Source organism: Ranitomeya imitator, chromosome 10 (genome assembly GCF_032444005.1).
Source record: "Ranitomeya imitator isolate aRanImi1 chromosome 10, aRanImi1.pri, whole genome shotgun sequence".
Taxonomy (NCBI): domain Eukaryota; kingdom Metazoa; phylum Chordata; class Amphibia; order Anura; family Dendrobatidae; genus Ranitomeya; species Ranitomeya imitator.
The window spans coordinates 42448179-42554071 of record NC_091291.1 but is presented as its reverse complement, the minus strand read 5'-3'; the positions used below and the strand labels follow the sequence as shown (position 1 = coordinate 42554071).

The window sequence follows — 105893 nt, the reverse complement described above, 5'->3', positions numbered from 1 at the left end:
CATGTTTTGACGGCCTTTTAATTCCTCCGTAAACTGTGAGCATGCGCATTCAGCATTCACCATTGCACGCAGGCCAAAAGGATTACATCCTGACACTGGCAGGAAGTTCTTTGTGGGCAGAGTTAGCGCCCTTTGTGCTCCCATTCTGATGATGAAGGCGGTATTCGCAGTGTCTGCTATGTAATTGCAGCGCCCCAGAGATCTGGTCGTTACAGTATGACACTCTGCTGCTAAGGGGAGTGATGGTACGTCTGATGGCACTGAAGGAATTCTACTGACCAGGTATCACCAGCACACATTACACTTCACACTCCGGCCACTAGGGGGAGAAAAAGGCTTTATTTATTGGGCCACTCCTCACACTGGTAAAATTAGGGGTTGGATAGGAAGTTAGTCAGAAGATGACTGGGTTGGATTCAGGCAACATCCCGTGGCATGGGGTGTTGCAGGGAGAAGACACAGGGGGGTCCCTGTCAGGCGTGGGAACCTGGCAGGTACCTAGCGAACAGAGCAGAACGTTACGGAACCGCGCCTGCACTACCTTGTGGCGGTATCCTAAGAGAGAGACACGAAGGGAAGGATATTGTGGAACAGTGAGAAACAAGATCAAGCACAAAGGAGAGCCAGTAGGAGTCGTGCCGTGAGACCGAGGCAACATCCTACTGAGGCGCGTAGCAGGTGGCCGGAACACCGCGGGAGTAACTGACTCTAGGCCTTACTTCAAACTCCGCAGGACAGTTAATTATAGGTTGGCTGTCTACCTTAAATTTCCTACGAAGACATAGGGGGCAACGCGTGGAGAGGGGCGTCTCTAGGGTCACGGAAGAGCTCCGAGCCTTCCCGTCAAACGGGTGTGTCCTAGCGATAACATACCTGGGGTACGAGAAACTAGTAACATCTGGAACTAACGAGAGAGAAATAAAGAGAACTAGAAAGTACGAACGAATGAGAACAGCAGTTGTGAGGACTATTCCGAATGCTCAGCAGGGTAGCACTACAACACACAGGCGCTAGTGAGAGGCACTGATTTCCACCTGAAAAGGGAACTCTGGATGTGCCCATTGGACCGGCCGGTGTCTGACAGCCCTGTTAAACGTGCTCTGGATTGAGGATCCTGAAGTCTTCAGTAAAGAGGTAAAGAGACTGCAACCTTGTGTCCTCGTTATTGACTGCACCTCACACCATCACCATCTACCTTACTGGGAAGCCCTGGGGACACATTTCACCTGTGGGAAGGTATACCATCCAGCTGCCATTCCATCACCCCAGCGGACCCCACAGCAGTGTCGGTCACCCTGACCGAACACCACAGGTGGCGTCACGAATCCCTGACAGCCTGTATCACCTTTATTGGATGCCCCTTAGCAGGGTCGCGGACCGGGCCTAGCCACCGTGACAGCCTCAGAACCGAACCAGAGAGGCCCGGTACGGAGAACTCGTGGCCCTGTGTCTGGGGGCGCGCCATAATGCATACAGCAGCTGTCACAGGTTTACCAAGGAAGAGAGGAGCCAGAAGATCACAGCGTCTGATTTCACGTACTCCTGCACTGATTAGAAGCACTTTACCTTCATATTAAACCGTGCAGGGAATAAACTGTTCATCATAGAGTCTCTGAATCCTCACTGCTTGGATGATCTCAGCTGTTCAGTTTTGGCCACTCTCCTCTAGCAATCTGGATTGCCAGTGTTAGGCTGGGGTCACACTTGCGAGTGCAATGCGAGAAGCTCACGCTTCAATACCTGGCACTGTGTCGGGTATTGATGCGAGAGACTCATGCGAGTTTCTCGCATTGCACTCACAAGTGTGATGCCGGCCTTAGTCTTGTACTCCCTGGTGTGGAGTGGAGGAGTCTGTTGTTGGTAGAGGCGTCTGGAGTGTTGATCTGTGACTAATGAGTGGTGTTTCGGCTGTGTGCAAATACTCTTCCTCTTCTATTTTGGTTTTCATTTCTTTTCTCCCCGGGGTTCTGCTGTGTTTTCTGTGAGTGCATATTTGTAGGATTGGTATTTTTACTACTTCCTTGTCTGGTATGTATAAAAACATACACTATTACTCCCCAGTTCTCTGGGTGGGGGAGGGGGATAGATATAGGGCTGATTCAGGAGTTCTGCAAGGTTTGTGGCCCTGTCGTCTTCACCACTAGAGGTTATCTGTGGAGCAGGGATAGCTAGGGTGCCCCTAGCATTAGGGAAGGAACCCCTGGTAATCCAAAAACAGAGTTAAGACAGCAGCCTGTGTCACCTGTGTGCTGCATACAGCAGTCTCGGTGTCTCCTACATGATGTCTCCACAACGGAAGGAAGTAAGAGTCTGCTTGTGTACTGCAGAGCCTGAGAGAGGGCTGCTGTGTCCGTAAGGCAGAGGTAGCAAACCTCTGAGACCAGAGATAGACATGAGTGAGTAGCCAATTATGGAGAGGTATATGCAGCACCCCAGGTGACCGGTTGCTGCAGTGATGTTGCTTTACCCTTGGGGAAGGTAATGTCATGCTTAGAGGCAATGGACTTCTCTTCACCAGGTAAGGCGCACACATGCAACACATTCTGAATCCAGGCCAGGAGGGGGAACTCAATACCTGGATGCAGGGGAGCTTCCCTAGGCTTTATGTATCCTGACCAGGAGGAGGAGCTAGGCGCTTGGTCCTGGGAGACCAAGCAGAGCAGACGTCTAGGAGAGACGCAGTGCAAAGAGAGAGAGGACTGGCAGCCACAAGGGAGCTGCAGCCTCTGGAAGGAGGAAGACCTGAAGGGTTGGATGTGGAGTAGCCGGAAGGGAAGGAGCACAGGAGCGGAACAGAGCTCAGAGGGGAACTGTGGCAGGGCACCCTCAGAGCTGAAGCGCAGTAGCCAGGAACCGGGAGCCGGAGGCTTTTGTGGGACTCTAGGACACAGAGCAGAACCGGAGGGCACGACACTACATGTTAACTGCCCGCAGCACACCTGAGACACAGCACCTGAGGAGCCCGGGGCATGTTAGAGTCCCTGTAAAAACGCCCAAGCTGCCCGTCATGCAGGTACCTGTCTCAGGACAGGGGGAAAACTGGAGAACTCTGTAGGATGCTTCAAGCAGCAGGGACCTCACCTTTAACGGCGCTAGTTGGAAAAGCTCAGGGACCTCTACTGGAGAAGGGAAGCCTCTATTGCCTCTGAGCCGGCCGGACCACCATCATCTGTGGCTGGTACCCTGGACTGTGACCAGCAACCTACAGTAAACCGGGTAAGGACTTACAACTTGTCTCCTCCATTTATTCACCGGCATATACCATCCACGCCCTACACCATAGGACCCCTGGGGACCCCGCTTCACCTCTGGGAAGTGTAATATCTGTGCTGCCGAAACATCCCCAGGGGACTCTTTAATGCAGCGTTGGTCCAACTACTGACCGCACTCCACAGGTGGCGTCACGACAAACTTTGAACATTAGCCCCTTTAACATTGAGACCAAGGGCCACGGACCGGGTCGCAGCCACCGTGACATCCCCCTTGCGACCGGACCCGGTACCAAGTACCCCACTTCCCTGTGGATGAATCATATATGTTATACACCCTGAAGTAGGACGGTGGGTTGCATCCAGAGGGTGCCATACCGTCTCTACTACAAATAGAGAGTAGTGATTCTGGTGGAGTGAAGTCTGAGAAGCATGGCTAGGCCTGGATGGAAGATTGTAGGAACTGTGCAGAGAATGTAGGTGGACAACATACACTGTGTTTTTGGAAGATAAAAGCTATTCCTTCAAACCTAGGCTGTAATTAGTTACACTCCAATGTTTTAGGTAAAGTGCATCCTGCTGGAAGAATTGAAATAATCAACTTGATTAACTGTTCACTTTTTATGTAGCTATTGGGCAAGATTCCTGTTGTAATAGTCCTGACCACAGGCATCTCAACATCCAGCGCTCCTCCTACACATGCTCTGCGGGTGTCCTGACCCTGGTCAATGCATGATCTCTGCCACATTCAGAGACCTAGAGGTTTGGACGGGACTCAGAACCTGCACTGAAAGCAACTACAAAATACACAAAGGAAGTCAGATATTACCAGCACATGTCTGTGGCCCCATTCCTGATGGCTCACCTGGAGACATTGCAATCCATAAATGTCTGTTTTGCAACTGTCCAATGATTCCGAGAGACTAACCTTCATTACATTCCTGATGGGAAAGCGTTTCATGGAGATTCGGAGGGACAACAACTATTGAAACTTCTTTCAAACAAGACTGTCACGGTTCACAATGTGCAGCCAACACTGTCACGGCTCATGGGGAAGATACCTTTATCATCCCCTCCACACACACCAATTTCTCACAAACCGGGGTTGTTTGGTTGCACCTGGTTCCTTCTGAAGGGGATTTATCTATATCCTGCTTCCCAGTTCCGGTTTGGAACTTGCAGCTCTCTGGCACCCCCTTACCCCCAGGTCAGTCGGGGTACTGCACCTAGGGTAATTAGTCGCCAGAAAGGCTGCCTGCTATTTACTGGCTATTGGGCACACTGCAGCGAGGGTAATATAACTACTCCCACACAGGCGGGAACAGTAATTATCAATGCCACCGGTCGCTGCAAAGATGCCCTATTGCACAGGACAAGGTATGCTGCCACCAGCTCCGTTTAACGGGTCCGGAGCCAACCCAAATCAGTAGCATAATTCACTTCAGAGGACGCACAGTTCGTTTATAGAGCAGGGAGAGACAAGCTAGCAAATTATATATTTTACTCCAAAAAAAGGTAGGCAGTGTTTACAAAGTATTAAAAAGATATTATAAAGAAGACAAAAGAAGGATTAAGATTGAAAAAAAACACTTACATAGCATTCAGATCATTTCATATCATCATGACTGGCCGTAGGCTGAGGAGGATAAACACATCTAGGTGCATGCCACATCTATATTGCAGCAGCACCCCGGACACAAAGACTGCAGAAAAACTGCTCGCTTTACTACTTGTTCCTTGGCCTAAAACCCAGGCACTCCCCCTGTGGTGACATCACTTTGAGGCTGGATAATGACATGCACTCCTCTTCTATTTACATTTTTTGAGTCACCAAACAAAGACATTCCTGGGAGACTGGTCTGTGTGGCATCAAGCCATAAACTTCTCTCACATTGGTATCAAGTTTGACAGAGTACCTTCCATAGGGCTTTGTTTGTTGTATGAGCGAATGCAGAGGGGGAGAAAGGGAGTCGAAACTGCAGCGTGTGTGTCTGTGCCATAGTACCTTCTAGAACTAATCTCAAATTATGACATTTTTTACATTATCGTGACAAAGACCCATGTGAAGTTGCCACCATCTGTACTAGCACATACCATGCACTGGTCGGGTGAGAAGAAGACACACTTCTCGCAATCAATTCTTATTATGCGAGTTGTGAGACAGTGGATTATTTTCACTGTTTGGAGTGAACTTTGCATTTGTGGACTTTTTAGTTACAAAATATTTAGACTGTGTCCTTTTTGTACACCATGGCAAAGATTTCCTTTTTTCTAATAAAGAATGCATCAGGTCAAAGTCGGATGAGCGGCATTAAACGCTGTCGACACCTTTGGCGTGGAAAAAAACATTTTGCATATGGTAGTGGTTAACTTTATTCAAAAAAAAATTGTAGGATGTTTCACTCTGAAATTTTCATTTCTGCATTCAGACCCGTTACATGCAGTTGGCACCCTGATTCACATCTCAGATTTTTCTCCTGCAGGATCGTCTCTCCCTGTAATATAGGCTGGATGTGTGTATCCAGCGTGCTGCTGTGTTCACTTTCATATCCAATACTGGATTTTCCTCTCCTTCTGCTTTTCTCCTTGCTTTATAGCCTTTTTTTCTGTGCTTTCGGACAGTATATGAGAGTTTCTGGAAACGGTCCAACTAGACTTTAGGGTATATTTACCTTTTTTAAACACAATCAACTTTTTGGACATAGTTCCGAAAGTATGTGAACTATATTTGTGCTACCTGCCAGTATCCAAATATCTACGATGCAGTAGTCATTTTTCTAGTGCTCCCCTCAGTATGTTGACTGCTGGACATGTACACTGCCATGGCCCCAGCGCCCCACTCTTGTGAACAGTTCTTGACTTGGTGGTTAGTTTGACAACATTGGTGACTTAAAAGGAACACAAATACTGTTCAAGGCTCAGTGTAGGGCCCATTTCACAGCTATACAGCATAGTTGTACATCTTTAATTACTGTACATCATTATACACACTGTTTGAGGAATCATAGGCTACTGGGTTCTGCACTTTAATACATACATTGTCCAGGCGAATAGAAGAAACTTTGTTATATATCTTATTAGACAAATATGCTTCTTTTACCACTTGTGAGCCACTTCTTCTCCTGCCATCCCAAACTCATCTTATACTTTTATTATAAAAAAAGCAGCAGAAATCCATATTGTTCAGCACAAGAAATACTGCCTGCTCACTGTGGTGTGCTCTATGCAGAAGGGAAGGGGGAGGAAGTGAGTGAGGAACAGTGCGAGAAATCATACAGAGAGACACAAAGAGAGTGTGGTGAGCTTTCTAACAAGTCTTTTATCTTACCCTAGAGTTGGATTCACATTCACACTGCTCAGTACTGCTGTATAATTTCCTCCATGCTGCTGCTGATGTGGTGATCTGTGGTAGGCATCATACTGTGTGTGGGGAGCTGTGGTGACATCATACTGTGTGTGGGGATCTGCGGTAGGCATCATACTGTGTGTGGGGATCTGTGGTAGCCATCATACTGTGTGTATGGAGAGCTGTGGTCGCATCATACTGTGTGTGGGGATCTGTGGTAGGCATCATACTATTAGTGGGGATCCGTGGTAGTCATCATACTGTTAGTGGGGATCTGTGGTAGGCATCATACTGTTATTGGGGATCTGTGGTAGGCATCATACTGTTAGTGGGGATCTGTGGTAGGCATCATACTGTTAGTGGGGAACTGTGGTTGCATCATACTGTGTGTGGGGATCTGTGGTAGGCATCATACTATTAGTGGGGAACCGTTGTAGGCATCATACTGTGTGTGGGGAGCTGTGGTGACATCATACTGCAGCGCCCCAGAGTCCTGGTCGTTGCAGTAATGTCGCTCTTCCACCAGGGGGAGCGATGTTATGTCTGATGGCACCAAAGGAGTTCACCCTGCCAGGTATCACAGCCACACACAGACTTCACACGCCGGCCACCAGGGGGAGCAAAAGGTTCTATCTATTAGGCCACTCCTCACACTTGGGTAAAACTGGGGGTTGGTTAGGAAGTGAGAGCAGTTGGAGAAAGAGTGAGAGTCGAAGGAGGAGAGGAGAGGAGCAGATTGGGCTCGGCCCAGGAAAGGGAAAGAAGGACACAGAGCTGCGCCTGCAACCCATGCGGCAGCCTCCTAAGGAAGGACAAGAAAGGAAGTGTGCCGTAGTGAGTGAGCACAGAAGTCATAGCAACAGGAGTAAAACATCAGTGGGAGACAAGCTAGAAGCAGGCTGCCTCTCACTAAGCGCAGATCCGGTAGCCAGAACACCGAGGGAGTAATAGACTCTACGCTTTACTTCAGAGACCGGTAGGGCAGTCGATTCCAAGTTGGCTGTCCGACCTAAGAACCTAAGCAGACAAGGTGGCAACACAGAGGAGGGGCGACGTTAGGGTCCCTATAAAATAGCCTTAGGCCACCACCGTCATACGGGTTATGTCCTATCCATCTGGGGGACAGAGAGAGAAAGAAGTAACAAGAGTGAGGACCCTATTGGAGCTAATGCAAGTAGGGACCTACTACGTTACTGTGCGCAAGGGGAAGGCTACTGATTTCCACCTGGATAAGTGGACTCTGGAATTGCCATCAGACCGGCCAGACTCTGCCTACCCTGTCATCCGGCACCCTGGACTGTGGATGCTGAAGCCTTCAGTAAAGGTAAAGAGAGTGCACCCATTGTGTCCTCGTTATTCACCGCGCCTTTCACCATCCACCATCATCATCTACACTTCTGGGAAGCCCTGGGGAAATACTTCACCTGTGGGAAGGTATACCATCTAGCTGCCATTCCATCACCCCAGCGGACCCCTAATCACGTCGGTCACCCTGACCGAATACCACAGGTGGCGTCACGAACACTACCATCATCTACAAACTCTACCCTTTTATTGGGCGCCCCTCATAGGGCCACGGTCCGGGTCGGGCCACCGTGACATCCTCGCTGAGGGAACTGAAGGACCCGGTACCGAGTACCCCATTGCCCTTATGTGGGGGCGATTCAATACTGTAAGTGGGGATCTGTGGTAGGCATCATACTGTGTGTGGGGATCTGTGGTAGGCATCATACTGTTAGTGGGGAACTGTGGTCACATCATACTGTGTGTGGGGATCTGTGGTAGGCATCATACTGTGTGTGGGGATCTGTGGTAGACATCATACTGTGTGTGGGGATCTGTGGTCGCATCATACTGATAGTGGGGATCCATGGTAGGCATCATACTGTGTGTGTGGGAAGCTGTGGTGGCATCATACTGTTAGTTGGGATCTTTGGGGGCATAATACTGTATGAGGGTCAGAAGAATAGAAAGAACAATGCGAATTGGAAGACCAGCAACCTGACGGCTTGATACAATAAAGATAATGATGGAGAAGACTCTGGTGGACTTATCTAGGTTTCACAAGATTGATCTTCCTGCAGAGTATTCATCTATCAATCGGCCATGGCTCGAGATTCAGCCAAATGTGGATAAATAATGTGGGCATAATATTGGGTATCGGGAGCTGTGGGGGCATAATACTGTGGTAGACACTGAGGGCATTATACTGTGCAAGCATCATAGCGTTTGGGAGAGCTGTGGGAAGTTGTTAGAGCATCATAGTGTGTGTGTAGAGCTGTGTGGGACTGTGGGAGCATAATAATGTGTAGGGAGATCTGTGAAGGCATAATATTGTGTGAAGATGGCCATGGGGGCATGTTACTGGGTGTCAGATAGCTGGCATACTATGTGTGGGGGCACTAGGGGCATCACCCTGTGGTAGACACTGGGGGCATTATACTGTGCAAGTATCATAGTGACTGTGAAGCTGATGATACTGTGTGGGGGCTGTGGGAGCATCATACTGTCTGTGCAGATTTGTGGGGTCGGTGGGAGCATCATAGTGTGCTGCAACGTAATACTTGTCCCTTGTATATGGCATTATTCAGTCACTATGTGGTCTGGTAGTGGTGTGGCGGTATTTGTCCCTTCGGTCACTATGTGGTAGTAATATTTGTTCTGGTTAAGCCCAATCATGACGCGTCTGGATTTGTGAACCACTATGCCACAGGACCGAGCCTTCCCTGCATAACTAGCCAGCTACCTTGGTGTTCAATGAAGTCTCTAGTGGTGAGGTCAGATTTGTGCCGCAGATAGCCACCAGGTTACCACTCCTGGGCAGAACCCGGTACTGCAGCTGCTGACCCCAAGGGTCAAGTATGCTGACCCTAATTTAGGCTTAGTTCAGACACCCCTGTCTAGGATCATGGATCAGCGTTTGGCCACTCATGGACTGGGAATAGTGTTCATGCACTGGCTGCACTGTGACCAGGGGACTTCAGGAACAGGACTGGCCACACCGGGCCCAGGGAACAATGTTCAAGCATTAGTCGCTCTGGGACCAGGGGATGGTGTTCAGGAACTGGCCGTACCGGGACCAGGTGATGAGATTCAGGCACTGGCTGATTAGCGACCAGGGGACGAGGCTCAGTCACTGGCCACTTTGGGACTAGGGGACGAGTTCAGGCATGGTCGCTCCTGTACCTGAGGACGAGGATACAGCACTGGCCACACCGGAACACGGATACTATGGATACAGGACTGGCCTCACTGGGACCAGGGATTAACGTTCAGGCTCTGGCCACACCAGGACCAGGGGACCTCACAACACAGTACACCATACTAACTAATGATTTTACACGTTGCTTGCTTGGCGACTCACTAGGGGAGAGAGAGTCTTTTATACAAGATTCCTCCCCACTATTGGCTGGGAGACATCTTGCAGGTGTACTATTTATGTTAAATACGTCTCAGCAACAAGATGAGGGCATTTAGCAAAATGTGCTCCCTGCCCCTTTAAGAATAGGGAAGCGTGCACATACTAGGCTTGCCGCTGGGAGCTGTGACATGCACACGACCGGAAAGCAGGAGAATGCTAGAGACACGCGGTTGGGGTGGTGAGTAAGCTGGCGTCCATGTATGGAGAGGGATGGGGACACAATGCAGGGAAGCTGGTAGCAGCACTACACTGGTCATGGTGTAGTGATATTTGTCCCTTGTATGTGGTATTATTCAGTAACTATGTTTTGGTAATATGTGGTCTGGTCATGGTTTGGTGGTATTTCTCCCTTGTACAGGTCCTTCTCAAAAAATTAGCATATAGTGTTAAATTTCATTATTTACCATAATGTAATGATTACAATTAAACTTTCATATATTATAGATTCATTATCCACCAACTGAAATTTGTCAGGTCTTTTATTGTTTTAATACTGATGATTTTGGCATACAACTCCTGATAACCCAAAAAACCTGTCTCAATAAATTAGCATATTTCACCCATCCAATCAAATAAAAGTGTTTTTTAATAACAAACAAAAAAACCAACAAATAATAATGTTCAGTTATGCACTCAATACTTGGTCGGGAATCCTTTGGCAGAAATGACTGCTTCAATGCGGCGTGGCATGGAGGCAATCAGCCTGTGACACTGCTGAGATGTTATGGAGGCCCAGGATGCTTCAATAGTGGCCTTAAGCTCATCCAGAGTGTTGGGTCTTGCGTCTCTCAACTTTCTCTTCACAATATCCCACAGATTCTCTATGGGGTTCAGGTCAGGAGAGTTGGCAGGCCAATTGAGCACAGTAATACCATGGTCAGTAAACCATTTACCAGTGGTTTTGGCACTGTGAGCAGGTGCCAGGTTGTGCTGAAAAATGAAATCTTCATCTCCATAAAGCATTTCAGCCGATGGAAGCATGAAGTGCTCCAAAATCTCCTGATAGCTAGCTGCATTGACCCTGCCCTTGATGAAACACAGTGGACCAACACCAGCAGCTGACATGGCACCCCACACCATCACTGACTGTGGGTACTTGACACTGGACTTCAGGCATTTTGGCATTTCCTTCTCCCCAGTCTTCCTCCAGACTCTGGCACCTTGATTTCCGAATGACATGCAAAATTTGCTTTCATCAGAAAAAAGTACTTGGGACCACTTAGCAACAGTCCAGTGCTGCTTCTCTGTAGCCCAGGTCAGGCGCCTCTGCCGCTGTTTATGGTTCAAAAGTGGCTTTACCTGGGGAATGCGGCACCTGTAGCCCATTTCCTGCACACGCCTGTGCACGGTGGCTCTGGATGTTTCCACACCAGACTCAGTCCACTGCTTCCTCAGGTTCCCCAAGGTCTGGAATCGGTCCTTCTCCACAATCTTCCTCAGGGTCCGGTCTCCTCTTCTCGTTGTACAGCGTTTTCTGCCACATTGTTTCCTTCCAACAGACTTACCATTGAGGTGCCTTGATACAGCACTCTGGGAACAGCCTATTTGTTGAGAAATTTCTTTCTGGGTCTTACCCTCTTGCTTGAGGGTGTCAATGATGGCCTTCTTGACATCTGTCAGGTCGCTAGTCTTACCCATGATGGGGGTTTTGAGTAATGAACCAGGCAGGGAGTTTATAAAAGCCTCAGGTATGTTTTGCATGTGTTTAGAGTTAATTAGTTGATTCAGAAGATTAGGGTAATAGGTCGTTTAGAGAACCTTTTCTTGATATGCTAATTTATTGAGACAGGTTTTTTGGGTTATCAGGAGTTGTATGCCAAAATCATCAGTATTAAAACAATAAAAGACCTGACAAATTTCAGTTGGTGGATAATGAATCTATAATATATGAAAGTTTAATTGTAATCATTACATTATGGTAAATAATGAAATTTAACACTATATGCTAATTTTTTGAGAAGGACCTGTATGTGGCATTATTTGGTCACTATGTGGTGGTATTATGTGGTCCGGTCATGGTGTGGTGGTATTTCTCCCTTGTATGTGTTATTATTATGGGCATCACATAGTCCGCAAAGCATATCAGATTTGACTTTGCACTAATGAGGGGCAACACCCCAAAACACAGTGTCTGCAAATTGAGATTCTGGTTTGGCTTTTTATCCTGAGTCATGTGACAAGGCTCGTTAAAAGGTCGATAATGACTTGCTTCTTCCAATAGGTGGCACTAGAGTTGTAGTCCTCTTCCTCTCTGAAGAGACAATTTGCATATTTAACCTGTAAGTGGCCAACGGTTTTAGTTCATTGCTTCTTAGAATTTTGCTGAGTATGAATAGACGTCAAACATGTTTGTTTGCTCCTGGCTATTATTTAACTTTTCTATTCATCTGTTCGAAGGGTGCAGAAATCCAGGCAACTGGTGCAGGAATGATCACATTTAGGAGAAAGTGTCTGCAGCAATTTCTGTATATAAATGACATCGTAGGATGAAATTACTACAAGAAAATTTGCCAGTTGTGACAATGTGACATTCACAAGCTACACCTTCCGGTTATACGTCTGCTACATGCTAGCGCAGTGTCTGCGGTTCTCTGCTTCCCCTTTAGCTGATGTTGGCATAAAACTACAGGTCCCATCATGCTGCAGGGGCAGGAACAAGCCCAGCATTTACTCTACAGGTCAGCTGAGAAGAACGTGATCGTTTCCCTGCTGAGAGAACACTCTAGTTTCCTTTATCTGTTACAGGCGAAGAACCATGGCTGCTGGTGGACCAGAACCAAGGCTGCGCTATCACAACAAGGTGGTCATCGTCACCGGAGGCACCAAGGGCATCGGAGAGGCAACCGTCAGGGTTTTTGGTAAGAACGTATGGTAATTTGCATACAAACAAAGCAAAGAATAGTATAATATAAATATTAATGTATAATAGTAATATCAAATGGAGCACAAACAGGCTACTCCGCACTTATGGTGGGTGAAACGACCTGCCCAGACCTTCTCTACCTTCATCTCCCACCAACATGATCCCAAACGTTCCCCCTTCACCTATTCTCCCTCCAACTTCAGCATTAATATTCCCTAAACTGAGCAGACCTACCAAACAGGTTTGGCTATGCTTATCTCCTGGGAATAAAGGGACTGAAGCACTGAAATTGTACGTCTGGGAGCCTCGTTTCCTCACACACACAGGTTGGGGTTTTCACTAATTGCAGAGTTCGAAATCTTGGATTTTTTTTTCATTCACGGTTTGTCCAACTACAAAAGTGAAACCAAAAGAAATAAAGTGGAGTATAAGATGGTATATATGCAAAACCTAAGATAGAAATAACATTAAAATATATCCAGCTGTAAATAAGTAAAAGCAATAGTGTATATAAATAACATAAAAGACTTAGTAAACACTGTTTTGATTAAAAAAAAAAGAAGAATAAAAGCCATCCCACCAGCGCCAAGGTGTCCCTTGTCGGGACAGTCCTCACCTCTAGTATTAAAACTGTACCATATGTTAAAAATTACAAAAGTGTGGTTAAAAAAGTTTTAAGGGGTTTTCCAGGACTTTTTTTTTACAGAAGTAGCTCCCTGACTGTTCTACTCGGCGCCACCTGAACGTGATCACCGACTGCTCCTGCCGGCGATTCAACTGCTCCATGTCAACTGAGCAGCTCTTCTTTTTCCAAGCTGTTGTTAGGCTCATGTGGGAAAGTGGATCCCCCAAGGTCAAGGTCAGGGTGGGCACGCTGGCAGCAGATGGCTGAGCCATGAAAGACACAGATATCAGAGGTACTGGAATCTGCAGATGGATAATTGCCAACATCATACTGATTGACATGCAGCTCCCCGCAGTTAGGCAGTGGGGAGCCGGCTGTCAATCAGCATGACATGGTCAGTCATACCCCATCAACAGAGCAGAGTGGAAGAGAAGCTTTTGTTCTGTCGATGTGACATCACTGGCAGCCAATTTATGATGCTCAGTGCCGGCAGAGATCAGCGTCGTAAACAACATGCAGGTAGTTATCAACTACTCGCCTATTAGTTCTCCAGGAAAAAATATTCCTGGATTTCCCTTTTTAAATGACTTATGCACCATAATTTACATCTGTGCCCAATCCACAGTTACTTGCCCCAGATCCAGAAGTTACTCTTTCACATAGTGTCCTGTCCTTGCACTTAACCAAAGATGAATGTGAAGGGGGCTGGCTGATGGGGTCATTGCAGTGACTAAGCCAGCCCCCTTCTCTGTGGAGCTGGCTAATGAAATGAGTAGACAGCTTCCTTCACAAACAGCTCTGATGTTGTGACACAGGAAAGTGCCATCCTCTGCAGAGCATAAACTGGAAGAGGACATGACGAGACTGGAGCTTGTCATTGTAGATTGGGGCATCACTAGGGCAAAAAGTTTCTTAGTAAGTTGCATCATTGAGATAACTACCTTAGCTGGACAACCCCTTTAAATACTTAATTTAAGGATATTTTAGTTCTAATTTTTTAATTACTATGAAGAACATCAATATTATCCAATTATCGTTTCCATCACATGAGCCACATATGATCATTGCAATATGGAAGTTTTTATGTGGAGCAGAAGTGAAAGAACCTTACAGTTAAGTTTATTTACTTCTTGTGAAACATATGGGAAACCTCAGCTCCTGTATAATCACCGACCATTAACGTCCGAGATGTTCTCAATGGGAGACCAGTCCGGAGACGCTGCAGCCATGGGAGCACGTTTAGGCCACGTATGATGCTCACAGTAGCACAAGAAACATACGGCCTGGCAATGACATATTGAAAAATGGGTCCTGGGACACTTTGTAGAGATCTATGGGATGTGCTAATAAGTCTGGACTATGGAGGTTCCACCTAGCAAATTACTGGATTTACAGCACATGCTGCTAATGTATTGGCGCAAAATACCAAAGGACGCCATCAAAGATCTTGATATGTCCATGCCTTGATGGGTGCGATCTGTGTTGGTGACTTGAGGAGAACTTACCCAATATTAGGCAGGGAATTTTAATGCTATGACTGATGTATGTGCAGAGTTCGTAGTATGCATGAAGTTTTCTTAGGAAAAATAATGTCACCTAAAAATAAAATAATTAGAACATCTCCATTTTTTTATCCTGAACCATAAAACCTAAAAATGCGTATTTTAGAAAAAAAAATAATTACATTTTTTTTCACCATTTATTATTTTTGATTTTCGACTGATTTTCAAAGGGCTCATTTTTTTTGTTTCCTGTTAATGTTTGATAAATCGTTCACTGTAAAGTCTTGACCTTTAAACCTGGAGATGTCCAACGTGTCTCAGGCAGCTATGTCGTTCTGTATTAGGACTTCATCACACTAGTGTATAAATCAGAAGAGTGCAATGCGAGAAAAAAAATCACGTTAAACTCTGACCACTGTTATTTATGAGTCAGTGCTGGTCTGAGAGATGTCATCGGGCTGAGGAATCAATAGCCGCAAGTAGCGATTGACTGCGTATATCGGACGAGACTTCCCACGCAAATCAATAAGTGCGAGAAAAAAATTCCACTATGAAACCAGCCTAGGTAAAGCAGACAGCTGTGAGCTGATATTATCAAGCTGGGAAGGTCCCTGGTTATTGAGCCTAAAAATATACGCCCGCGGCCACCCCAGAAGTGTCACATCATATTAGATGCACCAATTCTGGCGCTTTGCCTTGGCTCTTCTTGATTGCCCTGATGTGGTTGCAATCGGGGTAATGGTAGTTGGGGTTGATGTCGACTGTTAATTGTCCAAAAACACAGCTGACATCAAGCGCTGGTGTCTATCAGACACCACTATTACTAACCCATTGCTAAATAGTAAAAAATAAAACAAAACAAGCCCATGGAATACCGACCTAGTCCAGGGAATCTGATGTTGTTTTTTTTTTTAGTACTGGGTTAGTAGTGAGGGCTTGGTGTCAGCTGTAATTTTGAACAATTCACAGCTGACATCAACTCCAACTACCAGGGCAATCGGCAAAAGCCAAGGCAAAGTGTCAGAGTTGGCTCATCTTATGTGATGCCCCAAATCTTGGGTGGCTGGGGGCTTGCATTTTTAGGCTGGGAAGGGCCCAATAACTATGGACCTTCCCAGCCTGATAATATCATCTGACAGCTGTCTGCTTTACCTTTGCTGGTTTCATAAAATAAGGGGGGGGGCACATCATTTTTGTTATTTAATAGGTTAAAATAGTATAAAAAGCTGTAGAATAAATTCCACATGAAAGGCATCAAAGGGTGCATTTTTAGCATATGTAGGAGGTGTGAAATTCTATATCTGCAGGATATCTATATCTTTATTTAAGATGACCTTTTTGTAAACTAGCTTTAGGTTACATAGAGCATTATACTATGTAAAAGATGATGTTAAAAGTGCATTACACACGGATGTGATATGTATGCTAGGTGAGAAAATAATCGCACAATCGCATGACACTCATCCAACTTTTTGGGACGAACATCAGAGTGATTTTTATATTTTTATTTTATTCATTTTTTTATACGCGGATGTGAGCGAGCTCCAATCCCCCTCCACCACCTGAAAGAGATTTTGTGTACACATAACCTGACCCTTGTTCTGTCCCTGCACCTCTGTTGCTTGATCCTATGTGTCGTTCACTTGCTGACTTTGGAATATTTTAACCTTTTCCTTTGCCTGACGATTCTGACTTTGTTTTCTGAGTGTCCTGGCTTTGACTCTGCTAATAAAACCCTTCTCGGCCAACCCGCTCCACCGGCCAGCAACTACTACGTGAACTCAACCCAGAGGGCTCTGTGAATGTCCTTATCTCAGTATAGGGGCTGAAGGTGAAGGTAAAGGTTCCTCTGGGAACCTGATGAAGATGGTTTAGGCTACTTTCACACTAGCGTTAACTGCAATCCGTCACAATGCCTCGTTTTGCAGAAAAAACGCATCCTGCAAAAGTGCTTGCAGGATGCGTTTTTCCCCATAGACTTGTATTGACGACGCATTGCGACAGATTGCCACATGTCGCATCCGTCGTGCGACGGATGCGTCGTGCTTTGGCGGACGGTCGGGAGCAAAAAACGCTACATGTAACGTTTTTTGCTCCTGACGGACCACGGCCGGAACTCCGCCCCCACCTCCCCGCACCTCACAATGGGGCAGCGGATGCGCCGGAGAAATGCATCCGCTGCCTCTGTTGTGCAGTGCGTTAAACGCTAGCATCGGAATCTCTGCCCGACGCATTGCGACGGGGAGATTCCGACGCTAGTGTGAAAGTAGCCTAAACTGTTGAAACGCGTTGTGGTTCAACACTAAAATCCTTGTTTTGGTCTCATTTCCAGCGCTCCTAGGACCGTTATTACTATTTACTGCTAGGCAGAGTGGCCTTTCTGTGGAAGCCCTATAAAGAGCTGTCAGGTGGTTATGAACAATATCCCAACAGTGAGACAATGGGGAGGAGACGGTGATTGCTTAAATCAGATTTGTATTAAATGTATTTTTTTCACAACACAATCTGTAATAAAAAATAAAATCCACAATACTTGGTATTTTTATACCGGCCACTGGGGCTTTTTTAGACCCTACCCATTATTTCAGGAAACAACATATGTACATAGCCACAGTGGTTGCATTCCATCCATATCCTTTGCAGTGAAACATCTAATGAATGTGTGGAAAAGTGACTGTGAAGGGAGGGTGAGCTGTGATATCGTCTATTGTGATTGGCGGATCCTGTGTTATCAGATGTGTGTAGATGTGTTTCCTGTCATTGTAATTCTGCCTCTGATGATAAGGAGCCTGATGAAAACTCTTCCTGAAAATGAGTCCAGTGGCCAGTGCGAAAAATTGCAAGATTTCTGTTTCCTGATAAAGATAGGATCATTGAAAAAAAAATTGTGAAAAATGTTTAGAAGGTTAACATAACACAAACATTTAAAAAATGTACATTTTGTGATTACACTTTCGCTTTAAATAGATCCATAGGTCCATATTCACCTTATATTTGAGACACATGCCATTACATCGTTTAGGTGCTCTATACTAATGATTTTGAAGTTTCTGCTGTGAAATCCTCCAAACTGAAACCTCTGAGGACCACTGACTGCAGACACAGTGCGAGAGCATGGGACGATGATGACGCTCGGCTCCTGCTCTGCTGTGAGTGTGAGCAGTGTCAGTGCTCTGTGCTCCGATCCTCTCGCATGATTTTTAGTCAGATTGCCTTCGTCCAATTCAATCACAAGTGGGAGCGAGCCCTAAAGAACAAAATGCTGGGCATGAAGTTTAGTCCTTTTGTTCTACAAAGGAGGGTGAGGAGAAGAGGTGAGGATCCTTGGCGGCTAACACGGACTGTATGCTGCAGATTTAAAGGGATCCTGTCAGCAGTTTTGTCCGATATGAGATGCGGCCATCACCTTTCAGGCCTGATATATAGTATTCTACAATGCTCTATATCTGCCCCCAACTCGACCTGTAAGAGAAGAAAAATAACTTTTATTATACTCACCTGCGGTCCAGTCCGAGGGGTGTCGCTCTTCTTGGTCCGGCGTCTCCCTTCTTCTTGTGATGCCGTCCTCCTTCTTGCTTTGTGTGGACGACGTGTACTTACATCCACCACAGTCTCCCCAGCATCCTGCTCCTCCGCAGGCGTACTTCTCAGCCCTGACTAGGGCAGCGTAAAGTACGCCTGCGGAGGAGCAGGATGCTGGGGAGACTGTGTCGTCCACATAAAGCAAGAAGGAGGACGGCATCACAGGAAGAAGGGAGACGCCGGACCAAGAAGAGCGACACCTCAGACCGGACTGCCCTCAGGTAAGTATAATAAAAGTTATTTTTCTTGTCTTGCAGATCGGGTTGGGGGCAGATATACAGCATTATAGAATACTATATATCTGTATATCAGGCCTGAAAGGTGATGGCTGTATCTCATATCGGCCAAACCTGGTGACAGGTTCCCTTTAAATCTGCAAGGAAAAAACAAGCAACATGTGCATGAGATTTCATAAACCTCATTCAATTTGCTGGTACTTGTAAATTCTTCAGATTTTGTGACAAAACTGAGGGGGGGGGGGGGGGGGAGGGGAAAATGTGACAAAAACGCAATGTGTGCACATACCCTGTTGGTCAAACAGTTTATTCTGGTGCCCTTAAAGAAGCGCTCCTCCTCATCCCCCCCCATTAAAATGTTTATTCTCCTAATATATTGCACTCATCACATTATATAGCACTGTTCACTTACAATTACTCATTTTGCTTCTACCCACATAATTCTTCTCTTTTCCATTAGGTCTATGACTTCACGCGATTAAAAACTGACTAGCTGAATCCTTCTAAGCTCTATGTAGAAACAGGAGGTCAATTTTCACAGTATGAGTCATGAGTCACTGCAAAGGTCCCTGGCAGGAAGGAGGGAGCAGCTGGGGCAGGAGATGAAGAGGGGAATGATAAATGCAGGGACAAGAGACTTCCTGTTTCTACATAGAGCAGAGAAAAGAGAAGAATTGACTGGATAAAAAAGCAAAATGAGCAATTGTAATTACACAATGCTATAGAATATGATGACTGCAATATATTAGGAGGATAAAACTTATGGGAGGAAGAGGATGGCTTCTTTAACTGGTAACATACAGTAAATCAAGATCGCAAATAGCGGACTGTACACAGCTACTGCAATCTGAAGAATCGTCCGTAGCTGGAAAATTCACAGATCACGTGTTTCTGGGGAAGGAACAGCTCAGCCAGTGCTCCCTTGTAATGACCATGCAAACCGCACTATACATCCCAGGTACCTACTTTACAATCTGCTACCGAGTCCACATTCTGCTTTGCAGCCCACATTCTGCTACGTCATCCACATTCTACTACCCTAGTCCACATTCTGCTACCTAGGCCACAATCTGCTATCTATTCCACATTCTGTTATGCAGTCCACATTCTGCTACCTAGTCCACATTCTGCTACCTAGTCTACATTCTGCTACCTAGTCCACATTCTGCTACCTAGTCCACATTCTGCTACCTAGTCCACATTCTGCTACCTAGTCTACATTCTGCTACCTAGTCCACATTCTGCTACCTAGTCCACATTCTGCTACCTAGTCCACATTCTGCTACCTAGGCCACAATCTGCTATCTATTCCACATTCTGTTATGCAGTCCACATTCTGCTACCTAGTCCACATTCTGCTACCTAGTCCACATTCTGCTACCTAGTCCACATTCTGCTACCTAGTCCACATTCTGCTACCTAGTCCACATTCTGCTACCTAGTCCACATTCTGCTACCTAGGCCACAATCTGCTATCTATTCCACATTCTGTTATGCAGTCCACATTCTGCTACCTAGTCCACATTCTGCTACCTAGTCCACATTCTGCTACCTAGTCCACATTCTGCTACCTAGTCTACATTCTGCTACCTAGTCTACATTCTGCTACCTAGTCCACATTCTGCTACCTAGTCCACATTCTGCTACCTAGTCTACATTCTGCTATGTCGTCCACATGCTGCTACCTAGGCCACATTCTGTCACGTCGTCCACATTCTGCTACATAGGTTACATTCTGCTACCTAGTCCACATTCTGCTACCTAGTCTACATTCTGCTATGTCGTCCACATGCTGCTACCTAGTCCACATTCTGCTACCTAGTCTACATTCTGCTATGTCGTCCACATGCTGCTACCTAGTCCACATTCTGCTACCTAGTCTACATTCTGCTATGTCGTCCACATGCTGCTACCTAGTCCACATTCTGCTACCTAGTCTACATTCTGCTACCTAGTCCACATTCTGCTACCTAGTCTACATTCTGCTACCTAGTCTACATTCTGCTATGTCGTCCACATTCTGCTACCTAGTCTACATTCTGATTTCTAGTCCACATTCTGTTTTTGTTCAATTTCTAGGACTTTATTTTTTGGTTTCAACAAACGGACACCAGACAGACCCCATGATAACCCGTGGAGCCCCTGCTTCCGTTTGAATAACTGATGGAACAGGTCACTTCTGAGCATGAATTCTATAATGAAAACGGACATATGAACTCACCCTTAAGCCGCCCACACACATCAGACTAATGTCGTATGCACCCGCTGATATCGACAGGTTCAGCCTACACTAATGTTTCCGAGGGCTCCTGCCAACTGATTGTCGGCGGAGAAGTTGATCAGGATTGTCCGATTTCGGACGGCTGATGACTTTGTTCTCCTGGAGATAAGACACAACCAGACATGGAGGCGACTCTTTCATAGAGAACACACAAGCGTTCGTCCAAATGAAGGGAAGAAACATTGTTCGTCCGTCATCCATTTCATGTGCATGGTGGGCTTACGAATGGCATAGTCCTTCGCTTATTGTATGTCTATTCATATCTTATCTCTCATACTAATATTTTTCTCTTTTTTCTTTTGTACGTGGACACACAGTGAACAATGGAGCTTCCGTTGTGTTCTGTTCCAAAGGTACAATGTCTCCAAATTAACAAAATGTCCTATTAGAGGGTCACATCCACATTATAGAGGGTCACATCCACATTATAGAGGGTCACATCCACATTATAGAGGTCACATCCACATTATAGAGGGTCACATCCACATTATAGAGGGTCACATCCACATTATAAAGGGTCACATCCACATTATAGAGGGTCACATCCACATTATAGAGGGTCACATCCACATTGTAGAGGGTCACATCCACATTATAGAGGGTCACATCCTCATTATAGAGGGTCACATCCACATTATAGAGGGTCACATCCACATTATAGAGGGTCACATCCACATTATAGAGGGTCACATCCTCATTATAGAGGGTCACATCCACATTATAGAGGGTCACATCCACATTATAGAGGGTCACATCCTCATTATAGAGGGTCACATCCACATTATAGAGGGTCTCATCCACATTATAGAGGGTCACATCCACATTATAGAGGTCACATCCACATTATAGAGGGTCACATCCACATTATAGAGGGTCACATCCACATTATAGAGGGTCACATCCTCATTATAGAGGGTCACATCCACATTATAGAGGGTCTCATCCACATTATAGAGGGTCACATCCACATTATAGAGGTCACATCCACATTATAGAGGGTCACATTCACATTATAGAGGTCACATCCACATTATAGAGGGTCACATCCTCATTATAGAGGGTCACATCCACATTATAGAGGGTCACATCCTCATTATAGAGGGTCACATCCACATTATAGAGGGTCTCATCCACATTATAGAGGGTCACATCCACATTATAGAGGTCACATCCACATTATAGAGGGTCACATCCACATTATAGAGGTCACATCCACATTATAGAGGGTCACATCCACATTATAGAGGGTCACATCCACATTATAGAGGGTCACATCCACATTATAGGGGGTCACATCCACATTATAGAGGGTCACATCCACATTATAGAGGTCACATCCACATTATAGAGGGTCACATCCACATTATAGAGGTCACATCCACATTATAGAGGGTCACATCCTCATTATAGAGGGTCACATCCACATTATAGAGGGTCTCATCCACATTATAGAGGGTCACATCCACATTATAGAGGGTCACATCCTCATTATAGAGGGTCACTTCCACATTATAGAGGGTCACATCCTCATTATAGAGGGTCACATCCACATTATAGAGGTCACATCCACATTATAGAGGGTCACATCCACATTGTAGAGGGTCACATCCTCATTATAGAGGTCACATCCACATTATAGAGGTCACATCCTCATTATAGAGGGTCACATCCACATTATAGAGGGTCTCATCCACATTATAGAGGGTCACATCCACATTATAGAGGGTCACATCCTCATTATAGAGGGTCACTTCCACATTATAGAGGTCACATCCACATTATAGAGGGTCACATCCACATTATAGAGGTCACATCCACATTATAGAGGGTCACATCCACATTGTAGAGGGTCACATCCTCATTATAGAGGTCACATCCACATTATAGAGGGTCACATCCACATTATAGAGGGTCACATCCACATTATAGAGGGTCACATCCACATTATAGAGGGTCACATCCACATTATAGAGGGTCACATCCACATTATAGAGGTCACATCCACATTATAGAGGGTCTCATCCACATTATAGAGGGTCACATCCACATTATAGAGGTCACATCCACATTATAGAGGGTCACATCCACATTATAGAGGTCACATCCACATTATAGAGGGTCACATCCACATTATAGAGGGTCACATCCACATTATAGAGGGTCACATCCACATTATAGAGGTCACATCCACATTATAGAGGGTCTCATCCACATTATAGAGGGTCACATCCACATTATAGAGGGTCACATCCACATTATAGAGGTCACATCCACATTATAGAGGTCACATCCACATTATAGAGGTCACATCCACATTATAGAGGGTCACATCCACATTATAGAGGGTCACATCCACATTATAGAGGGTCACATCCACATTATAGAGGGTCACATCCACATTATAGAGGGTCACATCCACATTATAGAGGTCACATCCACATTATAGAGGTCACATCCACATTATAGAGGGTAACATCCACATTATAGAGGGTCACATCCACATTATAGAGGGTCACATCCACATTATAGAGGGTCTCATCCACATTATAGAGGGTCACATCCACATTATAGAGGGTCACATCCACATTATAGAGGGTCACATCCACATTATAGAGGTCACATCCACATTATAGAGGTCACATCCACATTATAGAGGGTAACATCCACATTATAGAGGGTCACATCCACATTATAGAGGGTCACATCCACATTATAGAGGGTCTCATCCACATTATAGAGGTCACATCCACATTATAGAGGGTCACATCCACATTATAGGGGTCACATCCACATTATAGAGGGTCACATCCACATTATAGGGGTCACATCCACATTATAGAGGTCACATCCTCATTATAGAGGGTCACATCCACATTATAGAGGTCACATCCACATTATAGAGGTCACATCCACATTATAGAGGGTCACATCCACATTATAGAGGGTCACATCCACATTATAGAGGGTCACATCCACATTATAGAGGGTCACATCCACATTATAGAGGTCACATCCACATTATAGAGGGTCACATCCACATTATAGAGGTCACATCCACATTATAGAGGGTCACATCCACATTATAGAGGGTCACATCCACATTATAGAGGGTCACATCCACATTATAGAGGGTCACATCCACATTATAGAGGTCACATCCACATTATAGAGGGTCACATCCACATTATAGAGGTCACATCCACATTATAGAGGGTCACATCCACATTATAGAGGGTCACATCCACATTATAGAGGGTCACATTCACATTATAGAGGTCACATCCACATTATAGAGGTCACATCCACATTATAGAGGGTCACATCCACATTGTAGAGGGTCACATTCACATTATAGAGGTCACATCCACATTATAGAGGTCACATCCACATTGTAGAGGGTCACATCCTCATTATAGAGGTCACATCCACATTATAGAGGTCACATCCACATTATAGAGGGTCACATCCACATTGTAGAGGGTCACATCCACATTATAGAGGGTCACATCCTCATTATAGAGGGTCACATCCACATTATAGAGGGTCACATCCACATTATAGAGGGTCACATCCACATTATAGAGGGTCACATCCAAATTATAGAGGGTCACATCCACATTATAGAGGTCACATCCACATTATAGAGGGTCACATCCTCATTATAGAGGGTCACATTCACATTATAGAGGTCACATCCACATTATAGAGGGTCACATCCACATTGTAGAGGGTCACATCCTCATTATAGAGGGTCACATCCACATTATAGAGGGTCACATCCACATTATAGAGGGTCACATCCACATTATAGAAGGTCACATCCACATTATAGAGGGTCACATCCACATTATAGAGGTCACATCCACATTATAGAGGGTCACATCCACATTATAGAGGGTCACATCCACATTATAGAGGGTCACATCCACATTGTAGAGGGTCACATCCTCATTATAGAGGGTCACATCCACATTATAGAGGTCACATCCACATTATAGAGGTCACATCCACATTATAGAGGGTCACATCCACATTATAGAGGGTCACATCCACATTATAGAGGTCACATCCTCATTATAGAGAGTCACATCCACATTATAGAGGGTCACATCCACATTATAGAGGTCACATCCACATTATAGAGGTCACATCCACATTATAGAGGGTCACATCCACATTATAGAGGGTCACATCCACATTATAGAGGTCACATCCACATTATAGATGGTCACATCCACATTATAGAGGTCACATCCTCATTATAGAGGGTCACATCCACATTATAGAGGGTCACATCCACATTATAGAGGGTCACATCCACATTATAGAGGGTCACATCCACATTATAGAGGGTCACATCCACATTATAGAGGGTCACATCCACATTATAGAGGTCACATCCTCATTATAGAGGGTCACATCCACATTATAGAGGGTCACATCCACATTGTAGAGGGTCACATCCTCATTATAGAGGGTCACATCCACATTGTAGAGGGTCACATCCTCATTATAGAGGGTCACATCCACATTATAGAGGGTCTCATCCACATCATAGAGGGTCACATCCACATTATAGAGGTCACATCCTCATTATAGAGGGTCACATCCACATTATAGAGGGTCACATCCACATTATAGAGGGTCACATCCACATTATAGAGGGTCACATCCACATTATAGAGGGTCACATCCACATTGTAGAGGGTCACATCCTCATTATAGAGGGTCACATCCACATTATAGAGGGTCACATCCACATTATAGGGGTCACATCCACATTATAGAGGGTCACATCCACATTATAGAGGTCACATCCTCATTATAGAGGGTCACATCCACATTATAGAGGGTCACATCCACATTATAGAGGGTCACATCCACATTGTAGAGGGTCACATCCTCATTATAGAGGTCACATCCACATTGTAGAGGGTCACATCCTCATTATAGAGGGTCACATCCACATTATAGAGGGTCACATCCACATTATAGAGGGTCACATCCTCATTATAGAGGGTCACATCCACATTGTAGAGGGTCACATCCTCATTATAGAGGGTCACATCCACATTATAGAGGGTCACATCCACATTATAGGGGTCACATCCACATTATAGAGGGTCACATCCACATTATAGAGGTCACATCCTCATTATAGAGGGTCACATCCACATTATAGAGGGTCACATCCACATTATAGAGGGTCACATCCACATTATAGGGGTCACATCCACATTATAGAGGTCACATCCTCATTATAGAGGGTCACATCCACATTATAGAGGTCACATCCACATTATAGAGGTCACATCCACATTATAGAGGGTCACATCCACATTATAGAGGGTCACATCCACATTATAGAGGTCACATCCACATTATAGAGGGTCACATCCACATTATAGAGGGTCACATCCACATTATAGAGGTCACATCCACATTATAGAGGTCACATCCACATTATAGAGGTCACATCCACATTATAGAGGTCACATCCACATTATAGAGGGTCACATCCACATTATAGAGGGTCACATCCACATTATAGAGGGTCACATCCACATTATAGAGGGTCACATCCACATTATAGAGGGTCACATCCACATTATAGAGGGTCACATCCACATTATAGAGGTCACATCCTCATTATAGAGGGTCACATCCACATTATAGAGGGTCACATCCACATTGTAGAGGGTCACATCCTCATTATAGAGGGTCACATCCACATTGTAGAGGGTCACATCCTCATTATAGAGGGTCACATCCACATTATAGAGGGTCTCATCCACATCATAGAGGGTCACATCCACATTATAGAGGGTCACATCCACATTATAGAGGGTCACATCCACATTATAGAGGGTCACATCCACATTGTAGAGGGTCACATCCTCATTATAGAGGGTCACATCCACATTATAGAGGGTCACATCCACATTATAGAGGGTCACATCCACATTATAGAGGTCACATCCTCATTATAGAGGGTCACATCCACATTATAGAGGGTCACATCCACATTATAGAGGGTCACATCCACATTGTAGAGGGTCACATCCTCATTATAGAGGGTCACATCCACATTATAGAGGGTCACATCCACATTATAGAGGGTCACATCCACATTATAGAGGTCACATCCTCATTATAGAGGGTCACATCCACATTATAGAGGGTCACATCCACATTATAGAGGGTCACATCCACATTATAGGGGTCACATCCACATTATAGAGGTCACATCCTCATTATAGAGGGTCACATCCACATTATAGAGGTCACATCCACATTATAGAGGGTCACATCCACATTATAGAGGGTCACATCCAAATTATAGTGGTCACATCCACATTATAGAGGTCACATCCTCATTATAGAGGGTCACATCCACATTATAGAGGTCACATCCTCATTATAGAGGGTCACATCCACATTATAGAGGGTCACATCCACATTATAGAGGTCACATCCTCATTATAGGGGTCACATCCACATTATAGAGGTCACATCCTCATTATAGAGGGTCACATCCACATTATAGAGGTCACATCCTCATTATAGAGGGTCACATCCACATTATAGAGGGTCACATCCACATTATAGAGGGTCACATCCAAATTATAGAGGTCACATCCACATTATAGAGGTCACATCCTCATTATAGAGGGTCACATCCACATTATAGAGGGTCACATCCAAATTATAGAGGGTCACATCCACATTATAGAGGGTCACATCCACATTATAGAGGGTCACATCCAAATTATAGAGGTCACATCCACATTATAGAGGTCACATCCTCATTATAGAGGGTCACATCCACATTATAGAGGTCACATCCTCATTATAGAGGGTCACATCCACATTATAGAGGGTCACATCCACATTATAGAGGGTCACATCCACATTATCCACAAAAAGGGCTCTAAAAGTGAACCTGGAAATTATAGGCCAGTAAGTCTAACCTCTATTGTTGGTAAAATATTTGAAGGGTTTCTGAGGGATGTTATTCTGGATTATCTCAATGAGAATAACTGTTTAACTCCATATCAGCATGGGTTTATGAGAAATCGCTCCTGTCAAACCAATCTAATCAGTTTTTATGAAGAGGTAAGCTATAGACTGGACCACGGTGAGTCATTGGACGTGGTATATCTCGATTTTTCCAAAGCGTTTGATACCGTGCCGCACAAGAGGTTGGTACACAAAATGAGAATGCTTGGTCTGGGGGAAAATGTGTGTAAATGGGTTAGTAACTGGCTTAGTGATAGAAAGCAGAGGGTGGTTATAAATGGTATAGTCTCTAACTGGGTCGCTGTGACCAGTGGGGTACCGCAGGGGTCAGTATTGGGACCTGTTCTCTTCAACATATTCATTAATGATCTGGTAGAAGGTTTACACAGTAAAATATCGATATTTGCAGATGATACCAAACTATGTAAAGCAGTTAATACAAGAGAAGATAGTATTCTGCTACAGATGGATCTGGATAAGTTGGAAACTTGGGCTAAAAGGTGGCAGATGAGGTTTAACAATGATAAATGTAAGGTTATACACATGGGAAGAGGGAATCAATATCACCATTACACACTGAACGGGAAACCACTGGGTAAATCTGACAGGGAGAAGGACTTGGGGATCCTAGTTAATGATAAACTTACCTGGAGCAGCCAGTGCCAGGCAGCAGCTGCCAAGGCAAACAGGATCATGGGGTGCATTAAAAGAGGTCTGGATACACATGATGAGAGCATTATACTGCCTCTGTACAAATCCCTAGTTAGACCGCACATGGAGTACTGTGTCCAGTTTTGGGCACCGGTGCTCAGGAAGGATATAATGGAACTAGAGAGAGTACAAAGGAGGGCAACAAAATTAATAAAGGGGATGGGAGAACTACAATACCCAGATAGATTAGCGAAATTAGGATTATTTAGTCTAGAAAAAAGACGACTGAGGGGCGATCTAATAACCATGTATAAGTATATAAGGGGACAATACAAATATCTCGCTGAGGATCTGTTTATACCAAGGAAGGTGACGGGCACAAGGGGGCATTCTTTGCGTCTGGAGGAGAGAAGGTTTTTCCACCAACATAGAAGAGGATTCTTTACTGTTAGGGCAGTGAGAATCTGGAATTGCTTGCCTGAGGAGGTGGTGATGGCGAACTCAGTCGAGGGGTTCAAGAGAGGCCTGGATGTCTTCCTGGAGCAGAACAATATTGTATCATACAATTATTAGGTTCTGTAGAAGGACGTAGATCTGGGTACTTATTATGATGGAATATAGGCTGAACTGGATGGACAAATGTCTTTTTTCGGCCTTACTAACTATGTTACTATGTTACTATATTATAGAGGGTCACATCCACATTATAGAGGTCACATCCTCATTATAGAGGGTCACATCCACATTATAGAGGTCACATCCTCATTATAGAGGGTCACATCCACATTATAGAGGGTCACATCCACATTATAGAGGGTCACATCCTCATTATAGAGGGTCACATCCACATTATAGAGGGTAACATCCACATTATAGAGGGTCACATCCACATTATAGAGGGTCACATCCTCATTATAGAGGGTAACATCCACATTATAGAGGGTCACATCCACATTATAGAGGGTCACATCCACATTATAGAGGTCACATCCACATTATAGGGGTCACATCCACATTATAGAGGTCACATCCTCATTATAGAGGGTCACATCCACATTATAGAGGTCACATCCTCATTATAGAGGTCACATCCTCATTATAGAGGTCACATCCACATTATAGAGGGTCACATCCTCATTATAGAGGGTCACATCCACATTATAGAGGGTCACATCCTCAATATAGAGGGTAACATCCACATTATAGAGGGTCACATCCACATTATAGAGGGTCACATCCACATTATAGAGGGTCACATCCACATTATAGAGGGTCACATCCACATTGTAGAGGTCACATCCACATTATAGAGGGTCACATCCACATTATAGAGGGTCACATCCAAATTATAGAGGTCACATCCACATTATAGAGGTCACATCCACATTATAGAGGGTCACATCCACATTATAGGGGGTCACATCCACATTGTAGAGGTCACATCCACATTATAGAGGGTCACATCCACATTATAGAGGTCACATCCACATTATAGAGGGTCACATCCAAATTATAGAGGTCACATCCACATTATAGATGGTCACATCCACATTATAGAGGGTCACATCCACATTATAGAGGGTCACATCCACATTATAGAGGGTCACATCCACATTATAGAGGGTCACATCCACATTATAGAGGGTCACATCCTCATTATAGAGGGTCACATCCACATTATAGAGGGTCACATCCACATTATAGAGGTCACATCCACATTATAGAGGGTCAGATCCACATTATAGAGGTCACATCCTCATTATAGAGGGTCACATCCACATTATAGAGGTCACATCCTCATTATAGAGGTCACATCCACATTATAGAGGGTCACATCCACATCATAGAGGGTCACATCCACATTATAGAGGGTCACATCCACATTATAGAAGGTCACATCCACATTGTAGAGGTCACATCCACATCATAGAGGTCACATCCACATTATAGAGGGTCACATCCTCATTATAGAGGGTCACATCCACATTATAGAGGGTCACATCCACATTATAGAGGGTGACATCCACATTATAGAGGTCACATCCACATTATAGAGGTCACATCCTCATTATAGAGGGTCACATCCACATCATAGAGGGTCACATCCACATTATAGAGGGTCACATCCTCATTATAGAGGGTCACATCCACATTATAGAGGTCACATCCACATCATAGAGGGTCACATCCACATTATAGAGGGTCACATCCACATTATAGAGGGTCACATCCACATTATATAGGGTCACATCCACATTATAGAGGGTCACATCCTCATTATAGAGGGTCACATCCACATTATAGAGGGTCACATCCACATTATAGAGGTCACATCCACATTATAAAGGGTCACATCCACATTATAGAGGGTCACATCCACATTATAGAGGGTCACATCCACATTATATAGGGTCACATCCACATTATAGAGGGTCACATCCTCATTATAGAGGGTCACATCCACATTATAGAGGGTCACATCCACATTATAGAGGTCACATCCACATTATAAAGGGTCACATCCACATTATAGAGGGTCACATCCACATTATAGAGGTCACATCCTCATTATAGAGGTCACATCCACATTATAGAGGGTCACATCCACATTATAGAGGTCACATCCACATTATAGAGGTCACATCCACATTATAGAGGTCACATCCACATTATAGAGGGTCACATCCACATTATAGAGGGTCTCATCCACATCATAGAGGGTCACATCCACATTATAGAGGGTCACATCCACATTATAGAGGGTCACATCCACATTGTAGAGGGTCACATCCTCATTATAGAGGGTCACATCCACATTGTAGAGGGTCACATCCACATTATAGAGGTCACATCCACATTATAGAGGGTCACATCCACATTATAGAGGGTCACATCCACATTGAAGAGGTCACATCCACATTATAGAGGGTCACATCCACATTGAAGAGGTCACATCCACATTATAGAGGTCACATCCTCATTATAGAGGGTCACATCCACATTACAGAGGGTCACATCCACATTATAGAGGGTCACATCCACATTATAGAGGGTCACATCCACATTATAGAGGGTCACATCCACATTATAGAGGGTCACATCCACATTATAGAGGGTCACATCCACATTATAGAGGTCACATCCACATTATAGAGGTCACATCCACATTATAGAGGGTCACATCCACATTATAGAGGGTCACATCCACATTATAGAGGTCACATCCACATTATAGAGGGTCACATCCACATTATAGAGGTCACATCCACATTGTAGAGGGTCACATCCACATTATAGAGGGTCACATCCACATTATAGAGGGTCACATCCACATTATAGAGGTCACATCCACATTGTAGAGGGTCACATCCTCATTATAGAGGTCACATCCACATTATAGAGGTCACATCCACATTATAGAGGGTCACATCCACATTATAGGGGTCACATCCACATTATAGAGGGTCACATCCACATTATAGGGGTCACATCCACATTATAGAGGTCACATCCACATTATAGAGGGTCACATCCACATTATAGAAGGTCACATCCACATTATAGAGGGTCACATCCACATTGAAGAGGTCACATCCACATTATAGAGGGTCACATCCACATTATAGAGGTCACATCCACATTATAGAGGGTCACATCCACATTGAAGAGGTCACATCCACATTATAGAGGGTCACATCCACATTATAGAGGTCACATCCACATTATAGAGGGTCACATCCACATTATAGAGGGTCACGTCCACATTGAAGAGGTCACATCCACATTATAGAGGGTCACATCCACATTATAGAGGGTCACATCCACATTATAGAGGGTCACATCCACATTGAAGAGGTCACATCCACATTATAGAGGGTCACATCCACATTATAGAGGTCACATCCACATTATAGAGGGTCACATTCACATTATAGAGGGTCACATCCACATTATAGAGGTCACATCCACATTATAGAGGTCACATCCACATTATAGAGGGTCACATCCACATTATAGAGGGTCACATTCACATTATAGAGGTCACATCCACATTATAGAGGGTCACATCCACATTATAGAGGTCACATCCACATTGTAGAGGGTCACATCCACATTATAGAGGGTCACATCCACATTATAGAGGTCACATCCACATTGTAGAGGGTCACATCCTCATTATAGAGGTCACATCCACATTATAGAGGTCACATCCACATTATAGAGGGTCACATCCACATTATAGGGGTCACATCCACATTATAGAGGGTCACATCCACATTATAGGGGTCACATCCACATTATAGAGGTCACATCCACATTATAGAGGGTCACATCCACATTATAGGGGTCACATCCACATTATAGAGGGTCACATCCACATTATAGAGGGTCACATCCACATTATAGAGGTCACATCCACATTATAGAGGTCACATCCACATTATAGAGGGTCACATCCACATTATAGAGGGTCACATCCTCATTATAGAGGTCACATCCACATTATAGAGGTCACATCCACATTATAGAGGGTCACATCCACATTATAGGGGTCACATCCACATTATAGAGGGTCACATCCACATTATAGGGGTCACATCCACATTATAGAGGTCACATCCACATTATAGAGGGTCACATCCACATTATAGAGGGTCACATCCACATTGTAGAGGGTCACATCCTCATTATAGAGGGTCACATCCACATTATAGAGGTCACATCCACATTATAGAGGTCACATCCACATTATAGAGGGTCACATCCACATTATAGAGGGTCACATCCACATTATAGAGGTCACATCCTCATTATAGAGAGTCACATCCACATTATAGAGGGTCACATCCACATTATAGAGGTCACATCCACATTATAGAGGTCACATCCACATTATAGAGGGTCACATCCACATTATAGAGGGTCACATCCACATTATAGAGGTCACATCCACATTATAGAGGTCACATCCACATTATAGAGGGTCACATCCACATTATAGAGGGTCACATCCACATTATAGAGGTCACATCCACATTATAGAGGGTCACATCCACATTATAGAGGGTCACATCCACATTATAGATGGTCACATCCACATTATAGAGGTCACATCCTCATTATAGAGGGTCACATCCACATTATAGAGGGTCACATCCACATTATAGAGGGTCACATCCACATTATAGAGGGTCACATCCACATTATAGAGGGTCACATCCACATTATAGATGGTCACATCCACATTATAGAGGTCACATCCTCATTATAGAGGGTCACATCCACATTATAGAGGGTCACATCCACATTATAGAGGGTCACATCCACATTATAGAGGGTCACATCCACATTATAGAGGGTCACATCCACATTATAGAGGGTCACATCCACATTATAGAGGTCACATCCTCATTATAGAGGGTCACATCCACATTATAGAGGGTCACATCCACATTGTAGAGGGTCACATCCTCATTATAGAGGGTCACATCCACATTGTAGAGGGTCACATCCTCATTATAGAGGGTCACATCCACATTATAGAGGGTCTCATCCACATCATAGAGGGTCACATCCACATTATAGAGGGTCACATCCACATTATAGAGGGTCACATCCACATTATAGAGGGTCACATCCACATTGTAGAGGGTCACATCCTCATTATAGAGGGTCACATCCACATTATAGAGGGTCACATCCACATTATAGGGGTCACATCCACATTATAGAGGGTCACATCCACATTATAGAGGTCACATCCTCATTATAGAGGGTCACATCCACATTATAGAGGGTCACATCCACATTATAGAGGGTCACATCCACATTGTAGAGGGTCACATCCTCATTATAGAGGTCACATCCACATTGTAGAGGGTCACATCCTCATTATAGAGGGTCACATCCACATTATAGAGGGTCTCATCCACATCATAGAGGGTCACATCCACATTATAGAGGGTCACATCCACATTATAGAGGGTCACATCCTCATTATAGAGGGTCACATCCACATTGTAGAGGGTCACATCCTCATTATAGAGGGTCACATCCACATTATAGAGGGTCACATCCACATTATAGGGGTCACATCCACATTATAGAGGGTCACATCCACATTATAGAGGTCACATCCTCATTATAGAGGGTCACATCCACATTATAGAGGGTCACATCCACATTATAGAGGGTCACATCCACATTATAGGGGTCACATCCACATTATAGAGGTCACATCCTCATTATAGAGGGTCACATCCACATTATAGAGGTCACATCCACATTATAGAGGTCACATCCACATTATAGAGGGTCACATCCACATTATAGAGGGTCACATCCACATTATAGAGGTCACATCCACATTATAGAGGGTCACATCCACATTATAGAGGGTCACATCCACATTATAGAGGGTCACATCCACATTATAGAGGGTCACATCCACATTATAGAGGTCACATCCACATTATAGAGGTCACATCCACATTATAGAGGGTCACATCCACATTATAGAGGGTCACATCCACATTATAGAGGGTCACATCCACATTATAGAGGGTCACATCCACATTATAGAGGGTCACATCCACATTATAGAGGGTCACATCCACATTATAGAGGTCACATCCTCATTATAGAGGGTCACATCCACATTATAGAGGGTCACATCCACATTGTAGAGGGTCACATCCTCATTATAGAGGGTCACATCCACATTGTAGAGGGTCACATCCTCATTATAGAGGGTCACATCCACATTATAGAGGGTCTCATCCACATCATAGAGGGTCACATCCACATTATAGAGGGTCACATCCACATTATAGAGGGTCACATCCACATTATAGAGGGTCACATCCACATTGTAGAGGGTCACATCCTCATTATAGAGGGTCACATCCACATTATAGAGGGTCACATCCACATTATAGGGGTCACATCCACATTATAGAGGGTCACATCCACATTATAGAGGTCACATCCTCATTATAGAGGGTCACATCCACATTATAGAGGGTCACATCCACATTATAGAGGGTCACATCCACATTATAGGGGTCACATCCACATTATAGAGGTCACATCCTCATTATAGAGGGTCACATCCACATTATAGAGGTCACATCCACATTATAGAGGGTCACATCCACATTATAGAGGGTCACATCCAAATTATAGAGGTCACATCCACATTATAGAGGTCACATCCTCATTATAGAGGGTCACATCCACATTATAGAGGGTCACATCCACATTGTAGAGGGTCACATCCACATTATAGAGGTCACATCCTCATTATAGAGGGTCACATCCACATTATAGAGGGTCACATCCACATTATAGAGGTCACATCCTCATTATAGGGGTCACATCCACATTATAGAGGTCACATCCTCATTATAGAGGTCACATCCACATTATAGAGGTCACATCCTCATTATAGAGGGTCACATCCACATTATAGAGGTCACATCCTCATTATAGAGGGTCACATCCACATTATAGAGCGTCACATCCAAATTATAGAGGTCACATCCACATTATAGAGGGTCACATCCACATTATCCACAAAAAGGGCTCTAAAAGTGAACCTGGAAATTATAGGCCAGTAAGTCTAACCTCTATTGTTGGTAAAATATTTGAAGGGTTTCTGAGGGATGTTATTCTGGATTATCTCAATGAGAATAACTGTTTAACTCCATATCAGCATGGGTTTATGAGAAATCGCTCCTGTCAAACCAATCTAATCAGTTTTTATGAAGAGGTAAGCTATAGACTGGACCACGGTGAGTCATTGGACGTGGTATATCTCGATTTTTCCAAAGCGTTTGATACCGTGCCGCACAAGAGGTTGGTACACAAAATGAGAATGCTTGGTCTGGGGGAAAATGTGTGTAAATGGGTTAGTAACTGGCTTAGTGATAGAAAGCAGAGGGTGGTTATAAATGGTATAGTCTCTAACTGGGTCGCTGTGACCAGTGGGGTACCGCAGGGGTCAGTATTGGGACCTGTTCTCTTCAACATATTCATTAATGATCTGGTAGAAGGTTTACACAGTAAAATATCGATATTTGCAGATGATACCAAACTATGTAAAGCAGTTAATACAAGAGAAGATAGTATTCTGCTACAGATGGATCTGGATAAGTTGGAAACTTGGGCTAAAAGGTGGCAGATGAGGTTTAACAATGATAAATGTAAGGTTATACACATGGGAAGAGGGAATCAATATCACCATTACACACTGAACGGGAAACCACTGGGTAAATCTGACAGGGAGAAGGACTTGGGGATCCTAGTTAATGATAAACTTACCTGGAGCAGCCAGTGCCAGGCAGCAGCTGCCAAGGCAAACAGGATCATGGGGTGCATTAAAAGAGGTCTGGATACACATGATGAGAGCATTATACTGCCTCTGTACAAATCCCTAGTTAGACCGCACATGGAGTACTGTGTCCAGTTTTGGGCACCGGTGCTCAGGAAGGATATAATGGAACTAGAGAGAGTACAAAGGAGGGCAACAAAATTAATAAAGGGGATGGGAGAACTACAATACCCAGATAGATTAGCGAAATTAGGATTATTTAGTCTAGAAAAAAGACGACTGAGGGGCGATCTAATAACCATGTATAAGTATATAAGGGGACAATACAAATATCTCGCTGAGGATCTGTTTATACCAAGGAAGGTGACGGGCACAAGGGGGCATTCTTTGCGTCTGGAGGAGAGAAGGTTTTTCCACCAACATAGAAGAGGATTCTTTACTGTTAGGGCAGTGAGAATCTGGAATTGCTTGCCTGAGGAGGTGGTGATGGCGAACTCAGTCGAGGGGTTCAAGAGAGGCCTGGATGTCTTCCTGGAGCAGAACAATATTGTATCATACAATTATTAGGTTCTGTAGAAGGACGTAGATCTGGGTACTTATTATGATGGAATATAGGCTGAACTGGATGGACAAATGTCTTTTTTCGGCCTTACTAACTATGTTACTATGTTACTATATTATAGAGGGTCACATCCACATTATAGAGGTCACATCCTCATTATAGAGGGTCACATCCACATTATAGAGGGTCACATCCTCATTATAGAGGGTCACATCCACATTGTAGAGGTCACATCCACATTATAGGGGTCACATCCACATTATAGAGGGTCACATCCACATTATAGAGGGTCACATCCACATTATAGAGGTCACATCCACATTATAGAGGTCACATCCACATTATAGAGGGTCACATCCACATTATAGAGGGTCACATCCTCATTATAGAGGTCACATCCACATTATAGAGGTCACATCCACATTATAGAGGGTCACATCCACATTATAGGGGTCACATCCACATTATAGAGGGTCACATCCACATTATAGGGGTCACATCCACATTATAGAGGTCACATCCACATTATAGAGGGTCACATCCACATTATAGGGGTCACATCCACATTATAGAGGGTCACATCCACATTATAGAGGGTCACATCCACATTATAGAGGGTCACATCCACATTATAGAGGGTCACATCCACATTGAAGAGGTCACATCCACATTATAGAGGGTCACATCCACATTATAGAGGTCACATCCACATTATAGAGGGTCACATCCACATTATAGAGGGTCACATCCACATTATAGAGGGTCACATCCACATTGAAGAGGTCACATCCACATTATAGAGGGTCACGTCCACATTATAGAGGGTCACACTCACATTGAAGAGGTCACATCCTCATTATAGAGGGTCACATCCACATTATAGGGGTCACATCCACATTATAGAGGGTCACATCCACATTATAGAGGGTCACATCCTCATTATAGAGGGTCACATCCACATTATAGAGGGTCACATCCACATTATAGAGGGTGACATCCACATTATAGAGGTCACATCCACATTATAGAGGTCACATCCTCATTATAGAGGGTCACATCCACATCATAGAGGGTCACATCCACATTATAGAGGGTCACATCCTCATTATAGAGGGTCACATCCACATTATAGAGGTCACATCCACATCATAGAGGGTCTCATCCACATCATAGAGGGTCACATCCACATTATAGAGGGTCACATCCACATTATATAGGGTCACATCCACATTATAGAGGGTCACATCCTCATTATAGAGGGTCACATCCACATTATAGAGGGTCACATCCACATTATAGAGGTCACATCCACATTATAAAGGGTCACATCCACATTATAGAGGTCACATCCACATTATAGAGGGTCACATCCACATTATAGAGGGTCACATCCACATTATAGAGGGTCACATCCTCATTATAGAGGGTCACATCCACATTATAGAGGGTCACATCCACATTATAGAGGTCACATCCTCATTATAGAGGTCACATCCACATTATAGAGGGTCACATCCACATTATAGAGGTCACATCCACATTATAGAGGTCACATCCACATTATAGAGGTCACATCCACATTATAGAGGGTCACATCCACATTATAGAGGGTCTCATCCACATCATAGAGGGTCACATCCACATTATAGAGGGTCACATCCACATTATAGAGGGTCACATCCACATTGTAGAGGGTCACATCCTCATTATAGAGGGTCACATCCACATTGTAGAGGGTCACATCCACATTGAAGAGGTCACATCCACATTATAGAGGTCACATCCACATTATAGAGGTCACATCCACATTATAGAGGGTCACATCCACATTATAGAGGGTCACATCCACATTATAGAGGTCACATCCACATTATAGAGGGTCACATCCACATTATAGAGGGTCACATCCACATTGAAGAGGTCACATCCACATTATAGAGGGTCACATCCACATTGAAGAGGTCACATCCACATTATAGAGGTCACATCCTCATTATAGAGGGTCACATCCACATTACAGAGGGTCACATCCACATTATAGAGGGTCACATCCACATTATAGAGGGTCACATCCACATTATAGAGGGTCACATCCACATTATAGAGGGTCACATCCACATTATAGAGGGTCACATCCACATTATAGAGGTCACATCCACATTATAGAGGTCACATCCACATTATAGAGGGTCACATCCACATTATAGAGGGTCACATCCACATTATAGAGGTCACATCCACATTATAGAGGGTCACATCCACATTATAGAGGGTCACATCCACATTATAGAGGTCACATCCACATTGTAGAGGTCACATCCACATTATAGAGGGTCACATCCACATTATAGAAGGTCACATCCACATTATAGAGGTCACATCCACATTGTAGAGGGTCACATCCACATTATAGAGGGTCACATCCACATTATAGAGGGTCACATCCACATTATAGAGGTCACATCCACATTGTAGAGGGTCACATCCTCATTATAGAGGGTCACATCCTCATTATAGAGGTCACATCCACATTATAGAGGTCACATCCACATTGTAGAGGGTCACATCCACATTATAGAGGTCACATCCACATTGTAGAGGGTCACATCCACATTATAGAGGTCACATCCACATTATAGAGGTCACATCCACATTATAGAGGGTCACATCCACATTATAGGGGTCACATCCACATTATAGAGGGTCACATCCTCATTATAGAGGTCACATCCACATTATAGAGGTCACATCCACATTATAGAGGGTCACATCCACATTATAGGGGTCACATCCACATTATAGAGGGTCACATCCACATTATAGGGGTCACATCCACATTATAGAGGTCACATCCACATTATAGAGGGTCACATCCACATTATAGAAGGTCACATCCACATTATAGAGGGTCACATCCACATTGAAGAGGTCACATCCACATTATAGAGGGTCACATCCACATTATAGAGGTCACATCCACATTATAGAGGGTCACATTCACATTATAGAGGGTCACATCCACATTATAGAGGGTCACATCCACATTATAGAGGGTCACGTCCACATTGAAGAGGTCACATCCACATTATAGAGGGTCACATCCACATTATAGAGGGTCACATCCACATTATAGAGGGTCACATCCACATTGAAGAGGTCACATCCACATTATAGAGGGTCACATCCACATTATAGAGGTCACATCCACATTATAGAGGGTCACATTCACATTATAGAGGGTCACATCCACATTATAGAGGTCACATCCACATTATAGAGGTCACATCCACATTATAGAGGGTCACATCCACATTATAGAGGGTCACATTCACATTATAGAGGTCACATCCACATTATAGAGGGTCACATCCACATTATAGAGGTCACATCCACATTATAGAGGGTCACATCCACATTATAGAGGTCACATCCACATTGTAGAGGGTCACATCCACATTATAGAGGGTCACATCCACATTATAGAGGGTCACATCCACATTATAGAGGTCACATCCACATTGTAGAGGGTCACATCCTCATTATAGAGGTCACATCCACATTATAGAGGTCACATCCACATTATAGAGGGTCACATCCACATTATAGGGGTCACATCCACATTATAGAGGGTCACATCCACATTATAGGGGTCACATCCACATTATAGAGGTCACATCCACATTATAGAGGGTCACATCCACATTATAGGGGTCACATCCACATTATAGAGGGTCACATCCACATTATAGAGGGTCACATCCACATTATAGAGGTCACATCCACATTATAGAGGTCACATCCACATTATAGAGGGTCACATCCACATTATAGAGGGTCACATCCTCATTATAGAGGTCACATCCACATTATAGAGGTCACATCCACATTATAGAGGGTCACATCCACATTATAGGGGTCACATCCACATTATAGAGGGTCACATCCACATTATAGGGGTCACATCCACATTATAGAGGTCACATCCACATTATAGAGGGTCACATCCACATTATAGGGGTCACATCCACATTATAGAGGTCACATCCACATTATAGAGGGTCACATCCACATTATAGAGGGTCTCATCCACATCATAGAGGGTCACATCCACATTATAGAGGGTCACATCCTCATTATAGAGGGTCACATCCACATTATAGAGGGTCTCATCCACATCATAGAGGGTCACATCCACATTATAGAGGGTCACATCCACATTATAGAGGGTCACATCCACATTATAGAGGGTCACATCCACATTGTAGAGGGTCACATCCTCATTATAGAGGGTCACATCCACATTGTAGAGGGTCACATCCACATTATAGAGGTCACATCCACATTATAGAGGGTCACATCCACATTATAGAGGGTCACATCCACATTGAAGAGGTCACATCCACATTATAGAGGGTCACATCCACATTGAAGAGGTCACATCCACATTATAGAGGGTCACATCCACATTATAGAGGGTCACATCCACATTATAGAGGGTCACATCCACATTATAGAGGGTCACATCCACATTATAGAGGGTCACATCCACATTATAGAGGTCACATCCACATTATAGAGGTCACATCCACATTATAGAGGGTCACATCCACATTATAGAGGGTCACATCCACATTATAGAGGTCACATCCACATTATAGAGGTCACATCCACATTATAGAGGGTCACATCCACATTATAGAGGGTCACATCCACATTATAGAGGTCACATCCACATTATAGAGGGTCACATTCACATTATAGAGGGTCACATCCACATTATAGAGGTCACATCCACATTATAGAGGTCACATCCACATTATAGAGGGTCACATCCACATTATAGAGGTCACATCCACATTATAGAGGGTCACATCCACATTATAGAGGTCACATCCACATTGTAGAGGGTCACATCCACATTATAGAGGTCACATCCACATTATAGAGGGTCACATCCACATTATAGAGGTCACATCCACATTGTAGAGGGTCACATCCACATTATAGAGGACACATCCACATTATAGAGGTCACATCCACATTATAGAGGGTCACATCCACATTATAGGGGTCACATCCACATTATAGGGGTCACATCCACATTATAGAGGGTCACATCCACATTATAGGGGTCACATCCACATTATAGAGGTCACATCCACATTATAGAGGGTCACATCCACATTATAGGGGTCACATCCTCATTATAGAGGGTCACATCCACATTATAGGGGTCACATCCACATTATAGAGGGTCACATCCACATTATAGAGGTCACATCCACATTGAAGAGGTCACATCCTCATTATAGAGGGTCACATCCACATTATAGAGGGTCACATCCACATTATAGAGGGTCACATCCTCATTATAGAGGGTCACATCCACATTACAGAGGGTCACATCCACATTATAGAGGTCACATCCACATTATAGAGGGTCACATCCACATTATAGAGGGTCACATCCACATTATAGAGGGTCACATCCACATTATAGAGGGTCACATCCACATTATAGAGGTCACATCCACATTATAAAGGGTCACATCCACATTATAGAGGGTCACATCCACATTATAGAGGGTCACATCCACATTATATAGGGTCACATCCACATTATAGAGGGTCACATCCTCATTATAGAGGGTCACATCCACATTATAGAGGGTCACATCCACATTATAGAGGTCACATCCACATTATAGAGGTCACATCCACATTATAGAGGGTCACATCCACATTATAGGGGTCACATCCACATTATAGAGGGTCACATCCACATTATAGGGGTCACATCCACATTATAGAGGTCACATCCACATTATAGAGGGTCACATCCACATTATAGGGGTCACATCCTCATTATAGAGGGTCACATCCACATTATAGGGGTCACATCCACATTATAGAGGGTCACATCCACATTATAGAGGTCACATCCACATTGAAGAGGTCACATCCTCATTATAGAGGGTCACATCCACATTATAGAGGGTCACATCCACATTATAGAGGTCACATCCACATTATAAAGGGTCACATCCACATTATAGAGGGTCACATCCACATTATAGAGGGTCACATCCACATTATATAGGGTCACATCCACATTATAGAGGGTCACATCCACATTATAGAGGGTCACATCCACATTATAGAGGGTCACATCCACATTATAGAGGGTCACATCCACATTATAGAGGTCACATCCACATTATAAAGGGTCACATCCACATTATAGAGGGTCACGTCCACATTATAGAGGGTCACATCCACATTATAGAGGGTCACATCCTCATTATAGAGGGTCACATCCACATTACAGAGGGTCACGTCCACATTATAGAGGTCACATCCACATTATAGAGGGTCACATCCACATTATAGAGGGTCACATCCACATTATAGAGGTCACATCCACATTATAAAGGGTCACATCCACATTATAGAGGGTCACATCCACATTATAGAGGGTCACATCCACATTATATAGGGTCACATCCACATTATAGAGGGTCACATCCACATTATAGAGGGTCACATCCACATTATAGAGGGTCACATCCACATTATAGAGGGTCACATCCACATTATAGAGGTCACATCCACATTATAAAGGGTCACATCCACATTATAGAGGGTCACGTCCACATTATAGAGGGTCACATCCACATTATAGAGGGTCACATCCACATTATAGAGGGTCACATCCACATTATAGAGGTCACATCCACATTATAAAGGGTCACATCCACATTATAGAGGGTCACATCCACATTATAGAGGGTCACATCCACATTATATAGGGTCACATCCACATTATAGAGGGTCACATCCTCATTATAGAGGGTCACATCCACATTATAGAGGGTCACATCCACATTATAGAGGTCACATCCACATTATAAAGGGTCACATCCACATTATAGAGGGTCACATCCACATTATAGAGGTCACATCCTCATTATAGAGGTCACATCCACATTATAGAGGGTCACATCCACATTATAGAGGTCACATCCACATTATAGAGGTCACATCCACATTATAGAGGTCACATCCACATTATAGAGGGTCACATCCACATTATAGAGGGTCTCATCCACATCATAGAGGGTCACATCCACATTATAGAGGGTCACATCCACATTATAGAGGGTCACATCCACATTGTAGAGGGTCACATCCACATTATAGAGGTCACATCCACATTATAGAGGGTCACATCCACATTATAGAGGGTCACATCCACATTGAAGAGGTCACATCCACATTATAGAGGGTCACATCCACATTGAAGAGGTCACATCCACATTATAGAGGGTCACATCCACATTATAGAGGGTCACATCCACATTATAGAGGGTCACATCCACATTATAGAGGGTCACATCCACATTATAGAGGTCACATCCACATTATAGAGGTCACATCCACATTATAGAGGTCACATCCACATTATAGAGGGTCACATCCACATTATAGAGGTCACATCCACATTATAGAGGTCACATCCACATTATAGAGGGTCACATCCACATTATAGAGGGTCACATCCACATTATAGAGGTCACATCCACATTATAGAGGGTCACATTCACATTATAGAGGGTCACATCCACATTATAGAGGTCACATCCACATTATAGAGGTCACATCCACATTATAGAGGGTCACATCCACATTATAGAGGGTCACATCCACATTATAGAGGGTCTCATCCACATTATAGAGGTCACATTCACATTATAGAGGTCACATCCACATTATAGAGGGTCACATCCACATTATAGAGGGTCACATCCACATTATAGAGGGTCACATCCACATTATAGAGGTCACATCCACATTGTAGAGGGTCACATCCACATTATAGAGGGTCACATCCACATTATAGAGGGTCACATCCACATTATAGAGGTCACATCCACATTGTAGAGGGTCACATCCTCATTATAGAGGTCACATCCACATTATAGAGGTCACATCCACATTATAGAGGGTCACATCCACATTATAGGGGTCACATCCACATTATAGAGGGTCACATCCACATTATAGGGGTCACATCCACATTATAGAGGTCACATCCACATTATAGAGGTCACATCCACATTGTAGAGGGTCACATCCACATTATAGAGGGTCACATCCACATTATAGAGGGTCACATCCACATTATAGAGGGTCACATCCACATTATAGAGGGTCACATCCTCATTATAGAGGGTCACATCCACATTGTAGAGGTCACATCCACATTATAGGGGTCACATCCACATTATAGAGGGTCACATCCACATTATAGAGGGTCACATCCACATTATAGAGGTCACATCCACATTATAGAGGTCACATCCACATTATAGAGGGTCACATCCACATTATAGAGGGTCACATCCTCATTATAGAGGTCACATCCACATTATAGAGGTCACATCCACATTATAGAGGGTCACATCCACATTATAGGGGTCACATCCACATTATAGAGGGTCACATCCACATTATAGGGGTCACATCCACATTATAGAGGTCACATCCACATTATAGAGGGTCACATCCACATTATAGGGGTCACATCCACATTATAGAGGGTCACATCCACATTATAGAGGGTCACATCCACATTATAGAGGGTCACATCCACATTATAGAGGGTCACATCCACATTGAAGAGGTCACATCCACATTATAGAGGGTCACATCCACATTATAGAGGGTCACATCCACATTATAGAGGGTCACATCCACATTGAAGAGGTCACATCCACATTATAGAGGGTCACGTCCACATTATAGAGGGTCACACTCACATTGAAGAGGTCACATCCTCATTATAGAGGGTCACATCCACATTATAGGGGTCACATCCACATTATAGAGGGTCACATCCACATTATAGAGGGTCACATCCACATTATAGAGGGTCACATCCACATTATAGAGGGTCACATCCACATTATAGAGGGTCACATCCTCATTATAGAGGGTCACATCCACATTATAGGGGTCACATCCACATTATAGAGGGTCACATCCACATTATAGAGGTCACATCCACATTGAAGAGGTCACATCCTCATTATAGAGGGTCACATCCACATTATAGAGGGTCACATCCACATTATAGAGGGTCACATCCTCATTATAGAGGGTCACATCCACATTACAGAGGGTCACATCCACATTATAGAGGTCACATCCACATTATAGAGGGTCACATCCACATTATAGAGGGTCACATCCACATTATAGAGGGTCACATCCACATTATAGAGGGTCACATCCACATTATAGAGGGTCACATCCACATTATAGAGGGTCACATCCACATTATAGAGGGTCACATCCACATTATAGAGGGTCACATCCACATTATAGAGGGTCACATCCACATTATAGAGGGTCACATCCACATTATAGAGGGTCACATCCACATTATAGAGGTCACATCCTCATTATAGAGGGTCACATCCACATTATAGAGGTCACATCCACATTATAGAGGTCACATCCACATTATAGAGGGTCACATCCACATTATAGAGGGTCACATCCACATTATAGAGGGTCACATCCACATTATAGAGGTCACATCCACATTATAGAGGGTCACAGCTGGAGATGAATTACACTTTACAAGGAGAAGTTAGAAGGGCGACCCCTAGTGGCCGGGTCTTGTCAGAGATTTTTGGGGTCATTTTGGACACATGCGATGATGTAAAATAATATAATCCAGCTTCGCTCATCATTCTGCGTTATTTGCAGAGGAGACGGCCTGTGACCTTGAAGCTGAGCTGGAATCTTCCGGGTCCGGAGCCGCCATTTATGTCTCTTGTGATGTAACCAAAGAGGATGAAATCAAGGTCTGTGTTTTTTGTTGCTTAGTGTCTGTGATATTTTTATTTTGCACTTTTGCCTTATTTCCCAGTGTGTAATGAATAGACTTGAACCTGAAGATCTGATCACGGTGCATTTACTTCTCAAGTTCTGTTCACACCTACATGTGGCGACATAGTGATTCCAGTATATTGTGCCAAGTAGTGCTCATATAAGAGTGTGGCGGCCCACCGGAGGATTCTCCTGTTCTCCGGTGGGCCAGTCCAAGCCTGCCTGTACGACAAAAGATGAGGTGTGAGTTTTATTGATGCTTCTATCGTGACTCAATAGGAAATTATAAATAATATTGTGCTTTTTTTTAATAGAAGTTGATTGATGAAACTGTGAAAACATTCGGGAAAATAGACTGTCTGATCAACAACGCTGGATGGCGTAAGTATCTTTTAAAGGGCTAGTCCCAACATTAAAGGTTATTACCTATCCAAAGGACTTGGGGATCAGTGAGCGTCTGACCGATGGGGGTCCGACCACTCATTCTCTATGGGATTGCTGGAAAAGAACTAGCGCTTAACCACCACTCAATACTGATGGGTCATTTTAGAGCCCCCTTTTTGGGCTAAGTGGGGGTCCCAGCTATTGAATTCCCAGTGATCTGCCAGATATCAGTGGATAGGTGACATAGTTTTATTACCATCATTAACAGTTAAGTTTACAGCTGTCACTCTCCAGAATCATACAAAATGTATAATAGTTTTATTATAAATAATGTCGACATATTACTTCATCTTCTTCTCCTCCTCTCTTGGATTAAGAACACTCCATGGAAGCCAGATATTCTCTTTACAGAATAATGTGTCTCTGGCCAAACAGCCAAACATTTCTGGTGTAGATAATGCTGCAGGAAAGAAATATATTATTACATAGTGGACATCCAGATGGCAGGCTATGAATAGCTTGGATATGAAAGAAGCACTCCCATAAAAATTTTCTGTCAATTGACGAGTAAACTCCAATCTAGACTTTTCTCAAGCTGCACCAGTTTTCTGGAATGCGCTACCCTAGAAAATCAGGCTATATCAACAATGAACTAGGAGATAGCTATTACAGGGTTTTCACCAAGATAGGAAGTTAATCCTGAATTCTTGGACACTCACCTAACAGGGATAGCTGAGTGTGTGTCCCCCCAATACTATATATTTGGGGAGAGTCGGGGCGCTAGCTAGTCCCACAAGGGTTTGACTGACATTTCTCTAATGTATCGGGGGTCTTACATTGCCGCTCTGTACTTTATAGATTAAGTAACTATTGTGTGATCTGTGGTTTGTGTGATTCTAGATCCTCCAGAACAAATCATAGATAACACAAGTGCCCAGGACTTCCAGGACCTTCTAAGCCTGAATCTGATTGGCTACTTTCTCACCGCAAAGGTAATTACCGGAATAATAAATGTAACATCTGAAATATTATTGCTTTGTATATTTTAGTTTTTCAAAAACCATAAGGCAAAAAAGAAATGGATAACACCACAAGTTCTTCATATGTCCCACGTGAAATTTGCTGTGGATATGCCTCTAGCATTGGAGGGGTGAGACTCATAGGGAACATGCACAACAAAATCTGGAACAAGACTATCTTTCAGTGCTGATTTTTTTATACCTATGAGTAGGGTTTTTCTCATTAGCGCGTGAAATTTTTCTAATGATTTGCGGCATGAAATTTGCTCCATGAATCTGCAAAGTCCAAACACAGACGTCAGATACTTTTAACATCCTTAGGCAGTGTAATTTTTCATTTTTTACAAGTATTCACGTTAAAAAAGTCAGAATTTTTTGGTATTAAAAAAAGAAAATCTGAATTTAGATTTGCTAATTCTAGGACTCCACGGAAAATGTACTCGTGACACCTGACCAAGGTTCGCTCAGTGCCGCCGCTACATCGCTGCATAATACAAGGGGATAGGGTCGCATGGCAACCCCAAGGTCCTGCGACAAGTTGTAAAACATTTGAAAGTTGGACTTCATGTAGCTTGCTCTTCACAGTAGCTTTTGGGGGCCAAAAAGTGACCCCAGTCTCTTGTAGCAGTGGCATGGAGCGAACCTTGATCATGCCATGTATCCCTAGGCCACACACCAGACAAAAATGTCACCTGTGGGTAACCTTCTCATGTCAATTAAACTTTGGGAACATGTAAGTTGTGACTATGGATGATAGCTTTTTTTTACTGTTTTTCTCTGGAGTTGATCCTTCTGCCTTTTTATCTCAGAAATGTAGGGGTTTTTTTTATCTTCGATTTATACCTTTATCTCAGAATTTCACTTTTATTTGTTCACATTGCCCAATTTCAGTGCTTCTCATGAATTTTAATCCATTTCCATGCTTGGGTCACATTCTTACCCCTGAAGGACAATAACTCAGTGATGTAAATCTCGGAGAGTCCTTCACAATCTGATATGTGAGCAGCAGCTCATGTATGAAATGGTAGTGGCTTTTCGACAGGTATGGCTTACATCAGACAGGTCTGATCCCAGGAGCGAGACCCCTGACTGACAGTCATAACCAAAAGTTTTCAGACTGACACAGATTTTGGTTTTCACATTTTGCTGCTTCAGTGTTTTCAGATCTTTTAGTCGGATGTTTCTACATCAAGTTTGTGCAAAGTCTCAATATTTACAGAGTTGACTCTTGTTTTTCAAGACTTTGTCCGGGCTTCTGGATACCAGAATCTGGGCCAAATCCTGACTGATGACCCATTTTTGTCTCATCAAGGCGTGGAGTTTATCACAATTTCTGTGTCTTTGTTACCCACCTTTTGAGGATTGACCACAAGTTCTCAATGGGATTAAGATATGGGCAGTTTCCTGGACATTGACGCAACCTTTCAATTTTTTGTTCACCGAACCACTTAGTTATCACTTTTACCTTGTGACATGGTCTGCTGGAAAAAAGCATTGTTGATCACCAAATGGTTGGGAGAAGTTGCTCTTGAAGGATGTTTAGATCCCGTTCTTTATTCACGGCAGTGATCTTAGGGAAAATCGTAAACGAGCCTCCTCCATGGTCGAAAAGAAACCCAACACATAAAGCCAACAGGTGGGTGAAGCCTTTTGAAGGCTGGGTTGGTGGCAAGAAGGGCAGTAAAGAAGTCTCTCTCTCCAAGAAAAATATCAAGGACAGACTGACCTTCTGCAGGAAGAGCGGGTATTGGACTGCAAAGGAATGGGGTAAAGTTATTGCCCCTTCAGACTGTTTGGGGCATCTGGAAGATTAATTTTACGGAGAAGAGGAGAACACTACCATGACTCCTGAGTCATCTAACAGTAAGGCCTTCTGAGACCATTCATGTGTGGGGGCTTCTCATCCAAGGGAGGGGGCGCACATGTTCTGTTACAGTAACACCGGCCACAGTGGACTGAAATTTTGGCCTACTGTACTCACGTGGATACTAAAGCTGATCTTCCAATCAATTTATCTCTTTAATTGCATATTTATTGCCCCGCTTGACTATCTTTGTCCTATTAGAGTAATGTGAATGTACCTCAAAGATGTCATCAATAAGCGAGTAAACATCTATTAGGCACGAGACCTAGCAAACATTTCCTCACCCTAAGGAAATTTTACAAAGTTGTTACCCTTTGTGCTATGTATGTGTCAATAATTCTTCTTGTTTCTTCTTTTTGGGTTGTTTTTCATCTCCGGCTCAGTATGCTTTACCACATCTGCGAAAAACCCAAGGGAACATTATCAACGTATCAAGTCTTGTTGGGATTATTGGTCAGAAACATGCAATCCCTTACGTGGCCACGAAGGTACAATGTCACATGTTGGGTGCCAGTGTATGGAGCGGGCTGGGAGCTAAATCTTCACATACCCAGCATCATCCTGTAACCTCAGCGACCAGAGTTTGCTCCGATCACTGCTATTAACCATTTGTATGCTGCTGTCCATCACTCACTGCAGCACTTAAATGGCACGATTGATGGAGCAGACATGCACCGCACCCATTGCTTGATGAAAAGACCCCATGCCTGCCATCTTAGTCCTCCCATGAAGCCCAGCCATTCTGACTATCTGCTACAATACTGCAGTGGTCAGACAATGGCAGGTTCCAGTGTAGTGTCTGGCGTCCTGTTTTTTGCCTTGTGTAGTGTTTTACGTTTCATAGTGTCGCTCCTGTGTTTTGTCTTGTGTAATGTCTTGCCTTGTGTTGTATTTTGTGTTGTCTTGAGTTTTAGCAAGTCCTCATTGTTTTTTTTTTTATTAAACAGGGAGCAGTGACTGCAATGACAAAGGCAATGGCTGTAGATGAAAGCCAGTACAACGTACGAGTAAATAGGTAGGATCTGTCTCCATATTTAGTTATGGGTGTAACTTGAATATATCAAACATCTTCACTACAACATAAAAGAAATTGCATTTTTCTTTAAACTTTTGTGCTATAAAAAGGATGCATTTACACCATCAGTGTGCATATGGTTAGAAAAAATTCTATCTATCTAGCTGTATGTGTGTGTAAAACATATATATAGTACAGACCAAAAGTTTGGACACACCTTCTCATTTAAAGATTTTTCTGTATTTTTATGACTATGAGAATTATACATTCACACTGAAGGCATCAAAACTATGAAATAACACATGTGGAATTATATACTTAACAAAAAAGTGTGAAGCAGCTGAAATTATGTCTTATATTCTAGGTTCTTCAAAGTAGCCACCTTTTGCTTTGATAACTGCTTTGCACACTCTTGGCATCCTCTTGAGGAGCTTCAAGAGGTAGTCACCGGGAATGGTCTTCCAACAATTTTGAAGGAGTTCCCAGAGATGCTTAGCACTTGTTGGCCCTTTTGCCTTCACTCTGCGGTCCAGCTCACCCCAAACCATCTCGATTGGGTTCAGATCTGGTGACTGTGGAGGCCAGGTCATCTGGCGTAGCACCCATCACTCTCCTTCTTGGTCAAATAGCCCTTACACAGCCTGGAGGTGTGTTTGGGGTCATTATCCTTTTGAAAAATAAATGATGGTCCAACTAAACGCAAACCGGATGGAATAGCATGCCGCTGCAAGATGCTGTGGTAGCCATGCTGGTTCAGTATGCCTTCAATTTTTAATAAATCCCCAACAGTGTCACCAGCACAGCCCCCCAACACCATCACACCTCCTCCTCCATGCTTCACGGTGAGAACCAGGCATGTAGAGTCCATCCGTTCACCTTTTCTGCGTCGCACAAAGACAAGGTGGTTGGAACCAAAGATCTCAAATTTAGACTCAACAGACCAAAGCACAGATTTCCACTGGTCTAATGTTCATTCCTTGTGTTCTTTAGCCCAAACAAGTCTCTTCTGCTTGTTGCCTGTCCTTAGCAGTGGTTTCCTAGCAGCTATTTTACCATGAAGGCCTGCTGCACAAAGTCTCCTCTTAACAGTTGTTGTAGAGATGTGTCTGCTATTAGAACTCTGTGTGGCATTGACCTGGTCTCTAATCTGAGCTGCTGTTAACCTGCGATTTCTGAGGCTGGTGACTCGGATAAACTTATCCTCAGAAGCAGAGGTGACTCTTGGTCTTCCTTTCCTGGGGCGGTCCTCATGTGAGCCAGTTTCTTTGTAGCGCTTGATGGTTTTTGCCACTGCACTTGGGGACACTTTCAAAGTTTTCCCAATTTTTCGGACTGACTGACTGACCTTTATTTCTTAAAGTAATGATGGCCACTCGTATTTCTTTACTTAGCTGCTTTTTCTTGCCATAATACAAATTCTAACAGTCTATTCAGTAGGACTATCAGCTGTGTATCAACCAGACTTCTGCTCAACACAACTGATGGTCCCAATCCCATTTATAAGGCAAGAAAACTCACTTATTAAACCTGACAGGGCACAACTGTGAAGTGTAAACCATTCCCGGTGACTACCTCTTGAAGCTCATCAAGAGAATGCCAAGAGTGTGCAAAGAAGTCATCAAAGCAAAAGGTGGCTACTTTGAAGAACCTAGAATATAAGACATAATTTCAGTTGTTTCACACTTTTTTATTAAGTATATAATTCCACATGTGTTAATTCATAGTTTTGATGCCTTCAGTGTGAATTTACAATTCAATTTTCATAGTCATGAAAATACAGAAAAATCTTTAAATGAGAAGGTGTGTCCAAACTTTTGCTCTGTATTGTGTGTGTGTGTGGTATATATATATATATATATATATATATATATACATATATACTAGATTGTGGTCCGATTCTTACGCATCGGGTATTCTAGAATATGCATGTCCCCGTAGTATATGGACAATGATGATTCCAGAATTCACGGCAGACTGTGCCCGTCGCTGATTGGTTGAGGCAACCTTTATGACATCATCGTCGCCATGGCAACCATTATGACATCTACGTCGATACTGTGCCCGTCACTGAATCAGAAACGTGGGATTTCTACGTCCTTTATGACATCATTATGACATCATCGTCGCTGTGCCCGTCACTGATTGGTCGAGGCCTGGCGGCCTCGACCAATCAGACGTGGGATTTCTACGTCCTTTATGACATCATCGTCGCTGTGCCCGTCTCTGATTGGTCGAGGCTGCCAGGCCTCGACCAATCAGAGACGCGGGATTTCTACGTCGATGCCGTGCCGGTCTCTGATTGGTCTGGCGGCCTCGACCAATCAGAGAGCCGGGATTTCCAGGACAGACAGACAGACGGAAAAACCCTTAGACAATTATATATATAGATATATATATATATATATATCTATTATAGGGTTGGTCCTTCATAAATTAAACTGTTCTGTTGGCGTTGAGAAGTGCTGATGATCTTTGGTGCACTGTTTACTATGTTGTATTGTGCTCTACACTGGATGTAAAACAGCATGGTGGCTCAGTGGTTAGCACGCTGGCTCAGCGGTTATATACACATGTCATACGGATGCTATGTGAGAAAAAACGCATAACACTCTCCAACTAAACTGTAATATAAACCACTAAAACCATATAACCACTGAGCCACCATGCTGTTTTACATCCAGTGTAGAGCACAATACAACATAGTAAACAGTGTACCAAAGATCATCAGCACTTCTCAACGCCAACAGAACAGTTTAATTTATGAAGGACCAACCCTATAATAGATATATACAGTTAGGTCCATATATATTTGGACAGAGACAACATTTTTCTAATTTTGGTTATAGACATTACCACAATGAATTTTAAACAAAACAATTCAGATGCAGTTGAAGTTCAGACTTTCAGCTTTCATTTGAGGGTATCCACATTAAAATTGGATGAAGGGTTTAGGAGTTTCAGCTCCGTAACATGTGCCACCCTGTTTTTAAAGGGACCAAAAGTAATTGGACAATTGACTCCAAGGTTATTTCATGAACAGGTGTGGGCAATCCCTTCGTTATGTAATTCTCAATTAAGCAGATAAAAGGCCTGGAGTTGATTTGAGGTGTGGTGCACGCATTTGGAAGGTTTTGCTGGGAAGAAAACATGAAGTCAAAGGAGCTCTCCATGCAGGTGAAACAAGCCATCCTTAAGCTGCGAAAACAGAAAAAACCCTTCCGAGAAATTGCTACAATAGTAGGAGTGGCAAAATCTACAGTTTGGTACATCCTGAGAAAGAAAGAAAGCACTGGTGAACTCATCATTGCAAAAAGACCTGGGCGCCCACGGAAGGCAACAGTGGTGGATGATCGCAGAATAATCTCCATGGTGAAGAGAAACCCCTTCACAACAACCAACCAAGTGACCAACCCTCTCCAGGAGGTCGGCGTATCAATATCCAAATCTACCATAAAGAGAAGACTGCATGAAAGGAAATACAGAGGGTTCACTGCACGGTGCAAACCACTCATAAGCATCAAGAATAAAAAGGCTAGACTGGACTTTACTAAAAAAACATCTGAAAAAGCCAGCACAGTTCTGGAAGAACATTCTTTGGACAGATGAAACCAACATCAACCTCTACCAGAATGATGGAAAGAGAAAAGTATGGCAAAGGCGAGGTACAGCACATGATCCAAAGCATACCACATCATCTGTAAAACACGGCGGAGGCAGTGTCATAAAGGACGTAGACATCCCGCGTCTGATTGGTCGAGGCTGCCAGGCCTCGACCAATCAGCGACGGGCACAGCGACGATGATGTCATAAAGGACGTAGAAATCCCGCGTTTCTGATTCAGCTACGGGCACAGTATCGATGTAGATGTCATAATGGTTGCCATGGCGACAATGATGTCATAAAGGTTGCCTCGACCAATCAGCGACGGGCACAGTCTGCCGCGAATTCTGGAATCCTCATTGTCCATATACTACGGGGACATGCATATTCTAGAATACCCGATGCGTTAGAATCGGGCCACAATCTAGTCTATATATATAATTGTCTAAGGGTTTTTCCGTCTGTCTGTCTTTCTGTCTGTCTGTCTGTCCTGGAAATCCCGCGTCTCTGATTGGTCGAGGCCGCCAGGCCTCGACCAATCAGAGACCGGCACAGCATCGACGTAGAAATCCCGCGTCTCTGATTGGTCGAGGCCGCCAGGCCTCGACCAATCAGCAACGGGCACAGCGACGATGATGTCATAAAGGACGTAGACATCTCACTCTTCTGATTCAGCGACGGGCACAGTATCGACGTAGATGTCATAATGGTTGCCATGGCGACGATGATGTCATAAAGGTTGCCTCGACCAATCAGCGACGGACACAGTCTGCCGCGAATTCTGGAATCATCATTGTCCATATACTACGGGGACATGCATATTCTAGAATAGATTGTGGCCCGATTCTAACGCATCAGGTATTCTAGAATATGCATGTCCCCGTAGTATATGGACAATGATGATTCCAGAATTCACGGCAGACTGTGCCCGTCGCTGATTGGTCAAGGCAACCTTTATGACACCATCGTCGCCATGGCAACCATTATGACATCTATGTCGATACTGTGCCCGTCGCTGAATCAGAAACATGGGATTTCTACATCCTTTATGACATCATCGTCGCTGTGCCGGTCGCTGATTGGTCGAGGCCTGGTGGCCTCGACCAATCAGAGACGCGGGATTTCTACGTCGATACTGTGCCTGTCGCTCATTGGTCGAGGCCTGGCGGCCTCGACCAATCAGAGACGTGGGATTTCCAGGACAGACAGACAGACGGAAATACCCTTAGGCAATTATATATATATATATATATATATATATATATTATAGGGTTGGTCCTTCATAAATTGAACTGTTCTGTTGGCGTTGAGAAATGCTGGTGATCTTTGGTACACTGTTTACTATGTTGTATTTTGCTCTACACTGGATGTAAAACAGCATGGTGGCTCAGTGGTTAGCACGCTGGCTCAGTGGTTATATACACATGTCATACGGATGCTATGTGAGAAAAAACGCATAACACCCTCCAACTTTTCTGGCTAAGAATCCCCGCTACTGTATACACGCGGATGTGAGTGCACCCTAATGTTGAGCCGCTATCAGTCAGAGCTGAGTGCGCGGTTAAAGCCGCCGTTCTCTATACACAGAGTATAGCCAGTAGAGCCAGCGCCGACCCGTGATTGAAGCCCAAGTGCTACTGAGAGGAATAAAGTTAATTTCCTCCCGGCATCACAGGTATGAAGGGTTATTCCCTGAGAAGGGTCATGACTGTTCTTAAAGGGCCTTGTCGGCAACTTTTGCCCCACCCTCACTTGCCCCAAACTATTTACATGAGTGTCTAGCCCTTTAAAAGTTAAAAATAAAGAGATCCCTTTATGGAACCAATGTGCTGCTTAAGCCACAAATTGAGTATTGAAGTTATAGCCTGGAAAATGCACTTACAGCTTCTCGGTCTCCTCTGAGAGTACAGCAGAGAGTAAGAAGCTGTAAGTGCATCCCCAGACCCAAATATTAGGAATAGATTGAGGAATAGAACATGATCTGTTCTCCTGCTATTTAGAGTTGTTTAGTCCAAAGATTAAATTTGATAAAGTCTATTGCAATGTCAACCAAAATACTATTCTCCCATACAGTACAATATTGCAGTGCCAATAGCATTACACCCATTGTGTACTGTACCTTCAGCATATCTCCTGGAAACATATGGACCCCGCTGTGGAAGGAGTTATCCAGTCATTCTACTGATCCCGATGCCATGATCCTGGGGGGAAAGGAGGCGCAGGTAAAAGTGCAGCAACAAAAATCAAAAGGAAATGTAAAATTACACGGATCCCACAGATGAATAATAAAAGTATCCGGGATAATATATCTATGCTGATTATCGGGCTGCTACATAGACCACATTCACTGTGTGTGCACTCATGTCTATAGAATGGGACTGTACATCACTGTGTGCACTCATGTCTATAGAATGGGACAGTACATCACTGTGTGCACTCATGTCTATAGAATGGGACTGTACATCACTGTGTGCACTCATGTCTATAGAATGGGTCTGTACATCACTGTGTGCACTCATGTCTATAGAATGGGTCTGTACATCACTGTGTGCACTCATGTCTATAGAATGGGACTGTACATCACTGTGTGCACTCATGTCTATAGAATGGGACTGTACATCACTGTGTGCACTCATGTCTATAGAATGGGTCTGTGCATCACTGTGTGCACTCATGTCTATAGAATGGGACTGTACATCACTGTGTGCACTCATGTCTATAGAATGGGACTGTATATCACTGTGTGCACTCATGTCTATAGAATGGGACTGTACATCACTGTGTGCACTCATGTCTATAGAATGGGACTGCACATCACTGTGTGCACTCATGTCTATAGAATGGGACTGTACATCACTGTGTGCACTCATGTCTATAGAATGGGTCTGTACATCACTGTGTGCACTCATGTTTATAGAATGGGACTGTACATCACTGTGTGCACTCATGTCTATAGAATGGGTCTGTACATCACTGTGTGCACTCATGTCTATAGAATGGGGCTGTACATCACTGTGTGCACTCATGTCTATAGAATGGGTCTGTACATCACTGTGTGCACTCATGTCTATAGAATGGGACTGTATATCACTGTGTGCACTCATGTCTATAGAATGGGTCTGTACACCACTTTGTAAACTCATGTCTATAGAATGGAACTGTGTATCACTGTGTGCACTCATGTCTATAGAATGGGACTGTATATCACTGTGTGCACTCATGTCTATAGAATGGGACTGTACATCACTGTGTGCACTCATGTCTATAGAATGGGACTGTACATCACTGTGTGCACTCATGTCTATAGAATGGGACTGTATATCACTGTGTGCACTCATGTCTATAGAATGGGTCTGTACACCACTTTGTGCACTCATGTCTATAGAATGGGACTGTACATCACTGTGTGCACTCATGTCTATAGAATGGGACTGTACATCACTGTGTGCACTCATGTCTATAGAATGGGTCTGTGCATCACTGTGTGCACTCATGTCTATAGAATGGGACTGTACATCACTGTGTGCACTCATATCTATAGAATGGGACTGTACATCAATGTGTGCACTCATGTCTATAGAATGGGTCTGTACATCACTGTGTGCACTCATGTCTATAGAATGGGACTGTACATCACTGTGTGCACTCATGTCTATAGAATGGGTATGTACATCACTGTGTGCACTCATGTCTATAGAATGGGACTGTATATCACTGTGTGCACTCATGTCTATAGAATGGGTCTGTACATCACTGTGTGCACTTATGTCTATAGAATGGGACCATATATCACTGTGTGCACTCATGTCTATAGAATGGGACTGTACATCACTGTGTGCACTCATGTCTATAGAATGGGACTGTACATCATTGTGAGCACTTATGTCTATAGAATGGGACTGTACATCACTGTGTGCACTCATGTCTATAGAATGGGACTGTACATTACTGTGTGCACTCGTGTCTATAGAATGGGACTGTACACCACTGTGTGCACTCATCTCTATAGAATGGGTCTATACACCACTGTTTGCACTCATGTCTATAGAATGGGACTGTACACCACTGTGTGCACTCATGTCTATAGAATGGGACTGTAAATCACTGTGTGCACTCATGTCTATAGAATGGGTCTGTACATCACTGTGTGCACTCATGTCTATAGAATGGGACTGTATATCACTGTGTGCACTCATGTCTATAGAATGGGTCTGTACACCACTTTGTGCACTCATGTCTATAGAATGGGTCTGTACATCACTGTGTGCACTCATGTCTATAGAATGGGACAGTACATCACTGTGTGCACTCATGTCTATAGAATGGGACTGTACATCACTGTGTACACTCATGTCTATAGAATGGGACTGTACATCACTGTGTGCACTCATGTCTATAGAATGGGTCTGTACACCACTTTGTGCACTCATGTCTATAGAATGGGACTGTATATCACTGTGTGCACTCATGTCTATAGAATGGGTCTGTACATCACTGTGTGCACTCATGTCTATAGAATGGGACTGTACACCACTGTGTGCACTTATGTCTATAGAATGGGACTGTACATCACTGTGTGCACTCATGTCTATAGAATGGGTCTGTACATCACTGTGTGCACTCATGTCTATAGAATGGGACTGTATATCACTGTGTGCACTCATGTCTATAGAATGGGTCTGTACACCACTTTGTGCACTCATGTCTATAGAATGGGACTGTATATCACTGTGTGCACTCATGTCTATAGAATGGGACTGTACATCACTGTGTGCACTCATGTCTATAGAATGGGTCTGTGCATCACTGTGTGCACTCATGTCTATAAAATGGGACTGTACATCACTGTGTGCACTCATGTCTATAGAATGGGTCTGTACATCACTGTGTGCACTCATGTCTATAGAATGGGACTGTATATCACTGTGTGCACTCATGTCTATAGAATGGGACTGTACATCACTGTGTGCACTCATGTCTATAAAATGTGTCTGTACATCACTGTGTGCACTCATGTCTATAGAATGGGACTGTACACCACTGAGTGCACTCATCTCAATAGTATGGGTCTATACACCACTGTTTGCACTCATGTCTATAGAATGGGACTGTACACCACTGTGTGCACTCATGTCTATAGAATGGGACTGTACATCACTGTGTGCACTCATGTCTATAGAATGGGTCTGTACATCACTGTGTGCACTCATGTCTATAGAATGGGACTGTATATCACTGTGTGCACCCATGTCTATAGAATGGGTCTGTACACCACTTTGTGCACTCATGTCTATAGAATGGGACTGTATATCACTGTGTGCACTCATGTCTATAGAATGGGACTGTACATCACTGTGTGCACTCATGTCTATAGAATGGGACTGTACATCACTGTGTGCACTCATGTCTATAGAATGGGACTGTACATCACTGTGTGCACTCATGTCTATATAATGGGTCTGTACATCACTGTGTGCACTCATGTCTATAGAATGGGGCTGTACATCACTGTGTGCACTCATGTCTATAGAATGGGTCTGTACATCACTGTGTGCACTCATGTCTATAGAATGGGACTGTATATCACTGTGTGCACTCATGTCTATAGAATGGGTCTGTACACCACTTTGTAAACTCATGTCTATAGAATGGAACTGTGTATCACTGTGTGCACTCATGTCTATAGAATGGGACTGTATATCACTGTGTGCACTCATGTCTATAGAATGGGACTGTACATCACTGTGTGCACTCATGTCTATAGAATGGGACTGTACATCACTGTGTGCACTCATGTCTATAGAATGGGACTGTATATCACTGTGTGCACTCATGTCTATAGAATGGGTCTGTACACCACTTTGTGCACTCATGTCTATAGAATGGGACTGTACATCACTGTGTGCACTCATGTCTATAGAATGGGACTGTACATCACTGTGTGCACTCATGTCTATAGAATGGGTCTGTGCATCACTGTGTGCACTCATGTCTATAGAATGGGACTGTACATCACTGTGTGCACTCATATCTATAGAATGGGACTGTACATCAATGTGTGCACTCATGTCTATAGAATGGGTCTGTACATCACTGTGTGCACTCATGTCTATAGAATGGGACTGTACATCACTGTGTGCACTCATGTCTATAGAATGGGTATGTACATCACTGTGTGCACTCATGTCTATAGAATGGGACTGTATATCACTGTGTGCACTCATGTCTATAGAATGGGTCTGTACATCACTGTGTGCACTTATGTCTATAGAATGGGACCATATATCACTGTGTGCACTCATGTCTATAGAATGGGACTGTACATCACTGTGTGCACTCATGTCTATAGAATGGGACTGTACATCATTGTGAGCACTTATGTCTATAGAATGGGACTGTACATCACTGTGTGCACTCATGTCTATAGAATGGGACTGTACATTACTGTGTGCACTCATGTCTATAGAATGGGACTGTACACCACTGTGTGCACTCATCTCTATAGAATGGGTCTATACACCACTGTTTGCACTCATGTCTATAGAATGGGACTGTACACCACTGTGTGCACTCATGTCTATAGAATGGGACTGTAAATCACTGTGTGCACTCATGTCTATAGAATGGGTCTGTACATCACTGTGTGCACTCATGTCTATAGAATGGGACTGTATATCACTGTGTGCACTCATGTCTACAGAATGGGTCTGTACACCACTTTGTGCACTCATGTCTATAGAATGGGTCTGTACATCACTGTGTGCACTCATGTCTATAGAATGGGACAGTACATCACTGTGTGCACTCATGTCTATAGAATGGGACTGTACATCACTGTGTGCACTCATGTCTATAGAATGGGACTGTACATCACTGTGTGCACTCATGTCTATAGAATGGGTCTGTACACCACTTTGTGCACTCATGTCTATAGAATGGGACTGTATATCACTGTGTGCACTCATGTCTATAGAATGGGTCTGTACATCACTGTGTGCACTCATGTCTATAGAATGGGACTGTACACCACTGTGTGCACTTATGTCTATAGAATGGGACTGTACATCACTGTGTGCACTCATGTCTATAGAATGGGTCTGTACATCACTGTGTGCACTCATGTCTATAGAATGGGACTGTATATCACTGTGTGCACTCATGTCTATAGAATGGGTCTGTACACCACTTTGTGCACTCATGTCTATAGAATGGGACTGTATATCACTGTGTGCACTCATGTCTATAGAATGGGACTGTACATCACTGTGTGCACTCATATCTATAGAATGGGTCTGTGCATCACTGTGTGCACTCATGTCTATAGAATGGGACTGTACATCACTGTGTGCACTCATGTCTATAGAATGGGTCTGTACATCACTGTGTGCACTCATGTCTATAGAATGGGACTGTATATCACTGTGTGCACTCATGTCTATAGAATGGGACTGTACATCACTGTGTGCACTCATGTCTATAAAATGTGTCTGTACATCACTGTGTGCACTCATGTCTATAGAATGGGACTGTACACCACTGAGTGCACTCATCTCAATAGTATGGGTCTATACACCACTGTTTGCACTCATGTCTATAGAATGGGACTGTACACCACTGTGTGCACTCATGTCTATAGAATGGGACTGTACATCACTGTGTGCACTCATGTCTATAGAATGGGTCTGTACATCACTGTGTGCACTCATGTCTATAGAATGGGACTGTATATCACTGTGTGCACCCATGTCTATAGAATGGGTCTGTACACCACTTTGTGCACTCATGTCTATAGAATGGGACTGTATATCACTGTGTGCACTCATGTCTATAGAATGGGACTGTACATCACTGTGTGCACTCATGTCTATAGAATGGGACTGTACATCACTGTGTGCACTCATGTCTATAGAATGGGTCTGTACATCACTGTGTGCACTCATGTCTATAGAATGGGACTGTACATCTCTGTGTGCACTCATGTCTATAGAATGGGACTGTACATCACTGTGTGCACTCATGTCTATAGAATGGGTCTGTACATCACTGTGTGCACTCATGTCTATAGAATGGGGCTGTACATCACTGTGTGCACTCATGTCTATAGAATGGGTCTGTACATCACTGTGTGCACTCATGTTTATAGAATGGGACTGTATATCACTGTGTGCACTCATGTCTATAGAATGGGTCTGTACACCACTTTGTGCACTCATGTCTATAGAATGGAACTGTGCATCACTGTGTGCACTCATGTCTATAGAATGGGACTGTATATCACTGTGTGCACTCATGTCTATAGAATGGGACTGTACATCACTGTGTGCACTCATGTCTATAGAATGGGACTGTACATCACTGTGTGCACTCATGTCTATAGAATGGGACTGTATATCACTGTGTGCACTCATGTCTATAGAATGGGTCTGTACACCACTTTGTGCACTCATGTCTATAGAATGGGACTGTACATCACTGTGTGCACTCATGTCTATAGAATGGGACTGTACATCACTGTGTGCACTCATGTCTATAGAATGGGTCTGTGCATCACTGTGTGCACTCATGTCTATAGAATGGGACTGTACATCACTGTGTGCACTCATATCTATAGAATGGGACTGTACATCAATGTGTGCACTCATGTCTATAGAATGGGACTGTACATCACTGTGTGCACTCATGTCTATAGAATGGGTATGTACATCACTGTGTGCACTCATGTCTATAGAATGGGACTGTATATCACTGTGTGCACTCATGTCTATAGAATGGGTCTGTACACCACTTTGTGCACTCATGTCTATAGAATGGGACTGTATATCACTGTGTGCACTCATGTCTATAGAATGGGACTGTACATCACTGTGTGCACTCATGTCTATAGAATGGGTCTGTGCATCACTGTGTGCACTCATGTCTATAGAATGGGACTGTACATCACTGTGTGCACTCATGTCTATAGAATGGGTCTGTACATCACTGTGTGCACTCATGTCTATAGAATGGGACTGTATATCACTGTGTGCACTCATGTCTATAGAATGGGACTGTACATCACTGTGTGCACTCATGTCTATAAAATGTGTCTGTACATCACTGTGTGCACTCATGTCTATAGAATGGGACTGTACACCACTGAGTGCACTCATCTCAATAGTATGGGTCTATACACCACTGTTTGCACTCATGTCTATAGAATGGGACTGTACACCACTGTGTGCACTCATGTCTATAGAATGGGACTGTACATCACTGTGTGCACTCATGTCTATAGAATGGGTCTGTACATCACTGTGTGCACTCATGTCTATAGAATGGGACTGTATATCACTGTGTGCACCCATGTCTATAGAATGGGTCTGTACACCACTTTGTGCACTCATGTCTATAGAATGGGACTGTATATCACTGTGTGCACTCATGTCTATAGAATGGGACTGTACATCACTGTGTGCACTCATGTCTATAGAATGGGACTGTACATCACTGTGTGCACTCATGTCTATAGAATGGGTCTGTACATCACTGTGTGCACTCATGTCTATAGAATGGGACTGTACATCTCTGTGTGCACTCATGTCTATAGAATGGGACTGTACATCACTGTGTGCACTCATGTCTATAGAATGGGTCTGTACATCACTGTGTGCACTCATGTCTATAGAATGGGGCTGTACATCACTGTGTGCACTCATGTCTATAGAATGGGTCTGTACATCACTGTGTGCACTCATGTCTATAGAATGGGACTGTATATCACTGTGTGCACTCATGTCTATAGAATGGGTCTGTACACCACTTTGTGCACTCATGTCTATAGAATGGAACTGTGCATCACTGTGTGCACTCATGTCTATAGAATGGGACTGTATATCACTGTGTGCACTCATGTCTATAGAATGGGACTGTACATCACTGTGTGCACTCATGTCTATAGAATGGGACTGTACATCACTGTGTGCACTCATGTCTATAGAATGGGACTGTATATCACTGTGTGCACTCATGTCTATAGAATGGGTCTGTACACCACTTTGTGCACTCATGTCTATAGAATGGGACTGTACATCACTGTGTGCACTCATGTCTATAGAATGGGACTGTACATCACTGTGTGCACTCATGTCTATAGAATGGGTCTGTGCATCACTGTGTGCACTCATGTCTATAGAATGGGACTGTACATCACTGTGTGCACTCATATCTATAGAATGGGACTGTACATCAATGTGTGCACTCATGTCTATAGAATGGGACTGTACATCACTGTGTGCACTCATGTCTATAGAATGGGTATGTACATCACTGTGTGCACTCATGTCTATAGAATGGGACTGTATATCACTGTGTGCACTCATGTCTATAGAATGGGTCTGTACATCACTGTGTGCACTTATGTCTATAGAATGGGACCATATATCACTGTGTGCACTCATGTCTATAGAATGGGACTGTACATCACTGTGTGCACTCATGTCTATAGAATGGGACTGTACATCATTGTGAGCACTTATGTCTATAGAATGGGACTGTACATCACTGTGTGCACTCATGTCTATAGAATGGGTCTGTACATCACTGTGTGCACTCATGTCTATAGAATGGGACTGTATATCACTGTGTGCACTCATGTCTATAGAATGGGACTGTATATCACTATGTGCACTCATGTCTATAGAATGGGTCTGTACATCACTGTGTGCACTCATGTCTATAGAATAGGACTGTATATCACTGTGTGCACTCATGTCTATAGAATGGGACTGTACATCACTGTGTGCACTCATGTCTATAGAATGGGACTGTACATCACTGTGTGCACTTATGTCTATAGAATGGGACTGTACATCACTGTGTGCACTCATGTCTATAGAATGGGTCTGTACATCACTGTGTGCACTCATGTCTATAGAATGGGACTGTATATCACTGTGTGCACTCATGTCTATAGAATGGGTCTGTACAGCACTTTGTGCACTCATGTCTATACAATGGGACTGTATATCACTGTGTGCACTCATGTCTATAGAATGGGTCTGTACACCACTTTGTACACTCATGTCTATAGAATGGGACTGTATATCACTGTGTGCACTCATGTCTATAGAATGGGACTGTACATCACTGTGTGCACTCATGTCTATAGAATGGGACTGTACATCACTGTGTGCACTCATGTCTATAGAATGGGTCTGTACATCACTGTATGCACTCATGTCTATAGAATGGGACTGTACATCACTGTGTGCACTCATGTCTATAGAATGGGACTGTACATCACTGTGTGCACTCATGTCTATAGAATGGGTATGTACATCACTGTGTGCACTCATGTCTATAGAATGGGACTGTACATCACTGTGTGCACTCATGTCTATAGAATGGGTCTGTACATCACTGTGTGCACTCATGTCTATAGAATGGGACTGTATATCACTGTGTGCACTCATGTCTATAGAATGGGTCTGTACACCACTTTGTGCACTCATGTCTATAGAATGGGACTGTATATCACTGTGTGCACTCATGTCTATAGAATGGGTCTGTACATCACTGTGTGCACTCATGTCTATACAATGGGACTGTATATCACTGTGTGCACTCATGTCTATAGAATGGGACTGTACATCACTGTGTGCACTCATGTCTATAGAATGGGACTGTACATCACTGTGTGCACTCATGTCTATAGAATGGGACTGTACATTACTGTGTGCACTCATGTCTATAGAATGGGTCTGTACATCACTGTGTGCACTCATGTCTATAGAATGGGACCATATATCACTGTGTGCACTCATGTCTATAGAATGGGACTGTACATCACTGTGTGCACTCATGTCTATAGAATAGGACTGTACATCATTGTGTGCAATCATGTCTATAGAATGGGTCTGTACATCACTGTGTGCACTTATGTCTATAGAATGGGACCATATATTACTGTGTGCACTCATGTCTATAGAATGGGACTGTACATCACTGTGTGCACTCATGTCTATAGAATGGGACTGTACATCATTGTGTGCACTCATGTCTATAGAATGGGTCTGTACATCACTGTGTGCACTCATGTCTATAGAATGGGTCTGTACATCACTGTGTGCACTCATGTCTATAGAATGGGACTGTATATCACTGTGTGCACTCATGTCTATAGAATGGGACTGTACATCACTGTGTGCACTCATGTCTATAAAATGTGTCTGTACATCACTGTGTGCACTCATGTCTATAGAATGGGACTGTACACCACTGAGTGCACTCATCTCAATAGTATGGGTCTATACACCACTGTTTGCACTCATGTCTATAGAATGGGACTGTACACCACTGTGTGCACTCATGTCTATAGAATGGGACTGTACATCACTGTGTGCACTCATGTCTATAGAATGGGTCTGTACATCACTGTGTGCACTCATGTCTATAGAATGGGACTGTACATCACTGTGTGCACCCATGTCTATAGAATGGGTCTGTACACCACTTTGTGCACTCATGTCTATAGAATGGGACTGTATATCACTGTGTGCACTCATGTCTATAGAATGGGACTGTACATCACTGTGTGCACTCATGTCTATAGAATGGGACTGTACATCACTGTGTGCACTCATGTCTATAGAATGGGTCTGTACATCACTGTGTGCACTCATGTCTATAGAATGGGACTGTACATCTCTGTGTGCACTCATGTCTATAGAATGGGACTGTACATCACTGTGTGCACTCATGTCTATAGAATGGGTCTGTACATCACTGTGTGCACTCATGTCTATAGAATGGGGCTGTACATCACTGTGTGCACTCATGTCTATAGAATGGGTCTGTACATCACTGTGTGCACTCATGTCTATAGAATGGGACTGTATATCACTGTGTGCACTCATGTCTATAGAATGGGTCTGTACACCACTTTGTGCACTCATGTCTATAGAATGGAACTGTGCATCACTGTGTGCACTCATGTCTATAGAATGGGACTGTATATCACTGTGTGCACTCATGTCTATAGAATGGGACTGTACATCACTGTGTGCACTCATGTCTATAGAATGGGACTGTACATCACTGTGTGCACTCATGTCTATAGAATGGGACTGTATATCACTGTGTGCACTCATGTCTATAGAATGGGTCTGTACACCACTTTGTGCACTCATGTCTATAGAATGGGACTGTACATCACTGTGTGCACTCATGTCTATAGAATGGGACTGTACATCACTGTGTGCACTCATGTCTATAGAATGGGTCTGTGCATCACTGTGTGCACTCATGTCTATAGAATGGGACTGTACATCACTGTGTGCACTCATATCTATAGAATGGGACTGTACATCAATGTGTGCACTCATGTCTATAGAATGGGACTGTACATCACTGTGTGCACTCATGTCTATAGAATGGGTATGTACATCACTGTGTGCACTCATGTCTATAGAATGGGACTGTATATCACTGTGTGCACTCATGTCTATAGAATGGGTCTGTACATCACTGTGTGCACTTATGTCTATAGAAAGGGACCATATATCACTGTGTGCACTCATGTCTATAGAATGGGACTGTACATCACTGTGTGCACTCATGTCTATAGAATGGGACTGTACATCATTGTGAGCACTTATGTCTATAGAATGGGACTGTACATCACTGTGTGCACTCATGTCTATAGAATGGGTCTGTACATCACTGTGTGCACTCATGTCTATAGAATGGGACTGTATATCACTGTGTGCACTCATGTCTATAGAATGGGACTGTATATCACTATGTGCACTCATGTCTATAGAATGGGTCTGTACATCACTGTGTGCACTCATGTCTATAGAATAGGACTGTATATCACTGTGTGCACTCATGTCTATAGAATGGGACTGTACATCACTGTGTGCACTCATGTCTATAGAATGGGACTGTACATCACTGTGTGCACTTATGTCTATAGAATGGGACTGTACATCACTGTGTGCACTCATGTCTATAGAATGGGTCTGTACATCACTTTGTGCACTCATGTCTATAGAATGGGACTGTATATCACTGTGTGCACTCATGTCTATAGAATGGGTCTGTACACCACTTTGTGCACTCATGTCTATACAATGGGACTGTATATCACTGTGTGCACTCATGTCTATAGAATGGGTCTGTACACCACTTTGTACACTCATGTCTATAGAATGGGACTGTATATCACTGTGTGCACTCATGTCTATAGAATGGGACTGTACATCACTGTGTGCACTCATGTCTATAGAATGGGACTGTACATCACTGTGTGCACTCATGTCTATAGAATGGGTCTGTACATCACTGTATGCACTCATGTCTATAGAATGGGACTGTACATCACTGTGTGCACTCATGTCTATAGAATGGGACTGTACATCACTGTGTGCACTCATGTCTATAGAATGGGTATGTACATCACTGTGTGCACTCATGTCTATAGAATGGGACTGTACATCACTGTGTGCACTCATGTCTATAGAATGGGTCTGTACATCACTGTGTGCACTCATGTCTATAGAATGGGACTGTATATCACTGTGTGCACTCATGTCTATAGAATGGGTCTGTACACCACTTTGTGCACTCATGTCTATAGAATGGGACTGTATATCACTGTGTGCACTCATGTCTATAGAATGGGTCTGTACATCACTGTGTGCACTCATGTCTATAGAATGGGACTGTATATCACTGTGTGCACTCATGTCTATAGAATGGGACTGTACATCACTGTGTGCACTCATGTCTATAGAATGGGACTGTACATCACTGTGTGCACTCATGTCTATAGAATGGGACTGTACATTACTGTGTGCACTCATGTCTATAGAATGGGTCTGTACATCACTGTGTGCACTCATGTCTATAGAATGGGACCATATATCACTGTGTGCACTCATGTCTATAGAATGGGACTGTACATCACTGTGTGCACTCATGTCTATAGAATAGGACTGTACATCATTGTGTGCAATCATGTCTATAGAATGGGTCTGTACATCACTGTGTGCACTTATGTCTATAGAATGGGACCATATATTACTGTGTGCACTCATGTCTATAGAATGGGACTGTACATCACTGTGTGCACTCATGTCTATAGAATGGGACTGTACATCATTGTGTGCACTCATGTCTATAGAATGGGTCTGTACATCACTGTGTGCACTCATGTCTATAGAATGGGTCTGTACATCACTGTGTGCACTCATGTCTATAGAATGGGACTGTACATCACTGTGTGCACTCATGTCTATAGAATGGGACTGTACATTACTGTGTGCACTCATGTCTATAGAATGGGTCTGTACATCACTGTGTGCACTCATGTCTATAGAATGGGACCATATATCACTGTGTGCACTCATGTCTATAGAATGGGACTGTACATCACTGTGTGCACTCATGTCTATAGAATAGGACTGTACATCATTGTGTGCAATCATGTCTATAGAATGGGTCTGTACATCACTGTGTGCACTTATGTCTATAGAATGGGACCATATATTACTGTGTGCACTCATGTCTATAGAATGGGACTGTACATCACTGTGTGCACTCATGTCTATAGAATGGGACTGTACATCATTGTGTGCACTCATGTCTATAGAATGGGTCTGTACATCTCTGTGTGCACTCATGTCTATAGAATGGGACTGTACATCACTGTGTGCACTCATGTCTATAGAATGGGTCTGTACATCACTGTGTGCACTCATGTCTATAGAATGGGGCTGTACATCACTGTGTGCACTCATGTCTATAGAATGGGTCTGTACATCACTGTGTGCACTCATGTCTATAGAATGGGACTGTATATCACTGTGTGCACTCATGTCTATAGAATGGGTCTGTACACCACTTTGTGCACTCATGTCTATAGAATGGAACTGTGTATCACTGTGTGCACTCATGTCTATAGAATGGGTCTGTACATCACTGTGTGCACTCATGTCTATAGAATGGGACTGTATATCACTGTGTGCACTCATGTCTATAGAATGGGACTGTGCATCACTGTGTGCACTCATGTCTATAGAATGGGACTGTACATCACTGTGTGCACTCATGTCTATAGAATGGGATTGTATATCACTGTGTGCACTCATGTCTATAGAATGGGTCTGTACACCACTTTGTGCACTCATGTCTATAGAATGGGACTGTATATCACTGTGTGCACTCATGTCTATAGAATGGGACTGTACATCACTGTGTGCACTCATGTCTATAGAATGGGTCTGTGCATCACTGTGTGCACTCATGTCTATAGAATGGGACTGTACATCACTGTGTGCACTCATATCTATAGAATGGGACTGTACATCAATGTGTGCACTCATGTCTATAGAATGGGTCTGTACATCACTGTGTGCACTCATGTCTATAGAATGGGACTGTACATCACTGTGTGCACTCATGTCTATAGAATGGGTATGTACATCACTGTGTGCACTCATATCTATAGAATGGGACTGTATATCACTGTGTGCACTCATGTCTATAGAATGGGTCTGTACATCACTGTGTGCACTTATGTCTATAGAATGGGACCATATATCACTGTGTGCACTCATGTCTATAGAATGGGACTGTACATCACTGTGTGCACTCATGTCTATAGAATGGGACTGTACATCATTGTGAGCACTTATGTCTATAGAATGGGACTGTACATCACTGTGTGCACTCATGTCTATAGAATGGGTCTGTACATCACTGTGTGCACTCATGTCTATAGAATGGGACTGTATATCACTGTGTGCACTCATGTCTATAGAATGGGACTGTATATCACTATGTGCACTCATGTCTATAGAATGGGTCTGTACATCACTGTGTGCACTCATGTCTATAGAATAGGACTGTATATCACTGTGTGCACTCATGTCTATAGAATGGGACTGTACATCACTGTGTGCACTCATGTCTATAGAATGGGACTGTACATCACTGTGTGCACTTATGTCTATAGAATGGGACTGTACATCACTGTGTGCACTCATGTCTATAGAATGGGTCTGTACATCACTGTGTGCACTCATGTCTATAGAATGGGACTGTATATCACTGTGTGCACTCATGTCTATAGAATGGGTCTGTACACCACTTTGTGCACTCATGTCTATACAATGGGACTGTATATCACTGTGTGCACTCATGTCTATAGAATGGGTCTGTACACCACTTTGTGCACTCATGTCTATAGAATGGGACTGTATATCACTGTGTGCACTCATGTCTATAGAATGGGACTGTACATCACTGTGTGCACTCATGTCTATAGAATGGGACTGTACATCACTGTGTGCACTCATGTCTATAGAATGGGACTGTACATCACTGTGTGCACTCATGTCTATAGAATGGGACTGTACATCACTGTGTGCACTCATGTCTATAGAATGGGACTGTACATTACTGTGTGCACTCATGTCTATAGAATGGGTCTGTACATCACTGTGTGCACTCATGTCTATAGAATGGGTCTGTACATCACTGTGTGCACTCATGTCTATAGAATGGTTCTGTACATCACTGTGTGCACTCATGTCTATAGAATGGGTCTGTACACCACTGTGTGCACTGATGTCTCTAGAATGGGTCTGTACATCACTGTGTGCACTGATGTCTCTAGAATGGGTCTGTACATCACTGTGTGCACTCATGTCTATAGAATGAGCTCAGTGCTTCTGCCTCAGCTAATTACTACGTAGCCATGATTCTTGTATAGATCTTTTGGTAGCCTTTCTGTTTACCCAGTGCTGATCCCATGTGTTTCCTTTTAACTTCTCTGATTTCAGCTGCTGGGTCGCATGGGGACAGCGGAGGAGTGTGCCAGTGCTGCGCTGTTCCTGGCAGCAGAGGGCACATTCTGCACAGGTATTGATATTCTCCTAACAGGTGGAGCTGAACTCAATTATGGCAGCAAGACTCAGCAGAAGACACGGAGTAGCATTTATCACTGATAATGGACTTAATGTCCTTTCATCGATATGGAACCTAATAAAACTTTTCTGCAGAAAGTCACGAAGACGCAGGTCCCTAATAGACGTGCTACGCATGGACGCCCAGGTGTCGTCGGAGAGATATGACTCTTTTAAAGATGAGAATTATGTAATCTTCCCCCAAACACCCACTTTAACTATTGGTCCCAACCTGTGGATGCACAGATTTTGAGAAACTACAAGTTTCAGCATGCCAAGATTCAAGGACAATAGCCAAAGGGGGCGGCAGCTCAAGACGGGGTGATTCATTGTAATTCAGATCATTCACTGTTCCCATGTTACTGATTAGAAGGGTTTATTTGGTGCGTGAAGGAAGCACCCAGGCTGCTGGCAAATATATTCTGAGGTTTATTAGGCGATATGATTACAACATAACCCATGGCTCAGTAATAGGGCAGACAAGCCATTGGACAATTGCAGGAACAATGCATAACAGGGAATAAGAAGAAAGGAAGTGCCAGCACATATAGTGCTGGCAGAAAGCTGATAAAAAGGAGCCGACTTCAATAAAATGGATAAGAAGCAAGAGATATGGAAATTGGGACCTTTTTTGAACATTTATGTGCAGCACAATGAGTTTTAACCTGTTATGGGGGTGAGGACAGTAAGATTATACTTTGTATGTATAAAAGACTTATTTGTATTCTAAAATATGATATGAACATGCAAAAACCCTCAGTCTGACAGTCTCGCTAAATCTGCAAAAAGATATATATGTTTTTTTTTCCAGAATTAGTAACTTAGTACTTTGAAACGCGTCAAAATAAATCATTGTCTTATTTTACTACACTGGGATATTTGTCTTAAATCCTGTCAGCAGCGCAGAGGCTATCCACAAACTCCTTCCTACTGTGGTGCAGTGACCCCTGTGGTAGCTAGGGGGCGCTGTGTGTGCTCCTTGGGATATGCATGGAGGCATATTTGTTGTTATAATCGTGGTGAAACAGTGACTGGCAGTGTTGTGAATGGCCGATATGTGTCGCAGAGGGAGTCTGCGTGGTAAGTCTGATGCAATGTTGTTGTTCTGGGACGTGTAGTCCCTCAAGAGTGTGTATATGTATGGTGTAGTTGTAAGGGAGACTTACTAGGCTAGTTATGTGAGATGGGTGGGACAAACTAGCCACACACCCACACTCCCACCCAGGGGAGTGGTTAAGGGTATATAATGTGACCAGGGTCTGGGTCACATGTTCCTGTGTGGTTCCAGTGTTTGGACCTGAGTGGTGAAGGTCCTGGAAGTATGTGTTGGATTTCCTGGGAGTAGGAGTCCTGAAGAGCACATGCTGGTGTGTTGGGAGGTCCTGGGTCTAGGACCGGATCCCTGAATAGTGCACAGTAAGACTGGCTCTGGAGGGTCTGTGTTGGGGAAGCTACCGTCCTTCGGTGGGTCTGGACTGACTAAGGAATGCTGCCAGGCAAGTTGGTGATCCCTGTGAGTCAGCTTTCCCGGAGGAGTGGACTGACAAGGAGTCAGCAGGTGGAGCAGGAGCTCCCGTCAGGTACCTATACAGACTGTTGGTGATTGTAATGTTCTATGAACTGTGTGGTCTCCCACGGTGACTGAACAGAGTGAGGTTCGGCGTGTTTAGAGACCACGACCCAGTGTCATGTGCGCTGTACGTGACTTGGGACAATGGTGAACTGTACGGCGTATGGACACCCATGGTAACTGGGCGAAGTGAGAGGTCCAGCATGTTTAGTGTCTGTGAGAAAAATCCGTATATGAAGTGTCTAAGATAAAGCTGCAAGTTAATATCACCAGTTGGTGCCTATTGTGTTTGATGAAATGTATAATGTGAACTGTGCACAACCCGGTTTATGACACTTTAATAAACCGTATGGACTGTTTGTTTGGAAAAATCGTGCCAAGCGAGTGTCCCCCAATACACTTAGTGAGAGCAATCTTACACTACCCATAGACATGCCGTACTGTAGCATCCATCACCACGAGAATCCATCAGACATCAACTATGCGTCATCAACATTAAAGGGGGTTTACAATAAAAGACATGTATGGCCTATTTTGAGGGAGGCTATAACTGTTTGATCCTGAGGGGCCTCAAGAGAATAGGGATCTCCAGGCGTCTTCCATCACAGCTGTGGACAGGTTTCAATGGAGCAGCATAGTGACACATGTGCTACTGATGGGCATGATGGAGTACAGCGCCTGCTATCACCGCCGGTCTCACAGATGATGAATGGTGCAGCATAGTGACACATGTGCTACTGATGGACATGATGAAGTACAGCGCCTGCTATCACCACCGGTCTCACAGATGATGAATGGTGCAGCATAGTGACACATGTGCTGATGATGGACATGATGGAGTACAGCGCCTGCTATCACCACCGGTCTCAAAGATGATGAATGGTGCAGCATAGTGACACATGTGCTACTGATGGACATGATGGAGTACAGCGCCTGCTATCACCGCCGGTCTCACAGATGATGAATGGTGCAGCATAGTGACACATGTGCTACTGATGGACATGATGAAGTACAGCGCCTGCTATCACCACCGGTCTCACAGATGATGAATGGTGCAGCATAGTGACACATGTGCTGATGATGGACATGATGGAGTACAGCGCCTGCTATCACCGCCGGACTCACAGATGATGAATGGTGCAGCATAGTGACACATGTGCTGATGATGGACATGATGGAGTACAGCGCCTGCTATCACCGCCGGTCTCACACACGATGAATGGTGCAGCATAGTGACACATGTGCTGCTGATGGACATGATGGAGTACAGCGCCTGCTATCACCGCCGGTCTCACACACGATGAATGGTGCAGCATAGTGACACATGTGATGCTGATGGACATGATGGAGTACAGCGCCTGCTATCACTGCTGGTCTCACAGATGATGAATGGTGCAGCATAGTGACACATGTGCTACTGATGGACATGATGGAGTACAGCGCCTGCTATCACCGCCGGTCTCACAGATGATGAATGGTGCAGCATAGTGGCACATGTGCTACTGAAGGACATGATGGAGTACAGCGCCTGCTATCACCGCTGGTCTCACAGATGATGAATGGTGCAGCATAGTGACACATGTGCTACTGATGGACATGATGGAGTACAGCGCCTGCTATCACCGCCGGTCTCACAGATGATGAATGGTGCAGCATAGTGGCACATGTGCTACTGATGGACATGATGGAGTACAGCGCCTGCTATCACCGCTGGTCTCACAGATGATGAATGGTGCAGCATAGTGACACATGTGCTACTGATGGACATGATGGAGTACAGCGCCTGCTATCACCGCCGGTCTCACAGATGATGAATGGTGCAGCATAGTGACACATGTGCTGATGATGGACATGATGGAGTACAGCGCCTGCTATCACCACCGGTCTCACAGATGATGAATGGTGCAGCATAGTGACACATGTGCTGCTGATGGACATGATGGAGTACAGCGCCTGCTATCACCGCCGGTCTCACAGATGATGAATGGTGCAGCATAGTGACACATGTGCTACTGATGGATATGATGGAGTACAGCGCCTGCTATCACCACCGGTCTCACAGATGATGAATGGTGCAGCATAGTGACACGTGCTACTGATGGACATGATGGAGTACAGCGCCTGCTATCACCGCCGGTCTCACAGATGATGAATGGTGCAGCATAGTGACACATGTGCTACTGATGGACATGATGGAGTACAGCGCCTGCTATCACCACCGGTCTCACAGATGATGAATGGTGCAGCATAGTGACACATGTGCTGATGATGGACATGATGGAGTACAGCGCCTGCTATCACCACCGGTCTCACAGATGATGAATGGTGCAGCATAGTGACACATGTGCTGATGATGGACATGATGGAGTACAGCGCCTGCTATCACCGCCGGTCTCACAGATGATGAATGGTGCAGCATAGTGACACATGTGCTGCTGATGGACATGATGGAGTACAGCGCCTGCTATCACCGCCGGTCTCACAGATGATGAATGGAGCAGCATAGTGACACAAGTGTTGCTGATGGACATGATGGAGTACAGCGCCTCCTATCACCACCGGTCTCACAGATGATGAATGGTGCAGCATAGTGACACATGTGCTGTTGATGGACATGATGGAGTACAGCGCCTCCTATCACCACCGGTCTCACAGATGATGAATGGTGCAGCATAGTGACACATGTGCTGTTGATGGACATGATGGAGTACAGCGCCTGCTATCACCGCCGGTCTCACAGATGATGAATGGTGCAGCATAGTGACACAAGTGTTGCTGATGGACATGATGGAGTACAGCGCCTGCTATCACCACCGGTCTCACAGATGATGAATGGTGCAGCATAGTGACACATGTGCTGATGATGGACATGATGGAGTACAGCGCCTGCTATCACCGCCGGTCTCACAGATGATGAATGGTGCAGCATAGTGACACATGTGCTACTGATGGACATGATGGAGTACAGCGCCTGCTATCACCGCCGGTCTCACAGATGATGAATGGTGCAGCATAGTGACACATGTGCTACTGATGGATATGATGGAGTACAGCGCCTGCTATCACCGCCGGTCTCACAGATGATGAATGGTGCAGCATAGTGACACATGTTCTGCTGATGGACATGATGGAGTACAGCGCCTGCTATCACCGCCGGTCTCACAGATGATGAATGGTGCAGCATAGTGACACATGTGCTACTGATGGACATGATGGAGTACAGCGCCTGCTATCACCGCCGGTCTCACAGATGATGAATGGTGCAGCATAGTGACTCATGTGCTACTGATGGACATGATGGAGTACAGCGCCTGCTATCACCGCCGGTCTCACAGATGATGAATGGTGCAGCATAGTGACACATGTGCTGTTGATGGACATGATGGAGTACAGCGCCTGCTATCACCGCCGGTCTCACAGACGATGAATGGTCCAGCATAGTGACACATGTGCTACTGATGGATATGATGGAGTACAGCGCCTGCTATCACCGCCGGTCTCACAGATGATGAATGGTGCAGCATAGTGACACATGTGCTACTGATGGACATGATGGAGTACAGCGCCTGCTATCACCGCCGGTCTCACAGATGATGAATGGTGCAGCATAGTGACACATGTGCTACTGATGGATATGATGGAGTACAGCGCCTGCTATCACCGCCGGTCTCACAGACGATGAATGGTGCAGCATAGTGACACATGTGCTACTGATGGACATGATGGAGTACAGCGCCTGCTATCACCGCCGGTCTCACAGATGATGAATGGTGCAGCATAGTGACACATGTTCTGCTGATGGACATGATGGAGTACAGCGCCTGCTATCACCGCCGGTCTCACAGATGATGAATGGTGCAGCATAGTGACACATGTGCTACTGATGGACATGATGGAGTACAGCGCCTGCTATCACCGCCGGTCTCACAGATGATGAATGGTGCAGCATAGTGACTCATGTGCTACTGATGGACATGATGGAGTACAGCGCCTGCTATCACCGCCGGTCTCACAGATGATGAATGGTGCAGCATAGTGACACATGTGCTGTTGATGGACATGATGGAGTACAGCACCTGCTATCACCGCCGGTCTCACAGATGATGAATGGTGCAGCATAGTGACACATGTGCTACTGATGGATATGGAGTACAGCGCCTGCTATCACCGCCGTTCTCACAGATGATGAATGGTGCAGCATAGTGACACATGTGCTGATGATGGACATGATGGAGTACAGCGCCTGCTATCACCGCCGGTCTCACAGATGATGAATGGTGCAGCATAGTGACACATGTGCTGCTGATGGATATGATGGAGTACAGCGCCTGCTATCACCACCGGTCTCACAGATGATGAATGGTGCAGCATAGTGACACATGTGCTGATGATGGACATGATGGAGTACAGCGCCTGCTATCACCGCCGGTCTCACAGATGATGAATGGTGCAGCATAGTGACACATGTGCTACTGATGGATATGATGGAGTACAGCGCCTGCTATCACCGCCGGTCTCACAGATGATGAATGGTGCAGCATAGTGACACATGTGCTACTGATGGACATGATGGAGTACAGCGCCTGCTATCACCGCCGGTCTCACAGATGATGAATGGTGCAGCATAGTGACACATGTGCTACTGATGGAGATGATGGAGTACAGCGCCTGCTATCACCGCCGGTCTCAGAGATGATGAATGGTGCAGCATAGTGACACGTGTGCTGTTGATGGAGATGATGGAGTACAGCGCCTGCTATCACCACCGGTCTCACAGATGATGAATGGTGCAGCATAGTGACACACGTGCTGCTGATGGACATGGAGTACAGCGCCTGCTATCACCGCCGGTCTCACAGATGATGAATGGTGCAGCATAGTGACACATGTGCTACTGATGGACATGATGGAGTACAGCGCCTGCTATCACTGCCGGTCTCACAGATGATGAATGGTGCAGCATAGTGACACATGTGCTGCTGATGGACATGATGGAGTACAGCGCCTGCTATCACCGCCGGTCTCACAGATGATGAATGGTGCAGCATAGTGACACATGTGCTGCTGATGGACATGATGGAGTGCAGCGCCTGCTATCACCGCCGGTCTCACAGATGATGAATGGTGCAACATAGTGACACATGTGCTGTTGATGGACATGATGGAGTACAGCGCCTGCTATCACCGCCGGTCTCACAGATGATGAATGGTGCAGCATAGTGACACATGTGCTGATGATGGACATGATGGAGTACAGCGCCTGCTATCACCGCCGGTCTCACAGATGATGAATGGTGCAGCATAGTGACACATGTGCTACTGATGGATATGATGGAGTACAGCGCCTGCTATCACTGCCGGTCTCACAGATGATGAATGGTGCAGCATAGTGACACATGTGCTGCTGATGGACATGATGGAGTACAGCGCCTGCTATCACCGCCGGTCTCACAGATGATGAATGGTGCAGCATAGTGACACACGTGCTACTGATGGACATGATGGAGTACAGCGCCTGCTATCACCGCCGGTCTCACAGATGATGAATGGTGCAGCATAGTGACACATGTGCTACTGATGGATATGGAGTACAGCGCCTGCTATCACCGCCGGTCTCACAGATGATGAATGGTGCAGCATAGTGACACATGTGCTGTTGATGGACATGATGGAGTACAGCGTCTGTTATCACCGCCGGTCTCACAGATGATGAATAGTGCAGCATAGTGACACATGTGCTGCTGATGGACATGATGGAGTACAGCGCCTGCTATCACCGCCGGTCTCACAGATGATGAATGGAGCAGCATAGTGACACATGTGCTGTTGATGGACATGATGGAGTACAGCGTCTGTTATCACCGCCGGTCTCACAGATGATGAATAGTGCAGCATAGTGACACATGTGCTGCTGATGGACATGATGGAGTACAGCGCCTGCTATCACCGCCGGTCTCACAGATGATGAATGGTGCAGCATAGTGACACATGTGCTGTTGATGGACATGATGGAGTACAGCGTCTGTTATCACCGCCGGTCTCACAGATGATGAATAGTGCAGCATAGTGACACATGTGCTGCTGATGGACATGATGGAGTACAGCGCCTGCTATCACCACCGGTCTCACAGATGATGAATGGTGCAGCATAGTGACACATGTGCTGATGATGGACATGATGGAGTACAGCGCCTGCTATCACCGCCGGTCTCACAGATGATGAATGGTGCAGCATAGTGACACGTGCTGCTGATGGACATGGAGTACAGAGCCTGCTATCACCGCCGGTCTCACAGACGATGAATGGTGCAGCATAGTGACACATGTGCTACTGATGGACATGATGGAGTACAGCGCCTGCTATCACCGCCGGTCTCACAGATGATGAATGGTGCAGCATAGTGACACATGTGCTACTGATGGACATGATGGAGTACAGCGCCTGCTATCACCACCGGTCTCACAGATGATGAATGGTGCAGCATGGTGACACATGTGCTACTGATGGACATGATGGAGAACAGCGCCTGCTATCACCACCGGTCTCACAGATGATGAATGGTGCAGCATAGTGACACATGTGCTACTGATGGACATGATGGAGTACAGCGCCTGCTATCACCACCGGTCTCACAGATGATGAATGGTGCAGCATAGTGACACATGTGCTACTGATGGACATGATGGAGTACAGCGCCTGCTATCACCGCCGGTCTCACAGATGATGAATGGTGCAGCATAGTGACACATGTGCTGCTGATGGACATGATGGAGTACAGCGCCTGCTATCACCGCCGGTCTCACAGATGATGAATGGAGCAGCATAGTGACACATGTGCTGCTGATGGAGATGATGGAGTACAGCGCCTGCTATCACCGCCGGTCTCACAGATGATGAATAGTGCAGCATAGTGACACATGTGCTACTGATGGACATGATGGAGTACAGCGCCTGCTATCACCGCCGGTCTCACAGATGATGAATGGTGCAGCATAGTGACACATGTGCTACTGATGGACATGATGGAGTACAGCGCCTGCTATCACCGCCGGTCTCACAGATGATGAATGGTGCAGCATAGTGACACATGTGCTACTGATGGACATGATGGAGTACAGCGCCTGCTATCACCACCGGTCTCACAGATGATGAATGGTGCAGCATGGTGACACATGTGCTACTGATGGACATGATGGAGTACAGCGCCTGCTATCACCGCCGGTCTCACAGATGATGAATGGTGCAGCATAGTGACACATGTGCTGCTGATGGACATGATGGAGTACAGCGCCTGCTATCACCGCCGGTCTCACAGATGATGAATGGAGCAGCATAGTGACACATGTGCTGCTGATGGAGATGATGGAGTACAGCGCCTGCTATCACCGCCGGTCTCAGATGATGAATGGTGCAGCATAGTGACACATGTGCTGCTGATGGACATGATGGAGTACAGCGCCTGCTATCACTGCCGGTCTCACAGATGATGAATGGTGCAGCATAGTGACACATGTGCTGCTGATGGACATGATGGAGTACAGCGCCTGCTATCACCGCCGGTCTCACAGATGATGAATGGTGCAGCATAGTGACACATGTGCTGCTGATGGACATGATGGAGTACAGCGCCTGCTATCACCGCCGGTCTCACAGATGATGAATGGTGCAGCATAGTGACACATGTGCTGCTGATGGACATGATGGAGTACAGCGCCTGCTATCACCGCCGGTCTCACAGATGATGAATTGTGCAGCATAGTGACACGTGCTGCTGATGGATATGGAGTACAGCGCCTGCTATCACCGCCGGTCTCACAGATGATGAATGGTGCAGCATAGTGACACATGTGCTGCTGATGGACATGATGGAGTACAGCGCCTGCTATCACCGCCGGTCTCACAGATGATGAATTGTGCAGCATAGTGACACGTGCTGCTGATGGATATGGAGTACAGCGCCTGCTATCACCGCCGGTCTCACAGATGATGAATGGTGCAGCATAGTGACACATGTGCTGCTGATGGACATGATGGAGTACAGCGCCTGCTATCACCGCCAGTCTCACAGATGATGAATGGTGCAGCATAGTGACACATGTGCTGCTGATGGACATGATGGAGTACAGCGCCTGCTATCACCACCGGTCTCACAGATGATGAATGGTGCAGCATAGTGACACAAGTGCTACTGATGGACATGATGGAGTACAGCGCCTGCTATCACTGCCGGTCTCACAGACGATGAATGGTGCAGCATAGTGACACATGTGCTGTTGATGGACATGATCGAGTACAGCGCCTGCTATCACCGCCGGTCTCACAGATGATGAATGGTGCAGCATAGTGACACATGTGCTGCTGATGGACATGATGGAGTACAGCGCCTGCTATCACAGCCGGTCTCACAGACGATGAATGGTGCAGCATAGTGACACTCGTGCTACTGATGGACATGATGGAGTACAGCGCCTGCTATCACTGCCGGTCTCACAGACGATGAATGGTGCAGCATAGTGACACATGTGCTGTTGATGGACATGATCGAGTACAGCGCCTGCTATCACCGCCGGTCTCACAGATGATGAATGGTGCAGCATAGTGACACATGTGCTACTGATGGACATGATGAAGTACAGCGCCTGCTATCACCGCCGGTCTCACAGATGATGAATGGTGCAGCATAGTGACACATGTGCTACTGATGGACATGATGGAGTACAGCGCCTGCTATCACTGCCGGTCTCACAGATGATGAATGGTGCAGCATAGTGACACATGTGCTGTTGATGGACATGATGGAGTACAGCGCCTGCTATCACCGCCGGTCTCACAGATGATGAATGGTGCAGCATAGTGACACATGTGCTGTTGATGGACATGATGGAGTACAGCGCCTGATATCACCGCCGGTCTCACAGATGATGAATAGTGCAGCATAGTGACACATGTGCTACTGATGGACATGATGGAGTACAGCGCCTGCTATCACCGCCGGTCTCACAGATGATGAATGGTGCAGCATAGTGACACATGTGCTGTTGATGGACATGATGGAGTACAGCGCCTGATATCACCGCCGGTCTCACAGATGATGAATAGTGCAGCATAGTGACACATGTGCTACTGATGGACATGATGGAGTACAGCGCCTGCTATCACCGCCGGTCTCACAGATGATGAATGGTGCAGCATAGTGACACATGTGCTGCTGATGGACATGATGGAGTACAGCGCCTGCTATCACCGCCGGTCTCACAGATGATGAATGGTGCAGCATAGTGACACATGTGCAGCTGATGGACATGATGGAGTACAGCGCCTGCTATCACCGCCGGTCTCACAGATGATGAATGGTGCAGCATAGTGACACATGTGCTGCTGATGGACATGATGGAGTACAGCGCCTGCTATCACCGCCGGTCTCACAGATGATGAATGGTGCAGCATAGTGACACATGTGCTGTTGATGGACATGATGGAGTACAGCGCCTGATATCACCGCCTGTCTCACAGATGATGAATAGTGCAGCATAGTGACACATGTGCTACTGATGGACATGATGGAGTACAGCGCCTGCTATCACCGCCGGTCTCACAGGCGATGAATGGTGCAGCATAGTGACACATGTGCTACTGATGGACATGATGAAGTACAGCGCCTGCTATCACCCCCGGTCTCACAGATGATGAATGGTGCAGCATAGTGACACATGTGCTGATGATGGACATGATGGAGTACAGCGCCTGCTATCACCGCCGGTCTCACAGATGATGAATGGAGCAGCATAGTGACACATGTGCTACTGATGGACATGATGGAGTACAGCGCCTGCTATCACCGCCGGTCTCACAGATGATGAATGGAGCAGCATAGTGACACATGTGCTGTTGATGGACATGATGGAGTACAGCGCCTGCTATCACCGCCGGTCTCACAGATGATGAATGGTGCAGCATAGTGACACATGTGCTGATGATGGACATGATGGAGTACAGCGCCTGCTATCACCACCGGTCTCACAGATGATGAATGGTGCAGCATAGTGACACATGTGCTACTGATGGACATGATAGAGTACAACGCCTGCTATCACCCCCGGTCTCACAGATGATGAATGGTGCAGCATAGTGACACATGTGCTGATGATGGACATGATGGAGTACAGCGCCTGCTATCACTGCCGGTCTCACAGATGATGAATGGTGCAGCATAGTGACACATGTGCTACTGATGGACATGATAGAGTACAACGCCTGCTATCACCACCGGTCTCACAGACGATGAATGGTGCAGCATAGTGACACATGTGCTGCTGATGGACATGATGAAGTACAGCGCCTGCTATCACCGCCGGTCTCACAGATGATGAATGGTGCAGCATAGTGACACATGTGCTACTGATGGACATGATGGAGTACAACGCCTGCTATCACCACCGGTCTCACAGACGATGAATGGTGCAGCATAGTGACACATGTGCTGCTGATGGACATGATGGAGTACAGCGCCTGCTATCACCACCGGTCTCACAGATGATGAATGGTGCAGCATAGTGACACATGTGCTACTGATGGACATGATAGAGTACAACGCCTGCTATCACCACCGGTCTCACAGACGATGAATGGTGCAGCATAGTGACACATGTGCTGCTGATGGACATGATGAAGTACAGCGCCTGCTATCACCGCCGGTCTCACAGATGATGAATGGTGCAGCATAGTGACACATGTGCTACTGATGGACATGATAGAGTACAACGCCTGCTATCACCACCGGTCTCACAGACGATGAATGGTGCAGCATAGTGACACATGTGCTGCTGATGGACATGATGGAGTACAGCGCCTGCTATCACCACCGGTCTCACAGATGATGAATGGTGCAGCATAGTGACACATGTGCTACTGATGGACATGATAGAGTACAACGCCTGCTATCACCACCGGTCTCACAGACGATGAATGGTGCAGCATAGTGACACATGTGCTGCTGATGGACATGATGAAGTACAGCGCCTGCTATCACCGCCGGTCTCACAGATGATGAATGGTGCAGCATAGTGACACATGTGCTGTTGATGGACATGATGGAGTACAGCGCCTGATATCACCGCCGGTCTCACAGATGATGAATAGTGCAGCATAGTGACACATGTGCTACTGATGGACATGATGGAGTACAGCGCCTGCTATCACCGCCGGTCTCACAGATGATGAATGGAGCAGCATAGTGACACATGTGCTGTTGATGGACATGATGGAGTACAGCGCCTGCTATCACCGCCGGTCTCACAGATGATGAATGGTGCAGCATAGTGACACATGTGCTGATGATGGACATGATGGAGTACAGCGCCTGCTATCACCACCGGTCTCACAGATGATGAATGGTGCAGCATAGTGACACATGTGCTACTGATGGACATGATAGAGTACAACGCCTGCTATCACCCCCGGTCTCACAGATGATGAATGGTGCAGCATAGTGACACATGTGCTGATGATGGACATGATGGAGTACAGCGCCTGCTATCACTGCCGGTCTCACAGATGATGAATGGTGCAGCATAGTGACACATGTGCTACTGATGGACATGATAGAGTACAACGCCTGCTATCACCACCGGTCTCACAGACGATGAATGGTGCAGCATAGTGACACATGTGCTGCTGATGGACATGATGAAGTACAGCGCCTGCTATCACCGCCGGTCTCACAGATGATGAATGGTGCAGCATAGTGACACATGTGCTACTGATGGACATGATGGAGTACAACGCCTGCTATCACCACCGGTCTCACAGACGATGAATGGTGCAGCATAGTGACACATGTGCTGCTGATGGACATGATGGAGTACAGCGCCTGCTATCACCACCGGTCTCACAGATGATGAATGGTGCAGCATAGTGACACATGTGCTACTGATGGACATGATAGAGTACAACGCCTGCTATCACCACCGGTCTCACAGACGATGAATGGTGCAGCATAGTGACACATGTGCTGCTGATGGACATGATGAAGTACAGCGCCTGCTATCACCGCCGGTCTCACAGATGATGAATGGTGCAGCATAGTGACACATGTGCTACTGATGGACATGATAGAGTACAACGCCTGCTATCACCACCGGTCTCACAGACGATGAATGGTGCAGCATAGTGACACATGTGCTGCTGATGGACATGATGGAGTACAGCGCCTGCTATCACCACCGGTCTCACAGATGATGAATGGTGCAGCATAGTGACACATGTGCTACTGATGGACATGATAGAGTACAACGCCTGCTATCACCACCGGTCTCACAGACGATGAATGGTGCAGCATAGTGACACATGTGCTGCTGATGGACATGATGAAGTACAGCGCCTGCTATCACCGCCGGTCTCACAGATGATGAATGGTGCAGCATAGTGACACATGTGCTGTTGATGGACATGATGGAGTACAGCGCCTGATATCACCGCCGGTCTCACAGATGATGAATAGTGCAGCATAGTGACACATGTGCTACTGATGGACATGATGGAGTACAGCGCCTGCTATCACCGCCGGTCTCACAGATGATGAATGGTGCAGCATAGTGACACATGTGCTGCTGATGGACATGATGGAGTACAGCGCCTGCTATCACCGCCGGTCTCACAGATGATGAATGGTGCAGCATAGTGACACATGTGCTGCTGATGGACATGATGGAGTACAGCGCCTGCTATCACCGCCGGTCTCACAGATGATGAATGGTGCAGCATAGTGACACGTGCTGCAGATGGATATGGAGTACAGCGCCTGCTATCACCGCCGGTCTCACAGATGATGAATGGTGCAGCATAGTGACACATGTGCTGCTGATGGACATGATAGAGTACAACGCCTGCTATCACCACCGGTCTCACAGACGATGAATGGTGCAGCATAGTGACACATGTGCTGCTGATGGACATGATGAAGTACAGCGCCTGCTATCACCGCCGGTCTCACAGATGATGAATGGTGCAGCATAGTGACACATGTGCTGTTGATGGACATGATGGAGTACAGCGCCTGATATCACCGCCGGTCTCACAGATGATGAATAGTGCAGCATAGTGACACATGTGCTACTGATGGACATGATGGAGTACAGCGCCTGCTATCACCGCCGGTCTCACAGATGATGAATGGTGCAGCATAGTGACACATGTGCTGCTGATGGACATGATGGAGTACAGCGCCTGCTATCACCGCCGGTCTCACAGATGATGAATGGTGCAGCATAGTGACACATGTGCAGCTGATGGACATGATGGAGTACAGCGCCTGCTATCACCGCCGGTCTCACAGATGATGAATGGTGCAGCATAGTGACACGTGCTGCAGATGGATATGGAGTACAGCGCCTGCTATCACCGCCGGTCTCACAGATGATGAACGGTGCAGCATAGTGACACATGTGCTACTGATGGACATGATGAAGTACAGCGCCTGCTATCACCGCCGGTCTCACAGATGATGAATGGAGCAGCATAGTGACACATGTGCTGTTGATGGACATGATGGAGTACAGCGCCTGCTATCACCGCCGGTCTCACAGATGATGAATGGTGCAGCATAGTGACACATGTGCTGATGATGGACATGATGGAGTACAGCGCCTGCTATCACCACCGGTCTCACAGATGATGAATGGTGCAGCATAGCGACACATGTGCTACTGATGGATATGGAGTACAGCGCCTGCTATCACCGCCGGTCTCACAGATGATGAATGGTGCAGCATAGTGACACATGTGCTACTGATGGACATGATAGAGTACAACGCCTGCTATCACCACCGGTCTCACAGACGATGAATGGTGCAGCATAGTGACACATGTGCTGCTGATGGACATGATGAAGTACAGCGCCTGCTATCACCGCCGGTCTCACAGATGATGAATGGTGCAGCATAGTGACACATGTGCTACTGATGGACATGATGGAGTACAGCGCCTGCTATCACCGCCGGTCTCACAGATGATGAATGGTGCAGCATAGTGACACATGTTCTGCTGATGGACATGATGGAGTACAGCGCCTGCTATCACCGCCGGTCTCACAGATGATGAATGGTGCAGCATAGTGACACATGTGCTGCTGATGGACATGATGGAGTACAGCGCCTGCTATCACCGCCGGTCTCACAGATGATGAATGGTGCAGCATAGTGACACATGTTCTGCTGATGGACATGATGGAGTACAGCGCCTGCTATCACCGCCGGTCTCACAGATGATGAATGGTGCAGCATAGTGACACATGTGCTGCTGATGGATATGATGGAGTACAGCGCCTGCTATCACCGCCGGTCTCACAGATGATGAATGGTGCAGCATAGTGACACATGTGCTGCTGATGGACATGATGGAGTACAGCGCCTGCTATCACTGCCGGTCTCACAGATGATGAATGGTGCAGCATAGTGACACGTGCTGCTGATGGACATGATGGAGTACAGCGCCTGCTATCACCGCCGGTCTCACAGATGATGAATGGTGCAGCATAGTGACACATGTGCTGCTGATGGACATGATGGAGTACAGCGCCTGCTATCACTGCCGGTCTCACAGATGATGAATGGTGCAGCATAGTGACACATGTGCTGATGATGGACATGATGGAGTACAGCGCCTGCTATCACCGCCGATCTCACAGATGATGAATGGTGCAGCATAGTGACACATGTGCTGCTGATGGACATGATGGAGTACAGCGCCTGCTTTCACCGCCGGTCTCACAGATGATGAATGGTGCAGCATAGTGACACATGTGCTGTTGATGGACATGATGGAGTACAGCGCCTGCTATCACCGCCGGTCTCACAGATGATGAATGGTGCAGCATAGTGACACATGTGCTGCTGATGGACATGATGGAGTACAGCGCCTGCTATCACCGCCGGTCTCACAGATGATGAATGGAGCAGCATAGTGACACATGTGCTGCTGATGGATATGATGGAGTACAGCGCCTGCTATCACCGCCGGTCTCACAGATGATGAATGGTGCAGCATAGTGACACATGTGCTGCTGATGGACATGATGGAGTACAGCGCCTGCTATCACTGCCGGTCTCACAGATGATGAATGGTGCAGCATAGTGACACGTGCTGCTGATGGACATGATGGAGTACAGCGCCTGCTATCACCGCCGATCTCACAGATGATGAATGGTGCAGCATAGTGACACATGTGCTGCTGATGGACATGATGGAGTACAGCGCCTGCTTTCACCGCCGGTCTCACAGATGATGAATGGTGCAGCATAGTGACACATGTGCTGTTGATGGACATGATGGAGTACAGCGCCTGCTATCACCGCCGGTCTCACAGATGATGAATGGTGCAGCATAGTGACACATGTGCTGCTGATGGACATGATGGAGTACAGCGCCTGCTATCACCGCCGGTCTCACAGATGATGAATGGAGCAGCATAGTGACACATGTGCTGTTGATGGACATGATGGAGTACAGCGCCTGCTATCACCGCCGGTCTCACAGATGATGAATGGTGCAGCATAGTGACACATGTGCTGTTGATGGACATGATGGAGTACAGCGCCTGCTATCACTGCCGGTCTCACAGACGATGAATGGTGCAGCATAGTGACACATGTGCTGTTGATGGACATGATCGAGTACAGCGCCTGCTATCACCGCCGGTCTCACAGATGATGAATGGTGCAGCATAGTGACACATGTGCTACTGATGGACATGATGGAGTACAGCGCCTGCTATCACCGCCGGTCTCACAGATGATGAATGGTGCAGCATAGTGACACATGTGCTGATGATGGACATGATGGAGTACAGCGCCTGCTATCACTGCCGGTCTCACAGATGATGAATGGTGCAGCATAGTGACACATGTGCTGTTGATGGACATGATGGAGTACAGCGCCTGCTATCACTGCCGGTCTCACAGACGATGAATGGTGCAGCATAGTGACACATGTGCTGTTGATGGACATGATCGAGTACAGCGCCTGCTATCACCGCCGGTCTCACAGATGATGAATGGTGCAGCATAGTGACACATGTGCTACTGATGGACATGATGGAGTACAGCGCCTGCTATCACCGCCGGTCTCACAGATGATGAATGGTGCAGCATAGTGACACATGTGCTACTGATGGACATGATGGAGTACAGCGCCTGCTATCACCGCCGGTCTCACAGATGATGAATGGTGCAGCATAGTGACACATGTGCTACTGATGGACATGATGGAGTACAGCGCCTGCTATCACCGCCGGTCTCACAGATGATGAATGGAGCAGCATAGTGACACATGTGCTGCAAATGGACATGATGGAGTACAGCGCCTGCTATCACCGCCGGTCTCACAGATGATGAATGGAGCAGCATAGTGACACATGTGCTGTTGATGGACATGATGGAGTACAGCGCCTGCTATCACCGCCAGTCTCACAGATGATGAATGGTGCAGCATAGTGACACATGTGCTGATGATGGACATGATGGAGTACAGCGCCTACTATCACCACCGGTCTCACAGATGATGAATGGTGCAGCATAGTGACACATGTGCTACTGATGGATATGGAGTACAGCGCCTGCTATCACCGCCGGTCTCACAGATGATGAATGGTGCAGCATAGTGACACATGTGCTACTGATGGACATGATAGAGTACAACGCCTGCTATCACCACCGGTCTCACAGACGATGAATGGTGCAGCATAGTGACACATGTGCTGCTGATGGACATGATGAAGTACAGCGCCTGCTATCACCGCCGGTCTCACAGATGATGAATGGTGCAGCATAGTGACACATGTGCTACTGATGGACATGATGGAGTACAGCGCCTGCTATCACCGCCGGTCTCACAGATGATGAATGGTGCAGCATAGTGACACATGTTCTGCTGATGGACATGATGGAGTACAGCGCCTGCTATCACCGCCGGTCTCACAGATGATGAATGGTGCAGCATAGTGACACATGTGCTGCTGATGGACATGATGGAGTACAGCGCCTGCTATCACCGCCGGTTTCACAGATGATGAATGGTGCAGCATAGTGACACATGTGCTGCTGATGGACATGATGGAGTACAGCGCCTGCTATCACCGCCGGTCTCACAGATGATGAATGGTGCAGCATAGTGACACATGTGCTACTGATGGACATGATGGAGTACAGCGCCTGCTATCACCACCGGTCTCACAGATGATGAATGGTGCAGCATAGTGACACATGTGCTGCTGATGGACATGATGGAGTACAGCGCCTGCTATCACCGCCGGTCTCACAGATGATGAATGGTGCAGCATAGTGACACATGTGCTGCTGATGGATATGATGGAGTACAGCGCCTGCTATCACCGCCGGTCTCACAGATGATGAATGGTGCAGCATAGTGACACATGTGCTGCTGATGGACATGATGGAGTACAGCGCCTGCTATCACCACCGGTCTCACAGATGATGAATGGTGCAGTATAGTGACACATGTGCTACTGATGGATATGATGGAGTACAGCGCCTGCTATCACTGCCGGTCTCACAGATGATGAATGGTGCAGCATAGTGACACGTGCTGCTGATGGACATGATGGAGTACAGCGCCTGCTATCACCGCCGATCTCACAGATGATGAATGGTGCAGCATAGTGACACATGTGCTGCTGATGGACATGATGGAGTACAGCGCCTGCTTTCACCGCCGGTCTCACAGATGATGAATGGTGCAGCATAGTGACACATGTGCTGTTGATGGACATGATGGAGTACAGCGCCTGCTATCACCGCCGGTCTCACAGATGATGAATGGTGCAGCATAGTGACACATGTGCTGCTGATGGACATGATGGAGTACAGCGCCTGCTATCACCGCCGGTCTCACAGATGATGAATGGAGCAGCATAGTGACACATGTGCTGTTGATGGACATGATGGAGTACAGCGCCTGCTATCACCGCCGGTCTCACAGATGATGAATGGTGCAGCATAGTGACACATGTGCTGTTGATGGACATGATGGAGTACAGCGCCTGCTATCGCTGCCGGTCTCACAGACGATGAATGGTGCAGCATAGTGACACATGTGCTGTTGATGGACATGATCGAGTACAGCGCCTGCTATCACCGCCGGTCTCACAGATGATGAATGGTGCAGCATAGTGACACATGTGCTACTGATAGACATGATGGAGTACAGCGCCTGCTATCACTGCCGGTCTCACAAAAGATGAATGGAGCAGCATAGTGACACATGTGCTGCTGATGGACATGATGGAGTACAGCGCCTGCTATCACTGCCGGTCTCACAGATGATGAATGGTGCAGCATAGTGACACATGTGCTGTTGATGGACATGATGGAGTACAGCGCCTGATATCACCGCCGGTCTCACAGATGATGAATAGTGCAGCATAGTGACACATGTGCTACTGATGGACATGATGGAGTACAGCGCCTGCTATCACCGCCGGTCTCACAGATGATGAATGGTGCAGCATAGTGACACATGTGCAGCTGATGGACATGATGGAGTACAGCGCCTGCTATCACCGCCGGTCTCACAGATGATGAATGGTGCAGCATAGTGACACATGTGCTGCTGATGGATATGATGGAGTACAGCGCCTGCTATCACTGCCGGTCTCACAAAAGATGAATGGTGCAGCATAGTGACACATGTGCTACTGATGGACATGATGGAGTACAGCGCCTGCTATCACCGCCGGTCTCACAGATGATGAATGGTGCAGCATAGTGACACATGTGCTGTTGATGGACATGATGGAGTACAGCGCCTGATATCACCGCCGGTCTCACAGATGATGAATAGTGCAGCATAGTGACACATGTGCTACTGATGGACATGATGGAGTACAGCGCCTGCTATCACCGCCGGTCTCACAGATGATGAATGGTGCAGCATAGTGACACATGTGCTGCTGATGGACATGATGGAGTACAGCGCCTGCTATCACCGCCGGTCTCACAGATGATGAATGGTGCAGCATAATGACACATGTGCTGCTGATGGACATGATGGAGTACAGCGCCTGCTATCACCACCGGTCTCACAGATGATGAATGGTGCAGCATAGTGACACATGTGCTGCTGATGGACATGATGGAGTACAGCGCCTGCTATCACCGCCGGTCTCACAGATGATGAATGGTGCAGCATAGTGACACATGTGCTGCTGATGGATATGGAGTACAGCGCCTGCTATCACCGCCGGTCTCACAGATGATGAATGGTGCAGCATAGTGACACATGTGCTGCTGATGGATATGATGGAGTACAGCACCTGCTATCACCACCGGTCTCACAGATGATGACTGGAGCAGCATAGTGACACATGTGCTACTGATGGACATGATGGAGCACAGCGCCTGCTATCACCGCCGGTCTCACAGATGATGAATGGTGCAGCATAGTGACACATGTTCTGCTGATGGACATGATGGAGTACAGCGCCTGCTATCACCACCGGTCTCTCAGATGATGAATGGTGCAGCATAGTGACACATGTGATGCTGATGGACATGATGGAGTACAGCGCCTGCTATCACCACCGGTCTCACAGATGATGAATGGAGCAGCATAGTGACACATGTGCTGTTGATGGACATGATGGAGTACAGCGCCTGCTATCACCACCGGTCTCACAGATGATGAATGGTGCAGCATAGTGACACATGTGCTGTTGATGGACATGATGGAGCACAGCGCCTGCTATCACCGCCGGTCTCACAGATGATGAATGGTGCAGCATAGTGACACGTGCTGCTAATGGATATGGAGTGCAGCGCCTGCTATCACCGCCGGTCTCACAGATGATGAATGGTGCAGCATAGTGACACATGTTCTGCTGATGGACATGATGGAGTACAGCGCCTGCTATCACCACCGGTCTCACAGATGATGAATGGAGCAGCATAGTGACACATGTGCTGTTGATGGACATGATGGAGTACAGCGCCTGCTATCACTGCCGGTCTCACACACGATGAATGGTGCAGCATAGTGACACATCTGCTGCTGATGGATATGATGGAGTACAGCGCCTGCTATCACCGCCGGTCTCACAGATGATGAATGGAGCAGCATAGTGACACATGTGCTGTTGATGGACATGATGGAGTTCAGCGCCTGCTATCACCGCTGGTCTCACAGATGATGAATGGTGCAGCATAGTGACACATGTGCTACTGATGGACATGATGGAGTACAGCGCCTGCTATCACTGCCGGTCTCACAGATGATGAATGGTGCAGCATAGTGACACGTGCTGCTGATGGACATGATGGAGTACAGCGCCTGCTATCACCGCCGGTCTCACAGATGATGAATGGTGCAGCATAGTGACACATGTGCTACTGATGGACATGATGGAGTACAGCGCCTGCTATCACTGCCGGTCTCACAGATGATGAATGGTGCAGCATAGTGACACATGTGCTGCTGATGGACATGATGGAGTACAGCGCCTGCTATCACCGCCGGTCTCACAGATGATGAACGGTGCAGCATAGTGACACATGTGCTGCTGATGGACATGATGGAGTACAGCGCCTGCTATCACTGCCGGTCTCACAGATGATGAATGGTGCAGCATAGTGACACATGTGCTACTGATGGACATGATGGAGTACAGCGCCTGCTATCACTGCCGGTCTCACAGATGATGAACGGTGCAGCATAGTGACACAAGTGCTGCTGATGGACATGATGGAGTACAGCACCTGCTATCACCGCCGGTCTCACAGGCGATGAATGGTGCAGCATAGTGACACATGTGCTGTTGATGGACATGATGGAGTACAGCGCCTGCTATCACCGCCGGTCTCACAGATGATGAATAGTGCAGCATAGTGACACATGTGCTACTGATGGACATGATGAAGTACAGCGCCTGCTATCACCGCCGGTCTCACAGATGATGAATGGTGCAGCATAGTGACACATGTGCTGATGATGGACATGATGGAGTACAGCGCCTGCTATCACCGCCGGTCTCACAGATGATGAATGGAGCAGCATAGTGACACATGTGCTGTTGATGGACATGATGGAGTACAGCGCCTGCTATCACCGCCGGTCTCACAGATGATGAATGGTGCAGCATAGTGACACATGTGCTGATGATGGACATGATGGAGTACAGCGCCTGCTATCACCACCGGTCTCACAGATGATGAATGGTGCAGCATAGTGACACATGTGCTGATGATGGACATGATGGAGTACAGCGCCTGCTATCACCGCCGGTCTCACAGATGATGAATGGTGCAGCATAGTGACACATGTGCTACTGATGGACATGATGGAGTACAGCGCCTGCTATCACCGCCGGTCTCACAGATGATGAATGGTGCAGCATAGTGACACATGTGCTACTGATGGACATGATGGAGTACAGCGCCTGCTATCACCGCCGGTCTCACAGATGATGAATGGTGCAGCATAGTGACACATGTGCTACTGATGGACATGATGGAGTACAGCGCCTGCTATCACCACCGGTCTCACAGATGATGAATGGTGCAGCATAGTGACACATGTGCTACTGATGGATATGGAGTACAGCGCCTGCTATCACCGCCGGTCTCACAGATGATGAATGGTGCAGCATAGTGACACATGTGCTACTGATGGACATGATGGAGTACAGCGCCTGCTATCACCGCCGGTCTCACAGATGATGAATGGTGCAGCATAGTGACACATGTGCTGCTGATGGACATGATGGAGTACAGCGCCTGCTATCGCCACCGGTCTCACAGATAATGAATGGTGCAGCATAGTGACACATGTGCTACTGATTGACATGATGGAGTACAGCGCCTGCTATCACCGCCGGTCTCACAGATGATGAATGGTGCAGCATAGTGACACATGTGCTGCTGATGGATATGATGGAGTACAGCGCCTGCTATCACCGCCGGTCTCACAGATGATGAATGGTGCAGCATAGTGACACATGTGCTACTGATGGACATGATGGAGTACAGCGCCTGCTATCACCGCCGGTCTCACAGATGATGAATGGTGCAGCATAGTGACACATGTGCTGCTGATGGACATGATGGAGTACAGCGCCTGCTATCACCGCCGGTCTCACAGATGATGAATGGTGCAGCATAGTGACACATGTGCTGCTGATGGACATGATGGAGTACAGCGCCTGCTATCACCGCCGGTCTCACAGATGATGAATGGTGCAACATAGTGACACATGTGCTGCTGATGGACATGATGGAGTACAGCGCCTGCTATCACCGCCGGTCTCACAGATGATGAATGGTGCAGCATAGTGACACATGTGCAACTGATGGATATGATGGAGTACAGCGCCTGCTATCACCGCCGGTCTCACAGATGATGAATGGTGCAGCATAGTGACACATGTGCTGCTGATGGACATGATGGAGTACAGCGCCTGCTATCACCGCCGGTCTCACAGATGATGAATGGTGCAGCATAGTGACACATGTGCTGCTGATGGACATGATGGAGTACAGCGCCTGCTATCACCGCCGGTCTCACAGATGATGAATGGTGCAGCATAGTGACACATGTGCTACTGATGGACATGATGGAGTACAGCGCCTGCTATCACCGCCGGTCTCACAGATGATGAATGGTGCAGCATAGTGACACATGTGCTACTGATGGACATGATGGAGTACAGCGCCTGCTATCACCGCCGGTCTCACAGATGATGAATGGTGCAGCATAGTGACACATGTGCTGCTGATGGACATGATGGAGTACAGCGCCTGCTATCAAAGCCGGTCTCACAGATGATGAATCGTGCAGCATAGTGACACGTGCTGTTGATGGACATGATGGAGTACAGCGCCTGCTATCACCGCCAGTCTCACAGACGATGAATGGTGCAGCATAGTGACACATGTGCTGCTGATGGACATGATGGAGTACAGCGCCTGCTATCAAAGCCGGTCTCACAGATGATGAATCGTGCAGCATAGTGACACGTGCTGCTGATGGATATGGAGTACAGCGCCTGCTATCACCGCCGGTCTCACAGATGATGAATGGTGCAGCATAGTGACACATGTGCTGTTGATGGACATGATGGAGTACAGCGCCTGATATCACCGCCGGTCTCACAGATGATGAATAGTGCAGCATAGTGACACATGTGCTGCTGATGGACATGATGGAGTACAGCGCCTGCTATCACCGCCGGTCTCACAGATGATGAATGGTGCAGCATAGTGACACATGTGCTGTTGATGGACATGATGGAGTACAGCGCCTGCTATCACCGCCGGTCTCACAGATGATGAATGGAGCAGCATAGTGACACATGTGCTGTTGATGGACATGATGGAGTACAGCGCCTGCTATCACCGCCGGTCTCACAGATGATGAATGGTGCAGCATAGTGACACATGTGCTGTTGATGGACATGATGGAGTACAGCGCCTGCTATCACTGCCGGTCTCACAGACGATGAATGGTGCAGCATAGTGACACATGTGCTGTTGATGGACATGATCGAGTACAGCGCCTGCTATCACCGCCGGTCTCACAGATGATGAATGGTGCAGCATAGTGACACATGTGCTACTGATGGACATGATGGAGTACAGCGCCTGCTATCACTGCCGGTCTCACAAAAGATGAATGGAGCAGCATAGTGACACATGTGCTGCTGATGGACATGATGGAGTACAGCGCCTGCTATCACCGCCGGTCTCACAGATGATGAATGGTGCAGCATAGTGACACATGTGCTGTTGATGGACATGATGGAGTACAGCGCCTGATATCACCGCCGGTCTCACAGATGATGAATAGTGCAGCATAGTGACACATGTGCTGCTGATGGATATGATGGAGTACAGCGCCTGCTATCACCGCCGGTCTCACAGATGATGAATGGTGCAGCATAGTGACACATGTGCTGTTGATGGACATGATGGAGTACAGCGCCTGATATCACCGCCGGTCTCACAGATGATGAATAGTGCAGCATAGTGACACATGTGCTACTGATGGACATGATGGAGTACAGCGCCTGCTATCACCGCCGGTCTCACAGATGATGAATGGTGCAGCATAGTGACACATGTGCTGCTGATGGACATGATGGAGTACAGCGCCTGCTATCACCGCCGGTCTCACAGATGATGAATGGTGCAGCATAGTGACACATGTGCAGCTGATGGACATGATGGAGTACAGCGCCTGCTATCACCGCCGGTCTCACAGATGATGAATGGTGCAGCATAGTGACACATGTGCTGCTGATGGACATGATGGAGTACAGCGCCTGCTATCACTGCCGGTCTCACAAAAGATGAATGGAGCAGCATAGTGACACATGTGCTGCTGATGGACATGATGGAGTACAGCGCCTGCTATCACCGCCGGTCTCACAGATGATGAATGGTGCAGCATAGTGACACATGTGCTGTTGATGGACATGATGGAGTACAGCGCCTGATATCACCGCCGGTCTCACAGATGATGAATAGTGCAGCATAGTGACACATGTGCTACTGATGGACATGATGGAGTACAGCGCCTGCTATCACCGCCGGTCTCACAGATGATGAATGGTGCAGCATAGTGACACATGTGCTGCTGATGGACATGATGGAGTACAGCGCCTGCTATCACCGCCGGTCTCACAGATGATGAATAGTGCAGCATAGTGACACATGTGCTGTTGATGGACATGATGGAGTACAGCGCCTGATATCACCGCCGGTCTCACAGATGATGAATAGTGCAGCATAGTGACACATGTGCTACTGATGGACATGATGGAGTACAGCGCCTGCTATCACCGCCGGTCTCACAGATAATGAATGGTGCAGCATAGTGACACATGTGCTGCTGATGGACATGATGGAGTACAGCGCCTGCTATCACCGCCGGTCTCACAGATGATGAATGGTGCAGCATAGTGACACATGTGCTGCTGATGGACATGATGGAGTACAGCGCCTGCTATCACCGCCGGTCTCACAGATGATGAATGGTGCAGCATAGTGACACATGTGCTGCTGATGGACATGATGGAGTACAGCGCCTGCTATCACCACCGGTCTCACAGATGATGAATGGTGCAGCATAGTGACACATGTGCTGCTGATGGACATGATGGAGTACAGCGCCTGCTATCACCGCCGGTCTCACAGATGATGAATGGTGCAGCATAGTGACACATGTGCTGCTGATGGATATGGAGTACAGCGCCTGCTATCACCGCCGGTCTCACAGATGATGAATGGTGCAGCATAGTGACACATGTGCTGCTGATGGATATGATGGAGTACAGCGCCTGCTATCACCGCCGGTCTCACAGATGATGAATGGTGCAGCATAGTGACACATGTGCTACTGATGGACATGATGGAGCACAGCGCCTGCTATCACCGCCGGTCTCACAGATGATGAATGGTGCAGCATAGTGACACATGTGCTGCTGATGGACATGATGGAGTACAGCGCCTGCTATCACCGCCGGTCTCACAGATGATGAATAGTGCAGCATAGTGACACAAGTGCTACTGATGGACATGATGGAGCACAGCGCCTGCTATCACCGCCGGTCTCACAGATGATGAATGGTGCAGCATAGTGACACGTGCTGCTGATGGATATGGAGTACAGCGCCTGCTATCACCGCCGGTCTCACAGATGATGAATGGTGCAGCATAGTGACACATGTTCTGCTGATGGACATGATGGAGTACAGCGCCTGCTATCACCACCGGTCTCACAGATGATGAATGGAGCAGCATAGTGACACATGTGCTGTTGATGGACATGATGGAGTACAGCGCCTGCTATCACCGCCGGTCTCACAGATGATGAATGGTGCAGCATAGTGACACATGTGCTACTGATGGACATGATGGAGTACAGCGCCTGCTATCACCGCCGGTCTCACAGATGATGAATGGAGCAGCATAGTGACACATGTGCTGTTGATGGACATGATGGAGTACAGCGCCTGCTATCACCGCCGGTCTCACAGATGATGAATGGTGCAGCATAGTGACACATGTGCTACTGATGGACATGATGGAGTACAGCGCCTGCTATCACTGCCGGTCTCACAGATGATGAATGGTGCAGCATAGTGACACATGTGCTACTGATGGACATGATGGAGTACAGCGCCTGCTATCACTGCCGGTCTCACAGATGATGAATGGTGCAGCATAGTGACACGTGCTGCTGATGGACATGATGGAGTACAGCGCCTGCTATCACCGCCGGTCTCACAGATGATGAATGGTGCAGCATAGTGACACATGTGCTACTGATGGACATGATGGAGTACAGCGCCTGCTATCACTGCCGGTCTCACAGATGATGAATGGTGCAGCATAGTGACACATGTGCTGCTGATGGACATGATGGAGTACAGCGCCTGCTATCACCGCCGGTCTCACAGATGATGAATCGTGCAGCATAGTGACACATGTGCTGCTGATGGACATGATGGAGTACAGCGCCTGCTTTCAAAGCCGGTCTCACAGATGATGAATTGTGCAGCATAGTGATATGTGCTGCTGATGGATATGGAGTACAGCGCCTGCTATCACCGCCGGTCTCACAGATGATGAACGGTGCAGCATAGTGACACATGTGCTGCTGATGGACATGATGGAGTACAGCGCCTGCTATCACCGCCGGTCTCACAGATGATGAATGGAGCAGCATAGTGACACATGTGCTACTGATGGACATGATGAAGTACAGCGCCTGCTATCACCGCCGGTCTCACAGATGATGAATGGTGCAGCATAGTGACACATGTGCTACTGATGGACATGATGAAGTACAGCGCCTGCTATCACCGCCGGTCTCACAGATGATGAATGGAGCAGCATAGTGACACATGTGCTGTTGATGGACATGATGGACTACAGCGCCTGCTATCACCGCCGGTCTCACAGATGATGAATGGTGCAGCATAGTGACACATGTGCTGATGATGGACATGATGGAGTACAGCGCCTGCTATCACCACCGGTCTCACAGATGATGAATGGTGCAGCATAGTGACACATGTGCTACTGATGGATATGGAGTACAGCGCCTGCTATCACCGCCGGTCTCACAGATGATGAATGGTGCAGCATAGTGACACATGTGCTGCTGATGGACATGATGGAGTACAGCGCCTGCTATCACCGCCGGTCTCACAGATGATGAATGGTGCAGCATAGTGACACATGTGCTGCTGATGGACATGATGGAGTACAGCGCCTGCTATCACCGCCGGTCTCACAGATGATGAATGGTGCAGCATAGTGACACATGTGCTGCTGATGGACATGATGGAGTACAGCGCCTGCTATCACCGCCGGTCTCACAGATGATGAATGGTGCAGCATAGTGACACATGTGCTACTGATGGATATGGAGTACAGCGCCTGCTATCACCGCCGGTCTCACAGATGATGAATGGTGCAGCATAGTGACACATGTGCTGCTGATGGACATGATGGAGTACAGCGCCTGCTATCACCGCCGGTCTCACAGATGATGAATGGTGCAGCATAGTGACACATGTGCTGCTGATGGACATGATGGAGTACAGCGCCTGCTATCACCGCCGGTCTCACAGATGATGAATGGTGCAGCATAGTGACACATGTGCTACTGAAGGACATGATGGAGTACAGCGCCTGCTATCAAAGCCGGTCTCACAGATGATGAATCGTGCAGCATAGTGACACATGTGCTGTTGATGGACATGATGGAGTACAGCACCTGCTATCACCGCCAGTCTCACAGATGATGAATGGTGCAGCATAGTGACACATGTGCTACTGATGGACATGATGGAGTACAGCGCCTGCTATCACCGCCAGTCTCACAGATGATGAATGGTGCAGCATAGTGACACATGTGCTGCTGATGGACATGATGGAGTACAGCGCCTGCTATCACCGCCAGTCTCACAGATGATGAATGGTGCAGCATAGTGACACATGTGCTACTGATGGACATGATGGAGTACAGCGCCTGCTATCACCGCCGGTCTCACAGATGATGAATGGTGCAGCATAGTGACACATGTGCTGCTGATGGACATGATGGAGTACAGCGCCTGCTATCACCGCCAGTCTCACAGATGATGAATGGTGCAGCATAGTGACACATGTGCTACTGATGATGGACATGATGGAGTACAGCGCCTGCTATCACCGCCGGTCTCACAGATGATGAATCGTGCAGCATAGTGACACATGTGCTGCTGATGGACATGATGGAGTACAGCGCCTGCTATCACCACCGGTCTTACAGGCGATGAATGGTGCAGCATAGTGACACATGTGCTGCTGATGGACATGATGGAGTACAGCGCCTGCTATCACCGCCGGTCTCACAGATGATGAATGGTGCAGCATAGTGACACATGTGCTGCTGATGGACATGATGGAGTACAGCGCCTGCTATCACCGCCGGTCTCACAGATGATGAATGGTGCAGCATAGTGACACATGTGCTGCTGATGGACATGATGGAGTACAGCGCCTGCTATCACCACCGGTCTCACAGATGATGAATGGTGCAGCATAGTGACACATGTGCTGCTGATGGACATGATGGAGTACAGCGCCTGCTATCACCACCGGTCTCACACACAATGAATGGTGCAGCATAGTGACACATGTGCTACTGATGGACATGATAGAGTACAACGCCTGCTATCACCACCGGTCTCACAGACGATGAATGGTGCAGCATAGTGACACATGTGCTACTGATGGATATGGAGTACAGCGCCTGCTATCACCGCCGGTCTCACAGATGATGAATGGTGCAGCATAGTGACACATGTGCTGCTGATGGACATGATGAAGTACAGCGCCTGCTATCACCGCCGGTCTCACAGATGATGAATGGTGCAGCATAGTGACACATGTGCTACTGATGGACATGATGGAGTACAGCGCCTGCTATCACCGCCGGTCTCACAGATGATGAACGGTGCAGCATAGTGACACATGTGCTGCTGATGATGGACATGATGGAGTACAGCGCCTGCTATCACCGCCGGTCTCACAGATGATGAATGGTGCAGCATAGTGACACATGTTCTGCTGATGGACATGATGGAGTACAGCGCCTGCTATCACCGCCGGTCTCACAGATGATGAATGGTGCAGCATAGTGACACATGTGCTGCTGATGGACATGATGGAGTATAGCGCCTGCTATCACCGCCGGTCTCACAGATGATGAATGGTGCAGCATAGTGACACATGTTCTGCTGATGGACATGATGGAGTACAGCGCCTGCTATCACCGCCGGTCTCACAGATGATGAATGGTGCAGCATAGTGACACATGTTCTGCTGATGGACATGATGGAGTACAGCGCCTGCTATCACCGCCGGTCTCACAGATGATGAATGGTGCAGCATAGTGACACATGTTCTGCTGATGGACATGATGGAGTACAGCGCCTGCTATCACCGCCGGTCTCACAGATGATGAATGGTGCAGCATAGTGACACATGTGCTGCTGATGGACATGATGGAGTATAGCGCCTGCTATCACCGCCGGTCTCACAGATGATGAATGGTGCAGCATAGTGACACATGTTCTGCTGATGGACATGATGGAGTACAGCGCCTGCTATCACTGCCGGTCTCACAGATGATGAATGGTGCAGCATAGTGACACATGTGCTGCTGATGGACATGATGGAGTACAGCGCCTGCTATCACTGCCGGTCTCACAGATGATGAATGGTGCAGCATAGTGACACATGTGCTACTGATGGATATGGAGTACAGCGCCTGCTATCACCGCCGATCTCACAGATGATGAATGGTGCAGCATAGTGACACATGTGCTACTGATGGACATGATGGAGTACAGCGCCTGCTATCACCACCGGTCTCACAGATGATGAATGGTGCAGCATAGTGACACATGTGCTGATGATGGACATGATGGAGTACAGCGCCTGCTATCACCGCCGGTCTCACAGATGATGAATGGTGCAGCATAGTGACACATGTGCTGATGATGGACATGATGGAGTACAGCGCCTGCTATCACCGCCGGTCTCACAGATGATGAATGGTGCAGCATAGTGACACATGTGCTGATGATGGACATGATGGAGTACAGCGCCTGTTATCACCGCCGGTCTCACAGATGATGAATGGTGCAGCATAGTGACACATGTGCTACTGATGGACATGATGGAGTACAGCGCCTGCTATCACCACCGGTCTCACAGATGATGAATGGTGCAGCATAGTGACACATGTGCTACTGATGGACATGATGGAGTACAGCGTCTGCTATCACCGCCGGTCTCACAGATGATGAATGGTGCAGCATAGTGACACATGTGCTGCTGATGGATATGATGGAGTACAGCGCCTGCTATCACCGCCGGTCTCACAGATGATGAATTGTGCAGCATAGTGACACATGTGCTGCTGATGGACATGATGGAGTACAGCGCCTGCTATCACCGCCGGTCTCACAGATGATGAATGGTGCAGCATAGTGACACATGTGCTACTGATGGACATGATGGAGTACAGCGCCTGCTATCACCGCCGGTCTCACAGATGATGAATGGTGCAGCATAGTGACACATGTGCTGCTGATGGACATGATGGAGTACAGCACCTGCTATCACCACCGGTCTCACAGATGATGAATGGAGCAGCATAGTGACACATGTGCTGTTGATGGACATGATGGAGTACAGCGCCTGCTGTCACTGCCGATCTCACAGACGATGAATGGTGCAGCATAGTGACACATGTGCTGTTGATGGACATGATGGAGTACAGCGCCTGCTATCACTGCCGGTCTCACAGATGATGAATGGTGCAGCATAGTGACACATGTGCTGTTGATGGACATGATGGAGTACAGCGCCTGATATCACCGCCAGTCTCACAGATGATGAATG

The 105893-nt window shown here is 45.9% G+C and overlaps 1 protein-coding gene across 5 annotated transcripts; it reads left to right on the top strand.

Moving 5' to 3' along the window:
* Positions 1-10112: 10112 nt before the first annotated feature.
* Positions 10113-74222, top strand: HSD17B14 (hydroxysteroid 17-beta dehydrogenase 14). Of its 5 annotated transcripts, none has more exons than XM_069742727.1 (10): positions 10126-10154; positions 12722-12834; positions 21383-21418; positions 47405-47502; positions 47842-47908; positions 48812-48903; positions 51178-51282; positions 51742-51809; positions 57535-57631; positions 73235-74222. In XM_069742727.1, exons 2-10 carry the CDS (start codon positions 12732-12734, stop codon positions 73397-73399), a joined length of 831 nt encoding a protein of 276 aa, XP_069598828.1. In that variant the 5' UTR covers positions 10126-10154; positions 12722-12731; the 3' UTR covers positions 73400-74222. The 5 variants fall into 5 exon arrangements, with proteins under 5 accessions (XP_069598830.1, XP_069598828.1, XP_069598829.1 ...); XM_069742725.1 differs by lacking the exon at positions 10126-10154 and adding an exon at positions 12599-12654; XM_069742726.1 differs by lacking the exons at positions 10126-10154; positions 21383-21418 and adding an exon at positions 12599-12654.
* The last annotated feature ends 31671 nt before the right edge of the window (positions 74223-105893 follow it).

Coding starts and splice junctions, on each gene's coding strand:
- HSD17B14 (XM_069742725.1), top strand. CDS start 12,614: ATGCTGCAGGGGCAGGAACAAGCCCAGCATTTACTCTACAG. Junction 47,909..48,811: donor GATCAACAACGCTGGATGGC/GTAAGTATCTTT, acceptor GTGTGATTCTAG/ATCCTCCAGAACAAATCATA. Junction 57,632..73,234: donor TGGGGGGAAAGGAGGCGCAG/GTAAAAGTGCAG, acceptor CTCTGATTTCAG/CTGCTGGGTCGCATGGGGAC.